The sequence below is a fragment of the Lytechinus pictus genome, chromosome 6 (genome assembly GCF_037042905.1).
Source record: "Lytechinus pictus isolate F3 Inbred chromosome 6, Lp3.0, whole genome shotgun sequence".
NCBI lineage: Eukaryota > Metazoa > Echinodermata > Echinoidea > Temnopleuroida > Toxopneustidae > Lytechinus > Lytechinus pictus.
In genome coordinates this window covers 15,080,330-15,212,500 of record NC_087250.1, presented here as the reverse complement: position 1 = coordinate 15,212,500, position 132,171 = coordinate 15,080,330, and the positions used below count along the sequence as shown (strand labels likewise).

The 132,171-nt window shown below is 37.6% G+C and overlaps 3 protein-coding genes and 1 pseudogene across 4 annotated transcripts in view; all 4 read left to right on the top strand.

The window, feature by feature from the left end:
* The window catches only part of LOC129263721 (CCR4-NOT transcription complex subunit 11-like), a 19,917-nt gene extending 14,706 nt beyond the window's left edge, over window positions 1-5,211 (top strand). Inside the window, exons 11-13 of one of the 2 annotated variants that reach the window (XR_010293907.1) lie at window positions 1,616-2,064; window positions 2,177-3,076; window positions 3,744-4,485. Coding sequence is in view for 1 of the 2 variants with exons in the window: in XM_064101031.1 (XP_063957101.1) it covers window positions 1,616-1,783 (168 nt within the window). In the remaining variant the exon portion in view is untranslated. Of the gene's footprint in view, window positions 1-1,615 lie in introns of both variants that reach the window. The other variant, XM_064101031.1, reaches the window with a different exon arrangement.
* An 8,340-nt stretch (window positions 5,212-13,551) lies between these two features.
* On the top strand, window positions 13,552-23,245 carry LOC129263227 (uncharacterized). The gene is made up of 5 exons (XM_054901146.2): window positions 13,552-13,968; window positions 17,846-18,071; window positions 19,385-19,550; window positions 20,232-20,314; window positions 21,367-23,245. Exons 1-5 carry the CDS (start codon window positions 13,876-13,878, stop codon window positions 21,408-21,410), a joined length of 612 nt encoding a protein of 203 aa, XP_054757121.2. The 5' UTR covers window positions 13,552-13,875; the 3' UTR covers window positions 21,411-23,245.
* A 4,281-nt stretch (window positions 23,246-27,526) lies between these two features.
* Window positions 27,527-74,431, top strand: LOC129263228 (uncharacterized). Its single transcript, XM_064100426.1, has 30 exons — window positions 27,527-27,766; window positions 38,440-38,544; window positions 39,209-39,292; window positions 39,912-40,004; window positions 40,946-41,840; window positions 42,638-42,840; window positions 44,021-44,163; window positions 45,096-45,155; window positions 47,761-47,835; window positions 49,231-49,248; window positions 50,309-50,458; window positions 51,004-51,161; window positions 51,767-51,981; window positions 52,957-53,186; window positions 54,152-54,310; window positions 55,295-55,424; window positions 56,467-56,685; window positions 58,147-58,402; window positions 58,806-59,103; window positions 59,830-59,993; window positions 61,074-61,091; window positions 61,994-62,244; window positions 62,892-63,239; window positions 63,585-63,956; window positions 64,980-65,145; window positions 66,485-66,636; window positions 67,044-67,412; window positions 68,092-68,216; window positions 70,944-71,117; window positions 71,672-74,431. The coding sequence occupies exons 1-30, from the start codon at window positions 27,527-27,529 to the stop codon at window positions 72,510-72,512; spliced, it is 6,711 nt and encodes a 2,236-aa protein (XP_063956496.1). The 3' UTR covers window positions 72,513-74,431.
* A 23,696-nt stretch (window positions 74,432-98,127) lies between these two features.
* On the top strand, window positions 98,128-98,905 carry LOC135154420 (large ribosomal subunit protein uL5-like; annotated as a pseudogene).
* The last annotated feature ends 33,266 nt before the right edge of the window (window positions 98,906-132,171 follow it).

Below are 132,171 nucleotides of genomic sequence, written 5' to 3'. Positions count from 1 at the left end.
CCAACACAGATAACAGAGACTCCAACCCCAAGAACCTTCTGATTTGGAGATTCTCCCGCCTGGATCCCCTAGCAAACTGGAGACTCCAACTTGATGTGCACAAAGCACACATCACAAGCACGAAGTACTTTGCGGCCGGGGTCCAGGTCTCGCGAAAAGGACCCAGGCAGCTCTAGGGTTCTAGATGCACTCTCATGCTATCTCGGGCTAATTTTTCAATATATGATGGCACCAGTGGCGTAATGAGCCAAAAAATTTTAAGGGGGCTAGATATATGGCGTATCACGTAATATTAATAAAAAGATGCGAGCGAGCGAAGCGAGTAAGCAAAAATTTTGGCATTTTTATGTTAAAAATCCAACTTTGTGATAGACTTTGACAATCATCATATTAAAAAAATTATATCATATTTCACCCAATTCTCTTTCGTTCTTGGTCGTTTTTTTTGGGGGGGTGTACGTCTTAGGATGGAACCAAGTAATTAACAATTCAATGAATCAAATCATACACAAAGGCCATAGGAGGGCCTAAGGAGGGATGATGCTAGCTAGCTAGCTCGCGCCCGCTAAATTTACGAGAACGAGATCGCGTGGATTGTTGACGCTCTACTTAAGTTTTAATTTGAATATCGGCTTGGATATGAAAATTTGAGTTAGTTTAACTTTAAAAAGGAGTTTGGGCGGGAGAAAGATAATTTTAAGCAGGAGATAACACATCTTAAGCGGGAAACATGGCCTGGGCGGGAGATATTAAATCTCGAGCTGGAAAACAGGAGATTTTGCGAAAATGGGCCGAAAGCGGGAGAGTTGGAGTCTCTGAGATAAGCATATGTGGGACAGTGTATTATTATTGCGGGGGAAAAAGACCTAACATTTGGTTGGAATGCCATGCTTATTTTGCTTATTTCTCAGCTTTTGCACTTTTTTCCCACTGAATTTCTTTGCCACATATTTTTAATTTGGGTGGTAATTTGATTGGGTTTTGTACAAACTTGTTTCGGAATTGTTACCACGGTAATGTATATTATACTTGAATAGCAGCTAATGTGCCAATTTCTAAAAGAAGTGTAGTAGCCGTTGTATATTTTATTCAATTGTTGACTCTCTGTGAAAATTCTTATGTGCAAATCTTAGATATCTTTATATTCCTATGAACGTAAATATATTTAAAAAAAATCATATTATATTATATACATTTTCAGCCTATTCCGATCTTTGGAATATGTTTTTTAAGAAAAGTAAACAATCTTAGAAAAAAAAGAAAACAAAAATAATCTGACACCCAATATGAATAAATTGCTGTGTAAAATTAAAGTTATCATGCAAAACACATTTTCATATTATATCCCCAATATCACAATTGGTATAGGGAATACACATTCATATTTTCTTTAAATGAATTGCAATAGTGATAGACCCATTGGGGGATTTACTTAAAAGCTAAGGTGAAGCCTTAATTTGCATTGTCAACTTTTGTAGTAAAGTTCACATATGTCCCATATTTTAAGGTATTGATATTAATATATGAACAGTCTGAAGTAGTTTAAATTGGCACTAATACACATGGTTATCTGTGGTAAGTTCACATATGCTCCATATTTTCTTGTATCCTGCAGGATCTCTTCATTGAGATGCAGGCTTTCTGTATTGAGTTCAGCCATATCAGGGAGGCAGCCGGTCTGTTCAGGTTACTTAAAACGTTAGACAGCGAACAGCAAAAGCAACAGCCCTCATCAACATCCCCACTTACAACGCAACAACAGAGTCAAGGAAACAAGAAATGATCGCCTGTGTGTGTTCACGCTACTTAAAACGTTAGACAGAGAACAACAAAAGCAACGGCCCTCGTCAACATCACCGCTTACAACGCAACAACAGAGTCAAGGAAACAAGAAGTGATCCCCTGTGTGTGTTCATGCAACTTAAAACTTTAGACAGCGAACAACAAAAGCAACAGCCCTCGTCAACATCACCGCTTACAACACAACAACAGAGTCAAGGAAACAAGAAATGATCGCCTGTGTGTGTTCATGCAACTTAAAACGTTAGACAGGGAACAACAAATGCAACAACCCTCTTCAACATCACCACTTACAACCCAACAACAGAGTCAAGGAAACAAGAAATGATCGCCTGTGTGTGTTCATGCTACTTAAAACGTTAGCAAACAACAAAAGCAACAGCCCTCGTCAACATCACCGCTTACAACGCAACAACGGTCAAGCAGACAAGAAATGATCACCTGTGTAGTATGAAATTGTGTTTTTTTTTCTGAGATTATTGAACCTTGAAGATAATTACTCTTCTAAAAGCATACACACTGTCTTATCATAGATTGATATATTTACTAATTGACACATTGTAATCAGAGGGTCGTGTGTTCAAATCCCATTGTGGCCTATAGCATCCTTTGGCAAGGCATCAATCAACAATTTGCCACTCTCCATCCAGGTTTTAATTGGGAACCTGGAAGGATGCCTAGCAATTGAGTTTGAAAACTCTTGTTGGAATGCTCCTCAGGGAGTGGAGAAAGTACATTCATTGTGTTTAGGGCAAGCCAGGATCTGATGGGGGTTAAAATATACCTTTGAAGCGCTTTGAGATGTCATTATGAGTGCTACATAAGGGCCTAATATGAAAGGAGAGAGAAGAAAAAGGAGAAATGGAGTATTTATCAGGAACTTTTATTAATTTGTCATCTTTGTTATTGGAAGACATTCCTGCCAACTGTCCCCAATTTTGATGAAAGATGGTCACTTAAATCACTTTGACCCTAATCTAATTAAAAAATTATCTGTACTAATGCATCCCACTAAATAGGAAACCTTTCTTTAGAGTTAGATATCACAATTATTCCATACGTTTCAATCATGAATATAAAATTAACAGTGCGAATAGAATCTCTTCTTTGATTTGAGACCAAATACCCAGTGCATTGCTCACTCTTGTAGTAGCTATAAATACTGAAGCATGTCCAAAATGACTTGTGAATCTACATCCCCTCTCCTTTACGGATTAGTGAAAGAAACTTAACAAAAAAAACAAAAGATAATGAGCCATACCTTTCTGATGCCCAGGTGACACTTGCACGCACTGTGGTTCCCGCATAGTTTGCGCATGGGCAGGCACTCATGCGGGCCAATGCGCGAACTATGCGTGCCAGCTTGTGGACAGGTGCGTGGCAGTGCATGCCATTCCGTGAAATGCGTGCCAAAATTTTCAACATGTTGAAAATTTTGGCACGCATTACAAATTTTCGAACTGTTCGTGAACTATGCGCAACCTAGTCGTGCCACTGTGTGCCACAGCGTGACATAGAAATAGAAGGAATACCCCCTGGGGTAGTGGCACGCAGTTCACTAGTTCACGACAGGGTCACGCATACTTTGCAAAAATAGTCTAAGCATACTTCACGCATAGTTCGCGAATGATATGCGCAAATTGTGTGTGCAGACCACGTGATCAGAGTAAGTTGTCCTAATCACCGAACGTAGAGGATGTCAACACCAGAACTTTGGAATATTTAAATTTGTGCTAGATACGTCACAGAATAGGGTGTTGAGAATATTTGCTGAAGGCACCTTGGGACAGTGCGTGAACTATGCGCGAGATATGCGCAAACATGTCGTGAACGTGTCGGGACATTGCGTGAACTGATATAGCCAAGTCGTGCCATAAAGTGTCCCGCACTAGCACGCATCAATGCGGGGCAATGCCGGCACCACAATGCGTGCATTATGCAAGGTGGTTACATCCTTACAAATGAAAATAACACATAGAATTGTAAAGCACATTTTGCATTTCAACTAGGTGCTTAAGGTGCTTCAGAGCAAATGATACAGAAAGGGAGAAAAAAAAATTCATAGCAAGTTTGAACTATACAAGGATAGCCTTCGATACAAAGATGGTTGTCTGTCAAACAGCGCCATTATACAGGTACGTCTTCAAGTTGCCCTTGAAGGTGGTTGCTGAAGTCTCTGTTTTCAAACCCTATGGAAGAGAATTCCCCAGGGTCGGCCCCGCATGAGCAATGGTCCGTTCATACTAATGATTTCTTTGATACAGGAAGTTTTGTGAGTGTTTTTTAATCAAAGATTCGTTTTAAATGGGGGAAGTCTTGAGCTTTATGTCTGCGGAACTTTGTTTTGAAATTGTGTTTTCAAACTCATCTTGCTCATCTACGCCTTAACTATTCATGTCATATTTGGTATGAAAATAAAGGGGGAAAAAGGCTCAATTTTATGTTGATTTAAAGGAATTACTATAATTATTTAGGAATTCAAATTCTCTCTGTGTGAGTGCACTGTTCAGGAGACTTTACAATGTCCCTATCTTCTGTATCTTGTTTTCCCAATTGCCAAACTTTGTTGGGTTCAGGGTTCAAGCTTCTGGAGGAGAGTGATTATGAGAGATCTGTAAATATATGTGTACATGTATATATTATTTGTAAATAAATGGCTTTGAAAAAGCTATGCTTAATGGTTTGATAAGCATGTGTTGTAGTATTTATCAGTACAAGTTAAGAGCTACAAGAAAATTTAATTCAATGGGAAAATAAGGAGAAATGTTGGGCAAGAGAAGGAATCAGACAAAGAATAAGTAAATCAAAACTTACACCTAATTGTTTACTCGTAAACAATTGTTTATCATCATTTAAAACAAAATAGAAACAAACGCCTGTAGAGTGCGTCCCAGAAAAAATGAATCAAAGAATTATGGATCATTTATCATAATTTAGTCACAAATACAATGGACAAATGACCTACATCATTGTAAAGCTTAGAATCTCCTCTTTCACCTGGTGGAACTAGAAGATTCCTGATTCACGCATGATTGAGAAAAAAAATAAAGAAAAGATAATAAGTAGATACTGGGAGGTGGGGGTATCTGAATTTTAAATAGAAAATTACATTTCTAATAAGTTCAACATCTGGTCTTTAATCTGATATCACGAACACAGTAAATGGTCAAGAATTAACAAATTTCCATCTCCTAGAAATAATTATTGTATTTTTATGATTTTTTCATCAGATTCCCTACTATTAGTCCAGTCAATCTAGCCAGAATAGGGGGGTAACCCACCACTAATTGCAACACGAGATATTCCACTGAAATGCTTTCCAGGAAGGTCCCCTAAACAACATACTAAAAGTCCCAAGAAATCCAAGCAGTGGAAATTTATGAAATTTGCATATTATGCAAATTAGCCATTAAAAATTAGAAAAAGAAGGGAAATAATCCAAAGATTACAAATTAAATGTCCAAAATAATTTGATATGAATGGAAATTCATGATAAATAACTGAATTCAATTTTTTCAATCAAAAGTGCAAAAATTTCTACCTCATTTGCATATTATGCAAATAAGCATCCTTATATGGAAAAAATGTCAAGATATTGGGATTTTTCTTATATAGACTGCTTGAAAACATTTCATTAATGTTGACATTAATATGCTACTATATCACTAAGCATGAGAATTCATCCCAATGCCTGAAAATTAATTTGCATATTATGCAAAGTAGCCATTAAAAAAAATAGAAAATGAGGAAATTAATCCAAAGATTACAAATTAAATGTCCACAGCAAGTAATTTTGAACATGATGAATAAATAAGTTCAATGTCTTTATTTAAAAAAGCTAGCAAATCTGCCTCATTTGCATATTATGCAAATAAGTATCCTTATATGGAAAATGTCAAGAAATTTAGATTTTTATCACATTGACTGCAGTGAAAACATTTAAGTTTTTCAAATTAATAAGCTGCTATCACTAAGCATTCAAATCTATCCTAATATTATTTATATTCAAGGAAAAATACTGGAAATATGTTCTTCGCTTCCTAAGCGTTAGTCTGACAAGATGATGGGATTGGCAAGAACAAAGCACAGTATTTGAATTGGTGTGTAGTTTGTTAGAGTTGACAACCCTTTCTTATATGGATGGGAACGACTTAGACTTTCTTGAAATTTCACCGCATAAACATGATAAAGGGAGGCCAGGAAAAGCAAACTTACGGCAGGTAAGATCTGATGAGTAGTCTCATTAAGAAGTGCAGCAGAGATTCCGTCTGGCCTAGTAGCTTCATGCAGGTTGTTTTCTTTAATAATTTCTTCAGTAGTCTGGCTACACCTGCTTGACTAAACAATATGTTATCTGGCCATATATGGGTCAGGACTGGGTCCCAGGACTTCAGCGTCATCATCATCATGATCAGTGGTGAATACTAAGACTAAAAATCTTTGCCTTCCTTTAATAATGATATTCCAATGTAGTCATAGCTATTGATATTAAGGGCTCCCAACATGCTAATTGTTACAGCCTGGATCATTGTCAATCCGGTCAACAAATTATGTATTATAGGCTTGTCTACAAACCCTCTTATGGTCCTCTTTAATGCATTGTAACAATTCTGAGCTTTACCTTACTGATGCTTTTGGAGCTCTAAAATGTGCAAGCCTTCCTAGCCTTTCTCTAAAACTCTTGACATCTTCCGACACAACTTATGTCCATTGTCTCATTGAGGCAACTTGTGTCGGAAGAAGACATGGTTAACGGTGTGTTCTTGTTAAAGTCCTCTTGATTAGCATTCAGTCTCCTATGCTCGACTTGTCGGATTTTAGTACAGAGAGTTGTATGATTGTCCAAAGTACATGTGCATGACACTATTAAAGTCAGCATTCCTCCAGAAGAACATCCTTAGTCGTACCATAAAATGTTTATTCCTCTGGATAACCTCACAGTATACCCATGAGTAGCACATTGTGGCAAATAAATCTTGGAAGTGGTACACACTGTCTAATCAATGTTGGATGGTATTTGATGGTGATGTTAAGGGTGTTCCATTATTTTGTGTCCTCTTGTTGGAAAGGCAATAATCTGGCTTAGTTCTCCATCTGGTTTGTTCATTGTCTCACTGAGGAATTTCTGTTTACCATAAATATCAGGAAATTAATATTATTATTTGCATACGACTTACTTAGAAACTATAGCCTTAATATTTGGAGATGGTTGCCATAGGAGATTTATCAAAGAGGAAAGAACAGAAAATGGATGCTTCATTATGAAGCAGCAACTGGATTCAGCAAGAACGTCTAATTACGATTCCTGTATCAGAGAAAGATGCCTATAATGCACTTTAAGCCTTCATCATGAATTTATGAATGGCTTTCATGTCGCTCGTATAGGCAAATGCCCATTGTTACTCTTATTAAGCATGCCCAGAGATCTTGTGATCCAAGCAAGTACTCATATTCACCACCAAGACAAGTGATGATGATGATGATGATGGGTTCTTGTAAAGCGTCGGTATCCGCCTCAGCTGGGCGCTCATTGCGCTTGCTCAAAAATAGGAAATATCTCACAAATTTCAATGTCTTCAAACAGTACTGAGGATCATCATTCAGTTCAAGTACTGTCCTAGTAATGCTACAATTGAGTTATTCTTGTCTTGTGATAATGTTGGAGTGGGGAACAGAAAGGTCTTCAGGTAAGACTCAAAAGTTGATTGGGTCTCTGCTCTCCTGATAAATTTGGGAAGGCTATTCCACAGCTTTGGTCCAGAGATGTAGAAGGCTCTGTCACCCCAGGTTGTGTGGCTGAGAGATTCCCTCAGCAATGCTTCAGCTGCTGATCTGAGACTGCGTGTTGGTCTATGCTGAGATAAGAGCTCTGAGATGTAGGGTGGAGATTTATCGTTAAGCGCTTTAAATACAAGGACCCCAAGTTTATAAGCTAATTGGTGTGCTACAAGGACCAAATATTCGAAGCTAATGGGCTTTTATTTGTACGGGTGTGACATCTTGTGCTGATCACTTGGCAATCCAGGAGCATGCTAGCGTGGACTATACTCGCAAGAAACGCAAAGTCTCTATACAAAGTCAAGAAGAGAGCAAGACTTGGATGGAAATAATGAAACATTCAAGCAGTGGGATCCATGTAGAATTGACTCATCATTGTACAATATGAGTGGGGTAACTGCTCGTGACAAAACTCAATATCAACCAAGCAAGAAGTGTAGGGAATGTCATCATGGTTAATATACATAATCTACATGGAATTTTAGAGGAAAGTATCACTTATGTGTTTCCTTGAATATTTATAGCATGTCGGATGCTTATTTGCATAATATGTAAATTACACTTCAGATATTAAGCTGATTATTAACGTATTTGCCATTCTTAGTGATCAAATCATATTGATCTAGACTGAAATGTTTTCATAACTGCTTTTGTGAGAAAAATCAAAATTTCTGGATTTTTCCATATAAAGATGCTCATATATATGCAAATGAGGTAGATTTATTTACGATTTTTTATTTAAAAACATAAATAAATTTGTAAAACTTGTCATGGGCTTCAGTTCAATTCGTATTGATTGCACTTGATTTCCAATATTTGGATTATTTTCCTTATTTGTAATTTATTATGGCTAATTTGCATAAAATGCAAATTTTGTGATTTTCCCATATGCTTGTATATTTAAGGACTTTTAATATGGTGTTTAGGAAACCTTCCTGTAAGGTATTGCCATATTCCAATTTCAATAGATAATCTACTTGCAATTTTCGAGGGATGTATCACCAGTGTGTTTTCTTGAATATTTATAACATGTTAGATACTTTTATTTGCATAATATGCAAATTACACTACAGACACTATTGAATACAAATGTATTCAACGTCCTTAGTGATAGCAGCATGTAAATTCCAACATTAATGAAATTTTCAAGCAAATAATGAGAGAAAAATCACAATACCTACACATTTTTCCATATAAGGATGCTTATTTGCATATTATGCAAATGAGGTAGATTTTTTTGCACTTTTGACAAAAAACATTGAATACAGTTATTTATCATGAATTTTCGCTCAAATTAAATTGTTTTGGACACTCAATTTGTAATCTTTGGGCTATTTTCCTTATTTTTCTTACTTTTTATGGCTAATTTGCATAATATGCAAATTTCATAAATTTCCACAGCTTGGATTTCTTGGGACTTTTAGTATGTTGTTTAGGGGACCTTCCTTGAAAGCATTGCAGTGGAATATCTCGTGTTGCAATTAGTGGTGGGTCAAACCCTATATTGACTGGACTATATAGCTATCGCATGCACGGTTAACAACAGACTTTTTGCGTGGCTGATCATCACTTATATGTGAATGAGGAGTTTTATCAGTTATTACAGGTAGAAGAGAATAATCTAAGCTTTGCAATGATAGGTAACTTTTCTATTTTATTTGAGATTAAGTTATGATGAATCATTGATAACTCTTGGTGTCCATTTTATGTTTTTTCTAGGACGCACTTTACATGTAGGCCTGGATAATACAACAGTGCTTATTCCAAATTATTTGGCATTACTTGTGCATTATATATTTATTCATTCTTGGATAATACGCTTGTTTATTAATATCATTTAATATGATAAGTGATTATTTAGATTAAAAGATTTTTTCCTTCGCTCATTAGCTTTCTCAAATTCTAAATATTCACTGCAAACACGTGAATGAATATGTTCAATTTAAAAAGCAGTAGTTTCTTGAAACGCAAAACATTTTATATATTTTTCTCTACATTTGTCCTGTAAAAGAAAATGACAGGACGATGAAACCAAACAGAGTTTGTTGTATATAGTAAGGCATGAATGAGAAAGGGAAATGTGGGTGAATTTGATATGTGGTGTGAGCGAGTGTGCGTTATGAGAGCGTGCATGTGGGTGCCTTTGAGATCTGTTAAGTGTGTGTGTTATATGAGAGTGCGTGTGAATAAATCTGCAATGTATGCTGTGGGTGTGTATACCTATAAGTGTGTTATATAAGGGGGTGCGTGCATGTGTATGTGTATGTGGGTGCCTGTGAGATCTGTTATGTGTGCATGCTATGTGAGAGTGTGTGTGAATAAATCTGCGATGTATATTGTGGGTGTGTATATCAATGAGTGTGTGTTATATTAGGGTGTGTGTGCGTGTATGTGGGTGCCTGTGAGATCTGTTATGTGTGTATGTTATATGAGAGCGTGTGAATAAATCTGCGATATATATTGTGGGTGTGTATACCTATGAGTGTGTGTTATATTTAGGTGTGCTTGCATGTGTGTATGTGGGCGCCTGTGAGATCTGTTATGTGTGTATGTTATATGAGAGTGTGTGTGCTGTGGGTGTGTATACCTATGAGTGTGTGTTATATTTAGGTGTGCGTGTATGTGAGATCTGTAATGTGTGTATGTTATGCGAAAGTGTGTGTGAATAAATCTGCTATGTATGTTGTGGGTGTGTATACCTATGAGTGTGTGTTATATTATGGTGTGCGTCTATGTGTGTGTGCATAAGTGGGTGCGTGTGAGATCTGTAATGTGTGTATGTTATGTGAGAGTGTGTGTGAATAAATCTGCGATATATATTGTGGGTGTGTATACCAATGAGTGTGTGTTATATTAGGGTGTGGGTGCCTGTGAGATCTGTTATGTGTGTATATTATATGAGAGTGTGTGTGCTGTGGGTGTGTACACATATGAGTGTGTGTTATATTATGGTGTGCGTGTGTGTGTAAGTGGGTGCCTGTCGACTGTGAGATCTGTTGCGTGTGTATTGATGTGAGAATGAGTGTGTAAGGATGTCTCCGGTCTACATTGTGTTTACGATGTGTGTGGAAATAGCTGTGGTGTGAGTGTCAAGTGAATAGGTGCGGGCCGGGTGTGCGTGTGTGAGTGTGTCTGTGTGAGTGTGTGGATATAATGGGTGATATGCTGGGTGAAAGGGACCTAGGTGATGAGTTGTTACGAAGGTTATTGGAAGTAAGATGTCATTTTGTTATGTATAGAAGATGCCATTTGTTAATCTTACATGTATTCATTCACCCTCCCGCGCGCGTGCACATACACACACACACACATGGGTGTCGATCGGTATTCTTGGTTGGGGGGGATGATTCACACAAAAGTTCTTGTGGATGGGGATCTTTCAACATTACCCCCACTAAAATCACAAGTTAGGACATTTTGGAGTAATTGATATGCATGGTGTTCTTGGAAACTCCTTCATTGTTGTAGTGTACTGTACTTATATAATTTTTTTTGAAAATTCAATTTGTGTTACAAGTAAGCCTATTCTAAACTCATACGAAAGAAAAAAATGACAAAAATTGTCTGGACCATGTGCATAGTGATCTGTTTACTGAGCATGATGTATACACAGGGGCGTCGATCCATTTTTCAGATTGGGGGGGGGGGGGGAATCATGAATCAACGTTCCAAAGGCGCTCGATCATACAAAACGAACAAACTCACCCACACACTAGGCCTATATTATATATATATATGCATACATATATATATGACTCATGAGAAATAGACACATATCTTACCCTCACCAACAATGCGAGCGCGAAGCGCGAGCTGAATTTTTTTAGTATGACACGAAAACAGGAAAAATGTACCTGTTTAGGTTTGTTTGTAGTAACTCATGAGGAGCATAAATACATGAATCTCACTAGAGAGCGAGCTAAAAATGTCTTTATATTCTGACGTGAAAGCTTGATATTCTAAGCATTTTTGGTACCAATGATTAAGATGGGTATCTAGAAGAACAATAGATGCGAGCGCAAAGCGCCAGCTGAAAATTTTGATATTTCGATCTGGAAAAAAAAGACAGTTTAATGGACGCTTTTAATAAAGAACAAGATATATATATCCATCAAAAGATTATTGCAAATCGAAGCGGGAATTCTTTTGAGGTATAGAACTGAAAGCGGGACATTCTATTCACCTATTTAATCATGAAAAGTATGGGGTTTTGGTACAGAAATGATGCAAGCGCGAAGCGCGAGCTGAAAATTTTTATATTCCAATCTGAAAAGCAGACATTTTGAGCACGATTTTAAATCAAAATCGAGTTGGTATCTCAATCTCGCTTGCTGGTTTCAGTGTAGCATTACAATCTTATTTTTTAGTTGCACATGCAGAATTATTGGGAGGTGGCAAAACGATATGTTCCCCCCAAATATTTTCATTGGTGGGGTGATCGCCCCCCCCCCCCCGAATCGACGCCTCTGTGTATACAATGTCTCTCTTAAATCTAACCCGACTGGCAATATCTTTTTTCTTAATGCATGATGATAACATGCAGATTCGGACCAATTAAGACTAGCACAAATTACAAACTATGTGGCTTCTCGTGCGCCATCGGGCTTACCGTCATTCCATAGAGCTATTACTGTATGTAATAGCTATATGGTCATTCCTTAGACAATTTATCTTGCCACCCTTTTACTCCCGTTTATTGTCCACCCTTTTGAATTAATTGATGTATTAAAATTATTTTTTTCACCACTGGTGGGATGGAACACCCTATCAACAAAAGTTGTTTTTCGTTGGGGTCCTTTTATGTCATGTGTTAAAAATATCATATACAAAAACATTTCACTCTTTTTCATCCTGAACCTCCACCCATCTGTTTAATAGTCCTGAAAAAGAATGTTTTTAATTAATAACAATATACACAAATTGCGAAGGAAACAAACTGATTGATGACATAATCATCACTATAATTATCATGATCAAACTTTTAATTTTTTCATCATCATTATTATAATTTTTCTACCCTAAATTATTGGGGGGGGGGGATGATAATACAGGCCATCCCCCCCACTTGAAATATTGGGGGGGATATATCCCCCCCATCCCCCCCGTGATCGACACCCATGCACACACATATAGAATATACACACAAATCTCAAAACTTATCACGTAAGCAATGAAAGGGGATAAAATACTGGAAAATTATTATTTGATTCAGCTGTCCATATCTGATGCGAGCAAGTAATCTGTGATTATTTATTCAATCAATTATTTTCCCCTTTCATTTACACCCTTTGAAAAACTTCGTGCGGGAATTATTGATTAACTACAGACACCTGGTGCGATTTTTGATACGTCACACATGCATACTGTCAGTATTTACTAAAATTATTGATAGAAATCACTGCTTTAATCAATAAAGATTTAAATACATATAAAGACATCACTGCTGTATACGTCCGTGATTATTTTACGACAAACAACAAAGTTGGATGGGTAAAAGGGAATACGCCAAAACGTCAACCCCCTCCCCCCTTAGGTCAATCAGACTTATCGTTCCGTTAATGGTAATTGCCCATGCATATAAAAATAACAGGGCACCACGACTGGTGGAAGATGTTGCACACCTCGGACCACTCCCTCCTTGAAAGTTCGTTGAATGCTGGACCAGGGGCGGATCCAGGATTTTCCAGGGGGGGGGGGGGATTTGTACCGAAAAATGTTGACACCCCCCCTTCCCACCAATGTCATTTTATTGAACAATTTGTCAAGCAAAAAAACAAAAACACTGAAAAGTCCTCACTTGCCCATGCATGAGATATTCCACTATTTTTTTCTGCCTCTCAAGTGGGGGGGGGGGGGCACGGGTCGGTCGTGCCCCCCCCCCCTCCACGATCCGCCACTGTGCTGAACTCAACCCACACGTATGCTACCTGTTGCTAGAGTCTTTTGAAATATAATTTGCGTCATAACTCACTGATTCAATCAATAATCCCATACAGAGCGGTCTTACTCCGATCGCCCAATTGAAAAGATCCCTGCGTCCGGCCACGCCCACATGCCATGCATGCTTCTGCTCAGATCTTTTTTTTATGCTTAGCGTACTTTTTTTCGGAAAATCCTGTCAGTTTAACCAGCATCGAAGAAAACATACACATCGTCCTTTTAGAGAGGACGGAAAAACGCTCGTATTAAGATTTCCGCAGAAAGACGCGGAAGATAGACGCGGAGAGTACGAAGACGGAGGCAAATACACGCAGGAAGCATTCACCCAGGAATCTTCGCGGAGAAAGGTGTGCCAACATGGCATTCGGACTACTAGCATTAGCGGTTTTGGCTTCATTCGTCGTTCCCGATCCCGCCCATGGATTTGGAGTACCTGAGTGGACTTGCCAGGTAAAAAAAAAAGAGAATAATATCATGGGGCATTAGTACATAAACTGTCAATGATAAAGTAAAGAATATTTTGTTGATGTTCACCAACCGATTGGAGTGAGTGAATTTAATTAAAACTGCCACTGGGTTGCTAGTAGTAACTTTTATGCAATGGGGTCTAGAAGTCATAGACTTTAGACTAACTTCAATATCTGAAATTTACTAAGAAGTACGGAGAAGTATAGACTTTACCGAGAAGTATATAGACTTGAACTTGAATATCTGAAATTTACGGAGATGACACCCCTTCTCTCTAAGAGTAAACGTCCCCTTGCCACTATTTTCTGCAACTACAATTCATTATCATCATCAATTCATCATCATAACTATCGTCACCACCATCTTCAATATCACCATCATCTTCACCACCGCCATCACCATCATCATCAATCATGATCACCATCATTATATCACCACCACCGGGCTATACACCACCATAATCACATTATCATCTTCCTCCTCCTCCTCCTCCTCCTCAACCAGTGGCATATTAAGGCAAGAATATATCGAGAGGACAGCGATAAATGCGATGGACTACCCAGCTATAGTAACAAGTGAATTGACAAAGAAAAAAGGAAAAAAAAAAAGAATAGTATTACAGCCAATGTTTATGTATTTCATTGGTTTTATAATGATTATTTCTTATGAATTAGCTTTTATTTCCTATCATTCGTTATATATTAGTTGTATTTCGAGATATATTGATGTATTCATCCTCAATGATAAAAAAGTAATTCGCTTGAACGATTTGATAGTTAGTTTCGCCATAACTCATCAAGCCATAAACAGACACATATCTACCCACACCCCCGAACACACCAACGGCACCATGCACAGGCCATAAACACTGATACACACGCAATAGATTCAACGGTCTCCTGTATAGTTTCGTCATCCTCTTTATCAATTATTAGAGAGTTTTTGCAACGGGGACAGATTCAAGAACGCAGTAAATGTATGAACATTCCCGTCAAACGACAATAAACAGCTGGGAGGTTTTTGTTGATAATCGGTGAACCCGAATAGCAGTTTCGTCCTAAGTTTCGGAGCTGACAAATTGCAAATATGCCGTTTGTATAGGAGTCTGGCCAGTGCCGGCCCACAGTACAGAAATGTTTTTAGCCTATCAGAGCGCTAACAGTAAGCCCATGTAGTCACATCTTCCGGATTGTGAAGTCAAAACACTTATGTCTATGTGTAAGTAATGCATTGTTGTAACATTAGGCATCGCCGCAACATTACCGGTTGTAACATGGCCTCTGTTAGCGCATTGCTGGCGCAAACAACGTTTCTGTGCGGTCAGTACAGGACTGGTCGAAACTGCTGTTTTGATTCACCAATTTTCGGCAAATACGTCTTGGTTGTTCATTGTCATATGAAGGGCATTTGACAATATACATTTTTTCTATGTTTTTTAATTTGTCATAGAAGGGGATAACTCTTATATATTTAGCCAGGGTATATCCACTCTCAGCTGTGAGTTGATCCACAGCAGTGACACGACATTTGTTCATGCGACAATAAGCCAGTTCACGGTTAGCTCATGATCAAATTTTCTCCAATGACCTTTGTGATTTTTCATTAGGATAAGCACTATCAATTTCAAATGTAGATGTTGCGTAAGCTTTACCGGTAGAGTATTCAAATTCTAAGAACAAAAGGCATTGTATAGACCAGGTGACTAGAATACTAGTACATCAGGGATAAAGTTTTTGAAATCTGTTTTATTGTCTGCCTTTGGCACGTTTGACTATTGTTTAGGCTACTGTCAAATACCAGTGATTATGAAGGCTCTATTTATTACTCATAAGCTTGGATGTGATAAAATGAATATTTTGAAAGGAATACATGAATAATCATCAAATCACAAATGCCTATGTCAGTGAATTTGAAAGCCACCTTCATGGTTGTCTCCAATGACCTCTTTCTGCTCGTGAGCAGTTTACTACCGTGAACAGGCTTATTGCTCCGGTCTTAATATCGTAGAGGGCATTGGGTTAGAGTTAAAATTGTAATAGAGTTCATGGTTCAGAATGACGTAAAGATAAGGTTTATGTAGTTTTGGAGGTTAGGTTTTATGGTTAATTGGCTTGTGCAGACTTTTCATCAGAGCAATTGTCGCCAGAGCAATTATCATGGAACCCTGCATAACATAATATATGTTATCGTTACCCTTCTCATTCTCAAACGTCGAGCGCCTGACAAGAAGGCAGAGGGTCCCATTTTTAAATTCTTTGGTATGATTCGGCCGGGGATCGAACCCACGACCTCCCGTTCATGAGGTGAGCGCTCTACCACTGAGCCACCATGTCCGGTGGATGTAGCTTGAATCTTCCACCTCACTATTATGTCTACCCGGCGTGGTTATGAGATTGTTTAGAGATAGTAGAAACCCCGGGTAGAAACATCTGTTGTTATTCCCGAAGAGCCTTACAAAGAACTTCACACCTCTTTATTTGGGTATCATGTGTTTAGAGCTTAACTTTTTGGAATCAATACACATTGGCATATTTTCAATACTATAATGCATGTATAGTGTACACAAACACACCGTTAGTCACATAAGATTATATTATGTGCATATAAATGTGAGAAATTGTAGGCCTACATGATGAAGTACAACAGCTTTGGCAACTCTTGAATTTAAATATGTTGTGGGGGGGGGGGAAGAATGAAGAAAATATATATATTAATTATTATAGTGAAAAAAAAAATGAAAATTAGAGAATGATAAATGTGTAGCTTCACTCAAGTTCCCTCAGAGCTGTCATCCATTCTGAATCAATCAAAGGTTGGAAAAAATGCCTCCGCCGGGAATCGAACCCGGGTCCCTGGCTCTGAACGCCAATGTTTTAACCACTAGACCACGGAGACTGGCCAGTAGTTAGGCGAGACCGAGTTTACTAAAGCAGCAGGCAAAGGTTGGAATAGTTTCACATAAGAATATTACGATATTGGAATTATCTAAAGTGGATCAAACCCCTTTTGGATCGAAACAAACAGTTCTAAAGAGCTCAGTTGCAAAAGGGGTTAGATCCATTTTTCATTAAATTTGACTTTTTTGTCTCAATGTATAGATTTTTAGTAGCTCTATAAGATGATGCCAAAGACAAGTTGAAATTTCCATTAAAAAGTGTATAAAAATGGAAAATAAAAATCATTTTTTATTCAACAGGGGTTACATCTATTTCGGTTTGTTCGCAATAGGGGCTAGATCCATAATGGTAATTTTTTTAAGAGAAAAAAAATATGAAGACAGGTAGGTTTCTTTTATACCAAAATTCATGTTCACATGGTAGGGTATTATGTCATGACAATTGAGTTTCGCATAAGAATATTGCAATATGGGAGAATAAAAAAACATGATTTTCTCGGAATGGTCCAAAGTGGATCTATAAACCCTTTTGCAAACAAAATCTTCACGCCTCTCTCGTTTATATATATATATATATATATATATATATATATATATATATATATATATATATATATATATATATATATAAACTATTAATTTAGGCCTACTTCGATGATATTGTGTGTTTTTAATAGGTACGGAGGGGGGGCGGTGACCCATCGTTATATACACACATAACGTTGTCATAATATCACTCGTGAGGTGATTCCTCCTATACACAGGGTTTAACGAGGATGTTCCAACGCCTTTGATGCTATGTCCCGTTCTTACTAATTTATCATCATTGTTACCATGATTATAATCACAAATTTTATAATCATAATCATCTAGGCCCAGCAGATTTCTCTTAATTTCAGTTGGTATTAAATCAAGTTGCGTTGCATTCTAAAAGCACTCCTCCTCTTCTTCAATTTATTGCAGTCATGTGACTGCCTACCCCCACAAAATTTGACGACTTTGGATTTAAGCTCGTCGACATACATGTTGCAGAATCGGTTTTACGTCGACGAGTTCGGCCAGCAACAACTGTGCTACTGTCTCTGCGGGGGGAAGCTCGGTGATAAATGCACGATCCGCGGGGACTGTATCGAAGGGTTGTTCTGCGCCGACCGACCGACCAAAGACAGCCCTTTCGGTGTTTGCGAAGGTAAGAATTTAGGTGCCCCAACCACAACTCCTTGAAAGTTCAATCGGGTAAAACAAGGCTAAACATATCCCAAGTGACCTAATAGAGTGTTGCAAGAAATTTGCAATCGATCGCAAAATCAATTTTAGATCTTATACAATCAATCGCTGGTCTTGTAATCAATTTTTATTTTGCAATTGAATTCTGAATCTGTTTCTTTCATCAACAATCTTAAGTCCTTTACTTGCCTCGTGGCCTTGGGAAGCGGGGTTGCTGGGGGCGTTAACGCACCTCTGAGAATTTTATTGGGGTACTGAATATTATACCTATATGTTATACACCATAGGCATGATAGGCAGCATCCCTTTGAAATCAGGTTAGTGTACATTCTTTTAGCAAAAACTTTTTTGTGGTCGATTGTCAATTTTCTTTTGACCAAAATCACCATTATTCTGGAGGGATTTTTTTTCTTGGCTTGGCATTTTTTTTTGGCCAAATTCACCCTTCATTTAATTTCTGAGTGAAACCAGCATGCATCCACTCTTCAGAAATCGTTCCACCCACCCCCCTTCTACCCTTCCCCCATTTACTTTAGTAAAGATCGATCTATATCACTTGTTAATTTGCAATTGATTGCAAATATTTTCTTGTAAAATCCCCCCAGTCTGAGATCATGACCATGAATGGATGCCCTATTGCTTAGCCACAATGACCTTCTAGCTGGTGCCCCTTTTTGTTTGAAATGCAAAAATGCACCATTTTACAATGAAAAAAATACACCGAACATTGATCTATTTGTATTTCATATTCAATTTTGTTTATCCAATCAGAAAAACAAATCTAATTGATCTATAAATACTGTCAAGATATTTTTGACTGAATAAAATACAAATTTTAATCGGCCGGGGAGATTGATGTAACGGTATATTAGCCATAAAATTGGAGAGGTGTTTACGGTCTATTTATTTTTCAATTTTTGAAGCACTTAATAGTATTGCCGGGTACAATCTTACACGGCCTTTAAAACATACAAACTCTGTTTAAACAAAAATATACAACGCTGTTTAGTTTAGAAAGAAAAAAAAACGTGACAGTAGTTGTTTACCAGTTAAACAACCATGCTGAATTTAATGAGACATAAGTATTACAAATTAAACTTTGTTGTTTAAGATTTTATAAACGTGTTTATAAAATAGTCGTGTGAAAATATTAAACAGTGTTTTTATGATACAGGTTACAACTAGGACCTCAAGATTTTGTTTTGTTCTTTTTGTTTGTTTTTAATCAAATCAATAATCACTTTCATTTAAATCTTTATTTTGTTCTACTTTTAGATAGATGCGAGAAGGACCCTACGTTCAAGTGCAAGCTCTATGAGACATGCGTTGTAACTAAAGACGGGACTCCCAAATGTGAAAGCCTTGTAAGATATTGTGCTGATAACTACGACTTTCCTGTTTGTGCAACAAACGGCAACGAGTTCAAGACTTTTCGGATCAGGTATTTAATACAAATCGTATATCCGTTCATTATCAAAGTATATCCATTTCTTTATATTTCCACCATTAAAAAAGGTTTTAAGAATTTTTAATGTTTCATCTGTTTTCCTATATTGTGTACTAAAAAGTTAATAAAATATCCTATTCTAATTTTTTTATTATTATTATTGTATTTTCAGTATATCAACAGACAAATCATTTCACATCCACTCCTGAAAGAACAAAAACTTTTAGTGGTCATGACCCATTGATAAAGTGAAATGCATTTATAGTACATAACATATGGGGCAGCCCTATGCATATGACATCGCAAGTCCAATACTTCTAATGAATTTCTTGGTGCATGTTCGGTTCCATTGCATTTGCTCCGGCGACAATTCCTCCGCAGTAAACTCAACATACTAATCGAATGACCAACTTCAATCCTAAATTTGGCACTATACCACATCCTAAACCTAATGTAAAACCCTTGTGCAGCCCTAATCTTACATATCTTAGACGAAATGAATCCCGGAGCAATTGTCGCCGGAGCAAATGTCGTGTGACCGCATGTTCACACAGTCAGTCACATCAAGAGAGACTGAACATGACCGATCAAATCTCCATTATGCCTACATTATTTAAAATGGCGTACGATTTCATTTATGTGTGACTCTGGCTGTATTGACCGTATTTTTAACAGGTGTGAGTTGGCCCTCAAGAACAAAGAACTTGATAAATTGATGCAGCCCCGGTTTCAGCACGTCACAATAGGGACCTGTCCAGGTATGTTTATCATCAATATCCATAATTAAGCTGGGTAGAGCTTGTACGCTTGCACAAGACATAAGGCCGAAGAAAAGTAATATATGACACAAAAAGGGGACTCCGGGCTAAAAATATTTGTATCTAAATAAATAGAGTAACATTTACATAGCATAATGCTGAAAATTTCATTAAAAATAACGATAACAAATAACGAGGTTATTGAAATTTAAAGTTAAGCAATATTTTGTGAAAACGGTTATATATTCATCATCATGGATATTCATTAGGTGGGCTGATGATGTAACATCCTCACTTTCCTTTTTCTTGTGTTATTACATGAAGTCATAATTGTTTCATTTTTTCATACATCTGTATTAAAAGATTCAGGATATGTCTCTCTCATAATGAATAGGTTGCCACAATGAATATCTAATGCACTAAATCAGTTGTCAATCCGATTTTCCAAGTTCTTGGAGGAAAATGTGAATTAACCTAATTTCATGAAGACAAAAAAGCAAGTGGGGATATGATATCATCAGTTTGCTCATTGAATATTCATGAAGACATGCCTACAACGGTTTCACTGGAATAATGCAAATTTTTAAAATGTCATCATAGCTTTGTTTTATTACTTGTCCGATTTTTATCAGTTTTTTGTTAATGTTTTATTTATCAGATTTTCTATCTATTCATATCATATCATTTGGAGCCTGGAGTACCCCTTTCGCAGTTGCAACGGGGACAGATTCTAGAACATACTAAATACATTAAAATGCGCATGTCAAATTACAATGATCAGCTGAGAGGCCCGAGGTCTTTCTCTTTGTCCTAGGATTTGGAGCCGACGAAAACTTGCAAATATATCGTTTGTCCAGAGTCGCGGACGAAACTGCTGCTTTGATTCTCCGATTTTCGACAAAGGCTGCTTTGACTTGAAGGGATTTTGACAATATATTCTCTATGTTCCAGAAAGCGTCTGCGTAGTGGTTGCGAAAAACCCCTACTGAGCAGCCGTATAATATGTATAATGTAAGAACCAGTCTCTCTGTATTTTTTTCTCTCATCAACAGGTGATCTTAACCAAGCCGTTCCGGCACCGATCCCTCTCTATTAAACTGGACCTTGCATTCAACATTGTACAATCCACTCATCAATAGGGGATAGGTTTCACCAATCGTCATAGCTCATAAGCGTCGAATTCACGAAAAATCCGATAAAAATTATTTTCAATCTGTACCATTCTTTAACCAATTTGTGAAAAGTTCATTTAGCAGCTTGTGCGATCATTAAGATTCGTAATATTGGAAAACTAGAGTCAAAGTGAAATGTATTAATCATTAACACAATAATAATTTACGAAATATTAGATAAGCTCTTACTCAGAGGTCTAAATATGAACAAAATGAAAGTAAATTACTACAATACGAGGGAGCGATGCTAATTATGGCATTTCGCATTAACAAGACACCATGGCCCGTATTCTGGCGTCGAGTTTAATTTAAACTCTGGTTTTAAGTTGTGGTTTAACTATGGAAAGCCAGTTGTTACATAAATCTCTAACAGTAGAGGTTCAATGTATCAGCTCATTTGACTCCGAAAACATTATTTACTGCCTGGGAAGGATATGTATGACAGTTGTCTTCACCATTAAAGAATTTGTAAAGAGCACAGTAAACATGAGAAGCAATCACTGTAAACAAAAATTTGAAACGTTTGGCATCCCATAATATTAGAACAGAGTTAGACCATGGTCTAAGTTAAACCTGACTTCAGAATACGGGCCCATGGCCCTGGGAAGCGGGGGTGCTGCCTGTATTATTTTCCATGGGCAGCAACCCCAGGAATTCTGGACGGTGTGACAAAGTGGAGAAACTTAATGTAATAAAAAAGTACATATACTTTTTACAGAAACCCCCTTTTTTTGCTTGTCAAATTGCTCGGGAGGTAAATGACCATCATTTTCTTTTTCGGTGATTTTTTTTTATGACCTTTGTTCTGGAGTGAAACCTTTTTTTTTTGCTTGTCAAATTGACATCAGCACCCCCAGTCAAAAAATCGTTCCCAGGGCCCTGCAAGACACAGTGATATGCAACGACTGCATGTATACACTTGATTTAGAACTTGAATATGTAATAATGGAGCTTAATTTCCCACTTTTGCAATTAACTAATAAAACTTTAGAGCTACATGAACTATTTCATTTTAAGCAAAAACAATCCACTACGGCTCTGTGGTCAAACAATGGCAAATACCTTGAAGTTGTCTTATCTATTTGCGAGAGTTTATTATTTTAAATTGGCTTTTGTTATTTTTTTAATATGATTTGTGTCATTACCATTATCGTCATCATCATCATCATCACCATCACCGTTGCTGCAATAATTATTTATGTTCAATGTCGTTACTATTGATTTTGTATCATTATCGTCATATACAACAATGTTGTTATTATTTTCAGTGTTATTGTTATAATCATAATTATCAAGATAATTATTATTGTTGCTTTTAAATATTGTTGTTATTTATTCATTTTTCCTATCACTTTTGTAATTCCGATTATTTTCGTTGATATGAATTTTATTCATATTACTTTATTATTGTTATGATAATAATTTTTTTATTTTTAATGTTATCAATATCATCATCATCCCCATTATAATTATCAGTACTACTATTAGTATAATATTACCTCATTATTATTATTATATTTGTTACTTTTTCTCGTTGCCGCTGTTTATACTATATTATTATTGTTATAATTATTATATTTCTTATTATCATTATTATTAGTAGTAGCATTATCATCATCATCATCATAACCATAGCCATTGTTATTGTTGATATTATTCTTATCACTATTTTTGTGTGTTGTATTATCATCATCATGATCAGTATCATTGGTTTTATCACCAACGAGAAGAGAAATGCTAGATATAGATACAAACTTAATACATTATTTATTTCGTCCTTAATTCCGCGTTGTTTTCAAATTTTATACAACTTAACAAATATTTTTATTTTTGTCATGATTATTTTCTGAATGTGTTATCCATTATAATATTGTCATCATCATTTTCGTCATATTTGTTGCTGTTTTTATTATTATTACTATATCATCATCATCATCATCATCATCATCATTATCATCATTATTATTATTATTATGTTTATTAATATTATTATCATCACCATCATTATTTTTGTTATTATTATTATTCATTATTATTACAACTACTACTAATATTGTTAACATAGCCGTCATTATTGTTATAATTTTAGATATATCATTATCATTACACTTTGTCATCAATATTTCTGTTTTTTTATTATTATGACGTATTATTATCATCTTTGTCATTTTCATATTATTTTTTGAAAATAAATGTCCATATTATCGACAGGATTCTACTCATTACAATCACCATCACTACCATCACTGCTACAGATGAACACCAATGGTTGTTAAATTGAATTGTCTAAAGTTAAAGACTTTAGCTGGAATCGGGGAGTTTATGACTTATGTTTTATTCCATTTCATGTTCTCTCATATCTGATACATATCCAATTACCATACTGTTTGACGATTTTATTTCAACCAATGATAAGGGGAAATAGTATTGTCACGATTGCTACATCAAGAATCAGCAACCAAGTGCCAAGTGTATGAGAAATGCATCATTGTCTGATTATTTTGATCTCGTAAACATAACGATTTTCCAGGCAGACATGCATCTGTGTTCTCAGTTGATAAAGTATCTTCCCCAAGAAAAAAATGTTATCGTATTTTCCTTCAACCTGTCAACCATTTAATTAGTCCAGATTGGACTTTGATGTATGGATCTGCCCCGTGTCCTTCCATGGAAGATGCCTTCACGGCAAGTGGTTTATTTCCATTTGGTCTAATGCCAATTCGTCTAATTACCAACTCGTCTACCATGATGTGGTCTACCATCAGTTCGTCCACTATCCACATGGTCTGAGTGCCATTTCGTCCATTCACCAGTTCGAGTAATAGCCAGTTGGTCCAATAGCAATTTAGTCCATATATCATTTGGTCCAATTGGGCGAAATGAATGGAAAGAAATGGGTATTAGACCAACTGGTTTTGAGATGAAATGGGATAGACGAATTGGTGATTAGACGAAGTGAATATTAGACCAAATTGCTATTAGACCAACTGTCTGTTAGCATGGTTAGACGAAATGGACGAAATAGCATTATAGACTAAATGAAGGTAGACCATGTTATCAGTGGACGTGTTGGCAATAGACCAATCGGTAAATTACCCATAAAAGTTACTAGTACAGTAACTTTGCCATCCATTGGTAACTTCACCGAAATCCTTGATTCTGATTGGTTGATTAGCATTGTTACCATAGTTAACAGGATTGGATGGCAAAGTTAATATAATAGTAACGTTTGTGCAATGATGCCCCCCCCAAAAAAAAAAAATCATTAGAAGGCAATTTGTGATGGAGGGCAGGTGCGTTTGCGTATGTGTATATGTGAAAGAGATAGAGAGAGAGAGAGAGAGAGGTGGGAGGGGGATGGGTTGATGGAAGTGGCGCCACTATAGGGTGTAGACAGCGGGGAGATGTACCCCTGCAGTTATAACATTTGTGTGCCCGGCTTTGTGCGTGTGCGTGGGAGGGAATGTGTGTATTTGAGTTTTATCAGACGTGTATCAATCAGATATGATTATTTACGTCTGGGACCTACCTTTAACGTCACCATCCGAAAGACGAGACCAGGGCTCGAACCTCTGCATCAATTTGTAACTTCCCCGCATGCATAGCTTGGATTACAGGCGCACGCCCAGGGGCCTGTTGACAAACAGATCATTCATGAATACTAATTACCATATATCGTGAGTTCCACAGTTGGTATAGTTTTCTTAGTCAGTCTATACTATTGTATTTTTGGCATTTCATTCTATTATCATTTTCTTTAGTGGATGGCAAATATTTTTGTAGAACTCACTCTGTGGGTAATTGTTAACACAAAATGAATATTTGTATTTTGTTTTGTAATAAATAGTTTTGGATGAAATCGTTAATATGGGGCGGGGGGGGGGGGAGGAAGGCAGAAAAAACATCCCACGTGTTTCAAGGTTGAAAAAATACATACTGTATATGAATGAACACGCTTTATCATTATCGTGATACGATAAAATCAATTAAATAAAATACTAATGTTTTCCTTGCTTCACTCTCTGGCAGTTTCACACACTTTTTTTTTCAACATGTTTTTATTAAGGATTACATTCAAATGGATTACATAAACTCCAGATAAATACAAAAGAATACAATTCTTCATTTTTATATCAACAAGGATGTGCAAAAACTAACTAAACTGAGCCCCCAACCCTTTATGTATATTAATAATAATTAATATTGAATGACCGAATGATTTGCAGGAAAACAGAAATCAACACCCCCCCCCCCGCCCCACACACCCAAACACATAATAGCGTATAGGACTAGATCACGTAGATGGCCGAGGAGCTAGGGTTGGGGACTAGGGGAACATGTCCCCTAACAATGTTTTACGATCGACCTATATACAAAATTTGTTAAATTATATCAAAATTTGATTTTCATTTCAATCAGTGTCATTACTCTCAATGAGGTGTAGGGGTAGCCGGTGAACAAATGTAGTATAGGCCCCGTTCTTCAGATAACCATAACGATTTCACCATCAAGTCAGGGAATCATTAAAAAATGAATAATTGAGAGAAAAATCAATTAAGAAATATTTCAACCTATGAAAGAAATATTGATCAGGGAAACACATCCCATTGCCTCCGGGGGGTAAGCTCGGGAGGATTAAATCCTCACGCATAACGACTATTTTTTTTTCATTTCATAGGTTGCTGTATTCATATCTTCATGCTCTATTTGGCCTTATATGACCTATCTATGCTAAGGTGGGCTTTTTTTACACTCAACTCTTCACTATTTTCGGTTTCTGTTAAAGGTAAACGGTGAGGGAGGGATAGATAGATTGAGTGAAGTTGAAATTGTACTGTTACCATGGAGAGTACGCTAAACAAACAAGAAGATAAAAGAACGATGAGATATAGAAAGATAGAAGGGGGATAATGTGTGTGTGTGTGAGTGCGTATGTGTTCTTATGAATGAGGGAGGGGTGACGGAAAATGTACAGAAAATTAAAAAGGGAAACAGCCTTTGAAAGAGACGGAAAGAAAGGGAGGAAGGAAGAAATAAATAAAGAAAGAAAGAAAAAGATCGATTCACCGGATGAGATAAGAGAAAAGTTGAACAAATGAGAGAGGATGAGGGATGAAGAAAATGAAAAGGATGGGGGAAAATTAAGAAATTAAGAAAGATATAGGGAGAAAGGAAGAAATTAATATATAAATAAAACATATCGACTCACAGATGGTCTATAGCGAAGTGGAACAAGTTAGAGAGGGTGGGGAGTTAGAAAGAAGATGAGGGGGACAGAGAGATAAATAAAGAGAAAAAACGAAAAGAGGAAATAGAGAAAGAAAGAAAGAGAACAAGAAAAGGGAAAGAAGGAAAGAGAGAGTTGAGGAGTCATGGGGGAGGGGTGTTTACCCCTCACTAATACACCCCAATCTCTAATACACTTGTGTAAACCGTGAAGGATATATTTCCCCGCTAATACCCAGATTTCTTTCGCTCAACACAACAAACTGTCGAATGCTACACCAAACTATTGTTTACCAGACGCACACACACTCAAGCGTCTCAGCATTCCCATTGAGAAATTCTACACGTGCCAAGTATACAGTATTGGAATATTGATTTATGCTCGTCTCAAAGTTTTGGATCGCACCAGTCGATAAAAAAGACTATACATACACTCAAGTTAGTCGGTCATTCTCAACTGTGATATCGCACCTCTAACTTCCATCCCACTTATTATTTGTACCAAGGAGGGAAACAAATTTGCTCGCTGTAGAGCAAACTGCAAAATCTGGATCGTGAAAATTGGCATGGCTGGCAAAAAGTACAAGGTTGGTTGAATAGTTCAATACAATGAAAAGCTGTGATTTTCTTTTCATCGCGAACCGCTTATACGTGCATAAAATATATCTGAACATATACAATATAGTTGAAGTTTGAAATATATCTCAAGTGTGAAGACTCGGATCGTGCTCGTTGCATCACTAAAGACTGGAATAACATTTCGAGCGAGTAAACTTCCGATTCTTCCATCTGTACATGGAATAATGGATCCACTATGTCCGCGCTCGCCCAAATCTTGGACGTTTATTCGATAAATCTGGCCAGCAAGACTGGCTCTGTCGTGGGTTGCACCGTCCCAGTAGAGGTTTCGTCGCGGGACACCATGGCTGATCCTCGCCCTAGCAACCGAATTCGGGGATCCGACGGCCACGTCAGGTTTTATTCTGAATCTGCCGTTGAGTTTTACAGGCGGAATTCGTACAGTGAAAGGTCCTCATGGAGCTACGGCCGAAAGGTATGTTTAATATTGTATTTGAAAAACTTTAGATGGTGTGTTGTTTTACGTAGCCCTTGAATGATAGTCTGCTGGCGTTCGCAGAATGTGACGCCGATGTGACGGTTGATAGCCCAATATCATTTGAATCAGTTGTTTTACGAAAAGTCCATGAAGTCACTGGAAAATGATAATAAATGTCGATGATAATGCTGATGATATGATGATGATGATAATGATGATGATGATGAAGAAGAAGAAGATAATCGATGATGACGATGAGGATGAAGATTAATAATAATAATGATCTAATAAGAATAATGGTGATACTATGATGGTAATAATAGTAATGAATAGTGAATGATGATGATGCTGAATAAGATAATATGATTTGTACCGATAAAGTAAAATCAGACAAACAAAAATTAAAATTTTGATCAAAATCGAACAAGGATTAAGAAAGTTGGATGTTCGTATAGTGTATCAACATACAGACAAATCGTCTCACATCAGCTTCTGAAAGAAAATAAATGAAATAGTTATCATGGAACATTATACATTTAAAAAATATTCATTTTATATTACATATGGAGCAGCTGTTCTCATATGACGACACAAATCATAAACTGTAAATTCTAATCACATCTTTTAATCTTTGTTGACTTCTTCTCAAACCTTCACAAAGAGTTTCATATTTATTTCTCTTGTATTTTTACAACAAACTTTTCTTCAGGGTAAACATTTATTTATTTCCCCTTTAAGGTTTGCAATATTATAACGGTTTGCAGGTCTATGCTTCTCTTTAAAAAATAAATAAATCTAAAAAAAAAAAAAAATCTTTATGAAAATACTTTACGATATACTCCTTCGTTTTTATCTGACAATGAATTAAAACTTTGAAAATATTGAGAGTAAGATTTACCAAAACAATACACAAGGCTTGGAAGGCTTTAAAACTCCATATTTTGAAATGCACATATTTATAATATTTTTCATTAATCTTTTAAAACTATCCCAAACCACAGAGGTACCTGTTACATTCAAGCTACTGCTATTTTTAATTAACAAGATATACAATAATACATCAGCACAATCCACAATCAGTAAACGCTCAAGCACCTTAATGTTAACCTCTGTGACCTTTTAGCACCTACTCAAAGATAATCGGTTATTGTTATAATGATATATATATGTAATACTCCTCACGTATATGTAATACTCCTCGATCCACTGATTAAGCAGAGGCGGAAACAGGGCTTCGAAAAGGGAGGCGGGGCACGTATTTTTTTTAGCAGTAAGAATATAACAATAATGGGTCGCCATGCCCAAATCTATCACTCACTCCCCAATGATCTTCATTCAAAGGGAAAGTTCAAGTTGGTTGTAATAATAGCAGAAAAGTCGAGAAAAAAATGCTGTCGAAGGTTTTATGGATATTTTGTCAAAGAATAACGGCGATATGAAGTTTAACATTTTTATTGTTTTGACGTTGCATACGAGCAGCTCCTCTGTATTGCAATATAACTTCAGCAAAAAGCTATTATCTCAACAATTTGAACATTATTGTATTTGTGCGGTTGGATATCTTATCAGAAATATAAGCCTTTCTACTTAGGAAAACTATTTTTATTCATCATGTTCCGTTAACTGTTAAAAGGTTCGAATTTATGGAATTTATATTACATGAGATATTGATGAGCTTATTACTCCCATTATGACGTCCGTGGCGTCGGAGATAAATGCTGCAGTCACATTTCCCCTACGGCTGCTGTACGGCGAGTCGAAAACAGCCGACCGTTTCATTCATATTGATTCGAACCACCTATATGCAGCTAGTACAACAAAATGTTAAAACAGCTGTTTACGACTTGCCGTACAGCAGCCATAGGAGAAATGTGACTGCAGCATTAAAGTTTAAAATCCATAATGTAAACGCTCTTATAGTCTGTGATGAATTTTCGTCAAACCTTCAACAATATTCTTCTCTAATCCTGAAACCAGCTCCTCGGCAGGAACAGGGTGAACTTCTCCTTTAAGAAATAAACACGGCTTCGTTCTCAAGGAGAGGGGGGGGGGGCATAGGAACTTAGGAAGGGCACACCAGTATGATACAACTTAACAGACATGGATTGGGGGAGGGGGCAGAAGGTGCGACCGCACCTCATAAATTGAGTGATGACCTCTTTTCTTTATCGCTTGTATTCCCCCCCCCCCCCCGATAGACCAATTGTTCTTCATGTTTCAGTGGTGACTGTTTTTTAAAGGGGGGGGGGTGGCGCTTGTAAAATATTTGGGACAAAATGCACCCCCTTCAGAAAAGATCAACCCCTGTTTAGTGTATTCTGTATATGCCCACATCTGCGTCAATTTGGCGTTGGGGGGGGGGGGCTATTCGCCCCCCTGTGCCCTCCCAGACCTGTATCTGCTCCTGTGTACATGAAATAGATAAACCATTTATTGAAAGGAGAATATCATCCATTATAAACAAATACAAGTATGTGACTTTGACTTTAAATGATAAGCAGCATGTACATTTTGGTGCCATCTTTTCAACGTGTTTGAGAATATGGAATCATCGGCCGACATTCAGGACGTTTCTGATCATGATGTATAGATACGTTTATTATTGACAATTACATACCCATTTACTACACCTGGGTGAAGAGTAGCAACTGCAGATAAACACCTTGCCAAAGGGCGCGAGTGCTGCGTTGGGATTTGAACCTCGGACCTTGTGCAAAGTCCGGAGACCTGTCCACTGAACCACAACACCTCTATAAACCTACTTTGCAGAAATCACTATCGTCTGAATAAAGTCCTAATTCAAATATTATTAAAATGATTCGTTTTTTGAAGGATGTAATAAATTGAATTTCGATGGCAATATCAGCCTGTGAAGATTTCATCATATTGCAATTCCTTAATACAGTCTAAAAAAGAAGGAACGACCAGGGGAGAGAGAGACAGAAAAAAAAACTTGACCAACCATTTCATAAAATGTGGAAGATGTACTTTTAGATGTTCTCACAAAAAAGATGATTTGTTTCTTATTTTGGCCTCTCCAACAATCAACAGTACATCGATTCTTCTTCCTGTTTATGATATGCCTACTTTCATTAATTGTGTACGATGAACTAACCGTATAATTTTGAAACTTGTAAAAAGAAAATCTGCCTCGTCCGATCATACTGTTATATCTGTTGTTTGGAAAATGGATGATATCTGAAGTGTTCCGACATGTCTCGATCACGTCTTGAAATAACAAGCTATAATTCCGAATGTCCCAAATCATGTCAGCTGTCATCAAATGTTTATCGTGTCCGGATCGGATTTCGGGTATCTTTGCGTCACGCCCTAATCGGGGTCGTGATCCGGGATGCACACATAACCATGGCAACGCTGTAAACGCTTGCCTCTGCATCCCCGGATGATGATACAAGACCTTCGCGGTCAGTTGGAATTGACCCCCGCACCAGCCACTTTACGGTTGTCATGTTCGAGAAACGCCGGTGGGACTATGTGGGTTTGCCTTTGTTTGACTGATGATAAAGTTCAAGTTACACCGGGTAAACCGACTCCAGACCGTTCACATCTAATACGTTATTACCAATGACATACAATCAATCGGTTTGGAGTCGGATTCGTTGGTGTGACTGTTACGGTATAACATGATAATGATTGTGGTTTAAGACTCTGGTGGCCATGCTCTGTAATGTGCATTTCTTGCATATTGGAAATCAATAGTGGACATTACTTTGGTCAGCTTAAGTGTCATTCCTAGAATCGTTCAATGCATCGCTGAGTCAAATCACCCAGAAATAAGAGATTTCCAATTCCCTCAGCTGATTATCTGCACCATGAAACTTTTGCCTCCTTTTTGGCGAGAAAACTTCATCTTGCTTGCCTCTCAGAATTCACTTTATAATGTCATTCCAATGAACAAATCGATGTCCTTATGTAATGATTTGAGAAATCATTGATTCAATAAAGATATTGTAGATTTTGGTGACATGATTGATTGAATCGTTAATTCCATATATTCCATTTATAAGTAAAAACAACAAAATATAACAAAATTCAAATTATACATAATAAAATTGAAATGTTTACTTCATCGTTAGGGAGTGCTTTTTAATACCGTGTGTAGATTTAGTGTCATGTTTCTTTTTGGTCATTTCGTAATATTAATATTGGCCATTATACCAAATACCAATGGGGGAATAATAAGTTCTATTCTCCTTTCTAAGTTGCCCCGAAGTGAACATATTTCTTGAAGAATGATCTCTTTGAAAATCCTATAATTATGACAGGATTTATATGGATGGGCATACCACCTCATAAAACAAATTGAATTATCATTGTTGCACGCATCGTTTACATGATGATATATACTGTTTACAAGATTGAACTTTGTTCGGTTTAATGTGTTTGTTATTCCATGTCATGAACGTCTGGCCCTGGGCAACCATTTGGATTATTTTTTTAGCGGATTTACGGGAGAGAAAAATCGTCATGTCAAGTTTGAGAAAGAAAAAAAATAACATACACGGTCACGCTATATGAATTTTATTCAATCATGGACACAATGATAGAAAATATTTTCAGCAGAAACTTGATAACAGTAAAACGAGAGAAAAGGAGGGAGAGAGGGGGGGGGGGGAAGAAGACGAGAAAATGAAATCAATTTAAACTAAAGTGTATAGGTCTCCCGTACACAGCAGTAGGGCCTACTTACAATCCTCGGTTACAATCTATGTGGATAATTTAAACAACAGTTACTGTTTACTCTTTTTAAATTAGCCACAGAGAAAAAAGAACATAAATGTTTTATCGGACTAGCCGAGTAATAGGAAATAGCCTGCACTCTAGCGAAAAAATGATAAGGTCAAACTTTACATTATGAATATGAACCATATATCACATTCACCACAAAATATTGAAAGGGATTAGCCCAGATGTAGCATAGGAACGTTTGGAAATTTCAATGTTTTGGTTGTAGTTAAGACCAAGGGCCGATCAACAAAGACAAAAATACAAATTCAAGGTCGGTGCATATATATATGTGCATTGATAATAGTCATCCATGGCAGTTAAATGCAGCGGACCCTGTCCTTTTTAATTACAATAGAATAAATATAAAGGGTCTTCATGGGTCCGTGTAATGGGGACGTTTGAGGTGTCACAGACCAGATAATCGCCCTTTCTGTGCGGTAATCTTTAAATACAGTGCTGACCTGATTATTTTATATATTCATATATTTGTAATTCGTATAAGTTAAAAATGTGGCTCCATCAGTCGTTTGAGGCCCTACAACATAAATATAAATATACCAAACATAAAGAAAAGTAAACAATTTGAAGTTAGTACCAACAGTTCAAAACAGATAAGAATAAAACATAAAACAAGGGCCAGCGATTCAAGAAAAATGAATTAATGTTAAAAAAAACCCTCTGAAAATCGTTAGAAGTTAATAATTTGCATGCACCTGTCCATGATTATGTAGTAACTTTATAGCAATGGCAATAAAATAATTTTCGCTTTTCATACAAGAATACATGGTGCTAAAAAGTTTGTGAACCCGACGGGGATATGTACTTCTTCATGCTTAGTGTTGAATGTAGACGTTGAGCCCAGAGAAACAAACTTTATTGAATGTAATAATTTATCACCTGACTTCACATGTGAATATCTAAAACATGACAGAACTTGAACACTTTTAGATATGTTCATTTCCTGGTGGGGTTCACTAACTTTATAACTGTATATACTCCTTCTTTCCTGCGGAAGGGGGAGGGGATGAGAACGGGCTGTAGGCAGTGGCGTACCTAGGATTTTCCACAGGGGGGGCAAAATCGGCCGCCAAAAAATTTGACAAGCAAAAAAAAAAAAAAAAAAAAAAAAGATCTTCAATTAAAAAATGAAGGTTTTCGTACCACAAAAAATTTGACAAGCAAAAAAAAAAAAAAAAAAAAAAAAAAAAAAAAAAAGGTCTTCAAGTTCATCAGGAAGCGATAAAGGTCTTCAAGCGGGTCAGGGGGGGGGGGGCAAAAAAGGTCTTTTAAGCTCGTCAGGGGGGGCAGGTATATGTGTTTTGTATGGGTTGTGACTCGTCAGGGGGGGCAGAGTGCCCCCCCTGCCCCCCCCCCCCCCCGTAGGTACGCTAGTGGCTGTAGGGTGTGATGTCTAAAATGAGCACCCCATTGAAAAATGTAGTAACTTCAGGAGTAGCAATCATTATTTTTTTCAATTTGATAAATTACTATCTTCTCCTTCGTGGGGGGGGGGGGGTTAGGAAAAGCCTATTTTAAGTATGAGTAGCCGGTTAGCCCCAATGGTGCTTATCACTTATGCCCACTTCATATTCCTTTGAACCACACCCCATCTCTTCTTTCGCGCGTAGATATGTTTAAAAGTCACTCCATTGATGTTTATGACAAGGACAGATTCCTCGATCAAATTAATTGTGACGTAACAATGATCCGTGATTGATCGGTTGATTGTCACCCGATTTCACTGATAGTCGCGATAACAATTAGACGATAGCAGTCAGATAAGATGAGATAAAATAAACCGCCATTGACGCCATTTTATCGATCAGAATATTATTGATTTCTCCGGTGATTTATAAATTCAGTCTTCAATAATTATTTTAAGATATCCTGCGCTCTGTAACCTGTGTTGTATTTGATATTGTTCATCGTGACAAATAAATCCAATTCGTGCTGATAAAAAAATCATCACATAATTTTTCTTCTGGGTACTCGAGGGGGGGGGGGGAGTAAAATGGAGGAAATATATTGTTTACAGCTGAAGTTGTAGAGGTATATTCATTTTTTCCATGAGGCCTGTCATATTTTCTACTTTTTTCCCGAAGAGAGGGCAAGTCTCTCTTTTTCAAAATACTTTTACTGATCCGTAAAAAAAAGATTTAAAAAATACCGACTATAAGGGGGCACTTCGTAACGACGTTATGGTGCTAGTGGGGGGGGGGCTCTAAATTTTTCGTTGAGTTTAGGCCTAAATGTATGCTACCCCACGACATAAAACAGAAACATATAGTATAGACAGAAACAGAAATATTGATATCATCTTTAAAGCCTCGTGGCGAGCAACTCAAGCGATAAGTGTTCAGATCGATCAGTATGCCCGGATAACAATGGGACAATACCCTCTTTCACGGGATAATGATCTCTCAAACTCCGTTCAATATTTGCTCGCTTGTAGTCCATTATCCATTCACAGCATCGATTATTTGCCATAGGTGATCGTCATTGCGTTGTTGTGTATAGTGAAGGCCGATTAATTGAAGAAAAGGTATGAATGTAATCAGTTTCGAAGCTATCAGTGCTTGCTTTAGAGTTTCAATTTAAAATAAAGGGTTGCACGCGAAGATACAGGGGTTTATCTGTTCTGATATGGTTAATGTCGATCGAAACCCTGATTTACCTTTACGATTTTATTTTCATATCTTTAAGTCGTAAATTCTCTTTTTAAAATGATTCTCTTATATAAAAAAAATAATATATTATTAATTCTCTTATTAAAATATGTGAGTGTAAACTTAGCTTTCATCTGATAACTACATTGGAGAATTGTTGAGAAAGATCCACTTTCATCAGTAACTCTTAATCAATTAGTATTTTTCAATAGGCATGCCCCAAATTTAGAGTAGGACCTTTGCACTTCATCATTATACAAGTTTGTCACTGCATGTTTTTCTCTCTCTTATAGTACAATTCATGAAGTTAGATATTTTGTTCACGCGTGTAATGAAGCTACTTGACAATATTGCGAGATATTTCATCTTGTCGATTCGGCTTAGAATTATCATGTCGGCTTTTTGTAAGTTGTCGACATGGCCTTATCAGGCCATATCTTGACATAATTTACATGATTTACGTCGTTATGTCAACACATTTTAGGTCACCTGGAAGACATCTTATGCTACTATACCACGACCACACGTAGATTTTAGAATTCGACTTGGAAAGATATTTCATATCGTATTGCCAATAACCGGTCATAATGGTATACGTACTAAAGTCGACATCTTTTCAACATGGTCAAATAACTCATGTCGCTGACAAACCGTAGGCGCTTGAATATTGATAAGAAGGTACAATAATATTATATGAAATCATATAATTTTCTGTTGACCCCCCCTGACGATAAGTGCCCGTACCCAAAACACGCGGTTACATGTATATATGGTATTTGACAAAAGAAAACTCATAGGCCTAAATTATTCATCTAAATGAGAAAATAAGATAAGATTTTTATTTTCTGTTTCTTGACATGCAATCATCGTGTGGCTTCAAATTGGGGGCAATTTCGATGTAGTTTGTTGTGTCTTGTGACTCTTGTCTCTTTATTGTTAAAAAACCCCACAAAATAAAAACACTTCGCTGCGTCCGGTCCGAGAGTAGGGGTTTTCGCTTCGCGACGCATGACAGATTCAGGAACATATAAAATGTATTATCAAATGCCCTTCATGACAAAGAGCAACCAAGAAGTCTTTGTCGAACATTGATGAATCAAACCAGCAGTTCCGTCCTTGACTCTGAAAAAATGACACATTTTCAATGTTGTCGTCAGCTCCGGAATTTAAGACAAAACTGCTGCTCTGTTCACCAATTTTAGTCAAAGACATCCCAGCTGTTCATTGTCATTTGACGGGAATTTTAAATACATTTACTGCGTTCTTGGATCTGTCCCCATTGCAGTTGCGAAAATTAACTTATACATGTATATAGTTTTGTAGTACGATGACGGTGCGAACGCGGATGTTACATGTGCCTTCATTTTGCAGGGATTATCGTTGCTTTCAAAAAGTGAAAAGTACTGTTTATGATCAAAGTAAAAGTTGACAATTCCTATTAAATTCAGATTCAATTCGTGTCAAAAGCCTTGTGGGGGATGGTATTTTTATCGGCAGTCATGACAGTTGTTAACACTTTCCTTTCCCTTTTTTCTGTTCTTATTTAGTCTTTTTTTAAATGTCCATCTTCCCTTTTCCCTTTCCCTATACGCGTCATATAATAATCTTTCTAATCAACAAACCCTTCGCCCCCGGTCCGTAGTTAGAGGTAATCGTTCCATCTTCAGCCTATTTAAAATACCAAAATGCCCCGTAGTCCAGCTATTCTTAGACTAAGGGATGGTCCAGAATCCTTTGAAATGCTAAGATATCGAGGGCAACGGGTTTTGTTATGACAATAGAGATTATTGCCATTTAATAGAATTTTGTCGTTTTGTTGATGCGTGGTCACTGAGCAGGGGGCAAAACAGATACTTATCTATTACGATGCCTTGATATTCTAAGGTTTCCATTGGTGTCGGGTTGTGCCTATATTTTCTGTAATTAATCGAAAAGAACGAAGCTCTATTTTACTTTTGGAAATAGGATAGGTGCATGATTTATCACATTTAGTGTCATGGTGTAGACCTATATGTTCAACTCTCCCGCGTTACTATCGGAGCGGTGTGTATTTGAACCCCATTTACCTCTGAAATCACTCATCTTCACTCGCAAATTGTTTTGTCTGACAACATATTGGGATGGTTACCGTATGAACCTACAATGTATCAGCTGTTTAAGGAAAAATCTCAATTTCATTTTACAAGTAATTTTCTTTTAACCAACATTCTGGTATATTCATATGTTTACCGACAGTATTTTTTCAGGGTGTTGTACCATCCGATCTATAGTGAAACAAGTATCATTTGCTATAGCAATGCACTCAAAACAAGAATTAAAAAAAGTTGGATTGAAATGTGAATGGAGCAAGTCATCGTATACAATACAAAGAGATCTTGACAAAACATCAACTTGTACAAAAGGGTATAAAAAGGTCTCCCTGTAAAATTTACTGATATGCCTTGAGAGTGAATAGTTTGATTATAATAATAATAATAATAATAATAATAATAATAATGGTTATTTATATATGCGCTATACACAAAAGTATCACAGCACTTACAATATTGTCAGACATATCAATTAGAATATTAATATAAATCTTAAGTAACAAAATATATATAAAATTGTGTACATTAATTGAATCACCTTTTTGTATTCTCTGCTGCGCCAGGTGAGGCCTGGTGGCCTCTTGCTTGCTGCTCCGTTCACCTACAATTTAAGGGACAAGGGTTTTCGTCCCCTCCCCTCCCCTGATGGAAATAAATGTGATTTTTCAGCCCAACCCCTTGCGTCGGGAGGAGCGATTGCCTTTTGTCAGACATATTAATCAGAATATTAATATAAATCTTAAGTAACAAAAAATATATAAAATTGTGTACATAAATTGAATCACCTTTTTGTATTCTCTGCTGCGCCAGGTGAGGCCTGGTGGCCTCTTGCTTGCTGCTCTGTTCATCTACAATTTAAGAGACAAGGGTTTTCGTCCCCTCCCCGCCCCTGATGGAAATAAATGTAATTTTTCAGCCCAACCCCTTGCGTCGGGAGGAGCGATTGCCTTTTTATATTTTTCATTCTGTAATTTTGGCTTGTTACATTTTTTTTTTTTTTTTTTTTTTTTTTTTTTTGGGGGGGGGGGGGGTGCCTTGTAGGCCCTTACTCCTGAGGAGGGATGGGGGGGGGGGGCTAATACTACAGAAAAGCACAATATGGATGCAATACACATTTGAAAATATTGGCAATTATGTAAAATCTTATTAATTTCTTTGTTTTCAGACTGAGCTGGCATCATCGTCTGTTGATTCCACATCGGATACCAAGGTCGAGGACCCGAGTTCAAAGTTCATATCGGCATCATATGCAGGACCTGACATTAATGGAGTAAGTACATCAATAAACACATCCAATCCAGAAATTAAAAGTGTACACATTTTTTGACGGCTGGGTTATGATCTTACGATTAAGCCTGGTTCAAGCGGTTGTTTGATCAGTATTTATTCTACAAATTACCAAAATTTGCATCTATCTTCATTTTGGTAGATCATTTTACAGAGATCACTGCCATCGCCCATTGCAGGAAATCTCTGTCACCACCGACATTAATCATTTGTTTTCAATGCGTAAAGCCAATATTTAAGCAACTTGAAAAGCAGATCAAGTCAAAGTTCATGCAGAGATCTCCCATCCACTAGTTTAATTTCACTTCATTGGAGTCATGTAATAGAAAGGTTGGTGATTAATTGTACACTTGATTTTCATGATTAATTGTAATTGTATATTAAAATTAATGCAATCAATTGTAAAAGAAAAAGTTTTACGACCATAGCTAAGCCTTTTATTATGGAACCCTGGTGTAATTAGGGGAAAGCGTTTTCAAATTATATTTAAGTTATTGTGTTTCTTCTTTTTGTCAAGCTTTTGCTCACTCTTGAAGCTATACCTCCCCTCCCCTGTACATGTGCCTTGTCTTGCTCTCTCAATTTTTGCTTTAATTATGTATCTATCCCTAAGATTATTATCTTTGAATTTCTCTCTCCTTTTTCAGAGTTCAAGCCAGAGGTATTCAAGGCGTAAAGCTTTGAAGAAAATGAGACTGAACAATGATCGAAAGATTATATCATATCTCAGGGTAAGATATATATTTTTCAAAAACTTTTTATAAGTTAAGCTCATAATTCTGCTAATGGTAAGAATAAATAATAAATATGATAATAAAAATGAAAATAATGATGATAATAATAATAATGATAACAATGATTATAATATAAGACACTTACAAGATAATAAATATGATATGTAGATAAGTATATCAATTAATATAACCATCATATTAATTAATTCATTTATTATACAAAGACAGTGAAATAATTAATTGAATTAGGAATTCAGAATATTTCAGAATATCATTGTTAGTTGGGGGAGGGGAAGGGTGTATTAGTGTACTCTGCAAAAACCAGTAAATAACTTACAAAGGAGATAACATTTTAAGTTACAAAACAAAATTTGGATGGAACAAAAAGTCCAAAAATTAGTATAAAGGGTATGGTTTTGAATAATTTGGGTGCAATTAAATTCAGGAAATCATCAGAAACCTCCAAATGAAAAAACAACAATTACTGTCTATCTTTTCTATATACACGTTTTGACTCTCACATTTCTTCTATTTCTCTTGTGCACCTCAGAGTAGAATATTTCAAAGACAATGACACTACATAAATTCTTACTTTATATTATTTCGTCTTTTCCAGAGACGCTTTCGAGAGAGGGCTGATCCGTGGATGGATGATGAGACGATAGAATCGGACAGCCAGGGGGATAAAACTTACAAATTCAAACCAAGGGTAAGAATCACCTGTAATGAACAGTTCATGCACATAACCATCAGGGTCTCGGGAATGATTTTCAAATAGGGTGTGCTGGTTTGAAAAAAAATTGACTTCCAAAAAGAACAAAACAAAGCAGCACTGCACTCCCCAGGGCCATGGGGAAGGGCTAAATGCAACTTTCTGGACCCCGTCTTAAAGAGTTACGATTGATCCAATCAACCACAACTACGGAAAGCCAGCAATACGAACATCTAAAATTAATGTTTGTTCAAAATATTTTCTAGATGTGATGTATATTCATGCATTCATTGTTTTCTTGAAGCTTCAGTGTGCTTCTCTTTGTTTACAATGGACATTGTACAAATTTCTTGGAGAATCAATTATGACATTGATGAATTTACATATAGTTGAGGTTTATCAGATCACTCGTAACTCTTTGTAAGACGGGAGCCTGCTATCTTTTGAGGTAAGGATGCAAATAGGTATTTCTTAAAGTGAAGACATTTTTGGAGGCTTCGGGAAAGAAGAACTGTGACCCCCACCCCATTCTCAAATTCTGGATTTGCCCATTATACAGTACTTGCACAAATAATGTTATTATACTGTCATAAAATGAAAATAATGTCTTCACTCCAAGAAATTTGTTGAATTTTCTCTGATGAAGGAACATTCAGTTTTACTTGTGCATGAGTTATTTTCTTTTCTAATCTACAAATCCAGGCTTTGATTAGACGTAAAACATTTAGGAGATTTAAGGAATATCGTTACAATGCATCCTGCAACTTGATAATGACATACAGAATACACAAATATATCTAATATATAAAATCATCTGATTTATTCATACATCATTATTTTCAAAGAATGTTCTGAAATTTGGGAATCCACTGAGAAGGAGTTAACTCCTGTGCCACTATGTCTTACAGAAAAGCAATATCATATACTTTTTTCCACAGACACCTGGCAAAGTTGACATCTTTACCAAGTATAATGAGATCGGTGGTCGTGTCAGCAAGGAGGGGCATATTGTAGATGGTTTATACCCTGGAGCCTTTTCCTTTACACCTTTGCCAAGTGACCACCCTCCAACTCCTGATTATGATGAATCTGTTCCTGCTAATGGAGCAGTGGACAAAGCTCCAGAAACATCCCAGGATGATGTCAACAGAACTGTTGAAACCAGGGCAAGTCCAATCCTGGTGCCGTTGACAGGAGCAGGTGCGGACCAACCTTTGTTCCAGAAAGGGAATCCTCCTGCAAGCAGTGGAAGACTTGACAAAGCACCTTCTGAAAAACTAGAACTACAGTCCATCTCAGACAGTATGTCCTCAATGGGATCAAGGAACTCTTCAGGACGGTCTCGCATGTCAAGTGGCATTAGCCGCGATGGAAGCGTCGCAAGCACCATTGCAAGTTCCTCAAGAACTCCAAAGCCACCGGAATTGGCCATCAAACCTGATAAGTCGGCTAAAGGTTCCCCAATGTCCCCTCTCGCCAAATCACCTAGTCACTTGTCGCATTTGCCAACAATCAATACAAGTAGAGTATCATCACCTCTGGCTGCACAGTCTGGGAAAGATGTGAAGCTTCCTTCCCTTGGGATGGATACCAGGTGTCATTCAACGGTATCGGCACAAGGTCGTCATAGTGGACATCAGAACCCAGTAGATGACCACCAAGTCCTCTCATGTGTATCTCCTGTACCTACCCCTTATCCTGAGGATGGGTTGGAGTCAAGAAGGTCCATGGAGTATCAAGAGGTTGTTGACAGTATCTTGAAGAGCAGGGTAGATGTCCGCTGCTCCTGGGTGTCCAATATCTTCAGACTCTGTGTCTCATCCACTTTCACAGGTAAAGTATCAAAAGTTTATTTTTTACTTGTCGGTATGCTTGATAATTGATTTTGTTATGATAAAGGGATGCAATTATGAAATTGAGCTTTGGAAGGGTGTCAGGTTGCTACACAAGATGTATCTTTCTTTGTCCTTATTTTCTCGTGAATTATTTTAGCATGCAGGTAGCCTTTTTTATGCAGACTTGTGAGTTAATAAAGATATTTTGTATTCCCTTCTCTATTTCAAACAATGAAAGACAACAGTCTGATATTTCTTACCATAATTGACTGCCAGTGGATATAAAGCATAGATTTGTTAGTTTAGCAATCTTCTGGAATGTGCAGTTATGGAAAGGGAGACAGAAACATACTGTCTACAACTTGAACTATAATCTGAATCAAAATACTTCAAGGACAGAATGAATGTCATAACAAGTAAAATATTGGAGCCACGTCTGTATTGAAATGACTAGAGCAAGGCTACCAAACAGTAACAAGGAGAGTAGTCTGTTGTGTATTAACCTGTTGACTACAGGAACCAGTTGGTCCCTGTGCAAAACCTATGGGAAAAGAAGATTTCAGTAGTTGATGGGTTAATTCAGGTTATGACTCCTCATTAAAGTATTGATATTTATGTATTAGCCATAGGCCTCTAGTCTTCATGTACAGGCTACAAGTTCGAGGCAAGGGTGTTTCTTTTCACGTAGAAAAAAAAACAATCCTGGCCTTTATAAATACAGTTGGTCCTTTAAGATACAGAGTCATGGCCTTCAAACTAGACTTGAATGAGATTTTTAAAATCATTTCTCAACAGATTTTGGAGCAGAGCGCACTGTTCTTGTTGCCAAGGCCTATCCGAGATTGCGGGCATTCTGTCGTGACCGGGGATTTGAATTCCAGGTCTGTGACATGAACTGGGGCTTGAAGGAATACTCCACGGATGATCATGCCTATGCTGCTAGCTGCTTGGCTGAATTGGAAGAATGTGAGAAGGTCTCCAAAGGACCTTTCTTTGTGGTAAGAACGATAGGAGAAAGAGACGTTTTCCTTTATTCTAATCATCAGCATCATTATCATCATTATCATGATCAACATCACTATCATCAATATCATCATCATCATCATCATTATCACCATTAGCATCACTATCATCATCATTATCGTCATCATAATCACTATCATGATTATCACCATCATCACCATCATTATTATCATCATCACCATCATCTTCATCATCATCACCATCGTCAATCATCATCAACATTATTATCATCACCATCATTATTATCAGTGTAATCATCTTTACCATCAGCAGCACGATCATCATCATCACCATCAACTCCTCAAATCTGGCCAGGTATCCTACCCATAATGCAACATTCTGAGAAGTGCAGTTATGTAATAATTAAGGTCTCCTTTATAAATGACAACATCCTAATTCACTTCTCAATTAACTCATACTGCAATACTGAGTAGTAAAACAAGTACTTTTCCTCTCAATGGCATTTTAGTTTCTGAAATTAATGTGGAAGTTGGGAGGGGGCGTCATGGTCTAGTGGTTATGACTCCTGTCTTTCAATCGAAGGGACGTGGGTTCAAATCCCAGCCATGGCGTGTTTTCCTTCAGCAAGACGTTTACCTACATTGTGCTGCAATCAACCCAGGTGAGGTAAATGGGTACCCAGTAGGATTTATTTCTTGACGCTTTTGTGCCGATATGGCGGCTCAGCTCCAGCCGGGGTAATACTAGAAATATGATACCAGGTATCTAACAGTTGAATATATGCATATAGCAACTGCGCTTTATAAATGGACATATCATTATTATTATCATTATTATTACTATTAATATTATTATAATAATAACAATAATTATTATCATAAGGATTGTACAAAGAGTTACGATTGATCCAATCAATCGTAACTATGGATGGCCAGCGACGTCAACATGTTTTATGCATGTTTGTTCAAAATATTTTCTAGCTATGATGTATATTCATGCATTATTTGTTTTCTTTAAAAAGCACTGTGCCTCTCTTTGTTTACAAAGGACATTGTGCAAATTTCCTGTTGAAAAATTTATGACACTGATGGATTTCCATAGAGATACAATTGATTGGATCAATCGTAACTCTATGTAAGACGGGCCCCTGGATGCTCCTCATTTAGTCTATAATGATTGTACTTTCTATTATAGACTCTGATGGGACAGAAGATGGGATTCCAAGCCCTTCCTGATTCTTTCCCAGTGGAAGACTTCTCCTCCATAGTATCAGCGATTGAGAAGGATCGAGACCACCACATAGCTACCAGGAGACCCTCCATGTTCCCAACACAGAGGTAAAGTAATCATGATTGGTGATTGGTGCCCTGGACCCCAGTCGTACAAAGGGTTGTGATAGATTCAAATCAATCTCAAATTGTGATTGATCTAGATTTTTATAGTTAAGTGACATGGTTTCATCAGTTACAATCTGTGTTTGATTTGTGAATCTGTCACATCCCTTTCTAAGATCAGGCCCAGGTTAATTCACCAGTCGTTCTGTGGACCTGGGTTGAAATCCCACCACTGCCACCACCTGAATATTCAGAATACTGTACAGATCATAGGAGTATAGGATTAGGTATGAGGTTAGGGTTGATATCTTAGCTTAAAAGATCTTAACTTGTCAGTTTTTACTGGGAATCATGGTTTATATCTTTTAACTTGTATATGAGAGTGTGGGTATTACTGGTACGAGAAAAAATATTAACAGCTAACATGTATTTTGATGAATCTTTCTCTGATGGGGTGTTTGAATTGAATAACATGTATAGGTCTTCTAATTGGATGAAATGTGTAAATTATCTTGAGTGACTAAGGAAAAGAGTTTGCAGGTATTTAATTTAACAAAGGGGTTTTATGATGCTCACTCCGGGTGGAAATATTTAATTCTTTTGCTATGGGCCTACATGTACCTCTGAACTACAACACAGTAAAAACCCTGTTTAAAATTGTCATACATCACTGTTTACTATAAAAACCTTACAGAAGTTGTTTCACAACCATGCTTTATTTATTGAGAATTAAGTTTTCAAAATTAAACTTTGTTGTTTAATATTCTATACACATACACTGTTTAAACAACTACTGTAGGGTCCATATACAATAAAACAGCATCATATAAAAAAGGTTAAACAGCGTTTTTTTTTTTTAAACTGTGTAGTATGTGTGTTTCCAATATCCTTTTTCCATGTTTTGTATAATGTGGCCTTTCACTATCCCAATGCAGTATTGAAGAACAACTGAACAGTGGCCCTCCTACTGTAGAATCCAAAAAAGATGGTACCAGGTAACTTACATATTTTCTTCGCCAAGCCGTATTTATCATCATTGTCGCATTATAGGGCCCTGTGACATTTAGTTATGAAATCAATAATTTGGCTGATTTCTACAATTGATTGCATTGATTATTGTGTGTGATCAATTGCAGAAATAAGACCGGGATCAATTGCTTAGCTTTATGTTACGGGGTCCAGGGTTGAAGATACACGGCCCTGTCTTAATGGAGAAACTTTCATTAGGGGCCCGTGACATAAAGCTTAGCAATTGATCATTTGGTTGATTTCTATCATTGATTTCAATGATTATTGTGTAAGGTCAATTGCAGAAATCAGACCGGGATCAATTGCTAAGTTTTATGTTACGGGGTTCTGGGTTGAAGATACACGGCCCTGTCTTAATGGAGAAACTTACATCAGGGGCCCGTAACATAAAGCTTTAATAGCAATTGATCATTTGGTTGATTTCTACGATTGATTGCATTGCTTATTGTGTATGATCAATTGTAGAAATCAGACCGGGATCAATTGCTAAGCTTAATGTTATGGGTCCCAGATCTTGAACAGCAGCAAAGCACACAGTACTTAAATCAAAGCTCATAAAATACATTGCCCATCATTTACTATTCAAATACCATCACATTTCATGACCTTCCCATTTAGAATAAATTTTACATTTTTTCCTTCCATGCTACGATTGAATGTGATTAAAAAAAATTTGTTTATGTGATGCTTACTATGTTATTGTTCCATATTGTTTGCATGCTTCATGCTTTCTAGTATGATATTTTGTTTGATGGTGAAGGGTTTTTAACAAATTTTTTTCTTGAACTAAAACAAATAAATTGCGATTGATAATATTGCTTTTAGAAAAGAAATGCAGTATATTTGACAGTTTTCTAGTTTACTTTGTAAATAATCATTTGTTTTTCTTTTTATACTTGCATTGCATGTTGCTAACATGTATGTTAAGTTATTCATGTATTGTGTTAAACATATTGCTTTTAGTGTATACCTCTGTGATTACAATCCAGATTCATAAGATTTTTCATTGGTTGGGCTTTTATTTCCTTTATAGGCCCTACAATAGAATATAAGCCTGTATTCCTTATCAAGAGTTATCATGTTATCATATTGATAAATATTGTGCCTATGTATTTTTCTGCAGATATAAGCTGATCAGACGAACCCGTTTTATGATGTAACTTCTTTAGAGTTAAAATAATTCATTGCCTGAAAACACACTTTTATTTTTTCAAGCCTCAACCTTCAATCAATGACACTGATCACCATTCACACAATTTATTTTCAAGGGTCGGTTTGCACAGTGCAGCAAAAGATTAAATGGGATCCACATGTTGCTATGGTTATGCAACAATGCATGTAGTAATTTCACGGGATAAATTCTCAATCAGGATATCTGCATGCAATTATTCTTTTGTGTTATATCATATTTTATCAACTTCAATGATTCACTGCAAAGGGTTCTTCTTCTTCCCACATTTTCCAATGGGCTCATTACTTTCACATTGTCACAGAATTACGGAGTTTAAGAAAATAAAATTAAAGAAACCTGTTGCTGATGGTATCATCCATATCTTATTCACTTTGACATATCCTCACCAAAAAGTCTTCTTGTCACTATATTTTCCATCTAATAGTATCACTACATTGATGCTTTAAAATAATTTACAATTGATGAAAATTACAGAAATGAAACCTGTCGCTGTTCGAATCATTCTTTATCTGGTGTTGAATAGTCTCATCTAATTCAATTTCTCACCAAACAGTCCTCTTGTCACTATATTATTTTTAAGTTGATGGTATCACATTCACACAATTATAGAATTGAGGGTAATGAAACGTGCTGGTAAAAACCTGATGCAAAGAATATATTGCCACACAATGTGTTCACATACTGGACTATGTGAAAATGTGATTTACACTAATACGAATGCTCAAATTTAACAATGTAATGACATTTTCACACTGTGGATTCATCTACGGTGTGAATGTTCACAGTGCCTTCACATGTTTGACTGTGAAACTTTGATTCAGACTACTGCAAATGCTCAAGTTTAATTGTGTGAATGCGATTTTACATTGAGTTCCACACTGTGAACACACTGTGTTCCATACTTTGGTACACTGTGGAATATGAGGTGTGCTTTACACTGTTCAAAGCACAAATTTAACAGTGTGAAGATAAGTTCACATAGTGGACTATGTGAAGATATGACACTTTTGAAAGAGCTCAAATTTCATAATGTGAAAATTATTTCACACTTTGGACACCTTGACAACATGAGCATAGTGTGTTCACTGTTAAAAATTGTCAAATTCAACAGTTTGATTGTGGTACCACAGTGTGTTCACACTGTGGAGAGTGAACACATTGAACACACTGTATATGAACAAAACTGTGGACACATCGTGTTCCACACTGTGGGTAACACTGTGATCAAGCTGTGTTCACACTGTCAGTAACACTTGGGACACTGTCCTTTCCAGCAGGGAAATTACCTGCATGTTTTCATTACCCTTTCAGCATGACAAACTATATCCCTCTTTCGTCTTAATCACTTTGCATGTGACCTTTTTCTCTCCTCCATGAAGAGCAAAGCGTTCTTTGTTGTCTAGTGTGAACCGCATGATGCTTTCCATGAGGGTGTTCGGTGGGATAAACCGTCGGTAACGCACGTTTGTTTCTAGCTTTTTACACTGCAAAATCAGTGGTGTTAAACTATACCAGTCAGTGTTGTCAGAATTCCTTAAGAAGCATTTTGATATACCAGTTTTAATCCATGGGTGTTATTAATTCAGCAGCCATTGGTGTTATTCTATTTCCGAGACACTATTGGTGGTATTCTCATCGCAATGGTTTAGTTAACTCTAGGTTAACTTCGACCAAACATTTTATGGAATGCTATAGTAACCATCTTATTTAACAAATTTAAATCATTCAATCTGATAGTGAAAACATTTCTAGTTTATTCTAAAAAGAGAAGAATATGATAATAGGGTAAAATAAATTTATTTGGTGCATACTAATCTTGTTTTTCATTGATATCGAAGAAGGGGGATGAAAGCTAGCTAGCATTCCATAGAAAGGTAGACTATAATACACCCAATTTGGTGTAATATACAAACTATACCACCCATTTTGGTGTAATATATGAACTATACCACCCAATTTAATGTATTTGTAACTCCTGAGGTCAAAGTTCTCTGACAACACTGCCTGTTGCTGTTTAACATCATAGTTTTTACAGTTTGGGCATGTCCAAGGCATTCTCTCCCAAGTATTACGAATAGGCCTATCATCTTATTCTCCTCGAAGTCTATATTTCAATTCAGTCATTAGAGCTTGTGCAAAATATGGATTCGCAATGAGACAAGTTTCGAGACAATTCTTTGGACCTTATTTTTATCTTGATCTCAGTCAAATCTACTAGAACTTCTAGTCAGTTTTCAAAAGTAGTGCATCATTGTAATACTTGCAAAATGCCTTGGAAGTGCCCTGTTTTTGTTTCATTTTTGTTTGTTTGATTTGATTTTTCACTGGTCTCTTTAATTTGATTTAAGATGTAGGGGAATGATCATTATTTTTTTGTTTTCTCGCTTATTTTTTATTAAAATAATCTGATTTATTAAGATTGTGTAATGGAATTCCAACTGATTTTTTGTATTCAGTGTGAGACGGTTGTCAATCCTGATGATTTGGAATATAATGAGAATACTTCCAGGGAAGATGCATTTATTAACCAAACAAAAATACAACCCAAATTATCAATCCAATATTGAAACCCAAAAATATAAAGAATGAAATTACAAATTGAGATATGACATATTTAATCATTATATTTTCCTTAATCAATACATTTCATCATAATTCGGAAGTCAAATTATTTTCAGAGTTCGACCCATTTAAATCTTTCATAATTCATTCTAAAATAGGATGCCAATTTCGTCTGTGAAAGTTATTTAAAAGCTCATTTTCATGTGAATCATGCATTTTGTTATCACCACTTAATGCTTAATACTAACTTTCATTCACTATACACATTCATTGCATGCTTCATACAGTCGGAATTCAGTTTGGCGGTAAGTTGCTTGTTCTTGGTTTCATGTGTATGCTTATGTCATTACCATTTCAATCTAGTATTTTCCCCTCTTGAATTTGCATTTCTTTTGTTCATCCTTTCTCACCTCAATCTTCTCCAACTCAAAGTAGATTTTTCAGTTTTCTTTCTGTCTTGAATTTTAGACAATATGTTTTCTGAAGTCAAGTTCATATGAATTGAAAGAGATGTTTGTTGGTAAAAAATATTGAATATTGCGCTGGATATGAACAGCATAATGTAATGTGCACATTGAAAATTTAAGTATTGACATACTGTCTGAATTCTGCACTATATTCAAATTGTTAAACAATATTTTTGTGGGCAGATATTATTTGATGATGACTTATTGTGTATAAGAATCAAACACGATTTCAATGGCATGAAATGACACATTTATGGCATATTTTACTTTTGTATGATCAAAGGGCATTCTTTCATAACACTTGTTACCAATATCCAACACGATAAGTCTATGGCAAATACATTCTTAGCCAATCAAATTCCAACACTTCAGTAGCTTTTTACAGGATAGAATTATGAAATGAGGTTCGTGTATATCTAAATTTGATAAAATGACAATATCCCACCGCTGCCACAAATAAATCAAGATGTAATTTATTATTGTATTGTGACATCACTACGCTGTCCTGCACCTGCCTATTGATAGGGGTTTTGCATTTTCGCACCTTGAGCTGAGGGAGGATGGGAAACATTTCATGGAGTGTCGTTGCCAATACTGTGCTCAGATTTTTTTAGCCTATAACAATTGTTGGTAAAATAAGAAGGATAAGAGGAGGAAGGGGAGGAGGAGGAAGAAGACAAAGGCAAAGTAGGAGGAAAATATGAAAATAATACTAATGAGGAGAATAAGAACAAGATGATCATGAAGGATAAGGAGGAGAAATATATGATGAAAAAAAATAAGACAATTTAAATAAGACTATCGATGAGATGCTTGCATGAAAGCAGAAATATGTACTATGCTGTTTTTTCTGAATTGTTTTATTGTTACTGATTGGTGTTTTTTGTGTTCCTTTTAGTGAGGTTGAGAGGTTACCAGGAGAAGGGCAGGATGATTTGGACAAAGGACCCGTCGAAAAGGAGTTTGATGCTGACCTGAATGCCCTCAAGACCTGGTATAAGTTAGATGAAAATAGTGTTCCTCCGCTATATGTCTTGCAACCAATCAGGTGAGATGGGGTCATAGGTCATCGCCAGACAGTGCTGAAACTGTGGAATTACGGTGTACCTTCTAACTGGGAAATATATGTATATTTTTCTGAGAATTGGAGTGTGTGTGTGTGTGAGAGAGAGAGAGGAAGATGAATGGAAAGAAAACCTGTTTTATTTTTATTTTTAAATTATTTATGTATAAGTTAATTAAATTTCATTTCCTGTGTATTGTATGCTCACTTTTTTAAAGTGTGTTTACTTGTATCAAACTTGCCTAGTCATTTTGCCTTAATTTGCAGAAATAGGAGTTTTGAAAATGTCGGCTTTTGTTATATTATGATATGTTTTATTGTATCAGTTCTATAATTTGATATTTGTGTTGCTGGATATATCTGTTCTGAAAAATGCTTTTGGCTTTTTGCATGATACAGCTTGTGGAAATAATTATGCGAACACTTTCCTCCTAAGCTCATATACAGAATGGTCTAACAATTGCTTCCAAATCTGTATTAGGCGTAATTATTCTATCCATCCAACAAATATATTTCTATTGTCTCGGCAGTTCTCAGTTCCGAGAGATCCTCAGCAATGATAAGCAAAAAAGACTGCGAGCCAAGAACCAATGGATTGTGATGTATAAGAGAATCATCAAGACCCTAACAAAGTATGTTCCTATGGCTGTAAAGGACACCAAGCGAGCGGAATCATATCTCCAAACAGGTACATGACATTTCTTGGTAAATTCCCACTTGGGCAGCACCCATTTTTTTGTCTTGCCTGAACGAAGATTGACAGAAACCTAGTGATCACATCTGTTGGTCCGATATTTCTGCATCCATTATCATTACACTTGGTACATGTGATCCGTTGGTAATACCACATGTGTGTTCATGACGATGATAACATAAAAGGTGATCTAGGGGTCAAAAGGTCATATTGCATATTTTAATCAGGCGAGACTTGTTGTCCATGAACCACCTTGCATGTGTCTACTTCCAGTTTGGTCTTATACCACAAGGTCTAATTCAAATTCACCTAAAACCAGATCTTCTACTGATCTTATTGTAATTGATCTCATTTATCATATTGTCTGATTTCCAGGTACCATGTTGTCTTTTATCAAGTTGGTCTACATGTAACACTTAGTCTATATGGTTAGATGAAATTTTATGAGGGTTATTATTTTACCATGAACATTTTTTTTTAATTTATATTATCTTGTATGCACAATTATTGCATGAAAAGTTAATTAATCAATAAATGTGTTATACAAAGTAAAATTCACTTTATCATCTCAGGAATTTGATTCTACCTTTATTCCACAGTGAATGAAAGAGAGCTAGATCATGCCGTCTTTTCGGCTGAGCCAGAAAAGAGCAAGAAAGTGGCTAGCTTTGTCCGACATATCAAAGACCTCCGTAAAAACCTCCAGGACTACAACGCCAAAGATTTCATCGACCTGCAGAACCTGAAACCGGAAATTGACTTTCCGAAGTTTGAGAGGGCCGAAGATCTCCGGGATGTGAAAGTTCCATCAAAGGTATGCTCTTATGCAAATCCCTCCCTTTCATATATCAAATTCCATCCCCTCATTACTGGAAAGAGCAGTGTTCCACAGCGTGTTCACAGTGTGGAACACAATGTGAAATCACCTTTACACCGTTACATTTGAGTATTTCAACAGTGTGACTCACACATTCACTTAGTGGACCAGGTGAACACACTGAAAATCCACACTATAGAGGTAACCACAGTGCACACTTTCTTTCACACCGTTACATTTGAACATTTTAAAAGTGTTAATAATATTTTCACATATTTCACTATGTGATCACACTATGATCTCTATATGACACTTTGTTCAGACATTACAAAGAAGCTCAAATACATATCTCATGTCTCAGATTATCATTTACTCTCCTAGACATTGGTGGCCTCAGGCGAGGGAGCAAGATGCACACTCTCCCTCTATAATTTGAGGATTGCCCATTGAATATACCTATATAGCTAAATCTGAAAAAGAATTGTCGTCTGTGCCCCCTCTATTTTAAAATCCTGATCTGCCACTGCTGGTTAACTCATTTCCTTTGAAATGTATTGAGATTTATAGTCATGTATGATATATATTGTATATATTTTCTTCTATATTGCTGCTTTTTATTTTTATTTTGTGAACTATTAAGTGCCTTGAACTTCCTTGGAAAAGTTTAAGTGGATATGTGGACATAACAAATGTCAGCAGTGGATCCAGGATTTTTTAAGGGGGGGGTGTCCCTAAATTTGACAGGCAAAAAATGTAGTTATTATTATTTACTATTTAAAAGAGTTTCACAACTTTGATAAGGTCAAAAGTAATCTTTTTTTGTTCCACAAATTGGCAACGATCACTAATTCTTATTCATTTCATATTGATATAATGTTAACACATATCAAAATAAATGATAATAGCAGAATCTTTATGAAAAGTTGCCAATTTGCATTGTTGAATGATAATGTCTTGTGATATTCCTTCTAGATTGGCTTCAGTAATGTTCATGAGCACACAATCATGTGGCATAAAGATGGCGTCAGTCCTACCCATGTGAGGGCGCACTCTCAGTATCTAGACGGACTTGCTAATGAGTTCTTCGATACCGTGAAAGTCAAACTTGAGAGGGCGATGTTAGAAGATAAGTCGCTCACTTCTACTCCATCATATGGCCTATATGAGGAGGTTGCCCAACATATCAACTTTTTACAGGAAAGGTAGGCATATTTGTATTTATAGATATGATAATGATAACAGTGGGTTCTTGTATGGTAGCCATGTCTGTCAGACACAGATTTTACATTATTGTCATTATTATTAACATCGTAGTAGTAGTAGTAGTAGCAGTAGTAGTAGGAGTAGAAGTAGTAGTAGTTGTAGTAGTAGTAGTATCATTAGTAGTAGGAGTAGTAATAATAGTAGTAGTAGTAGTAGTACTAGTAGTAGTGGTGGTAGTAGAAGTAGTGGTAGTGGCAGTAGTAGTAGTAGTATAAATTTTAGTAGTAGTACATGTTGCAGGAGTAGTAGGGGTAGTAGTAGTGATAGTAGCAGTATAGTAGGAGTTCTAGTAGTAATATAGTGATAATGGTAATAGAAGAAGTAATAATAGTAGCAGTAGTAGTAGAAATAGTATAATAGTAGAAGTTGAAGCTTATCATTATCGTTACTGTTATTGTCATCATCACCATGATTGTTATTACTCTTGTTGCTAGTATTATCATGCTTTTGTAATTTGCACAAATAATTGATTGTACGGTATTATGACGCTCTTAAACCAATGTAGGCCTTTATCTTTCTGTGGCTGGGATGATAAAGTGTTAAAACGTTGTATAATCATTATGATCATCATCATGATCATTAATATTAAGACGATCATGAAAGTTTGTCTGTGTTGGTTGAAAATAACAAAATGGCTAAAAGCTTTTGATCTCTGCACAAGAAATCTCAAGAGATTTACCTCGAAATTGCCGGCTGTGTAACTATATAGGTCAAATCGGGTCACATCGCTGAGAATTTAGGTGTAACTCTCAGAGATTTGTTTTTCTTTTGTTAACATCAAAAGCTTAACTTTTTGTTAGGATTATTGTAATTATTATTATTATCATTATTATTGTTATTTTTATTATTAATATTATCATTATCATCATTATTATTATCATTATCATGCTCTGAAAATTCCTAGGTCTCAATGTTTCTATGGAAGGAAAGAACCCCTCCAGTACATCAAAGAGTATCTCCTCGGTGACAATTATAAACCTCTTGTGCTCTGTGGACTCGCTGGGAGAGGAAAGACATCACTGATCGCCAAAGCTTGCCAGCTCACCAAATCTTGGTTTAAAGAGTAAATAAACTTCAGTTATATTCACAAGTTTCCAATCAATTTTTATTATGCAAATGATGCACAGATATGAGTGCATGGGTAGGTTTTGTGACCATAAGGTAACTATGGAACCCACAAGGCTCAGCTGAGTTGGCTTAGACTAGTTCCCACCATTACTGCATGCTCACTTGTCCTACCAATTCATGAAGAAATCTGTGTATTATTTGTTTTATACATTGGTGGAATTTTGGGGCGAAAAATGAAGTTTTTTACAACCCTGCATAAGTAATTACCAAACGCATGGCTAATTTACTGGATGCATGGCTGGCCATGCGTTGGAAATTACTTATATATTCTATAAAGTTAATTATGTAAATACAATATTTATACAGTAAAATTGAATTCATAGTGATTGTGGGTCCGTTTTCGAAATACAAAGGGTTTTTCTAAATTATACTGACATCTCCATGATAGACCGAAGGGGGCCCACAATGTGGTTTTCTTTTTATAAACCCAACCCTAACTCCTTCCTGATATGGAGATACTTTTTGCATCCTTATATTGCCTTTTTAAAGCATTTTCTAATTTTTGAGATTTTTTTATCTCTGTACGAACTCATTTTAAATTGTTATCACCAATGGCATTTTTCTTGTAATATTCAATATTAACCATTACATTATGGAGCGTGGAGCGTTGTGGCCCAGTGGATTAGTCTTCTTACTTTGAAACAGAGGGTTGTGGGTTCGAATCCCAGCCATGGCGTAATTTCCTTCAGCAAGGAATTCATCCACGTTGTGCTGCACTCAACCCAGGTGAGATGAATGGGTACCTGGCAGGAATTTATTCCTTGAAATGCCACCGCGCTGTATAAGGCTGTGGGGCTAAAGCCAGGGTAATAATATCCAAGTCCTTTGGAAGCGCATAGGGACGTTATGACATAATGTGATATGCGCTATACAAGAACTGCGTTATTATTATTATTATTATTATTATGTTTGGTTTCAGGAGAGACGCAGCCACAGTAGTGAGGTTTGTTGGCCTAACAGCAGAATCAGAAAACATCAGATGTCTACTACAGGGAATATGCCAACAGATCGGGCACACATACAATATGGATCTTGCGGCCGTCCCAGAGGTATGTGTGAAGGAAACTAATGGTAGCCCTACATTTTGAAAGATAACAAATGTCACAGAATGAAATTTAAAAATGGGGTGTGAATTGATTATTTCTTTTAAAGGGCTATTTTCTTTTCTGTCATAAGACAATTCCTTACCCAATCAGTTTCCTTTTTTTTAATGTCAAAAATGTAATAATGATCTCAGAATGAAGTTTATAACCAGCGTCGGAATAAATTATTTATCTTGAAGGGCTGTTTTTTTGGTCATGGGACTTTTACTGATCCATTTAGGGATATTTCATTTAGTTTGGGGCTACTTTTTGGTGCACATCACACAATGAGATAATGTATAGTGATAGTGTTAGACATTATAGAAAAGTACAAACATATTTATTGGACTTTTACATTTATAACAAAGCATGGGCACAGAAATGATAGTTGAACATACATTCCTGTAAATTCTTCTGTTGATTTCAGGGCTCTGTTGATGGAAGTGGTCACCTCTAGAATAGAGTTTTGTGGATATTTAGGGACTATCTGCTACAACAGGGCCAACCCGTCCGTTTCCTGGGTTATTTTGTACAACAGAATAAAATTAATTACCTAATCAAAGCCAAGCAATAAGGGAGAAAATCACATTGATATATACTTATTGGCTTAAGTCACCTTATCAAATGTCTTTGCCATGTCTTTTAGTTGATATCCCGTGCTAAAATAAAATGATAAATAAATGATAAATCCATAATTTATTGTTCGAAATAGACATGAAATGAAATACTCCGAAAATTTGCTTTGCCCAATTGATCGTGGGCCCGGCAGCCGCTGTGCAGCGCCAGATCGACGAGGCTCTATCCCTTTAATCGTTGAACGCCAAACAGGGTAGCAGCAACTCCCATCTTTTAACGTCTTTTGGTCTGACGCGGCCAGGGTTTGAACCCCCAACCTCCCGGTTGTGAGACGGACGCTCTACCAACTGAGCCAACACACCGGATGCCTCTCAAACTTTTGACAAGGTACATTTTAAGTGATTTCTTTTCCCTTTTCTTTCATGTGATTCAGGATTTCTATGCGCTTATCAATGACCTTGAGGGACGTATTGCCATAGCAACAACTCAACAACCCCTCGTCATCTTCATTGATGGACCTGATAAATTGAGCAATGACTACAAGGCCAGGTCCATGGTCTGGTTGCCTAGCAACCTTCCAGAGAATGTGAAGATAGTCGTCTCATGTACAACTCTAGAGGAAGAGAAGACGGACAGCTTCAAAGCTCTGAAGGTAACACACATTTCAGGAGATGTTACTACATCTGAACTTAAAATTGGCTAAGATTTTTTTTTTTTTGCTTCTCCGTTTAATAGAAGAAAATAAACATGGTTTGAATGATATACAGCTATTTCATGAGAGGACTTGATTTAGAGCCAATTATCACATAACAGATCTACTCTTAAAATGTGAGATTTACTCCCTTTCTTTTGGTAATTGAATTGAGAAATATAAATTCATAAATGTCTGAATCCCACCATCAGTAGTTCATATTTGATGATAGGATCTAAAAGAGTGGTTGTATAAAACACAATGATACATGTCTTCAATTGTTCAATATGAGATCAATCCGCTCTTGTTGAGGATTTGTTCAATCCATTCCATCCAACCTAACACCTTCAGACAGTAGTTGGAAGAGAGCCTCAACTTGAGTTCTGATAGATTGTATGAAAGTGTATGAATCATATACCTGGAATGTTGATTGGTATAAACTGAGTACCATTATCACATTTTTGTCTCGCCCACCGGAGGTGAAGGCGAGACTTAGGGATCCAAATGTCGTCCGTCGTCCGTCCGTCACAAACCTAATGACACATAACTCCCCAACCGTAAGTCGATTTCCAACCAAACTTGGATGGTAGATGGACTTGGGGGACCTGCATCTTATGCTGCAGTCGGAGGTCACATGGTAAGGTCAAAGGTCATATCAGGTTTAACGTTAAAGTTTACATGCAAGACTCTCTTATGACACCTAACTCCACAACCATAAGTCGCATTTCATCCAAACTTGGATGGTAGATGGACTTGGGGGACCTGCATGTTATGCTGCAGTCGGAGGTCACATGGTTAGGTCAAAGGTCATTTTCAGGTCAATGTTAAAGTTTACATGCAAGACTCTCTTATGACACCTAACTCCGCAACCGTAAGTTACTTTTCAACAAAACTTGGATGGTAGATGTACTTAGGCGACCTGCATGTTATGCTGCAGTCAGAGGTCACCTGGTAAGGTCAAAGGTCATTTTCAGGTCAACATTAAAGTTTACGTGCAAGGCTCTTATGACAAGTGTTATTCCATCACAGTCATTTCACAATGAAGTTTCGATATAATTCTCTTGCGTGCCCTCGCAAATCACGATATTTCTGGTCATTTTCATAAGTGGGCGAGACACAAATTGCTTTTGCCTTGTTAAAAGATAACCATCCTTTAAATGTCCTCACTTAATTATCGTCATTTTGATTGCATAGGTTTTCATCCCACTGCTGTCACCAAAAGTAGACAAAAGTGAATTGAAATTGTGGATTATAATGATAACAATAATTTGTATTTACCCAGGGTAACTTCAGCTGTTATTGTTATTACCCCTTTTCCAATATGTTAATTTGTTAAAATTTAATTCAATATTTATTCATTTATTAAGTTTGGCATATGTCATCGACATGATTGTAAATATAATTTCTTTACTTTTCCTCCAGAAACAATGTCTCGATGCAGACTTCTACATGATTCCTGACCTTACTCAAGAAGAGTCAAAGTACATCGTCAGCTACCTCCTGAAGCAGGAAGGGCGTCGGATCACCCAGGAGCAGCATGAGACTGTCATGAAGGCACTGGAGAAGATATCATCACCCTTGTATCTGAGGTTGGTCTGTGACCAGGCGGTCAGATGGAGGAGTTTCTCAGAGAAGAGGGAGACGTACCTTGCAACGGATCTAAAGAAGATGTTGAATGGTATGCTGATGATCTGGGGCCCATTTCATAAAACCTGAAATTCTTTCATCCGATTGACTGATAGTAAATTTGTGTTTGAAATTGTGCATTTGTTATTTTAACAAGTCTTTATGAAATTTGACCCTGCTGCTGATGATAGGAGCTTGTGGTTCACAGCAGTTCTACAGACAGACTATAACCTTGCTACATGTACATAGGGATAAAAACAAAAGTAGACCTATAGGAGTTCCTTGAGGTACTCATTTGAAGGTAAAAAATATATAATATATGATAATAATATTTTGTCAGCAAATTTTTTTATTAACTCCCAGATTTTATATGACTTAAATTATATTTTTCACAATTGCTTTAACAGAATACTTCTGTACATTTTATTTCCCATTTTCCAATTCTTTCCCCAAAGGTATCCTGATATCACTTGAAACGAAACATGGTGAACCTCTGGTCAGACGTTGCCTTGGCTATCTGACTGCAGCACGGAGTGGCCTATCATGGACCGAGCTCAACGACATCCTCTCCTGTGATGAGCACGTTATGACGGACATTGCCAAGAACCACTCCCCGACCCTAAGACGCATGCCTCCCGCCCTCTGGTATCGGCTCAAGGCTGACCTGAGGAAGTTGTTCAGGGTCTGGAAGGTGGATGGTGTGTGGGTATGGAGATGGGCCGATCAACAGTTCAGAGAGGCAGCTACAGAGAGGTAAGTATTCTTGATCCTGAAGCAAATGGTCTTACCTCTGTTGATAATTCTGCATCTTGTCATTTCTATATTTTGGTAAAGGTGATGAAAAAGGCTTACAATTTTGAAAGTCTCAGCCCTTGTTGGTTAAGCTCTTTGTTGTATGCCTTCTGATACCTAAAGCAGCTGGATCAATGCCACAGGTGATGTGGCTATTAACTGTAAAACAATCATGATATGCTACAAGATACAGTGTTTAAAAGGAATAAAAAAGTAATGAAACAAAATCTCTGTGCGTTTGAATGGACAACATATGATTAGATCTTGCTGTGGCTTATAGTCCTACAATTGGATAGCTCTGTTTAATTCATGTGGAGCGTCAACTGCTAAAAACCAGTGTTAGGGACGGTGGTTGCCTGTAGTGGGCAGATTGCTAACCATCACAAAATTGGTTTGAACTGGATCAAACAAAATGACCAGTCAACGAATTGTATATACATGAATTATGTGTGCCAAACGACTTTGATAGAAAGAAGTGTTTGCACCAGTTATAAGAACAAACGCAATGTAATTCAGTTGATACGCACCCAGATTTTTTAAAGACTGAAAAATCTTGAATGAATTCTTGATGTGCCCCTGACTTACATCACAACATCATAAGCTTCAAAAGATTCTATGGAGCCTTCGATCATAATGATGATTGAGGTCTTTGGTTATTTTACAATATGTATCAATTAATCTGTGCAGATATCTAAATCAAAAGGATAAAGCGCCCTCATATCACAGTGCTCTGGGAGAATACTTCATGGGGAAGTGGGCGGACCGGAAGAAACCGTATCCTGGCAACGAGGGTGGGGCGGATCGCTTCATCAACCCTCATCCGCTTCTGATGACCAGAATTAAACCATCAGGTATGAAGGAGTTTGAAGTTAAATTACTGATTGATTGCTTTGCTCTTTAATCATGCCAAGAATGCCTTTGCTGAGATTGCAGAGAATGTGATGTGTTAAAATTTTTAGTTATGGCGTTCCGTTCCCAATAGCTTTTAAAAATTAAACCTACAAACTTGTGAGTGAGGTGAAAAAGGGTGTGAATGTGAGTGTTGATGTTTGGAGTGTGATTAAGATAATCCTAGCCCCAACATTTTGTTGGTGTGTTTGATAGTGCTAATTTGTCTCAATCATAATTAACCAGCTTTTTATAACACTGAACATGAAATTGCCCCCCTGCTTTACTGAAACGCTTTTTTCAATGCAAAGGGCAGTGCATAAATATATAGCTTACCGGTATTTGTTCCAACTTCAAAATCACCTTCAGGCAGTTACATAGACTTTATTGCTTTTTTTAAACTTATTATTCCAAAAGATCCTCATAGACTTTTTCCTGTCCCATTTTCTATTATTTTCAATCTGAAACAATTCTTTCCATGTTGATGCAAAACAAGTATAAGTATTCTAAAGCTATCTTCATCATAAAACATCTTACTTATTCACTATATCTGAACGTTCTATCAAAAAAAAGTTCTGTCTTATCTGAAACTGCTTCGTCAAATTCAAAAGCTAACATTTTAAATTGTATGATCCCATCTATTTACAATATTAACTATTTCATTAACATTTTTCTTCTTCTTTTCTGTTGAGGTGAAAATGCATTTAAAAAATAATATCTGCTTTTGCATTCTTCAATCAACAAATTTCCATTAAAAAATATGTTTGCTGAACAACTACCATTTATATGAACTAACCATGTTGCTTGCATTTATGTGAAATCCAGAAACGTTTGTTCAAATGACATTTCTAATAACTGTTCTTATGAAAGCCTCATTTAAGATTCATATATAGTGGGGTTTTAGTGATTAAGGTGTCATGTTACAAAATTTCTGGTTTTTACTCTGTTTTGGTCTATTTTTCAAATAATATTTTATTTACGCTGTTGCTTTGCTGTTGACCTCTTCTGCCGTTTTCTTCATGCTTGCTTTTTGATCACTAAAGGCCGGCCTTATATAAGGGGTAAGTAATGGCTTTCTAATATATTCTTCAATCTTTCCAATATCAAATGAAAGTCCGTGCTGTATAATGATTTATATCCAATTGAAATTAAAAGAGTAACACCACTTTAGTGGTTTGGACTAATGACTTATGATGCAGAGCGGTGCAACCATGTAATAATAATGTGAAAGCCTAGTTTTAAACATGGTCTAACTTTATAAGTAGTTCTAGAAATTCCACTCAGCGGTTTAGTTATAGGAGACCATTTGTTTTGCATGTTTCTTTTCTAATATACAGCAGGGGGATAAGGTTTACAGCAGTAAGGAATTTGATCATCAGATGTAAAACAAAATAGACAAAACCTTCTATGTCAAAGTCAGTATTGAAGTACCGATCAATTATACCAAATTGATAGTTGACCACTGGTCCGGACAGAGTGTTGATATAAGATTTAGAGTGAGAAGTACGTATTAGACACACAAAAAAATCGAAACTTTTAGTTTAATAAATCTGTAATCATAGATGTTTAAAGACCAGATGTAAGGCAAGGAATACTCTTCCATGTACTCCAATACATAAAATGGCGAAAATGTAATTTTTTTTTTCAAAAGTTTTACTTGAGATTATATTTTTCTTTCATGAGGACATAAAACAATATGCCACCTGGGTTATACTTTGATTACAGGCCCCCAGGGGAATAGCTACATGGGATAAAACCACAAATTCCTGATAATTAAGTACATTGCATATGGGAATATTGTCCAATTGCCCTTTTAAAGTAGCCATATCTTTCTGATTGCTTGTATGATTTCTCTCAAACTTTCACCATTCTGTTTTTCTTATTTTTCTCTTTTCAACACAACTTTTTATGACCAAGCTTGGATTCCACTAAAACCTAATCCCCGCTTTCATTTGCTAAACAGGCGTGTCTGTAAAGGAATACAACATGCGGAAACTCAATGAACTTCCTCATCATCTTCTACATGCCAGCCAACTCGACAAACTGAAGTCAGAGGTCTTGATCAACTATGAATGGACACTTGCCAAGCTCAGGGCTGTTTCTTTACGAGCCATCCAGGACGATCTGCAGAGCACCCTCACGGTTCATCCTGATGACTTAGAACTACGACTGATGAGTAGCACTCTTCATCTATCAACTAATGCTTTACTCAAGGTAATAAGAATTTAAGAATTCGCGAACCCATAGTTGAGAAATGCTTGACATTGTTAGTAATTGATGATACGACTTATGTCACATTTTCAATATCTAATCAATAGTTGATAATTACATTTACAGGAAGCACGACTGGTATTATGTTTACCCATCAGTCCAACTTTCTTTAGAAAGTATTACTCATTCTTCTTCCAGCTAAATCAATGATGCTCTATCACTTGATGGGTATCTTATTCACATCTTCTCCCCTAAAAGGGTCCACTTCTTGATTCAGAGTAAAGTGATGATTGCTTTGGCCAAGGTCTATGCTGACCAGGCCAAGGAATGAAAGGTTTTATAGCTATTATAAAAAGGGATTTATGTCTGAACTCCAGTCAGATTTAGCTAAGAGTTTAATACTCAATATATATTTTGAAATGCATTCTTTATCTCATCATGTGTCTTCATTATTGCTGGTTGAAAAGTAAAGTGCAATCGATCCAACACTACGTAACAAAACCTTACTCCATTTCTTATGAATTCATACATGGCAAACTTTGTCTGTACATTCCTAGGACATTTTATTAGTGCATGACATTATATAACTTAAAACTGTAAATGTCATTATTAAGTTTGATTTTCATGGTTATTTTTCTGTTGCTTTATAGGATCCCAACCAACTTGCCTCCCAAATGGTTGGCCGGCTCCTTAACATCATCACCAACGACAAACCCATGTCAATTGGGGACCCTAAGAAGTACCCTACTATTGCTTCCATGCTCAACCAAGCGCAGCGGTCATCCACCCCTGCTCTTATTCCCTCTGTATCTTGCCTAGCCCAGCCTGGGGGCGTGCTCTACGACCTCCTGGCAGGTCACACGGAGGTCATCACTGCGGTGACGGTGTCAAGGTTGACCATGGCAGTGGCCGCTACGGCTTCGCGGGATGGGTCGGTGAAGCTGTGGGATTTGAAGAACAGGAAGGTCTTGAAGACCATAGAAGGAGTAGGAAAAGAGGTGAGCTTCGCCAATATCTTAATGTGTTGAGGCGCCATCATGTGGTGCTAGCTCAATCTCGGAATGTTTCCAATTGCCCATTGTCAGCTCATATTAAAGTGTTGAGATGCCAGGAAAAAATTGCTATTAAAAACAGATGCATATTTCTTTTTTTGAATGAGGCTTAGCAGCCTTTCACATTCAAATTTCCATGGAAGTTACAATATAATGTCAACTTCACAATAGTTCTTAATCTTTATAAAGTGGGCCATGGTCTAAAAAGTAATTCTTTGATTTTGAGTAATATTCAACTTATGCAAGATTACCTGGACATTAATAACTGAATGGTTTACTGTCACTCTTCAGATATCATCAATCAGGCTCTGCAAGAATGACACCATTGCCGTCACGGTGGAGTCCAGTCGTATCAAGTTCAACACCTTCAGCAACTGCACCTGCCTCCTGGAGGTCACCCAGTACATCGACCCGCCCGTCATCACAACCGCCAGTGAAAATGATGACCTGGTGGTGGCGCTGTTCACGGGGTCAAATGTCATGCGGACTTGGGATGTCTCGGGCGAAAGCGTCAAGTCTTTGGTGGAGGTTGACATCGGGGGACATGGCATACACAAGGATGAGTCTTTGAGTGTTTCCTTTAGTCCTTTCGGTGAGAGGGTGCTCTATGCATACAGGAGCAGCAATACAGCTTCTGTGGTGAATGCGCGAACAGGGAACAAGGTAAGTCTTTGTTCACATCTATTGAGGAGCTGCATATTTGTCAATTTTAAACATTTGTGAAAAAGCACTGTCAGTTTTTTTGTATGTCCAAATTGATACAGCTAGTACCTACTCTTTTTTCCATCATTATTTGATTGAATTTCAAATTACGTCTTGATTTTAATTGAGTGGTTATTAAATCTGTAAATTACTCAGCTTTCTAAAACCTTACTTTTTCCTGTTTACTGGCGGAAATGAGAATTCCATCCTGTGATAATGTTCCTTTAGGTGGAAAAAGTTTGAAATAAGGTTAACTTTAATCAGATCTATTTAGAAGCTCAGAAATACATTTCCCATTTTGATTTATAGTAAAGATTACATAAAAATCATTTGTAAAAAAAACATTCCCTCATCACCCTGAATTGCAATAGAAGTTGTCTTGGTATGGTGAAATTGAGATAACTACTTAGGAAATCTTTATCATTTTGTATTTCTTTCTAAAGAAAGTTGGACTGATAGGTAAACATAATAACAGTCGTGCTTCCTGTAAATGTAATTATCAACTATTGATTAAATATTGAAAATGTGACATAGGTCATATCGTCAATTACTAACAATATCACAAATTCCTCAACTTTGGGTTTGCGAATTCTTAAATTCTTATTACCTTGAGTAAAGCATTAGTTGATAGATGAAGAGTGCTACTCATCAGTCGTAGTTCTAAGTCATCAGGATGAACAGTGAGGGCGCTCTGTAGATCGTCCTGGATGGCTCGTAAAGAAACAGCCCTGAGCTTGGCAGGTGTCCATTCATAGTTGATCAATTTCGATGAAATTTGCAACGTTATGATTGTTGGATTTTTCTCTTATTATTCAAGTCAATTTTCTGTTGGGGGTGGACTTGTCCTTTAAGGTTATGACTGGTTATTGTGTGATTGAGTTCATCAACAATTCATACAAATATTCCATTTTATGTCTCAACTCTGCTTGAGATTGAAATATCTAAATCTTCCAAATTTTTGTACAATTTCTTCTCTCTGGATAGGTCCACAAGCTGTCCCCTCCCAAGCCTTCAGCCTCAATCACAGCCCTAGGGGTTTCCAAGGATTACTATGTGATGGCGTGCCGGTATATGTTCCAGAAGGTTTCAGAGATCCATCAGCTAGAGCTGTTTGATATCAAGAATGGGGCCTACCTTCGGGCAGTAACAGGTAACAAATGTTGTTTTGGGGTATATAGCAGGGGCCGCGGAACGGTTTTCAAAGTGGGGGGGCTGAGCCAAAAGTGGGGGGGCTGACCATGCTAAAAATCACAATCATATGGTAAATTTTACGTTTTTGTACACGGTTTTGGAAAAAAGTGGGGGGACCCCCCCCCCCCCCCCGGTTCCGCGGCCCCTGTATAGGTATACTGGGTCAGACAATTTTTGAATACTTAGGGCTTGAAACTTTCCATTTTTCAAAATCCAAGCAGTTCTTTGCTATAGTTTGAAAATCACTTAGGAAAAATTATACTGGGAATAATATGCACTTCTTTCCAAGATGGTAAGCAGTTCAATGCACTTTGGACCTATTAAGTACACAGTTCAAGATACAAAATATATGCTTGTGGTATTAATAGTGTTTTTATGATCTGGGGAAAATCTTGCCCAAGATGTACTGCATCATTGATTACGATACAAATAACTTATCATGTTTCAATATACTAAGGATTGGCAGTTAAAATGACTTTCATTCAATTGCAAGTCAATTTCTGGTTTCCTATACTAATCATAAGTGAATTTATCTGCAAGATTTAAATTGAGTGCAGGTCTGATTCTTGAGTCAAGAAGTGAAATATTGGAGTGCTTGAGTTAAAATTGATCTATATTTGCAATGAATGTTTACAAATGATCACAAATTATTCGACACACCATTCCATTCCTCTTCCATCTCTGTTTTACCAGTTTGCCCAAGTTGATCTATATTTGTAATTGATGTTTGCAATTTATCGCAAATTCTTTCTTGCATCACAGCATTCCTCCTCATCTCTGCTTTATCAGTTTGCCCAAGTTGATCTATATTTGTAATTGATGTTTGCAATTTATCGCAAATACTTTCTTGCATCACAGCATTCCTCTTCTATTCCTCTGCTTTACCAGGTTATACAAGTTTATATTTTCAATAAATGTTTGCAATTGATCACACATATTTTCTTGCATCAATACCTTCCTCTTGCATATCTGGGCCCCGTCTTACGAAGAGTTACGATTGATCAGATCAATCGTAACTATGGAAATCCAACAATGTCATACTTTTTTCTTTGGGAGATTTGTTTCATGTCCTTTGAAAACAAATAGAAGCATACTGAATTGTCAAGAAAACAGATAATGTATGAATATACATCATTTCTAGTAATTATTTTGAACAAAGTTGCAATAGATCAGATCAATCGCAACTCTTTGTAAGACGGGCCCTATCTTTATCTGTCTGCACAGGATGATCTATATTTGCATTTGCTGTTTGTGATAAATTGAAAATATATTTCCTCCTCCATTCTCTGGTTTATCAGGTTGCACAACAGACATTGTGAATGAGTTGTACGTCAATCGTCTCGGGTCTCATGCTGTCTCTGTCTGTCCCAACCCACATACAAACACAACAACACTGGCAGTGTGGAATCTAGAAACCGAAGACCATAAACATCTAGCAAAGCATGCACAGGTAGGCTCATCCTCTTTACTCTATTTGCCACTCTCTACCCAGGTGTAGTGAATGGCTAGATTCCTTGAATGCTCAAACACCTGATTAGGGTAACCGTGCTAATCTGAATGCAGGGTGGATCGAGGGTGGGGGTGCCCCCCTCTATATTATGAGAATTTACTAATTGGACAAGCATGTTATATTATCAAATCTAGGAAATATCTTTCTGCGACCCCCTATTCGCATAATTGCCTATAATATAGCCAGTGGGAAGATACTTAACTGACCATAACAAAAAGTTAGAGCCTCATTTCTTCTCTGTATATCAATCCAACCTGCATCGCTTTTGGTTTTAATTGGGTAGTTTCTGCAACAGCACAACACTGGTTACTGTCAATGCCTCAATGTTCATTTTGTATTCTCTATAGATGTCCAAGCTTGGTGCATGCATGGATCTGTTATATTGCCTGACCGCATCACAATCCAGCAAATCCCTTCGCATCTGGAATATCAGCAAGAAAGTCAACGAGCGGGACGAGAATGCAAACAGGTCCAAGAAGAACCTTGGCGTGACCGGTCTCGTCCCCATGATCGACAACCCTCGTTACGTCGTCGCCAAGTCAGTCAAGAACGGCCCGCTGAGTGTGTGGAATGTTGTCAAGGGGAAGTGTGCAGGAAATGCAGTGAGAATCGAGCGAGGGCTTGTCGATTCTCATGACATCGTTCTCATCAGGAACCACAAGGTTGTCATCCTGTCAGATCTTGGAATGTCCAGTGTCAGTGAGAAGCCATCACAGGTCAGTATCTAATTGCAGGTTTACTTATAAAGTCTTGATAGTTATATCATCATTTGTTAGGATATTCCATATGAGGTAGAGACAGTTTTCACTTATTTGTTGTAGGGTCAATTGTTTGAACATGTAATATAAAGGTATAGAATCTGCAGATATTTGTTTTCATCCCATTGTGTAAAAAAAATCTCAAGTAGGATCCCGAATCTGGCTGTTGCGGATCTCACAGTTTTTGTCATTATGAACTAAAGCACTAACTTATATATAACAACTACAAATCACCTCCATTTTATCATCCTGATTGTATTCCACATAGTTTAATCATCTTGCTAATCATATGGATTATTAGAGGAATACCAATAATAGCAATTCAATCCCACTGCTGCCACAAAAAGTGTGCGAAGAAGGAAATGGGATTGTAGAATGCATTGAAATTCTTATGCGAGAAATTTTCATCGTAGGAAGAATTGTCACCTTAATGTTATGGACCCTCCAAAATGGTAGTAATGCAATGAGTGGCTTACTAGCCTGGTTAGAACTAAGATGCAATGCCATTTCAGGGGCCAAATGCACATCGTTTGATCCCCTGAACTATTGTGTCTAGTTCGGCTAGATCCACTTATTGCAATCAATGATATTTGTTGAAATATAATCATTAATAACCAGTATCTTTAATCCATGACAGGTTTTTCAGACAGTATTCATGTATGATCTGGGCACCAAGAAGTACATCAGAAAGCTGACTGGAGTATTCATAGTCCCCTCACCAGCACATGAATACAGATTGCTTGATGGGGAGCTCCTACTAGGGTGAGAGTTATAGTTCAAGTTTCTTTGAAAATTCACTGATCAGAAAGGATTCTGTTGATTTTCAAGTTTCTTTGAAAATTCACTGAAAGGATTCTGTTGATTTTTTTATGATACATGTGTAGACTGTCCTCTCCCTCTTAGCTGGTTACTAGTCTGCAGGCACAGACCCTTGGCTTTTGCAATTCGCATTTTGCATAATGCATAGTCTGAAGTAGCAAGACTAGATTCACCATGTTCTGCGGCTGGCTCTATTTCACACAGACAAAGAGTGTAAAGATTAGAATTTACTCTAGACATGCTATGCTCGTTGGATGTTGGTGTATTAAAATTTCTTACTGTCATATCATGAGGAGTACAGCAAAATTCATACACTCGGACAAAAAATATATATGCTGAAACGAACAACACTTTTCTGATGTGAAAGTATATAAGTCTAGATGATCGGTGCAAAATATAGCAAGAATTGTTCAGATTATGGTACAAGCATGACATTTTGCTGACAGGTAGAGTAAATGGTGCTGAACATTTTTAGCAGGGGGTGCCAACCTGATCTCTCCTCATATAGCAACAGTTGCTAGGTAACTTATTGACCTTAGCAATCACCAGTTCAGATGCTTTCTAAAAAATTATCTGCCTAATAATCGTCTATAGGTAACAAACCTAATTTCGGTGTACATAATTTCATTATTTTTCTTCATACTTTTTACTCATACATGACACAGCTAACACACAGAAAGAAATAATTACTGGGTCATTAAAATTGCTTACTATTAAGCAATTAATAGGATCTCTCCTGTTATGAAAATAAGACAGGGTATTGTAGTGGATGTAGCCTGGGACGCTGGGAAAGACACTGAACTTTGCATATGAGGGCATAGGGAAGCTGAAATTTGATTTATATGAACTAACCGCTCCCAAATGACAAAGCTTCATTGGGATGTAATGTCGAGTAATGCCCACACACTTACTTGTCAGTAAGGTTTTGATATTATTCACTGACTTAAATAACATGTACAGTAAACCTGAAACAGCTTAAAGCATCATTGACTGTATGTGCTCTGTATAGCATGTTCAGTAGACCTGAAACAGTCCCAATCATCGTTGACTCTACGTGCACTACTTGTGAATATATAACGCAGCAGTACATTTGGTGATTATACAACACAATCTTTTGAGAGAAAAAAAAATGAAAATCTCTGTAGGCCTTATTGACACTAATTACTAATGCCGCATCCTATAAATCATTAAGATGAAGCAGTAGACTGCAATATTGTATATTGTACCAGATCATCGAAAAGTATGGTTGGAAAATAGAAAGCAGTGCGAACAGGGGCTGCGGAAGCGAGTATGGATCACGTCCAGCCAACCTGATATTACAAGTGCTTCACATTTATGTGACAAAGTCAGCTGCGCATAGTCCTGCAAGATCTTTTAAGTCATGATAGATCTTGAAGCTGCAGGATCCCAGTCAAAACACCTGCAATTGGAACTGACAGATCAAAATCAACTTCTGCAAGAGCTTTCAAGTCATGATAGATCACGGAGCTGCAGGATCCAGGCCAACACACCTAAAACAGAACTGACTGGTCCAAATCAACTCTTGCGAGATCTTGACATGATGATAAATCCTGGAGCTGCAGGATTGATCCAGGTCAAAACATCTGGAAACAGAACAGACAGGTCCACATCAACTTTGGCAGGATTTAGTTGTGATAGATCAATCATACTGCTGCAGGATCCAGGCCAACACACCTGAAACAGACCGGACTGGTCCAAATCAACTCTTGCAAGATCTTTGACGTGTTGAATCCTGGAGCTGCAAGGACTGATCCAGGTCAAAACACCTGGAAACAGGACAGGTCCAAATCAACTTCTGCAGGATTGAGTCGTCATAGATCAATCATATAGCTGCAGGATCCAGGCCATCATGCCTCGAAATGGAACTGACAGGTCTAAATCAACTCTGGCAAGATCTTTCGCTTCATGATAGATCCCAGAGCTGCGCAGGATTGATCCAAGAGACGGAACTGACAAGCCAATCAACTCCTGCACATAGCATTAGGTCCGGGAACAGCATGGAGAACATATATGATCTTCATTACAGGCTACGGAAGGGAGGGATAAAACCAAGGCCTTTCAAGCGACCGACTACTGTTAGCAAGGGATAAAATGGTATCCATGCAAGCACTCATTTGAGCTCTTCTGAGTAAATTATAATAATCTGAACTATGATAAACAATTTTTGCTATCGAAAAAGGTCCCTTAACAACCGTTGCTATGAATAAATGGATCAATACTGCTGTGATACAAAGAAATATACTTTAGACTAAAATTCATGTGACATGTTGCCTGTGAAACTGTTCCTCAAGCCCAATTAAGCTTAGTTACTAAATATGTTACCTAGTAACTGTTGCTATATTTGGTAAACTCACGTTGGCACCCCCTGCTAAAAATGATTAGAATAACTTACTCTACCTTTGTGCAAATTTTCATGCTTGTACCATTTTCTGAACATTTTTTTCACCAATCACCTAGACTATGTATACAATAAAGCAATAACTGAACTTCAATCTCCCTTGCGTGAAAGATCTGCCAGGAATTTGTTCACTACTTTTCATCGACATAAGGACAGCTCTCTTCTATTTTGAGGGATAGCTTGGTTTTGTTTCACTTGTAAATCCTTTTGAATAAGTAATCTAAATCAAGACATTTCTCTTTGTTAATCAGGCTATCTGAGACGAGGGATCACTTCATTGCTTGGAACCTTGAATCGGGGCATATCAAGTTCCGAATCAAGACTGGATTCAAGACTGATCGTCTACAGAGGAAGAAGGAGGTAGAGGAACTCAGGTCTAAACTCAAGAGACAAAACACAGCAGAAATGATGCCTTGGGAACGGAGGTAGGTTTCCCAGAAATCTTGACTCGTATTCCAACTCTGAACTTGGGGAATGGTAATGGAACATGGAATTAAGCTGGTCACATTAAGTCTTGTTTATAAAGTTATGAAATTTGGGGCATATTTTCTCAAGGAGTTTGGTGACTTGATGTCCCAACCCTTTGTTCTCATGCCTAGCAACGTATAAAGAGTGCTAAAGACCTAGACGAACGTCTTGTAACCTTACTGCCCCAGGCTGTCACAATAACGCACTATCAAAAGAGAATAAAGAATAGAGATAGGTGCATATAATGTCAAGTCTACTTTGGGCTTTATTTCCCTACCTAATACACATATTATATTGAAAGTTATTGACTGAACAATTACATATTTCTGACCAGAATTACTGTCCACAAATTTGATACTCATATAACGTTAGTTTCCACCAAAAATAACTTTGTTGGGTTCTGGTAGGGGTCTTGGGGATTATTCCTCTATGGTCTGAAATTGATACAGCTTTTCACTGTGAGGATTTTGTTTAAATGAGCCCTCTCTGTTTTGGTTTGTCATTCCTTTAGGTCAGAGAGTCAGGAGGAGAGACAGAAGAGGAAAGATATGGAGCTCGAGAAGGAAAGGAAGAGACTGGACGATCTGAGAAAGGAGAAAGAGAATGCTATTCAGCAGTACTTAATGAGCAAGGATGAAAAGGTCTTGGTATGCTCCTATTTTGGTCATCATCTCTGTGTCTTTAATGTAGAAACCCAGCAACATTTGCAGACTGTTGAGAACGAAAGCTCCATGCTGTATCTCTATGTTGCTGCTCTCTCTCCCGAAGGGAAGTACCTCGCACACGTCAACTATGACGATAACGATAAGGTCAGTTACGTTACGGTGTGGAATCTCCACAAAGGTGAAGTCCGAAAGCGGTTGAAGCGAGAGCCGAACGTATGCTGCATTGGGATGAACAACAACGCGACACGGGTGCTGTTCGGGAATGAGCGGCATCAGTTGAAGGTGTGGGACATACAAAGAGGCAGGAGCACCTTGCGCAGGCTGCGGACATCGACACAGTCTCTGCAGTTCACAACTAGCAGCAAGATCTTCATGCTTGATGATGGGGCACGTGCTGTCATCGTTGCCAGTGACATCACCCTGTGGGACCTTGACCACGCTACGCAGCTTGCCATGTTTACCCCAGACTTGAGGATATCCTGCGTAGAGGTGGTGATGTCTGGACAGATGATTCTTCTAGGTCTCCAGGACTCATCAGATGTTGTCACCCTGAGACTGAAGGGCCGGGACATCAAGCCACCAGACTTTTTGACAGGTGATGCACGAGGGAAGGAACTCTTTGGCGAGACCACTGGAGATACTTCCCCAGAAGATGAGGAAGAAGAGGAAGAGGAGGAAGATTATTAACTGTCACTTCCTCAAGAGCAGAGAAGCATGGGTAGAAGGATGATCAATAAATCTTTGGTGAATCATTGCTACTCCTTAAAACTAAAGGGAGAAGTGGAAGAGGGGGAAAATGAATGAGAATTATTTTCAAATACCAGAGCTGTTATCTCAACAGTACTGTAATAAAGAGTTTCTGGAAAAGCCGCATTGATACTTTCGCAGAGTGAAAGAAGGTTGGGCAAATGGTTTGTGATATATTTAAAATATATTCTGCAGTGTTGCTGCAATTAAGGAATCATGGTTCAGTAATATAGTATCATTATTGAGGAGGATTATAATCTTCAACACATGTCATACCAAACTGGACTTCTTAAAATGAATGTAGCTGTGAACCTTTGACTTCTAATTTTGAAATCAATTTAAACTTAGAAAAGATTGAACTTTGAATTTTGAACTATTCTGGTTTTCTTCAAATAGGGTCAGTAGTATTCAAGTTCTACTGTCAGAGGAAGGGCTTCTTTAGCTGTGAAGTTGGATTCACATGTCTTATAAGCCTATTAGACTTTACTCGACTCCTCTTTACTGGACATTAAGAAAGACTCGATATTTAATATGACCTTTTCATCATATAAGCATCTTTTAGTTTATTATAGTTTTAAAGATACCCATACCAATATTTCTATGATAACTTTACATGTATGGTGAAGAATCCATATTTTCCTTAAGATTTTGGTATTTTTCTTGCCAAATATCAGTTATTGGCCAGTTATGGAAGCTGAATTGAATAACTCATGACAATCACAGTTTCCAAAGTTTGGTTATATTTCTTGTAGCCGGACTTTGATGTACCATTTGGCTTTTTTTGCATGTGTCTAATCAGGCACATATTGCACAAAATGTTGACTTTGCTATTAGTCAAAGTCATATTATGTTATTTTATATTTCATGTTCTCTTAATTTAGATTGTTTATGCCATTGTTTTATTTCATTCTATTATATTTTCTTACAGAAATTTACATTTTTTAGACTCTATATCATATGATTTTCATGAAAATATAGTGCATTATAAAATATAAGTCATTGATTAAACAATGAACATATTCATATGATTTACAACATATCCATGAATAATATTCTGATTTCAGATTTACCTTAATGCATAGCAGTTAGTGCAGTTGTTTTTTGTGCCATAGTTTTCATATTCATTGTTTTGTGCTCCTATTTATTAACATATATTCCAAAAGTAGACCCTTGACAAATGTATTTGCCAACAAAATTCCATACTCCTCACATTTAGATTTATTTTCTTTTTAATGTTTATGAATTCTGCTGTGAAAATTTAAATCCATATTGTTCCTATTTACAGATATATAATACAAACAGAAATGTTCCTACCAAAAACTGCTATGTATTGCACACACAGTCAAAGGAATTTTCCTAAATGTTATTGTTTGCCTCATTTGCTTTTTTGCTCTGTGGAGGATACAGTGAATAAGGGGACTTGTCCCTCATTGAATGAAATTAATTAAATTCTGGATCCGCCATTTTGCTAATCTTTTCTCAAAATGAATTTAAAATTGTGTGTCTTTGTGATAAGTTGGCCTATACAATGCACACCTCTCAATTCTTTACTCTTCATGTTGATAAGCTTTATATTTTGCTCTCGAATAAGAGCATACTAATCAATACTAATGTTCACCACTATCCTGTGGGGTATTTCTCATGGCTCTGGCCACAAAGGATTATACATGTATATTGTTACTAGGGGTGCTGTGACAATGCTCAGCACCCCCCCAGTAACAATAGAATAATCCTCCATGGACAAGGCCTTGGTATTTCTTGTTGCCATATTGTAGATGAATGTTATTTATATACTCAATTATTCCTTTTATTCGTCATTCAATTGCCATAACTGAAATAAACGTATTTGTATAAATGAACTTGCGCTTTATTTTAAAGTGTTTTAATTTCTTAATATGTGATATCTTCAAGATGATACATTTTCAAAACTTTCAGTGTTCTTGGAACATTCTGCGAAGAAAGTATTGGGTGTTGATAACTTGAAATAGCCGATCTAACCAACTTCTAAAGAAGTACATGTTTGTTGTTTTAGTTTCGTTCACTTTTATCACCAGTAATAGAAGTGAAAGAATATGTAAGAATCTTTGAAAAATATATAAAGATTGTCACTCCCAAGTAATAGTCTTTTTTAAACGAGTCTCGACCCAGTGGGGGGGGGGGGGCTGGCATAGATGCGTCGATGTGCCGCCCTGATAAGCCACTTTTAGTGAAAATGTTTGAACATTGGGTATGGTTTTGTGATGGCAAATTCTTAAACATACCCCCCCCCCTTTCGATCTTGAGTAAAAACCCAGTTTTTCGCTACATGTTAAATGTGGGTCTCTTTGGGGAGAAAATCCTTAATTATGAGTAGGGTAAGGCTGCGTAAGTTGTGACACTTTGCATTTTGCATGTTAGAATTGGTATGACTAATTATCTTGTAGAAATAAGTACCTTGCCTTTAAATTTAATTCTTGGGAAATATTTTTCACCTATATACAGTGCGTCCCACAAAAAACGAAACCGAAATTTATCGATGATTTATCATAACTTAATCACAAATACAATAGACAAATGACCTACCATTGTAAAGCTTAGAATCTCCTCTTTCATCTGAAATTACTTAGATTATTTCTCATTCACGCATGAGTGAGCAAAAACAATTTGAAGAGGGGATACCAAAAAGTCATTTGGCGGGCTGTATCTGGGTTTCAAAAAGAAAACCACATTTTTAAAAAGTTCAATATCTGCTCTTTAAGTTGATACCTCAATTACAGAAAATGGTCAAGAAATAACAAAGTTCTGGTTATTTGAAATAAGGCTTGAATTTCAATAATTTCATAAAATGAAGAGGTTTTACAGGCTAGCGTTCAAACTCACTGGACACTCCGTTTTGTTGACGATCAGCCATGCATTAACTCTTTTGTTAACCATCCGATAGCTTCTTTTGGAAACCGGTAAAAACACGTTTATTTTATGAAATTATGGAAATACAAGCATTGTTTCGAGGACACATAACTTTTTTACTTCTTGACCATTTTTTGTGATTAAGGTATCAAATAAAAGAGCAGATATTGAACTTTTTAGGCATGTGATTTTCTTTTTGAAATTCAGATACCCCCCGCCAAATGAGTTTTTGGTATCCTTTCTTCAAATTGTTTTTGCTCACTCATGCGTGAATGAGGAATAATCCAAGTAATATCAGATGAAAGAGGAGATTCTAAGCTTTACAATGGTAGGTCATTTGTCTATTGTATTTGTGATAAGGTTAAGATAAATCATCGCTTAATCTCGGTTTCGTTTTTTGTGGGACGCACTGTACAACTTTCTACCCCCACACTGAAAGGGCTCGGTTTAAAAATGGCAGAGGTAAAAATGGCAGAGGTAATAATGGCAGAGGTAAAAATGGCAGAGGTAAAAATGGCAGAGGTAATAATGGCAGAGGTAAAAATGGCAGAGGTAATAATGGCAGATGTAAAAATGGCAGAGGTAATAATGGCAGAGGTAAAATGGCAGGGGTTATAATGGGAGAGGTACTATTTCAAAAATTTCTTCGGAAGGTTTCCAGGCATGATTACGCAATAATTGGTGAACATAAAAGATATTGTGGTCGGACCATCTGTTGAAATATAAAAGGTTTCTTTCAAATTTTATATGACTGTTATACCATAAAATTTCGTGTTTTATACTATTAATATTGTGATATTCAGTAAATCATATGTCATACCAAGAGCATAATAGATCTGTATAAAAGGATGGAATTTGCTTTTTCATACATACAAATTAACATATCTTTTTTCGAACAATTGAAACGGACACACAAGGGCATCGGTCCTATCTTTGCTGTTCAAAATTTAAACAAGTACATCCAAGTACACAAATTCCTATTAACGAAACAACGTTGTTCATTGGATACAAAATTCACGATCGCAAATTTACGTTGGTTAATTTGTTTATGATATTTGCACAGTATGCAATATACAAATCCTATGTCATGTATAAGATGCAAGGAAGAGCTTTTAATATATATTCAATTTGGTATGAGTTCAAGAAAGAGATACTTTTTTATGTAAAATGGCGATTTAAATCCAATGTTCATTTAATTCAAATGTTCAAAGAGCTTTAACCCTATAGAGAAATTTCATCTTTATTACATTTTAGATTAAATAGTTGATGTCTATTACATGTTTATATGTAACTTGTTTTGTAACTCTACACGCACTGTGCCTCGAAAGAAATTGTTAAAATGAGAAAGGAATATGAAGAATAAAGTACCTCTGAACGAGGAAAAGAAAAAAAAATTATGGGAGAGGTAAAAATGACAGCTCTAGGTACAATATGGCCAGCCTTAACCCCCATGCAATGAATTGTCAAAAAGCCCCCGAATGTATATAGATTAAATTAGAAGTGCATGTCACGGTTAGGCATTTCATCATATCTTTGTCTTCATCGGGCTAACAATGCTATTTACGAATTCGTTGGAGGTGTACCGTGAAGGCTTTTTAAAAAGAAATCAAACGACAGATATGTTTTCATTCAATTTGTCAGGAGCAAAATGAAACTGCACTATTCTCATTCATCAGTTTATAACATTCCTTTTTGTCTGGCAGTTTTTTTTTTATATCTAAACTTTTGCCAGGTTTACCGATGCAAAAAGGAGGAAGAGTAGACATAAGAGAGGTGGAGAGACAGAGAGGGTTAGGGGCGGGGAAAAACATAGAGAACATAGCGAGGAAAGCCTAGACGTTGAAATTGTCACGAATGATTGTGATTAAATATTATGTCCTTATTTTGTAATGTCGTCTGTGCTATTCTTTTTAAATATTTGAATGACAATAAGCATGTGTTCCCAGGCTTGGCACTGAATATGTAACTGATTATGAAAATCAATAAAAATCGTTTTGACTAGCTGGTAAATAAATTTTGGGTCGATCTAGGGGGACCGTCTGGTTCAGATTCTTTGCATAAAAGAAGACCCTGAACCTTTACCACTGCATCCAATATGATATAAACGCCTTGATGGTCATAACCCTTGGAAGCGGAAGTGCTGTTGGGTATTTTGTACACCATAAGCAGCACCCTCTTGGTAATTAGCTTGGTATGCTAAAATGTAGAGATTTGATTCAAATCTCTGTTATTTCTCAAACAGAAGAAAAAAACATTGTTTATTATCTAATTGTTATTAGTTTTGTTGTAATTCTTTTTTTTTGACCTAAAAGAACTTCATTTAGTTGAAATAATTTTGTGTCATTTTCCCCCTTAACCAAATCCCGTTTCATTTTGGAGTGAAAACATTTTTTCTCGGCTCTTTAACAAACCAGCACCCCAAATCTCTTTCATTTTTGCCTCTGCCATCTTTACCTTTGCCATTTTCAACTCCGCCATTTTTTACACCGTTAGAAAATTTATACTTAAAAATAAAAAAATTCCTGCAACGGAGTCTGGAGAACACCTGTAATCTTACTGCACTGTGTAATCTTACATGCATTTGTATAAAATTACAGAAGATTTGTATTTTGTGTGTGTACCCTTTCAAATTTATTGTAATAAAACTGTTTCCCCCTTTTTTAAGACATATCTGTTCAGTAAAATTGTAAAAAAAAATTGTGGAAAATCCTCCTGTTATTATAATTTACAACAACAACAAAATTCTGTAAAACCTGCTTTTTTATTTTTCTTCTGTAGAATCTACTGGTTTTTCTTATAGTGTACCTCGGCCACTTTTACCTCTGCCATTATCACATCTTCCATTTTTACCTCTTGTCATTTATGCCTCTGCTCTTTTTACCTCTGCCATTTTTACCTCTTTCATTTTTACCTCTGCCATTTTTACCTCTGCCATTTTTACTTCTGCCATTTTTACCTCTGCCATTATTACCTATGCCATTTTTACTTCTGCCATTTTTACCTCTGCCATTTTTACCTGGCACCACTGAAAGACATTGTCACCTTTAAAAAACACGATGTAAAATGGCTCAACTTGCCCCATCTGTGGGGTAAATTGTGCCACCTTCTTGGATAAGTTAAGCCACAAAAACTATGTACTAAATGTATGCGGGAAGAACCAGCATGTCATTCTTTTATTTAAAGTCTTTTCACTTGCTAATTCTCTATAAATACTAACATCCTCTAAAAGTAAAAGAACTGTCATGTGAATTTGCTCCTTTAATTTATGCCTGCATACCAATAGCATTTTAAGGTTTGTTTTATCATTATCATTACCATAAGAACTACCATGGCTCAACTTGCCCCATGTTGGCTGGCTCAATTACCCCAGTCTGAACTTAATGCGATATTTTCACATCCACATACTTCTTATGCATCCATCATGTAAAAGACTATGACAAGAATGATAATCCATATACCTGGACTAACAATATTGTTATTAAGTCTTTATTTTATTTAAAGACGTGTGTGGGTAAAAAGCACTGATCTATTTCACACCCTTTTTTACTTTTTTGGCTAAAATTTTCCTTCCCTCTAAAAAAGTATTTTTTGTTTGAAAACAATGAGTTGGGGTTAAGGGTTATGTAATGGATCATCAATACATGACACCACCACAATTTCTGACTCATTCATTATTGGCCTGGGGTGGTGGCTCAACTTACTCCGCCTTCCCCTACCGTTTTCTGCCAAAATTACCCTTAACCCTATCTAGGCCGGGGGGAGGGACTTCAAGATTTGCGCAATATTTTTGCCTTGCGAAATTTTTTGACAGCGCCGCTTGCTGACATTTTACTTTCAAGTCTTGCGCATCTTTCGAGACCAAATTTGCGACGCCCGGGTAAACACGGTTCAGAAATTACGCAATATTATGTAAGTGCACATCAGACCAAAAATCATAAATGTTTATTTAATTTTAGTTTTGCTGCTCTAAATGGATTTATTTTATGCCGTTTATGATCTGAAAAGAATCCCCGACAAAGTTCATTGACAGAAATATAAAATAAAACAAAAGGTCCAGAAACAAAAAACAAATAAATAGTTTTTAAAATTGCAAAAAAAATATAATACGTAAAGAAATGGGATGGGGGCTGCGATCCACCCCCCCCCCCCCGGTCATATGATATCTCAAAATCCCCTGGTCTAGATAGAGTAAAAATAGGTATGGGTTTTAACTTTTAAGGCTTCAACTGCCCCAAATTTTAGTTCATGCAGCTTGCTATTACGTAAGAAGTACATGAAGAAAATACAGGTGCTCTCTAGACTTTAATGGTGATATTTTGTACTAGTTTCAAAGGAAAACTGGAAACTGGGTGGTTTTGGAAATAATGTTGTGTTGTCGTTGGATCTAATGCTCTTTTATTTTTAACCAGACTTGAAATGAGATGAGTCGATGCAGGATGTACAGTTTATATATACATTTATCAATTAAAGATGATTACTTGATGATAATGACAAATACATGAGTAAGTCTGATGGTGACTATACTCTGCAGATGAAGATAATATATATGCTGCAAACTGATGTAGTATATATACTTTTCTGTAGCTCTAAACTCCAATCTCTAATGTATCTGTATGCTGAAACAATCTCTAAATCAATCCGATTTGGGTTCAGAAGTGGACCCCTTTTATATTGGTCTGTTCAAGACTCTTTATAACCAAAAAGGTGTTGGTCAACCTTGGACGCTTGACCAAAACAATCTGTACGTCATAACTTTACTCTGAATTGGGGGAGTTGACCTTTTAGGGAGAAAATGAAATGTAGTGAATAAGAAACCCATAAAATGTGTGGGCGTCAGAAGTTTAGCTGGAAGAAGAATGAGTAATACATGGAGTTGGAGTTGGTATACTTCCTGTAGAAGAATTGATTATGTAGTGATATAATATTGAATATGTGAGATATGTCTTATCATCACATAACAATAGATAATCATGATAACCGGGAATATTTCCTGTTTTATTTGAACGGAAAATCTTGTATCTCGAGCACATGACAGGACATCCATCAAAGCCATAATGCGATCTGAACTTAGACTAAAAATTCGTCGGCGTCCATCCGTCAGTTTTTGTTTAAAAAAAAATAGATTTTGAGTTTTTTGCAGAAAATGAATGCACAAGTCCTATGTTATTCATAACTGAATTTCTAGGCAGCAATTTATTTTAGTTTCTGAGATATGAGGGGATTTTCACGGCGATGCCATACAAATTTTGAATAAAATGCGCAAATCCCATTGGAAACGTGCACTGTAGCAGAGGGATACAACGTGTTTACTGACCGCGATTTCAATTCGCGCGGTCAGCCAAACTGTCGTATCGGTCATCTGCACTGCATTGACTTTGCACGTGAAAAGCGATACGACGTTTTGACTGACCGCGCGCCTTGAAATCGCGGTCAGGGTTGTTGTATTCCCTATGGCGTTTTTTGTACAGGGGAAATCTAATCCGCTCAACTGAAATAACAAGCATGAAGCTCTTTTGCGATATTTTCTCTGATCCTTGGTTTTGTGTAAAAATAAGGATACCATTGTCAAGGAACTGTCTTGGTCTTTCCAACCATGTATTTTTTTTAGTAATGAATATGGTGTAAGGCTGAAGAACTAACTGTGAAAATTAAAATAAACTTTGAAGTCGATTTTCTCTGAAATGGGGTTTGCACCGTCGCGATGTGCATACGACGGTTCGGATGACCGCCGACGAATAATGATCACAGTTCTAATAACTGTGTGAAAAGCCTTAGATTTCTTTACTAATGTTATGTAGTATGTATTCAACTTCCTGTTATCCTTTTAGTCATTCACCTTTACTTGTTTACAAACTCCCCCAATGTCATCTAAGAATTCCAAAACCGCCTATACCATTTAACTCCTAAATCCTGACCATAAAAGACCAACCTCAGTGACGTCAGCTAACTTCAAGGAACAAAAGTTCTAAGAAGTATGACTCACACTTCCAGCCCCAGTCACTTGCACGGAGCATCACCACACCCATAGTAACAGAAAAAGTTTGATATACAGTTACCTGTAGACCAATGAGATCAAGTTTAGAGATTCCTCCCATCTTAAATTGTTACACCCCCAAAACTAATGATATATATAAGACTTGATTTTTAGAGAGAGAGAGAATATTAGACCCACACTCATCCATATAAACTGACTGACTTCAAGACTTAGACGTCCGTCCAATATTAATTTAACTTCAGAATCTTTATCCTATACTTCGAAATTATTCATATTCATCGTCTCCTGTTTTATCTGAATCTTCATTGAGATCTTCATGTACTTTAAATTGTAAACTGTAGCTGATTATTGATTATTGAATACCCTGTGATTTTGAACTGCAATACTCTCTTCAGAGTTCATTTAAGCTTCACCTATATAGATATATATTACCGGTCCCGAACACGACACTAACACTTTCCCCCAACTTTTTCCACACACTTCCAACTTGCAAATACTGAAGATGAGTTTGTCGGAATATATATATCTGTAATGTTCTGATTCTCACGTGCGGCCACACGAGGCTAGTCGAGTGAATTCAAATCGTATATCGCAACATTATATATTTTGCTTGCCCCTGTAAAAGTGTTTGATCAGACCAACGGCAGTAAAAAGTAACCATTAAAAAGTATATTACCCTGTGGACATGAATATTACGTCTGCAGAAGGCAGGGATTGTTTGTATATATATATGCCTCACAAAGTTTTATCTTTGCAGCAGCAACGGGCTTCAGTGTAATGAAACTAATCTTTGAGTAAGATCTGCCAGATGTACGGTCTTCCAGTCTACAACACACACACCTGCACCCACCCACACAAACATCTCCACACGTTCTCAATACACATTCGTCCTTGCATTTCATGTAACACACACACCCTCCCCATACGCCATTACATTTCGTCTAACACACAAAATCAAACATCCTCATCCACAAGGATTTGTCATCAGATTTCATCTAACACACACGCTCACATACCCTCACACCCAATTTTTCTCCATTATCGCTCTCACATCTCATCCAACACACACACATACACACCCTCCCCCAAACACTTTTGCCCTCCCATTTCATCTAACACACAAACACTCAGAAACACACACCGCACCCTCATCCACATGTATGCCTACACATTCGTCTTCACATTTCATACAACACACACACCATATAATAACCCGCCGTCACATTTAATCTAAAGCACAAACACATATAACACCCTCATCAAATCTTTCCCTTACACATTCGCCCTCACGTTTCATCTTAACACACACACAACCTCTCATCCATACACATTCGCCCTCACATTTCATCTTAACACACACACAACCTCTCATCCATACACATTCGCCCTCACATTTCATCTTAACACACACACAAACCCTCTCATCCATACACAGTCACCCTCACATTTTATCTTAACACACACACAAACCCTCTCATCCATACACAGTCACCCTCACATTTTATCTTAACACACACACAAACCCTCTCATCCATACACAGTCACCCTCACATTTCATCTTAACACACACACAAACCCTCTCATCCATACACAGTCACCCTCACATTTCATTTAAAACAAGCACACACTCACCCTCTCACCCAGCATAACATTAATTTGCAGACACATACAGGCGGAGTGAAAACAGGCGTAAATGTAATGTAAACGAGCATTCATAATAATTCCCCAATTCGTGATTAGTCTCCATATCAAATTTAATACAATATTGTGCTAATTTCAGGCTAAGCGATCGTAGAGATCTCTTTAACAGCCAAATAGACGAATGCAAACCGAATTTTATTTGAATTATTTACACACAGTGGATTCGTCATCGAACATTATACCAAATTAATTTTATACTGTACGATATACAACAGTCGGCAATTCCTCCTTTTTCGCCCTGCCCCTCGCCTCCTTTCTCTCCCTCTCTCTTTTCTCTCACTTTCTTTTTTTCTCCCTGGTTAATTGCATATCGAGGCCTTTTCAAAATGTAAATGGTTGTAAGGCCTACTAAATTTTGATATTGCAAATGAATGTTATAAGTTGATAACATGAATTGCCTGTCACTGTCAACACGAACAGTGATGTGAAAAGGTTATATGCAACCTCAGTTATTCTGCAAGTTTTAATCCATAATTCATGAAAAGGCGACCATGACGTTTTGTTGGTTTATGAATTTCTGCTGGGTAAATTTTTCCCTAAAAGATTTTAGAATGAAAACGAAATTGAGTAACGTTTTACCGATATTATCTTGCTGGCAGAATTACTAAAGAAATAGGCCTACGCGAAGATACCGGAGAGTAACTTGGCGAGAGAGGAGGGGGGGGTTAGAAAGAGGGAGGGAGGAGGGGGGGATCCCGGAGTATAACGGCAATATATTTCCGAAGTAATCCTCTTGAAGTTTTCACGCAGCGATGTACGGATGATTCAAGAATAGAGTAAATGTATTGTCACACGCCCGCCAAATGACAAAGAACTAAAAATAAGTTTTTGTCGAAAATGGGTGAACCGGGACCTAGTCGTTTCAGAGCTGACGATAGATATGAAATGCATTGTTGGTCCAGAACGAAGGACTAAACTGCTGTTTTGATTACCCATTTTTTTTTTTTATAAAGACTCCTTCGTTACTCTTTTTCATGACGGGCGCTGCACAAATCACAATACATTTCTCAGCTCTTGACCTGAATATCTCCGTATACGCCGGTGAACGAAAACTCTCTGATTTCGCAGTCACACACTACCGCTGCCGAGTCCAGATCGATCAAAGCTAAAATATCATTTTCAATCGCATATCATCTGTTCGTTGGAGTCACTTTCGAATGTGTAACTGCGGCATCAGTATACTGACAACTGTCATCTTTTCTTTTTTTAGATTATCAGTCAATCCGCATACATGATAAGCACTAAAAATTACCCCAGTATGAGAAGCGATTTACAATGAAATCTTTCGAGAAAATAAATCATTTCAACAATCAAAGCATGCTAATGCGCGTAGGCGTGACAGTAATATCTTTTGTTCCTAGGGGGACACCTATTGTTGCATCCCCCAAACATAAAAGATAATCCTCTGCGCTGGTGTCGCCTTGATAGGAGCATAAAAAACAGCATTATGCTATAAACAGTAATGCGACTTATGAAATTACAAAGAATCATTTTGTGAGTACCTGTTTTTTAATGTTTTAATGTTTCGACGGATAATGGGACTATATACTGTAGCATCGTGTAATCTATGCAGATGTCCTCGAGACAATTGATTTTCCTGGTTTTCTCCCTTAATTCTTGCATAAAGCAAAGATCGACATAATTCATTAAATTATGTGACTTTTACTTTTTTCAAACAGGAAATTGGAAATGTTTGTAAGTGCTAAAATTACAAAGAATCATTTTGTGAGTACCTGTTTTTTAATGTTTTAATGTTTCGACGGATAATGGGACTATATACTGTAGCATCGTGTAATCTATGCAGATGTCCTCGAGACAATTGATTTTCCTGGTTTTCTCCCTTAATTCTTGCATAAAGCATAGATCGACATAATTCATTAAATTATGTGACTTTTACTTTTTTTCAAACAGGAAATTGGAAATGTTTGTAAGTGCTAAAATATATATATGTGTTACTTAAGGTATGGCATGCATGTACCTGGTAACAAACTTATTCCTCGTCCGTCGAACCTGAATTCTTCCAAGATATGGACGCTTTATAGGTCTGCAACGTTCTGAGGATCAGAGGCGTAACTACGGGGAGGGGAGGGAACGCGGGGCACGGCCCCCCCCCCCCAATCAGCTGGCAAAAAAACGGGGGGAAATTAGAAAAATAAGGAGAAAGAAAGAGAAACGTAGTGGGGGAGAAGAAATGACTGTACATTATACTATGTTATATCATATAGAAATATTTGTTTCATTACATTATGAAACATAATTATAATCCTGTTATAATCAAAATATACACCAAATACATTTCCTCGCATTGTATTATTGTTTCATGTAGTGACATATGCTCTTATCATGACTATCTACTTAAAGTGATTACCCCTATTAAGGTCTGAATATAAAACATTTCCAGTCTATACTTACGTTCGCATAAGTGGACTGGTAAGATAAGAATTCGATTCGTAAAAACAGTCCTTAAAATTTCCGTTTTTTCTGGTCTGGCATCATTGGGTTTGTGAAATATGTATAGTCTTAGAATGCCTTAGAATGCCCCTCTTCAGCTCTGAATTTCCAAAAAAAAATCAGCTGGCGCTTCGCGCTCGCAATATTTGATTAGTGAGATACGTATCATGTTCATGATTACAATGACTAAAAAAGAGCTTCATGTGTTTAGGTGTAATTCTAACAAAATCGGCACCGCTTTCCGCTCGCATTAGATAACTATGGTGAGATGTGTATGCTCTTCATGAATTCCTACAAAACTAGTCCTGAAAGTGTCCCTGTTTGGGGTCAATATATATATATAAACACATATTCAGCTCGCGCGTCGCACTCGCATTGTCTGTTTTGTGAGACAATTACGTATTATGATTACAAACAATTTCTCATAATATCCCTTTTTTAGGTCTGAATATCAACATTTTTCAGCTCGCGATGGAATTATTTGATCAGTGAGATACATATGCTTTTAATGGCACAGTCTAGGTAGCCGTGCTAAAGCCGGGGTAATAATAGCATGTAAAGCATGCAGGGCCCGCTGGTAGAACAGTTTTCAGAACTGAAGTGGCGCCCCTTGGTAATATATGACATTATTGTTATTATTATTGTCCTTAAAATGTCTATATTAGGTCAGCGTACCTGGCAATTTTATTTCAAAATTTCAAACGAAGGAACATTCATATACAGTGTTAACGAGAAAGCGGAGATGCGATTGTCCCAATTAGCTTTGATGAAACGTCAATTAAAAGTTTTTTGCCGAAGTAAGACAGAAAATCGTTTACAACTCTCGAACGCACACACAGTTCACGGAGTGACCCCGAGTGCTATCAGCTGATCATGTTTCCAAGTTGGGAGTGATACATTCTCACAATAGGAGTGATCAGACTCTCTGGAGGGACTTTCCTTCACTTATAACAAAGAAATGGTCATTAAAATATTCATGTTGAATGCTCTGATCAAAAGTATATGATTTACAAATTCATTCGATCTAGAGAACAATATTATTATCTATATCCAGTGCATTACGCATGAATACTACCATTGCGACACCTGCCCAGCCGGTGGTTCGGGCGCGACGACCCCTGAGTGGCGTCCCTGATAGAGACTCCAAATGTCAGAAGAGCGATTCGACAACTAACTTCATAAAAAAAACACGATAAAAAGGTCACATCCAATGGGGACATGGCTTACATTTTCGAGAAATATACATTCCGTACTTCTACAGTGCGTTTCAGAAAAAAAATCTAGATATTAGAATCATGTTTAATTTTGTGGAATTATTCTGCATGGATATGAAAGAAAAACTCATCAGCTTTTGATTGATACCCTATTTGTACCATCTGCGTCACTCATGACCGAATTAATTGATGTTGAAGACAACAGGTGCAGGTACCACTTTTTCCAAGTTTGGGTAAAATGTGCGCTTGATCAAATAAAATGTAAAAATTAAGTAATTTTGGAATGAAGACTTCAAGAGTCAAGGCATTCTTCTGAAATGGTTATTGAAAGGTTAGTGTCTTATTCACCCACACCTTCATCATGTCCTTCTCTCCTTCGAACCGGTAGCGTGGAATATCTTGGACAACTCATCAATTATCATTGCACAAAAAGCATCCATCTCATGTCGAATTCGGCCCTGCAAATCATCAAGATCTTAAGGAGGAATTACAAATAACTTGTTTTTAAGTGTCCCCAAAGGAATCACCCACCCTTTCTAAGTCATTGTTGAGGGCAACAACTTGAGGTCCAAACTGCAAAGAGTTCTTTGAGTCTATCTCGAAAGATGTTGGAACAATGGAATGGAGTGCTAGTCCTAAATCCACCAAAGATGCAGGTACACTCCTCGAACCTTCGTCTCAAAATGTTGGTCCAACGACTGTGGTACAATCTCCTTGTTAATCATTTGCAAGTACATTAGCCCATTTACAATCGTTTGCCGGAAGAAAAAGGTCCAATCAAGATTTTTGCAAGCTCAGGCATTGATGAAAGTATTTACACCAGCATCTGCTCTTTCATCAAGTTTTCAAAAACTTGCAAAAACTTGTATCTGCACCTGTTGTCTTCAACATCACTTAATTTTGTCACGCGTGGCACAAATGGCACAAATAGGGTATCAATATAAAGCTGATGAGTTACTCTTTCACATCCATGCCTAATAATTCCACAGAATTGAATATGATTCGGATACCAGCTCTCGAGATTTGGATAAACTTTTTTTCTGAAACGCACTGTATAAATATTTTTCACGTCGTTAACTGCTCATTCTCGAGAAATGGGGAATCGTGTCTCAAAACTTGTGTGAAAAAACGTGCATTTCCCATAAAACTGCCAAAAAGCAATGCGTTAGGGAAAGATTGGGCCCAAAACACGCCTAGATGAGTTCATTAGATTGGATGAATCATTGAAATCAGTTAAATATAGTTTCTCCTTTCCTCATTTCTGAACTCCCCTATTTGATATGATTAATGTTTCCCCCTCTCCATCAAATTTTAAGAAAAAAGGGTGCATATTTTTGTAAAAATACCATGTGATATATCGACGGATCGCCTGTGCGTACGGGCATGCAGCTAGAGGAAGCCAAATGTCTCGTATTCTTCGTAATGGCCCGTATTCTGAAGTCAGGTTTAACTTAGAACACGATCTAACTCTGTGCTAAATTTATGGGGAGCAAAAAGTTCAAAAATGAAGTTTGCGTTGTATATTTCTTATGTTTACTATTTTGTTTCCTTTTGCTTTCATAATGAAAAAAATATACTTCAGTTATCATTCCCAGACAATTATGAACAATTTGGATGTCATATGAGTTAATAAATTGAATGTGTACTGTTAGGGATTTGTGCTCCAATTGGCTCTCCATAGTTAAACCACTACTTTAAACCAGGGTTTACTTAAAACCCGAGTTCAGAATACGGGCCAATGTGTTTTGCAGATTTATGCGTATAATTTATTAGACGCCTTTCATCTTAATGTTGTTATATAACGTTTTAGAAGAGTATAATTTAGCGTATGAAGAACTGCATGTATGTTGTGAACATTAACAAAATCATTTACAAATATAATCTATTGGAAAATGTCCTAAAATGTGATATTAAAATATGTACTTCGTACTATAGGCTTACATTCGATATAACAAATCCACTAAGACTATCCATAATAGAGTTATTCTACAAAGTGCAATCGATGCTATTTTGGGAACCACATTAAATAAGCTCTAGAGATCATCTCGTATACCCTATTCATCTTTTGGGCATAAACTTTGAGACTTTTTTATGGCGATTAAAAATACATCAATCAATCAACCAATCAAGAAATTAAGAGATTTGCGTCGCAGTCGCGCCGACGAACCCAACTCCTGGGGCCGTTGTAAAAGACTTGCAATCAAACGCAACTCGAAAAATCGTTTGCAATTGGACTTTCAACCAATCAAAAACGCGCAGTGGAGAGTTGCGACATACTGATACAGTATTTTGAAGAGGGCATGGAGCTTTACATTCTTGTCGAAATCTCTGTCGAAATGGTTTTCGAGACCTCTTTATCTTTCTTCTCATGATTTTTCTTACAGCATTGCATGGTTTGGGCCAGATATTTCTTGAACTGCGGAGCGGAGAGCGCGTAGACGAACGGATCAAGTACGCAATTAAGTTGCTCAAGCGTAATGAATGACAGAAGCAGTATCATGTCCTCGAACCAGCGCACACTTTTCCATCCGGTCAAGAACTTGTGGAGCACGAACGTCGAACGTGGCGCGCGGAACAGAAAGAATATCAACAGAATCGCCAACACCATCCGGGTCATTTTGGCGTGCGACGCGGGTCGTGCTGCGCGCGTCGCCGCGTGCTGCTTTTTGCGGAAAGTGTTGCCTACGACGCGGCAGAGAATCCGCGTGTAGCAGAAGAAGAGAAGGAGAGATGGGAATAGAAACATGATGCTGTATATGTATATCTGTAGGCTGATGTCCAATGCCGTAGTCGGGTTGCAGACTTGAAAGTATGATGGTATGTGTAGAAGAAAGGACACTGCGAAGAAAAAGAAATAGAGAGGAATAAGAAAAGGATCATGATAAAGCTGGTTAAAATAATACAGTCCAAAGAAATAGGAGTTCAAATTTGAACCCTTGGGGTTGGTACAATAGCAGCATCCCAACAATTAATTTTTTCTACATTTTTGCACCTTTAAATATACAGTGTGCGACATTAAGCGCAGAGATAGATGAGCCATGTAATAAAGGTGCAAATTTAAACCAAACTTAATATTATCGTCAAGTATTATGAACCTTAAACGGTGAAAAGTTGCACCTTGCACACGAGTGTTGATTGGAGCAAGTAGTAATGATAAAATTGCTCCAAAACCTGCTAACATTGCGGTGCAAAAAATACTAGTGTGCAGAAATATTATTCAATTACTAGTCGTATATATCAACGATTTTTAGCTACCAGGGCCGGCTCTACAGGGAGGGGGGGGGGGCGGTTGGGGAGCAGTGAGGGTAGTCGACCCAATATATATATATATATATATATATAAGGAGGCCTAGTAGGAGGAAGGGGAGAGACAAGGGGAAAATAAAGAAAAGGGTAAGAAAATCTAAAGATCTAAAGGAGAAGTCTGTGTCTCTTTAATAGGTTTACACCCCTATTATTCAAGGTCAAGTCCACCTCAGAAAAATGTTGATTTGAATCAATAGAGACAAATCAGACAAGCATTATGCTGACAATTTCATCAAAATCGGATGTAAATTAACAAAGTTGTGACATTTTAAAGGTTCGTTTAATTTTCCCAAAATATGCACAGTCAAGTTAGCCACATGCAAATGAGAGAATCAATGATGTCCCTCACTCACTATTTCTTTTGTTTTTTATTGTTGAATTATGCAATATTTCAATGTTCAGTGAGAAATAAAACTTTGTTTCACAGGACAATGAGGAGAAAATTAGAATATTTCATATAATAAAGTACAAACGAAATAGTGAGTGATGTCATCAATTCCCTCATTTGCATACCGACTGGGATGTGCATATACCTATTCTGTGAAATTAAGAGAAACTTTAAAATGTCCTAACTTTCTTATTTTACATCCGATTTTGATGACATTTTCAGTGTTATGGTTGTTCGATTTTTCTCTTTTTATTCAAATCAAACTTTTGTTGGGGTGGACTTTACCTTTCAATTAAAACAATGACATCACTTTCAGTCATCTTGCGCATCCCCCCCCCTCACGTTTACACTAGCGCCGCATCTATTGTTTTTACTATAGTGACCTACATGTATAGTCACCAATTACATCATATTTCGTTATTAAATTCGAATTCCTTAGGCAGGGCCCTGGGAAAGATTTTTACAGGGTTGCTGATGTTATTAAGCAAAAGATAAAGGGGGATCGCTACAAAATAAGTTTTATTTTTGGCTCCGAGAAATATGACAGCCAAAAAAATGAGAGAAAAGGGGTTCACTGTAAAATTCGACAAGCCCCATATTCCAAGGGGTGCTGCGTATGGAAAATAACACACACAGCACCCGGCTCCCCAGGGCCATGTCTCTGACCCTATTCATGTTTTTTCTACAGTATTTTAGAGTATTCATAGAGATATTAGCAGATGATTGACTTAAAAACAAATAGGCTTATTACCAGTAAGGCGTATTTTGCTCGGTACTTGGGTGACTTTGGAATTATTCATGAAGAAATAAGAGTATTACTGTCGGTAGAAATATGCTGCATTAACCTTTTTGTGGACTTAGTAATGCCAAATTCTGAGCATTATTTTAACTCGGAATAAAGGTTTATAATATTTATGAACACTTTATTCATTCATGTAGATCTAGGGATCCACAGTAATGGATCTCTTTTCATCTTTGGCGCCGCCGGTAGAGAGAGATTAAAAAGGTAATACATTTTGCAGTTTGTTGACGCTATAATTAACTTTGGGTGACATCAAAGGGATTTATGCAGTGATGCTATATCCGCCGGGCCATGTTCCGATCATACACATTAAACTTTTTAAGAATCATACGCAATATGATTTTCAACCAAAAGTTGCGCATTCGGAAGTTGCACTTTCCTTTTCTTCTTCTCCTCCTTCTTTCTTCTTCTTCTTCTTATTCCTCTTCTTCTTCGTCGTCGTCTCCTCCTCCTCCTCTTCTTCGTATTTTCATTCTTCTTCTTGCATGGCTTGTTGTTGTTCTTCTTCCTCTTGTTCTTCTTCTTTTCTTCTTCTCTTTCTTTCTTTCTTCTTATTCTTGATGAAGAAAATGATGATACTACTACTACTTCTAACCACTACTACTACTACTGATGATGATAAAAATAATAATAATTGTAGTTATAATAATAGCGATATTAACAATAAACAAGTGGAACGCCTCTGGCAGTCTCGCCTGCATTACGCGATTTAATACAGCAGCAGTGCTTACTTTGAAAACTACTATAAAATAATCATTCACGAAAACACCATTCATATAATGACATAATACCACGTTCATTGACCATAAATGACATTTGAACGGTGACTTAAGACTTGTCAACTACACCCATGTCCACATTTCATTCACTCTATCCATAAACTTTCAAAGTTATGATGGCAATTCAACAATTACCCCAACATGGCCTAAGTTTATTGACCTTAACTGAACTTTGGCCTTGGTTTTGTGACCTGAAACTCACAGGGGATGTTCAGTGATACTTGATTACTCTTATATCCCAAGTTTTATGAACTAGATCCATAAACTTTCAGAGTTAGGATGGTAATTCAACAAATACCCCCAACACGGCCAAAGTTTATTGACCTTTAATGACCTTTGACCATGGTCATGTGACCTAAAACTCGTACAGGGTGTTCAGTGATACTTGATTACTTTTATGTCCAAGTTTTATGAACTAGATCCATAAACTTTTAGTTAGGATGGAAATTTAACAAATACCCCCAACACGGCCAAAGTTCATTGACCTTAAATGACCATTGACCATGGTCATGTGACCTGAAACTCGCACAGGATATTCAGTGGTACTTGATTAACCTAATGTCCAAGTTTCATGAGCTAGATCCATAAATTTTCAAAGTTACGATGGTAATTCAACAAATACCCCCAACTTGGCCAAAGTTCATTGACCCTAAATGACCTTTGACCTTGGTCATGTGACCTGAAACTCAGGCAGGATGTTTACTCATACTTGATTAACCTTATGTCCAACTTTCATGAACTAGATCCATAAATTTTCAAAGTTATGATAGTAATTCAACAAATACCCCCAACTTGACCAAAGTTCATTGACCCTAAATGACCTTTGGCCTTGATCACATGACCTGAAACTCGAGCAGGATGTTCACTAATACTTGATTAACCTTGTGTTTAAGTTTCATGAACTAGGTCCATATACTTTCTAAGTTATGTCATTTCAAAAACTTAACCTTAGGTTAAGATTTGATGTTGACGCCGCCGTCGGAAAAGCGGCGCCAATAGTCTCGCTCTGCTATGCAGGCGAGACAAAAATTATTGCACTACTATACTGCTGCTGCTGCTGCTACTTCTTCTACTACTACTACTAATAATAATAATGATAATAATAATAATTATAGTGATCATCATAATTCTTATTTACGTAGAGTAGCTTATTCATCTTGATTAACTGTTCTCCCGGCTCGCCCTACATTATGAACATTTCCCTGACAAGAGGTCAGAAGATTCCACTTTGTTAATCTTTGGTATGAGTCGGCTGGGGATCGAACCCACGACCTTCATGAGGCAGGCACTCTGCCACTGGGCCACCATAGTCAATGACCCGTATTCTGAAGTCAGGTTTAAATTAAACCCTAGTTTAAAGTTGTGGTTTAAGTATGGAGAACCTATTGGGGCACAAATCCATAACAGTACAAATCCAATTAATTAACTCATATGACACTGAATTTGTTCATAATTGTCTGGGAATGATAACTGAAATATTTTGAAATATGTTTCCTCATAATGAAAGTAAAAGGAATAACAAAAATAATAAAAATAAGAAATATACAATATAAACTCTTGTTTTTTATTTTGGCTCACCATAATTTTAGCACAGAGTAAGACCGTAGTCTAAGTTAAACCCGACTTCAGAATACGGGCCAATTGGACAGTTGTAGCTCATTACCTTATAATGGCCCTTTATCACCAATTAATTAAAAATAAGAATGCGGCAGCATTAGGTTATGTCTTTGAAACATCTTTGTATTGATATTTTAAATTATCATTATTATAATTTTAAAGCAAAACAAAATGAAACAAGTTTCAGTACCCGGTCATTTATAAAATCCTGAATTCACCTCCCGGTGCATGGCAATCTATAATTCAATTGCGTTTAACTCCCTTACAAAATGTAATCGAGGCCGGTCATGAGGCCACATTTTGCTGGCTTTGGATTCGGCCTCAGCCCGAATCACGTGTACAAATTTTAGAGTCTAGACTTCAGGAGGTTTTCTCTGGCGGTCTAGTGAATCGCAAGTATCAGCCTCGGCTACATCTCTGCCCCGTAAAGCCCGTCTCACATGCGATTCGTTGCGATCCGAATTTCAAATGAATTGTGATAACATTTGATATGGATATTCCAACTAATAAAATATTACGGATCAGAGTTCAGAATAGTGGTAGGACTACTGAAATCGAAATTCAGTCCAGTTAGAGCCTCCTTGAATGAATAAAAACAATTTCAATTCCAAAGCGTAATGACGTCATCATCGGCTGCGACTTGAAGCCGATTTGGACTTTACTCCGACCATAGGGTTTCCGCAAAGTAAAAATATGATTTTAGTTTTCCTAACAATAAGCCAGTTCACGGTTAGCTCATGATCAACTTTTCTCAAATGACTTTTGTGATTTTTCATTAGGATTAGCACTATCATTTTCAAATGTAGATGTTGCGTAAGCTTTACCGGTAGTGTATTCAAATTATAAGAACAAAAGGCATTGTATAGACCAGGTGACTAGAATAGTACATCAGGGATAAAGTTTGAAAATCTGTTATATTGTCTGCCTTTGGCACATTTGTTTAGGCTACTATCAAATACTAGTACCAGTGATTATGAAGGCTCTATTTATTACTCTTCAGCTTGGATGTGACAAAATGAATATTTGAAAGGAATACATGAATAATCATCAAATCACAAATGCCTATGTCAGTGAATTTGAAAGCCACCTTCATGGTTTATCTCAAACGACCTTTTTCTGCTCGTGCGCAGTTTACAACCGTAAGTCTTATCTGCCAAAATGTAAAGAAAATAATCTACTTCTTGGAACTTTCAAATTCAATGCAAAATGCGATTTCTTGAAAAATCGCGTCGCACCGGATAGCACAGTGTGAGACGGGCTTATTAATGTAGCCGGATTGGAAAAAAATGTGAGCGTATTAAACTTACGGAGCCAACTGAAGCAGATTACGGATGCGATGCGGGCGGTATTCCAACGGTTGATGGATCTTAGCGGGTTGATTATGGCATCGTATCGGGTGAAAGTGAGGAGGATGACAGAACTGCAGGAAATTTGATACGCCACCTGTTTAAATGGGAGGGAAAAAACTGAATGAAATAAATATGTCATTGTGGTCAAATTGTGTAAGAACTAAGGTAGCGCTGGGCCCCGTCTTACAAAGAGTTACGATTGATCCGATCAATCTCAAGTATATAGAAATCCAACAAAGTCATAATTTTCTCTTTCGGAAATTTGTTTGATGTCCTTTGAAAACAAAAAAGAAGCATACTGAATTTTCAAGAAAAACAGATAATGCATGGATAATTATAGATTATCTCTAGTAATTATCTTGACCATGTATTTTAGATGTTGACGTTGCTGGCTTTCCATAGTTGCAATCAATCAGATCAATCGCAACTCTTTGTTAGACGAGCCCCAGGATTACTTGATATGAAGATGAAGAGGCGATCGATGGAGGGGGAAGTCTGGCAAGGTTACCCGAACTTTAACTTTCTTTTCTTGCTTAGTGAATAATACAATAGAATGGGCATTTTATAGTTCGAAGGCAAACCAGACTCTAAACATTGCTTTTCTGTCTCCATTCGTATTTCTTCTTAATTCGCCTTTCTATTAGTCCTAGGCCTACTTAAAAAAAAAAAATCATAATTCTATGACTTGGCGGGGCGATCGGCTCCTCCCTCTCCAAGTGCCTGTTCAGCTCCTGTGTATCTCCCAAGGACCCTGCATCGGCTTTGAAAATGGGAGGGGGTGATCATGCCAACAACAAAAAACACGCAATTGAAAAAAAAAACGGATGGTGATTTTTACTTTTTTTTGTGCAAGGTTATTGAAAGGGGGGACTGAAGCCCCACAGCCCCTCCCTCTTTCAAAGGCTCCTACTACCTACTTCCTACAAGTTCCGCCTTAGCAGCCCCGCTATTCCAACCGGTTTGTAAGATAATATCTTGATAGGAAAACAACAGAAAAGTTAGTACATGCCTTCATCTTAAGTCACTTAGATAATAATAATAGTTTACTATTCGGAATACAGGAATCGCTTCTTGATAAATTGCAACACATCCAAAATTCTGCTGCAAGACTTATAACTCGAAAAGGAAAATTTGAACACATCACCCCCATCTTATCTGACCTTCACTGGCTACCCATTCGATCAAGGATCAAATATAAACTTCTCATATTAACATTCAAATGTATTCATGGTATTGCCCCTGCTTATCTTCAAGAACTTGTCCAGATTCATAAACCCAAGCGTAATCTTCGTTCTGGCTCACAAAATCTTCTCTCTGAAATTACCGTCAAGACCAAATCATATGGAGATCGGGCTTTCCAGAAAGCTGCACCAGCACTATGGAATTCTCTACCACCGACAATAAGAAATATTACCCAGCTTGAGAAATTCAAAGTTCAATTAAAAACCCACCTCTTTCAGAATGTTTGATTTAGTCACTCGCGCATAGAGACCTGTACATGTAGGTGTTATGCGTATTTAAGAAATGTACTATTATTATTATTATTATTATAATTGTCACTGTTTGTAAGTAGAAATTTGCAATATAAATTATGTTTTATTGCTTTTATCAAGATGTGCAAAATCAAACGTTGGAAATGGAAATTGAATGAAAAACTTTCCATCTCAATAGGTCCTACCAACTACAACAACAACCTAAAAGAGTGGAATATTTATTCAATCAAAGTAGTTTGAAGTGGATAAACTTTCGAATACAGTGCACAATTTATTTCTGAAATTCGGAAGAAAAAGGGTGTCAGCGAGATTTATTTGACACTTTAACCATGGAGGTAGAAAGAAACGAAATTTGTAATACATTTCGTAGAGACCTGCATTACGAGTTGCCCGAGAATGTTTAGGGGATCGTTTCATGAAGGACTTGTCAGACGTTTTATCCGACAGTTACCATAGTAACAGTGCTTCTCAGTCAATCAAAATCAAGGAAAGATGTCAGATTTGACAACTTGTCAGACATAAATAATGATAAAACACTCTCCTGAAGTCATAACATAAAAAATATAAGAATATAATAATGTTTGTCCTTCTCAGTGTAAGATATAGATAATGCAATATTTTGATAAAAGATGTAGGCATTTTTCGTGAATAGGGGGATAAAGGGGGGCGTCATGGTCTAGTGACTATGACTCTCGTCTTTCAATCTGAGGGACGTGGGTTCGATTCCAAGCCATGGCCTGTTTTACTTCAGCAAGAAGTTTATCCACATTGTACTGCATTTGACCCAGGTGAGGTGAATAGGTACCTGGCCCGGGGGGCCACTTCCATTCACGAGTGGATACCATGCGCGACCATGGGGTCTCGAAAAGCACCCTAAAAACGTAATTTCCATATTCTGAAAATGCACCCCTTAACAAGTATTGGCGTGTGAAACCCTACCCTTAACAAGTATTGGAAACAAAACGATCCTCTTGGCAAATATTCCCTGAAATGAACCCCTAAACCCCTACAGGAATGTTTTTATTGTTACGGGTCCTTCGGTCGTCGGCTTTACCTTATTTGGTTTAGTACGACCCCAACTTCTACATCTCGCGCAAATCGGACTCTAAACACGAAGTGTTGGGGGCAAAAAGGACATCCTTTATAAAACATTTTAATTTTGTTTTATCATCCCCGCAAATTCGACCCTATAAACACGTAATTTTCCTAGCGAAATAGATACCCTTTTTTCATTATTTTTGTGTTTTTGACACCCTTATCACGTTACGTACGTAACGTGCCCTATCGTGAAAAAGACATCCTTTTTACGTGTTTTTTTGGTCGCGCATGGTATCCACTCGTCAATGTAAGTGCCCCCCCCCCCCCCCGGGGGTACCTGGTAGGAATTTATTCCTTGAAACTCAGCGCGCGTAACAGCAGCTGCTCTGCTGGAGCCAGGGTATTATGCTGTATTACTGTAGCGCGCTTAGAGACTTGTGAGAAAGTAAGTGTTAAGCGCTATATAAGCTAGTATAATTATTATTAGTATTATTTTCATTATTAAGTCCTTACCCTCTTGGCTCTTTCTATCAAACATGGTGGACAAGGGCGGAAAAGACAAGGAGAAGGACAGTGTGATGCGTGAGCTGCGAATCTTCAAGCTCTGCCTCAGCACATGCGTTGGTGAGAGTGGTGCGTGATAGACTCACCCGCGCTGCAAAGGTTTTGGAAGCCCTGACCGGACAATCGCCGGTCTTCTCCAAAGTTCGCTACACTGTGCAACCATTTGGCATCCGTTGGAATTGAAAAGATCGATGTGCATTGCACCCTTCGATCACGGTCCAAAGGCTGAAGAAATCCTGGAGAAGGGATTGAAGGTCAGGCAGTACACTGTAAAAACTGTGGTGTTAAAACTGACACCAGTTGGTATTAATAGAGGATCACACCCTCTGGTGTTAAAATTACACCCTAGAGATTGAATATAACACCAAAGAGTGTACATGTAACAACCAAAGGTGTTGTAATAACACCTATAGCAGCTAAACTAACACTGTCATTTTAACACCGGTGTAAAATAACTGGTGTGGTCCTCTATTTACACCGGTTAACACCGCAGTTTTTGCTGTGTATAACTTGCGCAAGGGCAACTTTGGCGTTGGTATCTAGGAACTTATCGCTCTTGGAATCAAGACACCCCAGCACTGGAATCTATGGTATGGACTTCTTCGTTGTCCTTGGGCGACCTGGGTTCAGTGTGGCCACAAGAGGCACAGGAAAGGACGTGTTGGCAGAACCCACCGTGTCAACTACAAGGAAGCCATGGCCATGAAATGGTTCCAGCAGAAACACAATGAAATCCTCCTCCCTGGTTAAAGGCACTCACTTCCAGCCTACACTGTTGGAGAATTTATCTTTAAAAAAGAAGTTCCTACAGCAGAGTCTCGAGAACACCTGTAATCTTACCAGATTGCGCAATCTTACATTTTACCGTGTAAAATTACATGAAATTGGTATTTGGTGTATGGAACCTTACATATTTCCTTAAATAAAACACACTTTTCCTTTTTGCCAGACCTTAATAATTCTGTTATTGCTTTCTGCAAAATCTTTGGGGGTTTTCCCGTAAAATTTTGGTTTTTAAACAATGTATCATCAGCACACACACGATATACCTCTCAAACTCACCAATGACCGAACACCTGACCAGGAGCCATAGGGCCACTAGCTCTCAATTCATCAGTATCTGTCTCTCAATACAATGCCGCCATGCCAGATACGTACTCTGTGTTCAATAAAAGACTCGCGAGCAACCAACAACAAAAAAGTTCCAACCTTATTATGCAAGTGAAGTCATTTTCCTGCAACATGAAGCAAAACCCTTAACCATAAATTATATACCTTTTTTACATTATGATAGGCCTTAGTGGATTATCTTCTCCTAGATCTTTCACGATGGTTACAACTGTTTTTTATTTTTTATTCTAAAAATTCAACTTTCACCATACATAGGAAATGAACTTACAAAAGAAAGCTAAGAATTGTTTTTAAAAAATGAGATTTCTTACATGTTGTAGGTATTTGTTTAGGCCTCCACAAGAAGTAAAAATCTGAGAGCCGGTTGAGAGGAAAAGACACCCTTCGACCAGAACACATACCGCCATGCCCATATCAGCCAACATCAGAGATGCGATAAAGTAATGGGTAACACTGTGAAAGGATCTTTGCGTTGCGATTACGATAAGGACAACGGAACCGAAGACGATGGCGAGCGTTGCCAGGACGATCTCCATGTGCGCGAACCATAGAAGGAGGATCCTCAGTTTCCTGTAGATGCCGGAGTCGATGTCGCTCCCGCCAGCTATTCCGGGCAAGGTGTCATTAAGCTGCCCGAATTCTTCCGAGTTGTTCATCATTGTGGAGTTCATTCTTTGCCCTGTTTACGCCGCGCATCGATTGTTGTAATTGTTGTGTGGTGGCTTCGAAAATACCCGGTATTTGTAGCAAACATTATATCTGCAGTCGGTGACATCATTGCTGACGTCAGTAAGGCGGTTTAGAGGCAGTAAGAAGAATATTCTAGTCTTCTAGAAGATTTCACGAGAAAGCTATTTACTTTTTTCCAAGCACTCATCACCTTCGAAAGGAGTAGGGATAATGTTTCATAACAACATGTTTTGGAAAGTCCTTTGCGATGGAGAAATTATTTTGTCTGAAAACGGGCATTTTAATATGGTGGGCCATAAGGGCCAAAATCAATGATTGTGAAAATAAATAAACAAATATAATATTAAACTAAAGAGTCAGATATTAACATCAAATAACGCAGAAATAAAGACTTTCACAAAATTAAATAAAACGTCCGAAATAAAGACAACTACATAATTAATTGAATAAACTACTGGCAATGATAATGAGACATAAATTGTTATCTTTATCAATACATATATGATGTATCGTATTTGTATGTTACACGTGTCTTTGCATTGAACTAATAAAATAGCCTACACTTGATTTTTTTCCTGTATCGTTTGTTCAAAATTGTATTTTGAAGTCTACCGAGATAACAATGAAATTTAAAAATGTAGAAGACCTACTATAAGATGGTAAATAATCCACATCTCAGCTTACCCTTTCCAGAATGTCTTGTCCATATCTCCACATGAGGTTGGGCATAATTGGATGGTTTGCAGATGGCACATATAACCAAACCAAACCATATTACAAAAATAAAAAAGAAACACTGAGGCAGCAACTTCTTAAAAGCAAGACAATATGTAGTCTTCTCCTATCAGGCAAACAAACAAAACATAGATGAACGCATGACTTGGTTCACAAATACCTAAATAAAATAAAAATTGGAAAACAAAATTTGAGACAATGCATTTATCCCCTATGAAATAAATTCATAAGCAATACACATTTTATCCTGAACTCGCCAAACAGAATTGACCAATCAGGATCCTTATTTCAAAATATGGCATATCCTAATACTCCTAATAATTATTGGAATGTAATTCCCTTATGTCATTATGTAGGCACACTCAGGGATAGGACTATATTACAAAACAGGTTTGATTGATTGATTGGTGGTGATTTTTTTACCTGATTGCTAAGAAAGCATGAATGCTTGTAAGCAAGCAACCAGAGGACCGACGGCTTAAAGTCCCCTCCGAAGGACCTGGTACTGAGGATTAATGCCTTACCAAAGGGCACTAGCGCACCAAGTGGGAATCGAACCCGGGTCACCGGAATACGAGTCCCCCGCTCTACCGACTGAGCTATCGCGCCTCCAATACAGGCACGTGTATGATCACACCACTCAAGAAAGTCAAGTGGTTGATTACAGATCCCCAGGTATATGGCTCAGATGCCCCCTCCCTTTAAAGGAGAATGAAACTCTTGGATCAAGTTAGCTTTTGTGAAAGCATAAAAATCAAAGAATAAGATCAACAAAAGTTTGAGTAAAATAGGACTAGCAATAGAAGAGTTATGAGCATTTGAATGTCGAGATCACTAATGCTATGGAGATCCTCCCATTGGCAATGCGACCAAGATCTATGCTGTCACAGATGAACAACTCTCCCCTTTTGGACATTGAAAATATACCCCAAAACATCTCTTTTTGCTCATTCTAATCATATGACAAACGATTCATCAATGATATAATGTTGTGAAACCTCTGTACTTGTCCTCTCATAAAGAGAACACCTCACCTTGTGATAGACTCTGTAAAAGTGAGAATATAAGTGAAATAAGTACTAAAGTAATGAGGGAGTTGTACGTGTGTGACATCACAGATCTTGGTCGCATTGCCAATGAGAGGATCTACATGGCATTAGTGATCTCAATATTCAAATGCTCATAACTTTCTTATTATTCATTCAATCTTCCTCAAACTTTCAACAATATGTGTCTTTGATTTTTCTCTTTGATATGGATTCAGCTGGTTTCAAGGGTTTCATTCTCCTTTAACGAATCATTCTAAAAACAAAAGAATGGACTTCCTAATAACAATCTCATTGATCTACACACACATCCACGCCCACACAAACATATATAGTACCCACGGAAGCTGGCTCAAGTGGTCATTCTAAAACAAAAGAAACCAAAAGACACTTGAAGGGTCAATTGTGAAAATTAATTAACTCACCTATTTTCAAGAGTGGAGAGTGCTTACCGGAAAAAATCGGAAGGATTTATGGTCCAACTTCATTACACACATGCATGCATGTTTAACATACCTGCTTCAAGAGTGCATGGAGAGTGTTTATCACACCTGTTTCAAGAGTACACGGTGTTTACCTGAAAAGTGCTTACCAGGAGGATTAGTGTTTGTCAAGAAGATCAATGTTTTAATTTCTTATGTATTCCATTAAAAAACTTGCCATGGGACCCCAACTTGCTGCTTCCACCTCTATTTAGGCCTATACGATCTACGGTAGATAGTTACGGCTGGCTTTACCCAATCAGGGTTTCCAGCTTTTCTTTTTGTCTCGCCCACCAGAGGTGAAGGCGAGACTTAGGGATCCAAATGTCGTCCGTCGTCCGTCCGTCACAAACCTTATGACACATAACTCCACAACCGTAAGTCGCTTTTCAACCAAACTTGGATGGTAGATGGACTTGGGGACCTGCATGTTATGCTGCAGTCAAATGTCACATGGTAAGGTCAAAGGTCAGTTTCAGGTCAACGTTAAAGTTTCCGTGCAAGACTCTCTTATGACACATAACTCTGCAACCGTAAATCACTTTTCAACCAAACTTGGATGGTAGATGTACTTAGAGGACCTGCATGTTATTGTGTTGGGAGGTCACATGGTATGGTTAAAGTTCATTTTGAGGTCAACATTAAAGTTTACATGCAAGACTCTTATGACAAGTGTTATTCCTTCCCAGTCATTTCACAATGAAGTTTCGATACAATTCCGTTGCGTGCCCTCGTAAATCACGATATTTCTGGTTATTTTCATAAGTGGGCGAGACACAAAATCGCTTTTGCCTTGCTTTCTGATGAAGTTTAAAAATTCCCTGAAAATTATTTGAACACACTCCCAGTTTCTCATGTTTAAGCTTCATGATACCTTGGATGTTGTATCGTAGAACCTTGTGATGACGCTTGGCACCACCATTTATTGCAGTGAATTACATGTTTTATACACGTATTATTATTTTAATTATATGTACCAGTTCTTGTATTATAGTAAAAGAGGCTACACTAAATAAAACCACCGTAACCTGTCATTCAATGGATGTTATATTTTGATATGCATCAAAATATAACAGAGTCTGACTGACTATCGTGCTTTCGACTTTTAGGCAGATCAAAATTCCCTGATTTTGCCCTCATTTGAGGCATTTTCCTCTGATTTGAGGTATATTGTCAATCAAATTTCCTGATTTTTCCCTGACTGGAAAAATGTATTTTAAAAAATCCTGATTTCCTTGATTTCCCTGATGGGCTGGGAACCCTGCTAATCCATTTTAAGGAGGCGAAGAAGTAGAACCAAAAAACAGAATGAGAAGATAAGATGAATGACTACTGTCATAGGCGGATCCAGGAGGGGGTGGCCGAGGGCCCCCCCCCCCCCCCTATTGGCGGAGTAAAAAAAGAGGGGAAAAAAAGAGGGAAAAGAGAGGAGAAAGAAGTAGAGGAAGAAGACGAGTGAATGAAATGAGATGATGGGGAATACTTGGAAAATAAAAATAAACTTTCATGTCACTATAAAAAAAAATCGCTCGCGCTTCTCGCTTGCATTGCCTGTTATGTGATTTAAATATCTCGTTCAATATGGAGCTTAAATATAAAGTTTGGATGTTAATATACAAAACATATTTCACCACGGAAATCGAGTCTTCATAATTTTGTGTGATTTACAAATTGATTTTTTAAAATGCTCTGTAAAAATGTCAGTTTTATGGTCTGAATACTAACATTTTCTGCTCGCACTGCGCGCTCGCAAATTTTGATTTACTTCAATAACTGCATACATCTACTTGATTTATGCCAGCCCTTGAACAAGCCATACCCGAGTAGTACTCCCAAAGATTTTTCCGCGATAGCGCCATCTCCCGTTAGTGCTTACTACCCATAGAACATCGCGCGATGTGCAACCATCTTCCTCTTTGCTTTTCGCAAGCCTACGAGTAGGACGTATCAGCTAAGTGCTCTTGAAAATCGCTCAAAATTTTTGTATTTTGTTCATTTTCCTCACTTATCTTTTAAGCATATATCTCCCTTTTGCAATCTTTTTACTATATTGTGTGTGAGATTGTTATAATCTGTTACCCAGCGTGGCTTTGGTGTGTTTTTGCTGCACTCTTTATCCGATCTTCTCGGCTGTGCATTTATACGTTGACACACGTCTCTCTGTAGGCGGGCGTCCCCCCCCCCCCCCTACTGTCTGGGTCGCGCTGTTTGCGTGATTGCGCGAGACGCCGGTGTAATAACGTGGCAAACCCCACTCTCTGCCACGGTTGTTCCCTGCCTTTCTACAGGTTAGGGGAGCAGACGTCGTCTCTTTTATTATATTAATTCTTTCTTTTATGTTATACAGTTTGCCTGTTAGCTGTAGTTGACCTTCTACGGTGTTATTTCTTCACCTTTTTCTTAATTTTCTTGATCTCTTTGATCTTTAAAATTTTGAAGTGCTTCTTGTCGGAACGTTGTTCTCGACTTTTCCTTTCTGCTTGCTTTTAAATCAGATTGTTGTTGTTGCACTTTTTGGGATTGATTAATTTAGAGAATCATTTATTTGTTTGATCGAATAATCAATTCCTATTTTTCTTCCTGTTTTGAAATTTTTTTATTCCAAATTTTTTTCTTCAGGCGGAGTCTTCAATTCTTTTCTTTCTTGAAGGAATGTTATTGTAGCTCTTCTGGGATTGATTAATTAAGAGAATCATTTAATTGATTAATTAATTAATCAATTCCTATATCCTTCCCTTCCTGCTCTGAAATTTTTTTCTTCACAGGTGGGGCCTTCAATTATTTTCCTAAGCTTTTATTCACTCCGGTTGAATTCTTGCTTCTTCAATCACTTGTTGATTGTTTTCTGGTTGATTAAAATCGTTTAATCGCCTCTTTGTTCTGATTGTTTTTAATTGATCGTTGATTAATTAAAAAAAAATAAGATAAAAAAAATAAAAAAATTCTGAGAAACTTTTCGACTTTGTCGATTCCTTTCTCTTATTTGCAGGTAGACACCTAGACTGTTTGTCTTCTTAGGTCTCTCCTATTTTCGGTTCCACTTACAATTTGTTCCTCCTTGTAAATTATTTTGCGCTATATTAAAAATAAAGAAAATTCTGACAAGTCTGTCGGCTTTTTTTCTTATAGGAGGACGTTTAGGCCGTACCGGTCTTTCCAGTTTGTTTTTCACTGTTTTTCCTTTCCTTTACCGGAATTGTTTTTACAGCTCTTTCTAGCTTACGCCAAAAAACAAAAACAAACAAACAAATTTCTGTTTTGGCAAATAGGCAAACATAATTTTTTTTTTTTTTACACAGCTTACCCATTGGGTAGCGTGTTATTTCTTTCAGGTATCCTTTTTAGGTGTTTCCTAGATTGGTGGCGGTTACAAGAAAATTTCTTCTCTGTTTCCCCCCCCCAAAAAAAAAAATTGTTTTCTGTTTTTTCAGGGTTTACGAGAATTGCCTGATGAGTGGGGCAGCTCCACCCCCGGAGGACCTAGCGCCCGCCGCCGGGATCGATCCGATACCAAGCGCCTTGATTTTGGCAGTCTTCAGCGGCGGCAGCGGCAGCGGAGGTCTCAATGGGCAGTAATCTGAATTTGCGGTCAGATACTGCAGGCAGAAAGAAGGCAGGGACCGTGGCGCCACGGTCCCGTTCGAAAAAGAAGGTGGTAGCCAAGGCCGCCAGGCCTAAACCAAACCAGGGTTCTGATGCAGCTATGACCTCATCATTACCCCTAGGGCTGATCGATCCACCGGCTACAGGGTCACCAAAAGTCCGGGAGGAGAGTGCGGTGCTCTCCGCCCGGCACAGGTCAGGCTTGATGCCGTCAGAATCTTCCTTAACTGGGAGTTTCGGCAAAGAGCTGCCAGCCCCTGACCGTGAGAGGCAACACAATCTGACCCCGTCAGATTCGGGTGAGGCATCCTCATTGGTCGCCGTCCCGCCAGGGTCAGCAAGTCGTAAAAGATCACCCGCGCCTCTTGTACCTTCTTCTGCTCCGGCCACGCCGGCGGAGCCCGCAAAAAAGAAGAAGCGGTCAAAAAAGAAGGCGGTAAGCCCCAGTACCCCGGGCAATCCTCTTTCTGACGCTTGTGCCAGTGGCAAGATGGCTCAACTATTCACGTTGCTCCAATCTGCTTTCGAGCAGTGTGGTTACCCCCCACGCTCACCGTCAGTCTCCTCCGCTGGTGTCCCCGAGCACCTAGCGAGGCAAGCTGACAGTAGCCGCCAAGCACCCCGGGGATCCTCCAGTGATTCACCCGAATCACCGGCTCGAGTACCGGCTAGCCTGGTACCTCAGAAACGCGTGTTCGATTCGACACGCGCTGTTGACGGGCCCCCCCCCCCCCCCCCCCGTCTCTCCGAGAGCCGGCCGAGAGGCAGCGTGGCACCTGCGGCTCTCGGAGCTCCATCGAGAGAGGAGACTTGTCAATGGGACAACCTCCCGGAGCAGGCCGTGGAGCATGACTCGTCGTTTGAAGAGTCTTATGGAGACGATCATTACGAGGGTGATCCCCAATCCTCCGCTGACCCTTCGGTGAGCGCTCAGGCGCTACTGGAGAATTACCTGCCTCATATCTATCCTAGTGAGCATGATAAGGAGGCAGATGAGTCCTTGTTTTTTGCCCCGACAGCTCAGAGCTCGGGTGGCATAAAACTAACCAAGGACTTTAAGGCAACATTCGATAAAGCAGCCGCCTTAGCCAGCGCCCCAACGGCTAAGAACAAGAGGCATAAAACCTCCGGCAAGAAATTCAAATTTGCCGCGGAGGACACGGAGGCGTTTTTTACGCCCAAGTCCTTCTCCCCCGAACTCGACCGCATCGGGGCGAGGCTAGGGGTCCACTTCTCTACCGGGCAGTTTCGTGCGCTAGAGAAGGAAGACACAGGTTACGAGCTGCAAGCCTTAATGGCCCTCCGAGCTCAGGCAGTGGAACTGGGGGTGTCAATCAGCGACGCCGTCGTCTTGGACGAAATTTCCTTCCAGGCATACCCCAGTCAAGTTCCTCTTCAGGGGAGAAGCGGCCTCTCTCCTCAAGGAGGAGATAGAGGGCCGCAAGCAGGCTTCCGAGCTCGTCAAGGAACTTAGACCTGTGCGCCCGACGGCTCCCCCGGCAAGGAAGCCGTCTGCTCCGAGGATGCAACCCCAAACCCGCTCCGCGGTTGCCCGAAGGCGTTCCCGGGCTCCCGCACCGCCGGTTCGCAACCCACAGTCTGCACGAGGCCAGCGGGGAGGCAGGGGCAGAAGCAGAGGCGGGCAGTCCGCTCCGAGAGCACCGCCCAAATCAAAGCAGTCTGTTTGACAGACTGCCCCGAGCGACGGGCACGGTAGGGGACGTCTCCGTTATTTCCTCTCCGCGAGACGGCTTCTTTATAGATATAGAAGCCTTCCCGCACGGCACGATTCGCATGGCCTCTCCGCCTACCTCCACCCTCCACCAACAATACATCGCAGCCGAGATAGCCGCACTGGTGGAGAAGGATGCGATCGAGAGGGTGACAGACAACCCCAATCTTTGTGATTCCCAAGCGCTCGGGCAAATTGAGAATGATTCTCAATATGAAGGTGATTAACACCTTCATTCCGGCCGAGCATTTCCGGATGGAAACGCTGGCCACGATCCTCCCATCACTGGAGACATCGGATCTTGCCGTCTCGTTGGATTTACGCGACGCGTACTTCCACATACCCATCCGCCCCGCATCGCGGGACCTACTGGGCTTTCGGTTCGACGGCGTAACATATCGTTATCGGGCCCTCCCATTCGGGCTGCGACCGGCACCCAGGGTGTTCACTTGTGTGGTCACCGCTGTAGCGGCCCATTTAAGAAGCCAAGGCCTGCAGCTCTTCGTCTACTTAGATGACTGGCTTCTTATCGCAGACTCGGAAGCGAAGTTGCGATCATATCTCGCCTTTCTTCTACGGGTGACTCAGGAGCTGGGGTTCATTGTCAATGGGGAGAAGTCGGAGCTCACTCCCTCCCGCGTTCCCACTTATCTCGGTGCGGTAATAGACATCCCGAACCAGCTCGCGCAGCCCAGTCCGGACAGGGTGCGGCCAATCACGTCTCTCGCCCGCTCTCTCCGGGGGCGCAGTCACGTGAAGGCCCGTGTCTGGCTTCAGCTCCTGGGTCAATGCAAGGCTGTCGGCTGTACATGACGCCTTTCCAGAGGCATCTCCTCCGACACTACAGGCCCGGAGTAGACCCGCTGCATTTACGGATTCCTCTTCCGCTGCCTATCCGTCGCAGCTTAGCTGTCTGGACTTGCCCAGCGTTTGTGGCTCCAGGCAAGCCACTACGGACACCGCTCCCGTCTGCCTCTGTGACCACCGATGCCTCCCTCTCAGGTTGGGGCGGTCACTGCGAGGGGGAGATGGTGTCAGGAGTTTTGATTTATCAGTGCGCTCTCCCTCACATCAATGTGTTGGAGATGCAAGCGGTGTCCAACTCACTCCGCCACTTCCAGCCCAGGCTGATCGGGCGGTCGGTGCTTGTCTGCACGGACAACAGATCCGTGGCGGCATATATCAACAAGCAAGGGGGCACGCGGTCCTCCACTCTCGATGCGATGGCCGCAGATCTCTGGAGGTGGTGCTGTGCCGTGAAGATTGTTCCAATTGCCTCTTACATTCCAGGCTGGGACAATCTGATTGCCGACTTTCTATCTCGGGGGCGCTGCCTACCCTTCGAGTGTTCACTTAATCCGGAGGTCTTCAAACCGGAAGCTCCCGGTGTTTTGTTCTCGCGTAGATGAGAAAGAGGCAGCTCATCTCGATGCATTCTTTCTTCAGTGGGGGCATCGAAGGTGTTATGTGTTCCCTCCCTTAGCACTGATTCTGCAGGTTCTCCGCAAAATCAAAGCAGACGGGCTTGGGTGCTACTGATAGCTCCCAGGTGGCCAAGAAGGTCGTGGTTCCCTCAACTACTTGCGCTAGTGAGGGGCGATCCTCTCACTCTTCCAGTGACGTGGACCTTAGTTTCTCAACCCCTCTCGGGGATCATGCATCCGAGGCCGGAGTCACTTCACTTGACTGCATGGTCGCTCTCGGGGAGGATGCTCGGGCCCTAGGCCTTTCCGTTCGGGCAGCTAAGTTTGTTTCGGAAAGCAGGCGAAGCTCTACGCTGGGTTTATACAACTCCAGACTTGGTGGGTTTTTTTAGTGGTGCAACCAACGCTCACTCAATCCTCGCACTGCTTCGGTTGCGTCGGTTGCAGAGTTTCTCGTTGGCCTTTTTGATAAAGGCAAAGCGATTGCAACTATCAGAGGTTATCGGTCCGCGATTGCGGCGACGCATCGCGGTTTCTCGGACGGTTCTTCGGTATCCAACTCGTCAGTCATTTCGAGTTGACTGAAGTCCTTTTTGAAGCGTCCGCCAGTCAAATCATTATCTCCATCGTGGAGCTTGTCTGCGGTTCTTAGGGCCCTTGCGAAGCCACCGTTTGAGCCTCTAGCGGAGGCTTCTCTCCATAATTTAGCTATTAAGACGGCGTTTTTAATAGCTATCGCCTCGGGGCAGAGGCAGAGTTCTATTCACGCTCTATGTATTTCTCTGGGACATTTTCGTTGGGAAAGGCGGGGTGTTAGGTTAATTCCGACCTCCTCTTTTATTGCCAAGAATCAGACGATGTCTTCTGGTTCAGTCGAAGTCTTCCTTGCACAATTGTCAAATTTTTCCTCTGTTCTTGAGGATAAATATTGTGGTGTCCCGTGAGAGCGTTAAAGTGGTATATCGACCTTACAAAGTCGATCAGGAAATCAGATCAGTTGTTTGTAATTTCTCGCGAGCTGTTTTCTGCAGCGTCTCGCGATACAATCTCTAGATGGATCGTTGAAGCTATCAGCTCAGCGGACGCGTTGCTTGCAGATACAGCCAGGCCAAAGGCCCATGATACGAGAAGTATTAGTACTTCGTGGGCCCTCTTCCAAGGGATCCCAGTCAAAGACATCTTGAGAGCCACCTTTTGGCGCTCTGCCAATTCTTTTACAGCTTTTTATTTGAAGGACATCCCGTCCAGCGAGGAAAGGTTTGCCTCTTCAGCGCTAAAAGCAGCGACGGCTGTATCTTCATCTCCCTAAATTATTTTAATTTTTTATTGTGCTTACCTTTTGAAAACATGCCTCCCCACGGGTGATTCCGTTTTGATCTAGCATAAATCAAGTAGATGTATGCAGTTATTGAAGTAAATCATGAAAATAATTACTTGATTTTCTGATTTACGAGATAACTGATACATCTACTTGATCCCCACCCACCAACCCTCCGCCTTGCGTAGCAACATGTTTCAACGTATAGGGTTGCAGTACGAGGAAGATGGTCGCACATCATGCGATGTTCTATGGGTAGTAAGCACTAACGGGAGATGGCGCTATCGCGCAAAAATCTTTGGGAGTACTATTCGGGTATGGCTTTTTCAAGGGCTGAACTAGCATAAATCAAGTAGATGTATCAGTTATCTCGTAAATCAGAAAATCAAGTAAGTATTTTCATAATTTATCAGGTACCTATCATTTTCGTGTATTCCATAAAGTTTTCAAAATATCCCTTTTCAGGTCTGATTGTCACGCTCGCATTTTGAATGGAGAGTTATGTATGTCTCGATATTGATTACTTAAAATCCTCTTTTCATGACAGTTTATCAACAATTTTGGCTCGCAATTTGCGCTCGCATTAATGGTTAAAATATATTTACTGATGCATCTTATTCACAATTACAAAGTTGCTTGGAATGTCCAGTTTTCAGGCCATAATATCATCAGATTTTGCGCCCTCGATCATTAGGCATTAATAAATAAGATAATTTGCATATGATGACATGTCCCGGTCGGTCCTATATCAAAACTCAAACTAATAGTAATGAAAAACATCAGTTTTTTCATTAATTACGATCCATATCCACCTCACAATTTTCCTACAAAGTGCTTGAAATATTGAGCTGAAATTGACTCTTTTTCAGATCGGAATATCAAATATAGTTTAAGCTCGCGCTCGCTTTGATTTTCATGATAAAAGATGAATTTGAAATGCCTAGACTAGGTCTAAATATGTTTATTAAGCTACTCAACTTTTCTCTATTTAAATCATTATCCAGTGTATTTTGGAACCAGATATGAATAACATATGTTGCGTTTGGTGAGCTGAAAGGGGGCTATTATAGTATGTATAGGGTGTAGAATTTGTGGCGCACATGGGGTGGGGGTGATGGTTTTGAACATGTCCAAATCCTTTATGCGTGGATATCTGATCAATCATACAAGATGTCAAAGGATACACAGGCTTTTTGGTTTTGTTTTGTGTTCAAATTGTTCTTATATCATGGATTGTATTGTGGTTGATAATGGGCGTTTTTTAGAGAGAGGTAGTGGTTTGAAGCTATGTTAGGATGCTGAGGATAAGATCAGGTTTCACTGCCCATGTTAATCATTAATTAAAGAGCAGAGAACGTTTGGCCGGAAAAAGGACAGTTGTTCATGATAAAAAAATTTGGGTGGTGAGAGGATGCATTGCCCATACAGGGAATACATCCTCTCACCTTGTGTTTTTTTTAGATTGGAAGTGAAAGTTGGGGTAGTTAGTGTACTCCCTTTAGTTGGAGATGTTTATGTGTGGATGTGTCCGAAGTCCTACCCTGCCTGCTAAGTGCTAAGTTAGCGGTGGGCGCATGGGCGAGGATCGGCGCGGCCGAGGCAGGTGCGCGCGCCTGCCCAATCGCCTAGCCCTAGCTTAAACACATTCCAATCTTATCAACTAGAAGCTTTCACTACAGGATAGTTTTGACCGCTTTTTCTGGTAGTGATATCAGATTTTAACGATATTAAGTACTTCCTGAGATATACAACCTTCCACGAAATATGGTCACGCGCGAAGTAAGGTCACACGACCATAAGTTTCACTTACCCATCACCCTGAATAATACGGCGAACAATGTCAATGATGGCCCACATATGCGATATGCAGTGTAAGTACGTACGTGTGCACATACCGTATGTGATGCACTAAATATCGCTGCGTTTTCTTTTCCGAATATTTCCGAATAAAAAACGTGTACGATGATCAAAACGAACAAGATAATTCTCAAATCGGAAAGTACCCGAGAGCAACAAAACCTCTGTACCCGGGGGACGTTGTTTACACTATGATAAAACCTACTAAAAACAACAACACCTGAGTATTCATTGAAAATAAAGAATGATAAATTAGTTGCTATTGATACCCATTCTTTTGTACGCACAGATATCGCCCGACGATGAAACTTAAACCGGCTTTACGAGTTTTCTTGGATAATCATGTTGTGCATCTCTGAAAGGAAGTGGCTCCCCCGAACGTATTATGGTACATGGGTAAGAAAACGTCATCAATCACGTGACATATAATAAATAAACCGTATTTTCTTTGTAATCAGTTTCAACTTTTTTAATTTCAAGTCAGTGATATGTAAGTTAAATCATTAAGTGTTGTATCCATGCATTTCCCCCAAAAAATGAAAAATGCCAACTTAAAAACGAGCGTTATTTAGTGACGACAAAGATTCTGGTAACGAAAGTATATGAAATGTTCCGAAAAAGCTTAAGATGTGAAGAGCGCCGCACACGGCGTTCCAGGAACAGAGCGTCCAGTTTCAGATCACAATATCAAAAATGTTCTGCTCGCGCTTTGAACTCGCATTATTGATATAGGAAGATTCCCTATTACTTATCCTTTTCATGATTTACAAAACATGAATAGAGTGTCCCGTTTTATTTTTTTCCGCTCGCGCTTTGCGCTCGCATCAATTGTTTTGTTATATAGCTATCATTTTTCACGATTACAAACATGACAAAAATTGATTAAAAATTTTTCATTTTTTTGTAAAAATGTCAAAAAATTTTCAGCTCGCGCATCGCGCTCTCATTATTTGATTATTGAAATATGTAACGTATTGGCTAAGTGCAAGCAGCCCTTAATCATGTTAACAGGTACCTTTTCGATCAGTTCAAAACGTATATAAAAAATTTCTGCTCGCACTTTGCGCTCGCATTTTTAATGTAAGAAAGATCCCCAATTACTCATCCTTGTCATGATTTACAAACATGAATATAGTGTCTCGTTCAGTTGGTCTAAATCTCGACATTTTACGCTCGCGCTTCGCGCTCACATCAATTGTTTAGTTATATACCTATTCTGTTTAAGTTACAAAAAGTACTTAGAATTTCCAGTCTTTAGGTAAAAATGTCAAAAAATTTCAGCTCGCATTATTTGATTGTTGAAATATGTAACGTCTACATGGCTAACTACAAGCAGTCTTTAATAGGTACCTTTTCCATCAGTTCATTTCTGCTCGCGCTTCGCGTTCGTAGTAATTATTTAGTTGCATAAACATCTTTGTCAGGATAACAAACATTGCCCAGAATGTTCAAATTTTAGGGAAAAAAAATTCAACAACAAAAATTAGCTCGCGCTTCGCGCTCGCATTATATAAATAAAGATTAATATATTATATATTTACATTGAGTTATAAGAATAAAGCTAAGAAGTTACTATTAGGACTACCCCTTCAAAAAATCTTCGAGACTATTAGGACTACCCCTTCAAAAAATCTTCGAGCGGCCGATCGGGGAAGATATATATGGCTGAAGAAAAAAATCCGGCGCCCTCCCCCCCCCCCCCCCCCCCTATTGGCGAAGGCTGGATCCACCCCTGTAATGTGGTGATAACTGATAAAGGTCTGCAAGCGTAGATTATATTCAAATTCAAATTTTATTTCCACAGTTAAAAATATACATATATACAAATCATTGACATTAAGAGATATATTACACGTGGAGGGGTCAAAGAAAGCACAACTGCTTGTATAAATTGGCCCCAATGTAAGAATAAATCATATTAATACAAGTAAAATAAACAATAGCAATTTAATCATAACATAATTACAAATAAGTCTAAGAGAAAGAAGGAGGGGTGAAAACAAAGCATTACAATAAATGGAAAGCCGTGTTTAGAAGTGTTTTGTTTTGGAGACATGCACATTTAAATTGATTTAAAGATTTTGATAATTTAACAGAATTAGGAAATGAGTTCCAAAAGAGTAGTCCAAAATTAAAAAAACAGATCGTCTAGTTAAAGTTATACGTGGCAAAGGAGGGTGGTAACTGTTACAATTTCTAGTTTGATATGAGTGATACAAATTAATCATTTTAAAATAATCTTGAAGAGACTTAGGTAACATATGGTTGTGACATTGGTACCTGAATGAACAGGTCTGTAATGATATGATAATTATTCTGAATCGATAAGATATAATTACCGTGTTTACACTTAATCGGCTTTTGCATCGGCTTTTTCATAGCGTGTAAACGCGATTAACTTGCATCGGCTCGCGGTTCAGAACCGGCAATTTGCACCACCAAAGTAGTAGGTTCAGAACCGCGAGCCGATGCAGAATCAGTTTTTTTACTACGTGTAAACAGAAAGCCGATTCTCTTTACCATTGTGACGTAATTGTAAGCGCACGGATCCAGCGTTGTCTTTATTTTGACGTATATTGTTGGTGTGCGTATCATTTCAGGTTTTTGCATCGGCTCGCGGTTCTAAACCGCGAGCTGTAACAGCGTGTAAACGCAGTGCAAGATAAACCAAAAGCCGATTCTGCATCGGCTTTTGGTTCAGAACCAAAAGCCGATCAAGTGTAAACACTGTAATTGTTTCGTTGAAAAGAGGTGCACTTTCAGAGAGGTAATCGGAATGAGTTATTAGACAGATTGCTCGTTTTCGTAAAATAAAAATTTTCTGTATATTTCTTTTAGTTGTAAATCCCCATATACAATCACTCCATAGTTAATGGTAGATGTGATAAAAGCATGATATAACATTTTTTAGAACTGAAGTTGGCAAAAAATTAAGTTTAGCTATTACCCCAATTTTTTTGGCAATTTTATTACAGACCTGTTTAATATGAAAGTTCCAAGATAAATTGTCATCCAAATAAAAACCTAGAAATTTTACATTGTGAAGTTGAGTAATTTCAAAGTTATGATAGTATAATGTCAAGTTATCTATCTTATTGCTGCATGGACTAAACAACATATAATTGGTTTTTGAAGTATTCACAATTAAATTATTGACTGACATCCACTCATTGATCTTTTTAAGCTGTGAATTCATATCTCTAAACAGAAAATCGACATTACTACCAGACATAGAGACACACGTGTCATCAGCAAATAACACAAAATTTAGCATATTTGAACATTGGGGTACAACATTTATAAATAACAGAAAAAGGAGTGGGCCGAGGACTGAACCCTGGAGCACTCCATATCTAACTGTCCTGGAGCTTGACTCACATTTGTTAAATATAGTAATTTGTTCTCGATCGGTTAAATAATCTGTGATCCATTTGCGTGGCAAGCCCCTTATTCCATGGTAATCTAGTTTTTTTAACAGAATAGAGTGGTCAATAACATCAAGGGCTTTAGAGAGATCAATGAATATTGCTAGAGTATGCTCTTTGTTATAAATAGAGTTGTGTATCTTATGTGTGAGCTCCAAGACAGCTGACGATGTGGAGTTGTTATTACACGTGACCACTCTACGAAGAAGGTCAGAACGAGTTATGGCTGCTACCAAGATGGTCGCAGTGATGTTCCGCCCTTTGATACGGTTAAAAAAATGGTAATTTGAGTGATGATTCCAGTGAAAAATTCCAGTTTCACTCAATTAAATTACGGTACGAATTTTACGTGTGAAAGGCTTGACCTCCAAAACATTTTTGGGGCGTAACCTACGTTTCCTTTCAAGCCAACCAAACCAGAACATGATTAGAATCACGAACGCTAATTACAATCACGAATATTCAAATTCTACTCCGGAGGTGAATTCCAGTTAAGTTTCACTAAAATCTGAGTTTTTGAGTGAGCGTGTTAAAAGTCCGATGATTCTAAAGACGAATTGCAATCATCATTACAATGATGATTCAATATTCACGTGTAAAAAGGCCCATTGCCGCAGCTAATCCAATAAACCTGTATATTCATATCAAACTATCCACCCTTTCACACGGTAAAAAATTGTAATTTGAATTGTGATTCCAGTGAAAAATAAGTCGAATGACGAATTTTAGGACGTGTGAAACCAAACTAGAATCACGAACGCTAATCACAATCACGAATTCGAATTCTACTCCGAAAGTGAATTCCAGTTTCACTCAAATTACGGTACGAATTTAACGTGTGAAAGGCTTGACCTCCAAAACATTTTTTGGGGCGTAGCCTACGTTTCCTTTCAAGAACTTCCATAGATAATACAATTGTCATGCACTCATCGTATCGATGCAGTGCGTTGATTGACAAGTCACCAAGGACACATACCGCCTTCGCTCGGGAATTCGAATTCAAATCACAGTTTTCGAGTGAACGTGTGAAAGGTCTGCTGATTATAAAGATGAATTTTAATCATGAATACAATGATGATTCAAGACCGTGGCGTACCGTGGGTCACGGCATTGGGGGGGGGGGGCACCAGCAAAAATTTCGAGTCATTTAGGGAGCGCGCGAAGCGTGCTCAGTTGCCAGGTATACTGACCTAATAGAGACATTTTAAGGACATGCAGTGCCATTAAACGGATATTTATCTCACTGATTTAATGCGAGCGCGAAGCGCGAGCTGAAAATTTTTGATATTCAGACCTAAAAAGGGACATTATAGGCCAATTTTTTGTAATCATGATACGTACCTGCCTCGCTAAACAAACAATGCGAGCGCGAAGCACGAGCTGAATTTTTTGTATATATTGACCCCAAACGGAATTTGTGTATTTTAGGAATTCATTAAGAGTATACATATCTCAGCATAGTCATCTAATGCTAGTGCCATCCTTTGTTGATTTTGTTAGAATTACATCTAAACATATTTAGCACTTTTTGTAGACATGGTAATCATGATTATTATACGCATCTCACTAATCAAATACTGCGAGCGCGAAGCGCGAGCTGAAAATTTAGGAAATTCAGACCTGAAGAGGGGCATTCTAAGGCTTGTTTGCAGGAATTCACTAAGACCGTACGTATTTCACTCACCAAATGATGCGAGCGCGAAGCGCGAGCTAAAAATTTTTGATATTGAGATCAGAAAAATGGGCATTTTAAGGATTGATTTTAGGAATTCATGAAGAGCAGACATCTCACCAATAACTAATGCGAACATTAGCACAGACAGGAAATGTTTTATATTAAGACCTTAAATCGGGCAATCACTTTAAGTAGTCATGAAAAAGAAGCAAATGTCACTACATGAAATAATAATAACTCGAATTGCGAGGAAATATATTTGGTGTACAGTATATTGATTTGAAAACGGGAGGTTTTAGTACAACAGGATTATATATCTCGTTAAACAGTCTATGCGAGCACCAGGAACAATAAAGACATAGGCCCTGAGCAAATAATGTTTCATAAAGTTATGAAAAAATGCTTCTTATGTAATATAACATAATTATAATATGATATAACATTTATAATGAACATAATTTCTTTTTTCCCCACTACGTTCTCTTCCTTTCTCCCTCTTTTTCTCCTTTTCCCCGTTTTTTTTTTTTTTTTTGGCCAGACGATTGAGGGGGCACGTGCCCCCCCATGCCCCCCCATAGTTTCGCCACTGATTCAAGATTCACGTGATAAAAAAAATGCACAGAATCTAACTGGTCTGTTATTTGCCTCCAAACTAACTATTGAAATAAACAAAATATTCAAAACAAAACTACATGATCTAATGGCTTTGCAACTTTTGGAATCCCCCAAACTGCAAACTATTTGCAAACTATTTTCTGCAGTTAACTTTAAGTCTGTGGTTCAATATATGAACTACATGATCTTGTCCTCTCGTTGTTAGTTCATTTTTTTTGTATTTGAAGTCGTTTCTGAGTTTGACTTCGTTTCTGTGTTTGACGATAATTTTAAGAGCAATCTATTTTTTAAGGTAGACTTGATTTGAGTCGTTATATACATTTCTGTGGTTGTACAATTTTGTGATTATATACGTTTTTAGGGTTGTCTTTATTTCTTCAGTTGACTTTAATTCTGTAGTTGTCTATGTTTCTGCAGTTTGATTTTTAATTCTGTAGTTGTCTATATTTCTGCAGTTATCCTTAATTCTGTAGTTGTCTAACTATTTCTGCGGTAATCTTTAATTCTGAAGTTGACGTTATTTCTGCAGTTTTATTTATAATTCTGTAGTTGTCTATTCTTCTGCAGTTTTATTTCATTATGTAGTTGTCTTTATTTCGGACGTTTTATTTAATTCTGTGAAAGTCTTTATTTCTGCGTTATTTGATGTTAATTTCTGACTCTTTAGCTTAATTTTATACTTGTTTATTTTCACAATAATCGATTTTGGCCCTTATGGCCCACCATATTATGATCACACTTTGCAATCTTGAATATGATAGGCCCACAAATTTCAAAATGATTTTAATGATAAATGTATGAATGAATGGAGAAAGAAAAGAGTAGGCTACTTACAGAGATATCAGAATCATGTCCTATGTTTTGGTCATAGATCACGTTAGGAAGTTTTCCCACACGCCTTCTGGAACGCAGAGAATCTATTGTCAAAATGACAAAACAGACTTTGTGTCGAAAATCAGTTAATCAAAACAGCAGTGTCGTTCTGGACTCTGGACAAGTGACATATTTCCGTTTTTCATCCGGTCCGAATCTTTGGACGATCTTACAAAAAGTAAAGATTGATCCGATCAAGCGCAACTATGGACGGCCAGCCCCGTCAACATATAAAATGCTTGTTTGTTCAAAAAAATTCTAGATATGATTGTATATCCATAAATTCATTGATTTCTTGACAATGTGGTGAGTTCTCCTTTGTTTACAAAGGACATTTTACAAATTTCCTGTAGAAGAAATTATGACACTGATGGATTTCCATAGAGTAACGATTGATTGGATCAATCGTAACTCTTTGTATTAAAGACGAGGTCCTGGTCAACCAACTTTCGACCAAAACCTCTCAGTTGTCCATTGTGATTTGACCTGTATTTTCAATAGATTTACCGGATACCCGGCCAAATAAATGTTAATGCTGATTAATGGAATTTTATCCATTAACTTTGCGATTTAATCATGCAATCAATCACATTACAATTGCTTTAGGGCGCATATTTTATGGCCCGTATTCTGAAGTCAGGTTTAACTTAAACCATGATCTAACTATGTGCCAAAATTATGGGAAGCCAAAAGTGTCCAAATTTTTATTAAGTTGTGATGTTTCTTATGTTTACTGTGCTCTTTCCCGATTCATCGATGGTGAAGACAATCATCTATTTATACTTCCTATATAATTATGTATGATTTGAGAGCCAAATGAGCTGAAATATGATATCTCTACTGTTGGTGATTTATGTAACAATTGGCTATCCATACTTAAACCACAACTTTAAACCTGAGTTTAAGTTAAACCCGACTTCAGAATACGTGCCATTATGTCTTGTAATATATTTGACTTTGTTATGTTATCTTTATATCATGTACAACAGAAATCAATAAATCAAATGAATATAGTAATACAATTTTTATTATTGAAAGACCGTACACCACATCTGGAGCCTGTAACACAAAGCTCAGCAATGATCGTAGAACATTTTTATACGATTGATTGCATTGACTACAATGTACAATCAATCGTGAAAATCAAGCGTACGATTAATCGCTAACCTTTGTGTTACGCGGCCCTAAATTGATTTGTTGGAAAGTGATAACGTGCTTGATAGTCCTGAGATAAAGCTTAAGTACCCTCATGTATCAATTTTCTGTAAAATCAAACATAATAGAAGGTCAAATCTGATTAATATCTGTTTCTGTTTCTGGTAACTCCCGTAGGAACTCGGCAGGACAGCATTTTTTATGGTAAACGCCAAGCTGGTTTGTAACCAATTACCTATGAAACATTTTACGTCTAGGTTTATCAGTCATAGTGGCTGACGTTATAGACGACAGATATCACTCTTGGGCCTTTTTATCAAAGTGGAGACAATGGCAGAGTTTGGATTCGAACTCACAACCTTGCGATTATGAGTCCAATGCTCTATCCACTGTACCACGCGACCATATATTCATGGTCGTGGGGATTGGCAATGAACGTAACAGATGAGCTGCAGGGCCTTTAACAATCACAAATGGGGTACGGAAGGGGGAGGGGCTTGATGGGCACCGTCCCCTTACTTGGCTAGGCGAACGTGATATAAAGAAATAAAAGAAAAGGAAAAGGGGTGATAAAATATATAAATCTTTGAATATTATGCCAAAAGTGATCACGATATTAGATTTGCATAATATATAAAAGGTCACTCTATCGCTCACTCGCATTGTTTAAGATATTAGCCATAATACGCAATGTTGCGCCCCTCACATATTTCTGACACATTATGTCATTTTGGAGCACTAACACATGATATTTCTCATTTATGTAGAAATAGATTGCTTATTAAACCTACAATGATTTAATTAATATTCATTACATGTAACAAATAAATAGATAATTTTGGGCAATTATAAGTATGTGAAAATGCTTCAAAAAGAGGAACGTGTATATTGCATGGAATGAAAACATGACAATATTGAAATAACCCAGCAATGTATCTGTAGATGGCAGAAAATATTCTAGATTTTGATGCAGGAGCAATAAAAAAGCATTCCAGATCCATTAGAAAAAAATTATAATGAAGTGTTGTTACATAACAGTTGAAAAACAGGAAATGTATATGAAACTAAACAGTTCAAAATGAAAGGGAAAATGCAACAAGTTGGTTTATTTAAACAAAATGCATGCCCTCTTTAATATGGGAAGGAGATCATCACATGATCTCTGGTTATGTGATGATGACAGAGGCCCAGGAGATACAGGTAACATTCGAAACTGATTTACTTTAATCCAATAAACTTTTTTTTTTAAGTGCACACCTAGTTACCAATAATGCATAAAGCATTTCCATTTATTTGAAAGCAGGATAAAAGAGCATTGTAGATTAAATGCCTTGCACAGGGGCCGGGGATCGAACCCCGGACTTTCCATGTACAGCCAGGCACCTTAGACCACTCGGCCACGGCACCTCCACACATAAACGGCGGTTGTTTTCGGACACCCGGACTTTTCCGGTGGAAAACAACTGAGGATTGTGCATGGTAATGCATGAGGCAGCGTTCTCGTGTTTGTTTAACTTGTCTAGCAGTCTCTATTTGTCCAATACCAAAATACCCAAATACCAATCATTGCTCTATCTCATTAAATATGTGTACTTTGCATAGCTTAATCGAGGCATTCTGGAATATTCTTATTATGCAATGAACTTCCTTAGAGAAAAAATAACTACATGACTGAATATACATGTAATTTCTCTTACAATTCTTCTAATCATAACAATAGTGATTTCGTGACGAACGCTCTTTATAAACTTACAAAATAATTGATTTCGTTACAGAATCAGTCTTGGGAAACTTGGCTCCCCGTAGATATACCATTTGAGATAACATGCTAACTGTGATTGGTATATGAAGGAATTATTACTGCTTGGGAAGTGCTGAATGGTTGATATAAGCATGGACCTATAAGAAATGGACGATTAACGCGAGCATTCTTTTGATGCAATCATAGTCGCCGTCTCCTGATTATGTGCATATTAATGATAACATACAGGTGCTTTGACAATAGCGACTACCAAGGCGAATCTGATCTTCACAAAGGAATGTTTTGCTCTTTTTGCCGTTTGTTGGCTGATGTCTTGTAGCAGATTATACCTTTCAATTAAGATGTTTCAGATTTGGAACAGCAAATTGAGAAGCAGACGATTTTTGTGATATCAAATTTATTATTATCGATTTGCACGCTTCTGCACACTCATAATGACTTTTCTAACAACGAGAGGGGGACGACCCCTACAAGAAACCCATCATGTTTCTCTGGACTATTATGAGGAAATCTTTAAAATGTGATTATAAATTACAATCAATCAATTTCATTTCAGCCTCTATCTTGAAATATTCATACATTTTTCCAAATAAAAACCATGGAACTAAGATAACCATTTGTAAACCAGAACTGCACATTAATTTCCGAGAATTCAGGTAATTTATTATCTTCTGCGCATACAATTTGTCTAATGTTAAATGTCTAATCACCGAAAGCTTCTGTAACTCATGGTTTAATTGACGGCGACCATGATGGTATCACAGGAGATAAATATGAAGAGAATGTTATTCACATGACAATGACAGTCAGATGTTAGTGAATTCATTAACTAACCGATGAATGTCCAGCTTTCATAGGTCCATGATATGAGGGAGATTTCGAAATACCCTCTTTGAACACGCCATTTAGAAGAAATTATACAGTTATTGTCATAAAGTAACTGTACTATATTTTAAACCCATCAACTAGCATTTTTCTAAGTGCTGACAAGAAAAATCATGCATTAAATCATAAACACTATAACTAAATGCATGCAGAGCCGGCTCCGGGGTATTTTAAGACAGGCAATATGATAAAGGTGCATATTTTTCATGACCCACGATCTTTGGTTCGACAGGCAGACGCTTTACCGACCGAGCCAACTACGCTCTCGAGTTTTCCCTCTCATTGTTACGTTAATCGTTAATATACAGTGCGTATCAAAAAAAAGTTTACACTTTGAAAAAGCCCTGGGAATTCAAAAATATACAACATGTGGGTTATTTTTCACATATAATCTTGGGTTTGGGTCTCATCTATCCAATGAAAGTAAAAGTTTTGACAGAATGTTACACTTGAGTGAGCACTGTCCATAGTTAGCGCAGAAATGCTCGTTTTCACGCTGTGTCAAGGGGAAAGGGCGAAATGAAACTTACCCTGCGAAACATTTCTCATACATTTCCCTTGCTCTTTTAGTCAATTGAAATAAAACGGATACATTCAAGCATTTTGTAACAATTTTGCCACCAAAATTGAAATTTCAACATTTAGTACGCACAACCTTAACTCTTTTTGTGCCAGCTGGATCTGAGGACATAATTGAACCTGAACAAAAGTTTATATAAGACATCTCCAGCATTTTTTCACTGAGTTTTTATTATTTAAAGTGGGTTTACATTTCATTTTTCATTTAATACTTGTTTCTCCACACTTTTCCCAAGCTTGACAATGATTAACAAAATCAAAATCAAGCCTAAGCCATTTCATGTAAATCAAAGCTCAGTGTAAAGCAAATATCGTCTCGAAGGCCTCGGTGTGTTGGGGAGTGGGGTGGGGCGCAATGCACTCTTTGAAGTGTTTTGGGCAAGGAAACAAGTTTAAAAAGGTATAAAAGATATCTTCAAATAAATTTTACTAGCTAAATTCCACGTTTAATTTCTTCATGATTAAGGTCTACTTTTATTTGCATAACTATTTCAAAGTTCTGCGCAAATCATTTTTCACTAAATTTACAAAAGTAAGTGGTACTCACTCAAGCGGAAATATTTTTCGACAGTTATATCGTCATTTGCTTAATGGATCTGTACCAATGTTGAAATGTGGAAAAATCTTCATGATATTACAAATGTATAATTTTACAGGATTTTTTCAAAGTGTAAACTTTTTTTTGATACGCACTGTATATACGTCAGGTGTGATTATACACTACTATGCCTACTGTATAATGATTATGAATGTGGAAGATTGAAAGTGGAAAATACAAATAATTGAATTGAATTGAATTTCCTCCCTTTTTCATTATTCGGTATGGGCCGCGGAACGACCATGCAACAACGCAATCAGATGGGGGGGGGGGGTTTCATGTTTTTGTACACGTTTATTAAAAAGGTGGAGTAAGTTTACCCCACCCCACCTTGCCTCCTTGCAATGGGGTATCTAGGAAAAACAGCGACCGAGGGCAAAGCGTGAGCCATTTTTGTTTTATATTGAGATCTTGAAAATTAATATTCTAAACACTTTTTGTACTTATGTAATCCATGCGCGAAGCGCGAGCTGACAATTATTGATATTGAGACTTGCAGTCGGGACATTTTAGAGAAAAGTAATCTCACGTTGCGTTTCTATCTAAACAATCAATACAAGTAGGATGGGTAAACTGAAATTTATATTTTAAGGACTATTTGTAGAAATTCATGAAAAAGATACGTATCTCATCGGCGTAATGCGAGCGCGAAGCGCGAGCTTATTTTATTTTCTTATAAACCTAAAAATTTGTCGTAATGATTGTTTGTAAAATTAATGAAACGGATTTTTATCTCCAAATCAAAGGTTTGACAATTAAACCAGAAAAAAATACATTTCAGAACTGTTTGTAAGAATTAAAGGGAAGCTCCAAGCTGAAGATTAAAAATCACAGAGCAAAATGATGAAAATTTGATCAAAATCGGATAAGAAATACCGAAGTTATTGAATTTTAAAGATTTACATTATTCCGGTGAAACAGTTTTAGACATGTCTTCATGAATATTCATTAAGTGGGCTGATGATGTCATATCCCCACTTGCTCTCTTGTATTTTATTATATGAAATAAGCTTTATTCAAAAATTTTCTACTAAAAACTAAAACAATCGGATCGACAACTGATTAAGTGCATTTATTGCTGGAACTTATTTCATCATAATGGAGACACATCAATACACATGTGTGAAAACATGAAACAATTGTGATTTCATGTAATATGTATTCACAAAACATTGCTAAAAAACTTTAGAATGCAATATTTTCGTTGTTTGTTATCCGATTTTGATGAAATTTTCAGCTGTGAATTTAACTCTATTTATTTAGATAAAATTATTCTCAGCCCGGAGCATCCCTTTAATGAAGAGTAACGGTATCAAAATGCAAACCCGCAGCTAGAGATGAAAAATTATGACATTTGCGTTTGAAAAGGGAATCTTTTACAAGGAGTTTTTGTTGGAATTCTTGAAGAGAAAATTAGATATACCACCAATCAAAACTTAGCACGAATATTCATCCCTTGGTAAAAACATGCGAGATTAATTTTCTAAATGTTTTGGAAATTGCACTACCATGGTAATAGCACAGTACGGGTGTATCAATCACCTTCAGTATTATTCCATTTATGTGCCTTTATTCCTTTGCCATTTTTTTCCTACTAGTTTTCTGTATTTGCGCCCCTCTCCCCCTTTTTGCGCCCTCTGAAAGTGACGCCCGGTACGCCCCCCCCCCCCCCCCCCGTCAGATACGCCACTGCCCCCTGCACTGTCTTCCCTGTTTGCTTGGATGGCTGGTATACACTGAACATTTTCAAAGTTTTCGACGTCCACACATTTATTACAGTGATATGTAGTGTTATGACCTTTCATATCTTACTGAAGCTTGTATAGAATGGTGACATGTCGAGCTATGCATGTATATAACCAAGAAGTTTATATGACAGTTCCAATGGGCAACAAATTTGTTCAAGCAGCTGTTCATTTTTAAAGAAGCACAAAAGAAAGTAGGACGGCAGTAAGTACCTTTTTGATGACCGCCCTCGACGCAGCTATATATAGTTTCATGGGGGAAATCCGAGAAGTGAATTTTTGCGAATATCCATTTGTATCAATATTCCATCTTTTGTATTAATAAACAAACTGAAATTTGAAGGCATGACAAGACATCTATACCCAAGAAATTTGGCTATATTATATCAATTAACTTTTAATTAGTGAAAAAGTAAGAATTTGACCTTTACTGAAACCAGATTTTTACACTTTCCCGATCGTTTGCGGCGAATAAAAAATTAATATGTGATCGGTAGAATATTGTTATTCATTATTGTATATGTCCGATGAGTGCCCGCACATGCCCAATCGAGTAAATTTTAGTCATTTTTCAGGGCATATAGCATAATTAATTTTCACTTGTCTCCGAATTATGTACTACACATAACCAGACCAAGACGCGGCGAAAAAGTAATTATCATCACAATAGCATATTCCCCTTTAAAGCTACGGAGTCATACGGGAATCTTTTGTCTACACATTTGCAAGAGATGTTGAGCAAAGTGCATGACTGACATACTTTATGCTGGCGGCTTTGAAGCTTGTTCAAAGGGATTTTGTTTGCTGTTACTTCATCTCATATTTAACCTCCTTGGCCATAATTAAGACGGGATACTCTTTGCTACACAAGTCATGAGATACATAATGCATATTAAGAGACATGTTTGCGAGAAATATTTTCTAGTATTCCACGTCAGCCTTTATTTTGTAAATAACATATTCCGTCATTTTCTTTAAAATACAACCGATAAAGAAACGATTGACCTTAGGCCTACCCTTTCTTTACGCTGATGCAATAAGCCTGTTCACGGTTGTAAACTGCGCACGAGTAGAAAAAGGTCATTTAAGATAAACCATGAAGGTGGCTTTCAAATTCACTGACATAGGCATTTGTGATTTGATAATTATTCATGTATTCCTTTCAAAATATTCATTTTATGACATCCAAGCTGAAGAGTAATAAATAGAGCTTTCATAATCACTGGTATTTGACAGTAGCCTAAACAATAGTCAAATGTGCCAAAGGCAGACAATAAAACAGATTTCCAAACTTTATCCCTGATGTACTATTCTAGTCACTTGGTCTATACAATGCTCTTTTGTTCTTAGAATTTGAATACTCTACCGGTAAAGCTTACGCAACATCTACATTTGAAAATGATAGTGCTTATCGATCCTAATGAAAAATCACAAAGGTCATTTGAGAAAAGTTGATCATGAGCTAATTGTGAACTGGCTTATAGGCCTACCATAAATACTTGGGGAACGTTTTATTAAGAGTCTGTCATGAGTGACTTGCCGGGAACTCGACAAACAATAAAGTTACGAATTTTTATGACACGACTTGATTTTAATCCAATAAAATACACGTATTATGGATTTGCGCTTGACTCTCTTAGAGGGGAATCCAGCCCAAGTAAAAACTTGTTTTTAGAGGAAAAATAAAAAAAAATCAAACAAGTTGATGGGTGAAAGTTTGGACAATATCGGACAAACAATAAAGTCATGAATTCTTAAAAGGTGTATAAATTGGTAATCACTATACCCATGGAGACTTCAAATTGGCCGCATTTGTGACACTAGACGTGTTGCTGTAAATTCTTACATCGGATTGGCTGACAGCAAATAAGTCAGTGAAAATCAGCAACTAAACTATCCATTTAAAGATTTACAGATTACGTAAATACAGTAACTTCAATTCAATTTGAAAAAAGATTGCTTAAGGTGACTGAGGTCAAACCTACCTTTCAAATTATCGATCTGTTAGACCCCTTGGCCCCAAATGTCCGTTTGACGCGCTCTACTGCAGCTGCCCACGAGTAACTGTCCCAAAATCAAACAAAATCTTCAATCTTCATATATATCAAGGACAACTTGGCTGCGAAATTGACTTTACGCCAACACATTCCCTTTAGCTCCCAATATGGACAGATTAAAAAATAGTGTTTATACACGATTAGCTTGATGTTAAACCTTGTACTTTTAATTTAATCATGGTTTATTACGTGGCAGTCATGGGCCACCTTTCATCATTTTATGATGGCAACATCAGGCCCAAAGAACGAAAAAAAGGAACTCGACTACTGGGGGCCATTGCATAATTTGCTTGGATCAAACGCAAAATCAACAAAGACGACTTGATTTTCATACAATGAAATACACGTATTGTGGTCTCGCGATTGACTTTCTTTAGTTGCATTTAAATGCAACTTTTTTGTGCAATATGGCCGGGCCATAGGCGGGTGTTTTATAAAGCTGTTCGTAAGTTAAGAGCGACTTTAAGAACGACTGGTGATTTTTTTTTCTTACGCATTTAATCACTAATGAACTTTAATGGTGAATATCAATTACCACAAGAAAGTATCACCAGTCGTTCTTAAAGTCACACTTAACTTATGAACAGCTTTATGAAAGAAGGCTGACTTAACGCACGACTGATAATCCTTTCTCATGCCAAGTGATATCCCTATGTAATTGAGCTAGGACCTAAGTCTAAGATCACGTTCCAGTCGTGCGTGTAAAGTTGTGCGTAACTTTACGAACAGCTTTATGAAACGACCCCTTGGTGTGTCAAATATTCCGGTGCGGCGTCAAGATCGATTTACAGACTGGTTATACATTTTACAGACTGGTTATACAGTTTAACAAGCTTTAGAATAAATCTTTCTGCTGTACATGTTTTGTTTGGTTTCACAGAAAAAAGAAACGATGCTTTAAATTGTTTAATTATTTGGACGAAACAACAAGTATACTCTGCTCGTGTGGAAAAGACCATACCTAATTTTGAGAAAATTAAACAATATATAAGAAAATGTTACAAAAATGAGAGGCAAATCAGTATTATGGAAAACAAAACACATAAATTTGATAAAAAATTGGTAAATTTCGAAAGAATTCTTGTCATTTTGTAATAAGATTTTCGGACCTTTATATGTATTTCTGTTTAATGTAAACATATTTTCATGATGAATGTGCAGTGTGTTTCGGGTGAGAGGTGATCAATTATTGTTGGAGTGGCCTTGTTCGGTGCTCATTTGTTATTTGCTGCTGCAAGTGTCGGCGGCGGAACGGATGGGTGTAGGACATGGCCACTCTAGTATCGGTTGCCTTTTGCTTGAAACGCCCTGTAGGCCTATACTTTGTACAAAATTATGCTATGTGTGTATGATATGTTATGTCATTTACATCATTGTTAAAATGTTTATGCAAATATATGCCCTATCGGAGGGAAATAAAAAAAAGCTTGAAAAAAAAAAAAAGATCGACTATAAAATTATAATATGGTGACCATTATTTTTCTCAAATGAATTTTAGGGATAATAACATAGTTCAGACCTCTTCTTTTTGAACTCCTATTCCTTCTTTCTCCCCATCTAGTCCACCTTTCCCACTTTATTTTAGGCTGCCCCTGTTTTCCTCGATGTGCTCCCGTTTCCTGGATTTATTAAAGGGATGGTCCGGGCTGAAAATATTTATATCTTAATACATAGAGTAGAATTCACTGAGCAAAATGCCGAAAATTTCATCAAAATCGGATAACAAATAATAAAGTTATTGAAGTTTAAAGTTTAGCAATATTTTGTGAAAACAGTCGTCATGAATATTCATTAGGTGGGCTGATGATGTCACATCCCCACTTTCCCTTTTCTTATGTTATTACATAGAATCATAATTTTTTCATTATTTCATACTTGTGTGAATAATATGTCTCCCTTATAATGAAATAAGTTGCAGCAATAAATATCTAATGCACTTAATCAGTTGTCAATCCAATTTTTCTAGTTCTTTGAGGAAAAAATTTGAATAAACCTAATTTATATAATAAAATACAAAAGAACAAGTGGGGATGTGACATCATCAGCCACCCTAATGAATATTCATGACGACTGTTTTCACAAGATATGGTTAAACTTTAAATATCAATAGCTTTGTTATTTGTTATCAGATTTTGATGAAATTTTCAGCATTTTGCTTAATGAATTCTACTCTATCTATTCAACTATAAATACTTTCAGCCCGGACCGTGTATCAACCTTAGGTGCTTCTTTTAATTAATGAAAACGTCACCTGGCTTCGTATTATTTTTTTTCTTCCTGCATTCTAATAATACACTATCAATGTGACATGATTGTACGCAACTTACAAAATAATCCATAAAATAAACAATATAGTCATGATACATAATGAATATCGTGCCAAGCTCAATCCGAATGCTGAATGAGGAAGGGATTGTATAAGAATAATGATATGCCTAATAATGTAAATTTACCTTGTCGGGTAGTTGATGTTAATTCTTTCAAACAACAATATTGAAAATAAAAATAATATGTAAATACTGATAACAATAACAATTACAAGTGGACAATGCTGTGAAGATTTAAAGTACTGATTTATTACAATTCTAATGTAATTTCAATTCAATATCCGATATCTAACTTTCAGTTCAGATTTCCATTTCAATCTTAAATTTAATGTCAATAACAGTATTTTTTTCAAATGCTACCCAGTGGGTAGCATTTGCACGTGTATATCATAATTGACTATATGCGATTGTTTGATTTTCTGTAAATATGTTCATTTTCTATGCTATGTTATGTATGTTCAATACCATGTAAAAATGCAAATTTCCACTTATTTATTTATCTGGACAATAAATACTACCTTATGAACCTTATGAACCTTATATACAAAATAATGATGTGAGCATAATCTTAACTTATTAATTATTATACTAATGATAATACTATGAACGCAGGAGACCGCCATCGTGAGCGGTTAAGCCTGAAATTGACTGCGGCCTCGTGTGTCATTCATGCATGACTATTTTCATATCTTCCATAATTAAGTAAGATTTTTTTTTAATGATGTTTCAGCCCTGTCAGAAATTAGGCTCATTTCAAATCCATATATAACAGATCTTTCTTTTTTTTTTCATTTAGAATTGCATATAAATAAGAACGTAAGTGGGTCCTGACATTTGATCCGGCAACGATTGCTCCGATATAAATTCCACGCACTAATCGAATGACTAACTTCAATCCCCGATTTTTAACTGTATACAGTAGCATAATGAGCCAAAAATTTTGAGGGGGCTCGATATGGCGTATCGCGTAAAATTAATTTAAAAAAAAAAGTTGTGAAAGAGTAAAATTTTTTGAAATTTTAATTACAAAAATCCAAGTTTGTGAAAGATTTTAATATAATATTCAGAAAATTATATATATATATTTTACCCTTATCCCTTCCCTTTTCTCCTTTTTTTCGTAGTCTTGAACAATTTTTTTTTTTTGGGGGGGGGGCAAGGTCCATATCTGTACGCCAGTGACGTGACTGTAGGCCTATATACCCTACCCTAAACCTAGCATGAAACCATGTCGCAACCCTAGCCCTAACCTTACAGCGTAAATGAAATAAAGCCCAGAATTATTGAATGTCATCACCATGACACCATTATGTGTGGAAGCGCCGTGGTGTAGCGGTTCTGACTCCCGCCTTGTAATCAGAGGGTCGTGTGTTCGAATCCCACCATGGCCTAGCGCCCTTTGGCAAGGCGTCAATCCACACTTTGCCACTCTCACCCAGGTGCTAATTGGGTACCGGTAGGAAACAACCGTCATTGTGGTTGGTTTAGCAAGTTTGCGCCTAACAGGCTGCTTGGAATGCTATGAATCCAGTGACCGGGTAATAATAATTGTGAAGCGCTTTGAACAGTCGTAGATTGATAAAGCGCTATATAAATGCCAATTATTATGATCTATTTTCTAAATTAAACAAAAACCCGCGCTAATTATCATTAAACACTCCAAGAATGAACTTGCAAACTATAGTTGGTGCATCATTGTCGTATAGATGGGGTCTGGGGCCATGAAAGACCACCCCCCCCCCCCCCAAATAAACATCCATGTCCAAGAAAAAAAAGGAGAAAGAGAAGGAAAATGAATCGGAACACGGTGGATTTTGTCAAAATGTAGAACAAAATTTAATATCTTTTAAAATCACAAATTTTGCTCGCGCGCTCTCTCTTTCTTCCAGCTTGTTATAAGTCTTTCCCTATACACCTTGTCTGGCCTCCTCAATCTTTGGTTCATTGGGCTACTGAAGTGCATTTGCATACTGTCTTGATGTCTTGTTAACTTTTAATGACAGCCCAATGTCAATTCATTCAAAAGGAAAGGAAGACGACGAATCCATGAATACATCTTACTTTTGCTCAAGATGTATTTTCTTCCCTATTTTGAACGGATACAAATCTTACTATAGCTGATTAAATCTTACCGGTTGGCGGGTATGCTTACCCCCCCTTCTCTCTCTCTCTCTCTCTCTTTCCATCTCTCTCTCGCCTCTTCCCCTCTCTCCATTCCCAAATATTCACACTGCAAAAACTCTGGTGTTGATTTAACACCAGCCCGGAATCTATATATGTCCACACCAGAGAAGTGTTAAAC

Excerpts from the sequence above, each read along its gene's own strand:
- LOC129263227 (XM_054901146.2), top strand. The coding sequence starts at position 13,876 with ATGGCATTCGGACTACTAGCATTAGCGGTTTTGGCTTCATTCGTCGTT. Across the intron at positions 13,969-17,845 it reads TACCTGAGTGGACTTGCCAG|TCATGTGACTGCCTACCCCC; the intron begins GTAAAAAAAAAA and ends AATTTATTGCAG. Across the intron at positions 19,551-20,231 it reads TTCAAGACTTTTCGGATCAG|GTGTGAGTTGGCCCTCAAGA; the intron begins GTATTTAATACA and ends TATTTTTAACAG.
- LOC129263228 (XM_064100426.1), top strand. The coding sequence starts at position 27,527 with ATGTCCGCGCTCGCCCAAATCTTGGACGTTTATTCGATAAATCTGGCC. Across the intron at positions 41,841-42,637 it reads TGTCTCATCCACTTTCACAG|ATTTTGGAGCAGAGCGCACT; the intron begins GTAAAGTATCAA and ends ATTTCTCAACAG. Across the intron at positions 54,311-55,294 it reads ACCAAATCTTGGTTTAAAGA|GAGAGACGCAGCCACAGTAG; the intron begins GTAAATAAACTT and ends GTTTGGTTTCAG.